This window comes from Lactuca serriola, chromosome 4 (genome assembly GCF_051521515.1).
Source record: "Lactuca serriola cultivar US96UC23 chromosome 4, Lser_US96UC23_V15, whole genome shotgun sequence".
Taxonomy (NCBI): domain Eukaryota; kingdom Viridiplantae; phylum Streptophyta; class Magnoliopsida; order Asterales; family Asteraceae; genus Lactuca; species Lactuca serriola.
Window position 1 is genome coordinate 339,688,721 of NC_136411.1, and position 144,179 is coordinate 339,832,899.

Below are 144,179 nucleotides of genomic sequence, written 5' to 3' on the forward strand. Positions count from 1 at the left end.
TATGCCCAGATCTCAGCGTACAGGTGACTTGATTTACAACCTAGAAATCGAAAAAGAAGCAAGGCGTTTGGCTAAGGAAAAACGAGTTGAACATGGTCAAACTTCTAACCCCCACGGGGACCCGGAGGTTGAAACCGCTTCATTAAGTGATATAGAACCCGATTCTAGTCCCGACCCTCGCCAAGAAATTCCCGAAACACCACCCCTACAACAAACCCACCCATTATTGAACCAATTGCAATGGCGGACGGAGGAGAAGTTCCCGAAAGAACTTTGAGGCAAATGATGGAGACCGATGTTACATAAACTCCAACCGGTATCAATTTCCCAGTTTTGGAAGGAGGCTCAGAGTTGAAGTCAAGCTTAGTCCATCATCTACCAACTTTTCATGGATTGGAGAATGAAGACCCTCATAAGCATTTGAAGATGTTCCACATTATTTGCACTAGCATGAAGCCACAAGGGTCAACCGATGACCAAATCAAGCTAAGGGCATTCCCCTTTTCATTGGCCGATAGAGCAAAAGATTGGTTATTCTATCTTCCACCGGGGTCGATCAACTCATAACTCATGGACCGACATGGCAAGAGCTTTCCTTGATAAATTCTATCCTGCCTCAAGAGTCTCATGTCTTAGAAATGAGATTTGTGGAATCCGACAAGGTCAAAATGAAACTTTCCATGATTATTAGGAGAGTTTCAACAACTTGTGCTATAGTTGCCCACAACACCAAATTCCGGAACAACTCCTCATTCAACACTTCTATGAGGGATTGTTGCCAATGGAGAGAAGACTAGCTGATGCCTCAAGTGGTGGAGATGTCTTTAGTAAAACCCCACAACAAACAAGACAACTTTTCAACACCATAGCCGCAAATTCACAACATTTTGGCCCTCGCCAAGACATGAAGAGAGACACACAACACAAAGTCAATGAAGTGGGAACATCGAATCTTGAGTCTCAAATAAAAGATCTAACCTCCATTGTCCAAAAGCTAGCCATGGGACAAACTCCACAAGTGATGGTTTGTGGAATATGTCCAACAATGGGACATCCTACGGATATGTGTCCCATCCTTCAACAAGATGCGGAACATGTGAATGTCACGGGAGAGTTCCAAAACTACAACCACAAACCATCCGGTTACCAAAATGCATATAATTCGAGTAGGAAGCCAAATCCCAACATGAGCTACAACTCAAGACCATTGCCTCAAAATGCATTGGTTAGACCGTCCTATCCACCACCACAACCTCAATACCAACATCAACAACCACACTATCAACCCAAACTGCACCCTCCACATCATCATCAACAACCTCCTCAATCTCAACCAAGTAGCTCCGGAATGTCTCTTGAAGACATTGTCAAATCTCTAGCCACTAGTACCCAACAATTCCAAAAAGAGACAAGGACTAGTATCTCCAACCTTGAAGCACAAATGGGAGATATAGTTACATCTATAAGTAAGTTGGAATCCCGTGGTAAACTCCCTTCTCAAACCGAAAAGAACCCAAATGTCAATGTGGTGACCTTGAGAAGTTGCAAACAAGCCGGAGAAAGTAGTTCAAAGAAAAAGCCAAGGGAAGAAGAGGAAGAAATATAGATAATTCCCATTGAAAAACCTACAGTCAAGAACGATGCACAAGCCAGAGTTCCAAAGAAGTCTACCCCTCTAGTAACACCAATAGCCACTCAACCACCGTTCCCCTCCCGACTTGCAACTTCAAAGAAGAATATGGAGGAGAAAGAGATTTTGGACACCTTCCGAAAGGTGGAAGTAAACATCCCTCTACTTGATGCGATCAAGCAAATTCCGAGATATGCAAAGTTCTTGAAAGAACATTGCACCAACAAGAGGAAGTTGAAGGGAAATGAGAAAATCTTGATGAATGAAAACGCATCCACAGTTTTACAAAGGAAACTTCCACCCAAATGCAAAGATCCCGGAATGTTCACGGTTCCTTGCAAGATTGGAGATGTCACTTTTAGTAGTGCTATGCTTGATCTTGGTGCCTCTATCAATGTAATGCGCTATTCGGTGTATGAATCATTGAATGTCGGACCCTTAAGTGAAACCGGTGTCATAATCTCTCTTGTAGATAAATCAAGTGTCTTTCTAGAGGCGTTTTGGAAGATGTCCTAGTGCAAGTGAACCAATTGGTCTTCCCGACGGATTTCTATGTGATTGATCTAGATGAGCAAGTGTCCTCCAAATCGGCTCTAATCTTGCTTGGGAGACTATTTTTGAAGACGGCTAGGATCAAGATCGATGCGTATGCGGGAAGTTTGACAATGGAGTTTGATGGTGAAACAATAAGTTTTAATATTTATGATGCCATGAGATATCCTAGTGATGTTTCATCTTTGTACTTTGTTGATGTTGTCGAGCCAATTACACAAGAATTGTTCCAGTTATCTAACGGTGATATATTGGAGATGATCTTAAGCAAAGGATTTGATTGTGGGAAGCTAGCCGAGCAATTAAAGCTTTATTCTTTGGATCCGGAAGTTGAGAAGTTGGTAAATAAAATGGAGATGAAGAAATCCGCAAGATTAGATGTCAAGCAAGTTGAATTGCCCCCAACTCATACAAAATTGCCTCCATCCCTTGTTCAACCACCCGAATTGGAATTGAAGGTCTTACCTCAACACTTGAAGTATGCCTATTTGGGAAAGAATGAAACCCTTCCAGTTATCATTTCAACTCACTTAACCGAATTTGAAGAAGAACAACTCGTCAAGGTGTTGAAGGAGCATAAAGAAGCCATGGGTTGGATGATTGCGGATATCAAGGGATTGAGCCCCTCCACTTGTATGCACAAGATCTTAATGGAGGATGAATGCAAGCCGAGACGGGACGCACAAAGAAGGTTGAATCCGCCAATGATGGAAGTGGTCAAGAAAGAGATTTTGAAGCTCCTAGATGCGGGGATGATCTATCTAATCTCGGATAGCAAGTGGGTGAGCCCGGTGCAAGTCGTTCCAAAGAAGACGGGAATCACGGTGGTCGAAAACAACAAATGTATGATGGTCCCCATCCGTGTGCAAAACGGGTGGAGAGTATGTATTGACTACCGCAAACTCAATGCAAGCACACGAAAAGATCATTTTCCATTGCCTTTCATCGACCAAATGTTAGAAAGGTTGGTAGGGAAATCCCATTATTGTTGTCTAGACGGGTATTCCGGTTTTCACCAAATCCCGGTGGCACCGGAGGACCAAGAACACACAACTTTTACATATCCATTTGGCACTTTCGCATACCGTAGAATGCCATTCGGATTGTGTAATGCCCCGGACACTTTACAACGTTGTATGGTTAGTATCTTTTCAGAATACGTTGAAAACACAATTGAGGTTTTTATGGACGATTTCACAGTATATGGCAACTCCTTTCAAGAGTGTTTGACCAATCTCACCAAAATTTTAAAAAGATGCATTGAAACAAATTTGGTTCTAAATTTTGAAAAATGCCATTTCATGGTGAGTCAAGGTCTCATTTTGGGTCACATTGTGTCTAAAAAAGGAATTGTGGTAGATAAGGCCAAAATTGATGTTATTCAAAGCTTACCTTACCCGACTTGTGTTCGGGAAGTTCGTTCTTTTTTGGGCCATGCAGGTTTCTATCGAAGGTTCATCAAGGATTTTTCAAAGATAACAAGACCAATGTGCCAACTCTTGCAAAAGGAGGTTGATTTCAAGTTCAACGAGGCGTGCAAAGAAGCTTTTGACAAGCTCAAAGAGTTGCTTACATCTGCTCCCATTATGCAAGCACTAAATTGGGATCTCCCGTTTGAGATCATGTGTGATGCAAGCAACTATGCGATAGGCGACGTTTTGGGTCAAAAGAATGGGAGGGCCTCCCACGTGATCTATTATGCATCAAGGACACTAGACAATGCTCAAAGCAACTACTCTACCATGGAGAAGGAGCTATTAGCCATAGTGTTTGCTTTGGAGAAGTTTCGGCAATATCTACTTGGCACCAAAGTTATAGTGTATTCGGATCATGCGGCTCTCAAGTACTTAATGACAAAGAAAGATGCAAAGCCGAGACTCATCCGGTGGATCCTACTGTTACAAGAATTTGACTTGGAAATCCGGGACAAGAGCGGATGCGAGAACCTCGTGGCCGATCATCTAAGCCGGATCACTTCAAATGAAACTCCTCTCCCGTTGCGGGACGAGTTTCCGGATGAGCATCTCTTTTCCCTTACTCAATCTATTCCTTGGTATGCCGATATCGTTAACTTTTTGGTCACAAAAAGGTATCCCAACACATTTACACGTGCTCAAAAAGACAAGTTGAAAAGTGGTGCAAAATATTATGTGTGGGATGAGCCTTATTTGTGGAAACATTGCCCCGATCAAATCATTAGGCGATGTTTGCCCCAACAAGAGCACCAATCCATTTTGCAATTTTGTCATGAATTCGCTTGTGGGGGACACTTCGGACCTAGCCGAACCTTGAGAAAGGTTCTTTAATGTGGACTATTCTGGCCAACCATGTCACGCGACTGCTACTTGTTTTGCATAAGTTGTGAACGGTGTCAAATGACGGGAAACATTTCGCAAAAGAACCAAATGCCCCAAAATCCAATCCTTGTTTGTGAAATTTTTGACGTATGGGGGATTGATTTCATGGGACCATTTCCTGTTTCGTTTGGCAACGTTTACATCTTGCTCGCGGTTGACTATGTTTCTAAGTGGGTTGAGGCCAATGCCACAAGATCGGATGATGCCAAAACGGTTATCGAGTTTTTAAAATCTAATGTGTTTGTGAGATTTGGTGTGCCTAGGGCTTTGATTAGTGATAGAGGGACGCACTTTTGCAACAAAATGATGGAAGCTTTATTGAAAAAGTACAACGTGACCCATCGTGTCTCTACCGCCTACCACCCTCAAACGAATGGTCAAGCGGAGGTCTCGAATCGTCAAGTGAAGTCTATTATAGAGAAAACGGTGAATCCGACAAGGAAGGATTGGAGTTTGAGACTAGACGATGCCTTATGGGCCTATCGGACCGCTTATAAGACCCTGATAGGAATGTCGCCCTTCAGATTGGTTTTTGGGAAACCATGTCATCTTCCCGTCGAATTAGAGCACCGCGCATTTTGGGCGGTCAAGCAATGCAATTTCAACATTGACAAGGCGGGAAGGCATAGGAAACTTCAACTCCAAGAGCTAGAAGAATTGAGAAAAGATTCCTATGAAAACGCAAGGATTTACAAGGAGAAAACGAAGCTCTTCCATGACAAGTCCATCACCCGGAAGCATTTTGAAACGGGGCATAGGGTCTTACTATACCATTCATGATTGAAGTTATTTCCAGGCAATCTAAGGTCAAGATGGACTGGACCTTTTGTTGTCATAAAGACATTTGACCATGGGGTGGTTGAAATTCAAAGTGAAAAGACGGGACAAATTTTCAAAGTCAATGGGCATCGGTTGAAGCCATTCTATGAAGGTTTCAGTGCTAATGCTCTTGAAATCATCCATTTGGATGTCCCGATGTGTTGAAGTAAGCCAAGAAGACATCTCGTTAAAGACGTTAAAGAAGGGCATTTTTGGAAAGCAATGTGCTTTCACCATTTTTTCAAATTCAAATAAATCATTTTGCAAAACGGTTTTTTTGGGATTCAAATAAATTTTTGAAAGGTTTCACCAATCGTTCCCCGTTTTACTCCAAATTTTGTCAATTTTTTGATATCGGGCCTTACGGGGATCGTTTTGGCTTAAAAATCAAGTTTTTTTTTGGAAAAATCTCATTTTTGATGTGCAGGCATACCCGCGGCCCGCGTAAGATGCATGAAGGATTACATGCGGCCCGCTTAGGTCAAAAGATCAGATTGTTGAACAGCACCCGCGGCCCGAGCCCAGCCCGCGTGAAAGGTCAGAAGGTTCAAAAGGTTTTCTAAGAAGTAGACGCGGCCAGAACCCGGCCCGAGCCCAGCCCGCGTAGGCCAAAGCTCAAATTTCATTCAGTACCCACGGCCAGCCCTCGGCCCGCGCCTGACCCGCGTGGATTGTCGAAGCACTTGGAAGTTTTTTCGAGCAAATCAGTTCCCGCGGCCTGCCCGCGACCCGGGTACCACCCGCGCAGCTTCCTTTCTTGTTCGCTATTGGACAGGTCCATTTTTGGGGACTAGACGCGGCCAGCACGCGGCCCGCGCCCAGCCCGCGTGTTGGTCGCTTGACTGTTTCCTTGGAGCTGTTGACTGCCTTGACTTTCGTTGACCAAGAGGTTTAATGAGTTGACCAACATTGACCTGGATTTGACCTTCCTTGACCAAAGATTAAACACCTCCAGCACCCTTCTTCTTCATTCTAACCTAACAAATTCCTCCATTCTCTCTCTAGAAGCTCAAGAACACTAAACCCACTTCTCACAAAAATCCAATTTCCCGGAGTTCTACCGGTCGGAATCTCGCGAAACCACCACCATTCTTCTCCATTTTTCATCCTCTACAAACCCCACCCAAATTCCGGTCCGATCTGTGGCCAGAATTCCGGGCGCCACCGCCACCCACCACCACCTTCTTTCGCGTTTTCCGGCCAACTCCGGCCACCATTGGAGAATCCGAGCACGGGGTTTTGTTTCTCACATCAAGAGCTTTCTAGCCATACCAATTTCCCGCAAAAACTCACAAAAATTTTCTGTCTAATTCTGGGTGCCGCCACTCCATTCGCCGGAAAGTCATCTTGAAGCTAGTTTGTGAGGTTGTTTTAACGATTAAAGCGTCAAATACAGAGCAAAATTGCAAGCTTGGGGTGTGTCTTGACGAAATCTTTTTGGTGGCACTAGTTCATCCCGGGTCTAAGAAATTGGGTAATCTCATTCCTTTAACTTGATTTTGTACATCCCAATTTCCCATTTGTTGTTAGTGTTGTGTGCCTTTGTTGTGGCTGAAAGTTATTATTGGTAAACTTTTGTCCCGATTAAACGTCAAAGCGTGCAAAAACGGGGACGGGAGCAACTTCCTCTAAAGGAGGGTCGAAGGGAAAATCCAAGGATCCCCCGTTTCGTTTGTTGAATCATGAGGACCGTAAAACTTATGATTTTCTCGTTTCAAATAAGCGTCAAGTCAAGTCAACGAAATTCCTCCATAAGGAATCTTTTGCTAGTCTTGGGGTGCTCGATGGAGTCCAAGCGTTGTTTAACAACATCGGGTGGGGTCAATTCCTCTATAACCGCTCCGCCACCTATGTTGAACCCACCTTGGAATTTCTTGCCACATTCAATCCCGAGGAGGAAGCCCAAACCGTCACCTTCCAAATGCTCGGTGAGAAACGATCCCTACCGCATCGGGTCGTGAACGCCCTGATGGGCACTCCAGTGGACAACCTATATTACCAACATGACCCATGGCCCGGAAACTTCAATAAGCATCACTTTTGGCAGCAAATTACCAACGAGCCACAATATTCATCGTCTTCGTCAAAGGCCTCCTCCATAATCCACCCATGTTTGCGCCTAGCGCATCGAGTTCTCACATGCACCATTTTCGCCCGCTCCGAAGTGGGATAAATTTCAAAGGCGGAATTATTTTTTCTTTGGTGCATGACTCGTGAGAACGGTCTGCGGCCTGATTTTGCCTCCTTTTTCTTCACCAAGTGTTACAACCTCACAACTATGGACAAAGGATACATTTCCATAGGGGGATTAATCACCCTCATTGCATCCCGGCCACCGCTTCAACTTCATCTCTCTACTCTTCCATTCAAGAAGGCTTCCTGCCCCTCTAGCCTTGACGGCAACGCACTTCGCCGAATGTAACTCATTCGAGATTCGGTCGTCGTTCCCATGTGGATCCTTGACAACCAACCATACCTCATTCTCCCCCATGAGTATATAGGGAGTTTTGAGCCGAGCGATCCCGAGCAATGGATCATTCCATCAGACTACCCTCCACCTGTAGATGATGAGGATGACCAGTTTCAGCCTGCACATCAATTCGCCAAGCCTCAGTTTCAGCCACAGCAGCATGGGGGACACGAAGTCCCACCATATTTCCCCCTACGTTCTTTGACCAATTTGCCACAATGTTCTCCATGGTGCAGCGCTCGATACCCAAACGCAAGAGAATACGAGAGCCATCCAAGATGTGGCGAGTCGCGTTGGTCGATTGGAGCAGTCCTTCCCTCCCATTTCCCGCCAGGTCCAAGATATATGGGACTACCATTACCGCCACAGGCATTTCCCGCCGCCCGACCCTCCGATTTAGGTCCTTTCCGCCCTTTCCCTAAGCATTGAGTACAATGCTTGTTCTTAAGCTTGGGGTGGGGCATTTCCCTTATCTTTTACTTTTTCATGCATTTTTAACTAGGTTGCATAACATTTTAGTATTAAGCTAATTTTCATTCATTTTTTTATTATTTATTTAAAATTCCAAAAAGATTTTATTTTCTTCTTTTTCACCTTTTATATTTTTGCATAACATTTAGCCTAAGGCATTAGCATTCATGCATTTTTGTTGTCTGTTTATTGTCACCTCTCTTGGATACCATGGAACAGGTTCATAGTTATTGTATCATTATTGGTCCAGGATCTTGTTGCTATCTTACCCATCGAACCGGGACCATTGGCTGTAGTTTGGGATTTCATACTTGGGATCAGATGCTGGTAGCTTAAAGGGATAAGTGATCATGGCCAGGTAGTTTCATGAAAAATTATGCATACAATACTAACAACTTTAGGATATACTATAGCAATGGATGTTCTTAGCCTTGCGGTCACTACCGCTGAGAGGATCACACTTGATCATGTTTGAACTGTTAGGATGAAGCATTGGTGCTTGTCCCCGAGTAGAATACATATCCGGTCTCTTTACATCACCATATCTTTTTGCGATTTTCTTAGAATTTTAGAGAGTCTTTTAGTCCACATTTGGACATTTTCATTTTCTTTGAAAAACCACAAGTTTGAAAAGGAGCTTACATTACATCTTTATGCTCCACACATGGTCATTTTCACACTTAGGCCATTCAGATTATATCATTACCCTTTCGATTCCACTTACACACCTTTGGGAACCAAATTTTGAGTCAAAGGGTTTCTTGTTAAAAGTTTCGATAGTTAATACATTACCTTCAAGTATTAAAAAAAAAAAAGAAACATGCAAATTTTCAGTTGCAACTATCTTAGATAGGTGGTCGGTTCAATTATTGAACAAATTTCCCAACATCTTGGTCACCCGGCGTTGATATTCATTTGTATAGGTCTGTTTTATTATATATAGATTGAGTTGTTTTTTTTCGCAAATTGGTGATGTTAGAGAGACTGTCGAGTCGGATACTACGGGAGGTTTGGGCCAACACTAAGTGAACCGATTCCTACAACGGTGCCCGAGCGATTAAACCTAGTTACACATGAGGGAAACCGGAAAACGTGAGAATAGAGTGTGCACTTAAAGAAGAGCTCCACCCGAGCCCATCCAGTTGCTTTCTCCCTACTACAGATGTTCTTCATTGCATGCATGTTCCATTAAGACTACGACTGACCATCCCTCCTTATTCACCTAGAGGAGTTGTCCTGGCTATGGTTTATGGTCCCATTGTCATCGGATGAAAAAGTTATGAGACAGCAGCGAGATCAATTCTGACCATGTTGACTAACATCGAACAGGTTCCAAGGTTCTATGCATTCTTTTTATTTCTAGGGTAGTTCGTCCCAAGTTCATTTAGTCTTGTCTTACTTGAGGACAAGTAAGGTTTAATCTTGGGGTGATTTGATAGCTTCATTTTATTTACTTCTTTTTATAGTTTATTTTAGCACATTTCATTCACATTTTAGTTAACTTCCATGCATATTTTCCCTTTTGTTATTTTTATGACCATTTCGGGGTACTTTCTAGTTTCTTGAGCATTATTGCATATTTTCTTGGAAACTAGCGGGGCGACACTCTTGGGAGGCGATTGGGCTTGAAGGGAATTGTGGATTTCGTGCTTGATGGCTATGAAGGTGATTCATGGGGTGGACTTGTCAATTGCTTGAAGGCTTGGAAGAATTGAGCTTTAAATTTGAAAGACGCGGGAGAATTCTTGAGTGTGCAAGATCAATATTTGGGAGTTTGCGGAAGTTTTGAGTGATGTGGATAGACAAATTGGGCTTTAATTGAAGAAATATTGAAGAAAAATGGGCTAGGAGCTGATTGGATTCGAACTGGGCCAATGGATTAGCTGTGGGGGCCCAAAACTTGAAGAAGCCCAAAAATCCTATCAGAGCCCGCGGCCCGCGTAAGATTCCCCGCGGCCCTCGTGGATTCCTGACAAGGGCAATTTCGAGATTTTATCTAGTGCTCTATATTGGGAAGGTTGGTGTGCCTCTTTAGCCATATCTTGAAGGTCCGAGTTTGACTTGTTCTCTCTGGAGTTTGGAGTGCTTTTGAAGGCCAAGAACACCTCAAGAACATCTTGATTTCACCTCTTGATTATTGTAAAATGTTTGGTGCAATTTCATCTAACTTTGTTTCTTTGAGTTTAGTCATGCTTGGCTAAACTCATCTTGGTTGACTTTTTGTTGAATCCTTTGAACTTTTGTTGAATGTTGAAGAATCCATGAACTTGTTCTTAAATCTTTATGGAAATGTTTTGTGTTTTATCATATTATCACTACTAGTATGTTTTTATTCATGAGTTTAAATGTGTTTGTGGTGATTAGTTGGCTAATTTATTGATTAAGTAAATGATCCTCAAATTAGCAAGCAACAAATGATTTTTGTGTTGTTTTTGCTTCACACAATCATAAAGACATTTTCTCCAACATGGTAGTGAAAGCAATCGACTCCTCTTGGATTTGGTGACTTTTTGGTTCTTAATGGTAGTTGACTTTCACTAATTACATGCTATTTGGAATTAGTGACTTTGACTAAGGAAATTGTAATGAGCTTCTCTAGCTATTTCAACAATTAAGAAAAGTCTAGGTAATCTCAAGCTCCTTTGATTACTATAACTAAATTAAGGATTTAAATCAAAGTATTACACCATTGGATTCTAATCATATGTTCATCAAAAGTCAAAGTGAGGAAACTTTAAGTCAACCATCTCTCCCTTATTGATTTTACATCAAACTCTTATTTTTGTTGCATTTTTCTATTTAAATCATAGTTAATTCTAGTTTGTTTCAAGTATTTCAAAACACCAAAAACCCCCCATTTTATTTTTATTGTCATTTTACAAGTATTTTTACAAAGAGATTTCTCATAGAGTTACAAATTGAACCAATCTCCGTGGATTCGATCCCTTTACCACTATACACTATTTTAGTGTGTAATATTTAGGGTTATTATTTGTGTTGGCCTCGACAACCACCAGATGTCTTGGATAATACAAAGACCAACTAGAACCAATTATGTGAAGTGATAGTCTTGATAAAAACTACACTAAATCTTGAATATTTGTTTTGTCAAGGAATGTTTCTTGACAAGAGAATCTTATATGTCAAGGAATCAGTGGTAGTCTTAATGGTCTTGAAAGGTTTCAAGAACAAATCAAGAGTTAAACCTAGTTGACCATCACTGGCACACGACTTGAGGTTTAAAGCCTATCGTGGATGACATACTCTTTTTCTGTGCCATTCAAATTGAGTTAATTATGCATATGAGTTCTATGAGTTCTCGTTTGAATGCCTAAAGACAAAGCACATTGATCAATGGAAAGAGTGAGTTGCTTGGAAGACGTGGTGCGCATTCATGTTACCATGAGGCAACAAATCGAGATTGAGCACGGTCGGTCCATATGAGTTTGGATTTGTCGCAAACTTTGGTTTTGGCAAATTCACATGGATAGGAACATTTACACTTTAAAATCTAAGTGTCATGAGGTTTCCCTACTTCATGAAAATGATTGTAAGGAAATGCTTTCACTAAGAGAGATTTTAAGAAGATTGTAATTGTGAAAATTGTATTCTCAAATTCGATTATGATTACGGTATCGCTTTTCATATTTCGAATTGTGAGATTTGGCAATTGGTTTGAACATTTAGGACTTAGTAACATAAGTTCTGAATTTCTTTAGACACACATGTGAGCTTTCTAAGGCAAAGGTGTATGAATTTAAGAAGCTTAGATAAAGGCTTATCAACGCATCAGGTATTTAGAAATATGAACTTAAGGAATTCAATAAGCATTGTTTTCTGGAAGTTCAGATGTTTTCTGAATATATCTTAAAGCTAGTGGGAGCATAAGTGTTATGCTTGTATGATAATAATCGTCATGTTAGTGTGAGCATGATTATTATTTCAAGTATTACAAGTTAGCAATATTAATTATAGAAAACAAAGATTCACTTTGCCAAGTTGTAGGGGTTGAAAAGTTGTTTTGCTATAATTAACGGAGAGAATATTATACTTCGTTTCAAATCTAAAGGCTTAGATTGTGGAATTTTAATCAAATTTAGTCAAATATATATGAATGTTGTGTTGGAATGGTTCACCATGAGGAAATTCTATATATGGAAAGGATAATTGCATTCTCAGAATTTGGTTATGATTACGGCATCCCTTTTCATAATCAAAATTGTGAGAACATGGCAATTAGAAATATTATAGTAGAAGACTGGTAAAGTATCACGTCTTCATGTGAGACATTATGAATCGTGTTCCATACGCTTCAGATATAGGATCGATTACATATGATATAATGTTTGATCATTCTAAAATTTTCCAAATGCTTAGTGCATTAAGAGGGAAAAAGGACTAGAATGGTTTTGGCTAAAATAATTAAACAACTATCAAAGGAGGATCTAAGGTTCGCCAAGGATTTGTTGCTTGTCAGTAGTTGGAAGTATAGTATTGGATGGACCATGTTGACATTATATTGAATAAATATGACTATATAGAATGAGTTGTCATATGGCAAATATGGAAATGTTTCCATACTGGGAGTTGGATATTGAGAGTCTGTGGCTAGATTAGAAACTTTTATGCAAGAAGGATGTTCAAAGGAATCTACTTTGAATGTGAGATTCGCGTCTATGGAATTGTATTGTAACAATTTCCGATAGAATACCTTGGAATTTCATTAGCCAAGTCTTGGTGACTTCTGTGCTATTAAATTACGAAAGGATCGTTGCATAAAATGTTAGAATCTGACATATTCCAAAAGTGGCAAGGATTTGGTATTCTTACACTAATGATGAGGATTGGGAATTGTGACATGAGTTTCATTGGAAAGGTTTTCAATTGATCTATTTCACAGAGTAAGGATCATAGGTAACATAGTGTGCATGCTCGGAGCATGGGACAGCTATTGCTGGAATTCAAGTTATAAGTTGATTATCCGAAACATTAAACAATGAATAATGAGTAGTCAATATGGTGTTTAAATAAAAGTGTTTTATTTACGCTCAAAAGTTTTGGGGCCATATAGGATTAAGTATTATCGTTGTGTTTCATTTTTCATGTTTTGACTTCAAGAATAATTGGGTTATTCGAACCTCCACAGTCGGTCATACGTTGGAAGTAGGTATGAAGGAAGATTGTCATGAATATGTCTGTAGATTGTCTAAAGTGTTTAGACATAGCACAAGTTTGCTGCAGAGTTCATTAGTGATTTGATAAGATTAAAGTATTGGATTAAAACCATGCTCACTTGAATCACTTCATGAATTTATCATGGGTGATTAGTGAGACAATAACATTGTATATTCTTGAAACCGAGACGTGTAAGTTGTTATTTGCTGGTCGGTTGCACATTGATGATAAGTAAATGCACCAGTAACTTAGTGTTATAAAACTTATTGTTGTGTGTGATTTGATTAGTAGGTGCAAGCAAGCATTTGAGTCAAATTTTATCCATTCCTTTTACCCAAAGTGGGATAAAAGCGATATTTGTGGGCCCCTCGATGATTTAGTGATGACACCCTAAGCGCTTGGCCAAGCCGGGACTAAGTTGATGTGTTCAATTGTAGTCTGTTGTCAGTCGTCATAAATCAGATGTCGGGAAACAATACATAGACAGAGAAAATGACTTAAATCCATGTCTTGTGTCTATACGATATCTTGAGAATGGAGGAATATATATTCCCTTATCTAAAGGACACGCGTATCTGATAAGATCAGAGTTAACAGCGGCTTTTGAAAGCTACGGTTGCTGATGAGGTTCTGAAGTTATGCAAAATAGTTATTAGACTTATCCAAGTGGGAGACTGTTGGATTAGTGTCTAAATCCATAACTATTTTAGTATATACTTGACCCGATTATGAGCATGGTCCTTTTAGGTTGCCTTCACCATAGCAAATTGTAGGATGAATTAAGGAGAGAAATGTTTAATTATGATTTATTAATATATTATGAGAATAATATATTAAGGAGAAATCATATTCTTTAATTAATATTATTCAAGAATTAATAAAGAATTAATTTTGTGGCTAAAAGAGATTAATTAAACTTAGGGGACTGGAATTGTAATTATAAGATAATTGAAATTGGGCTATGGATCACCTTGGAATAATAGGTTGGACGAATTCTATGGGGAAGCCCATTAGAAATCGTCCAAGGCATGTTCAAGAAGGGGTCCGTGGGCTGTTTAGGGCTTAAGCAGTCATATTAGGGTTTCCTTGTTAGATAACCCTAATTGCATACCTATTTAAGGAGCCCCTAAGCCCCAAAAACGTGGGGACTGAATCCTTAGGGTTTCCTAGACGTTTTAGAGCCTCCTTTCTCTTCTGTTCTTCATATTGTTGCTTAGTGGTGTTTGTGACTCCATTAGAGGTGCAACACTTGAGGCACTAAGCTTTCTGAAGCCAAGGATTGATTGTTATTGCTATATAACAATCAAAGGTAAGATCTAAACCCTAATTTCAGTTATAGTTTATTAGATCTAGGGTTTATGGTTTTGGATTATCAATTGCATGTTCATTAGACAAACTAGATCCAAAGCTATTAGGGTTTGCGTGTACACCATAGGATCGATGTATTGCTCGAAACCCATCAATACCTTGGGAGGAAAGATTCAGCTTTAGATAGATTTACCCAGCAAACTACCATGCACAACCCCCAAATAACTAACATATATCCATACTCACTCATTCCATTTATTCCACGATAAGAGACCCCTTTCCAGTTACCAACATCCTTCATTCTTTCTTTCCTCCATTTCCTTTAACATTCCAGCCTCAACTTTTCAAATACTCTCAAGAACATGCTTGGTTCTTTCCAAAAATCCTCATCATTTAGGTGGTCGTTGGATTTTTGGTAAGTAGTTTTGACAACTCCTAGTGTTTTCACACATTATTGTGCTAGTTTCATATCATTTACACACAAATATTCATGTGTTAGAATCACTAGGATACTAGCATCCAAGAAGCTCCTCGAACTCATCATCTTCATCCTAGGTTCGACATCATTTTCATCTTATTTCCAACAACCCACTAAAATCACCAAGGTGAGTTCATACACCATATTTTCAAGCTTTTTGCATGTTTTTTTTTTGGGGGGGGGGGGGAGTAGAAGTAAAACTTTGTTTATCCCACAGATAATTACATGTTTTTCATCCTTATGTTGAAGATAAAATATTATTTGCGCAAGTTATGGTTTATCCTAGTTTTGGTATAAATATTTGTGATATACATATTGTTAAAACAAACATAATATATGTTATAAAATGATAAGAAAATTTATGGTTGTAAAACTACATGGTTTTTGGAAACTCTTACTAAACGTTAGCTTTTCTAGCAAAAATGGTTATATTACAGTCATTTACAAATTTGGTGAGTTACAACCCAAAAACATTATGTTTTGAATGTCATATTTTGATACTAGATACGAATACACATACACATTTATATAAAGGTTTATATGAATATTTTCAAACAAAACTAGTTAAACTATAAACAATATATTTTGACGGCTACACAACTGTACGATCATTTTTAGAGGATACATATAATTACACAAAGGTATAATATTTAATATTACGAGAAAAAGGGAGTTATAGTTCAAGTAAATCTATTAATGCTCTTTTGAGACGTTCCTTTACTGTACCTACTAGTGTACACCTGAATTCCTGCATTATAACCAGAGTATCCTGGAGAGAGATCGAGACCATTGTGTATAGATCTATATGGGATTGACAACCCTACACCTCAGTTGTTCGCTACAAGTAGACCAGAAAGTCTAGGGTGACAAATATCTTATCAGCTCTGACGCATGAAGAACATCGTTCAGGCATATCAGTCATATTAGCATTGTTATAAGAACTCACATAGGGATTAGCAAAACTACTTGGTTTACGGGATATTTATACTTCATTAGTTTTATAAAAAGAAATAAAACTATATATACTATTTCAATACAACATTCACTTACATCTTGGTGTTTGGGTTAAGACTATAGTTCACCTTTAAGAAAATATTGGATTTTTCTGGAAAAATATATTATTATTTTACAAAGAAAAGATACAAGGTAATTACATACAGTTACAGTTCATATTAAAGAAAATATCAGATTTTTTGGAAACATACATTATTACTTTACAAGGAAAAGATACAAAGGAATTACTTACAATTACAGTTCATATTAAAAAAAATCGGATTTTCTCGAAATATCAGAAACCATTTTTCGCAAAACAGTTACAAACCCTTTTCATACAAAATGCTTATGAACTCACCAATTTAATTGTTGACACTTTTGAAAATCATTTGTATTCTCAGGAAACCAGTAGACAAGTATTCAACCATTTTGAGTGTCGGCGTCGTCGTTTCATGCTTCGTACTTTTTCAGTTATTTGTATTTAAGTTTTGAACAACAAAGTGTTGTAAACAATGTAAACTTGTGTTGTTAATGTATGAATGTTTGGGTTGCTATGTTGCATTACTATTTAATTGTTATGATACTGTACAATGACGTCATCCGCCCCCAGACATTTCACCGTTCCGGTTCGGGGGTGTGACAGATTGGTATCAAAGCATTGTTTATAGTGAACTAGACTGATCAATTATATTTATCCAGGGTGTAACTAGCATATGCTGGGAAATTGTCGTAGTACACGACGAGTATAAACACTTACCAACATTAGTATACCCAGGACCAAATGCAACATTTAAAATACTATAGGAGTATTTTAGGATACCATAGAACCACACAGTTAAACCTTCTATGTATTTTTCATACCTCTATTCTTCCACAGACAACATAGTTGAATTTCACCACGAAGACCCCCACTACCCTGCCATGGTAGCCGACGGATAGATCGAGGGGGAGCCAGAAGAGTTCCATGAAGAGAACCCAGAAGTGGGTCGTGAAGAATACCAAGAGGTGGACTACGAGGGGGAGGATTCTAATGAGGAGTCAGACGAGGTTGAAGGCATCAAAGAAATCCTTAGTGAGTCATACCCTATCAGGAGAGGGCAAGAGACCCTTTCATCTCTCTCCTCCCGGGTACGTAAACATCCAATAGGAGTTCTCTTAGGATGGACATACCTAGTAAGAAAATATTACACATGCAAGGTCAAGCTTCATTGCTAACATCCACCTTGTTCAAGATACACCTCTACAGGGGGCAACCCAACAGCATGCCTGGATTAGAGGAGACGGTCGACGATCCGTATTAGGCATGAACCCACTACACCATACTCCTGGCTCCAGCACCCTCATGAATCAAGCACTACCTGCAATTGTAGCACAGGTGGCCCACCCAGGTTCAGGCTCTCCATCATGAAGTAATGGAGATTGGAGGCGAAGACCAAAATGCGACAGTGCGAATCTGACGCCTCCGTGAAGAACAAGAACACCATCCAGGAGAAATACTGAACCAGCAAGCAAAGCAGGAGGACCTTACAAACAGTCTACACTCCTTAGAGGAGGAAGTAGCCACGATGAGACAACAGGTCATTGCAGCTGAGGTTAGGGCAGCCTTAGCGAAAAAGAGAGCGGAAGAGGCCACTCGTGAAATGAGTGAACTGGCTAGGAACCTTGCACGCCATTTTGGCATATAATAGACTAGGATAGCCAAGTGAGCTAGTGACTACCCTACTCGCCCGATGTCCTAGGTTTATTATATCTTTCATCACAACTAGTAGTAGTAAATCAAGAGAGGTACACCCTCCAAGAACCCATGTAATCTGAATCAACTAACTGTATTGATAGCTATGTTCTATTTTGATAAGCTTAACGTTCGTACAATACCGACTACTACTTATCACCATAAGTACATTTTGAGAATGTGGTCGAAAGTTTTGGGAATCATACCACCAAACAGGTGACTTACATATGTGTATACAATATATATATATATATATATATATATATATATATATATATATATATATATATATAAATATTGATGAGATACAACTAGAAACGACCATAGTTACCTAAGAGCTCGTTTCTCGCCATGCAACATAATCATGCCTTCACATGGAAGTAACCAGCCAACCTACGAGACAACAATCTTGCAGATAGACTCCGCTACTTTTCAAGCCACGATCATAGCCGTCATGGCACAACTCAACGCTAACAACACAAACGAAAATGGAATCGGTGTCGACAATTCCAATCATAGTAATAACTAAGGATGCCAACGAGTGGCTGCCTATAAGGAAACCCCAAACCACAAACCAAGAACATGAAACGAAAGTCCTGGAATGGGAAAGGGGGCAGTTCGACTTAAGGACCTACCAAAAGCCAACATGTTGTAGCAGTCCATACCCCCACTGACCGTACTACCTAAACACCAAGAAAACCATATGCTGGAAACCTCCCAAAATGCAACAAGTGCAGATTCCATCACAATGGAGTCTGCTGGGAGTTTCATTGCAAAAATTACAACAAGAAGGGGTACACTGCCCGCCACTGTAGGACACCAACCCAATATATCATTCCAACCCCCGATGCTGGAGTAAGTCCAGTATGCCACACATGCAGTGAAACGGGGCATTTCAAGAGAAATTATCCAACAGAGAGGAATGACGGAAGAGTGGAAGGAGTTTAACAATAGGACATGATGAAGCAACAAGGAAACCTACTGGGATTTTCGGTACGTTTCCAAACAACAAGAATTAAGCATCGAATTTTCACAAAATTTTTGCCAATTAAAAACATAATCATAAATTGCTCCCTCATCTGAACAAATCATATCATACGAACTAAAGATTCTTATAGGTGATCTATGGTGGCTGGTGTAAACATAGGGGCCATATATAATTAAGATTCTACAGATTTAGAAAGTGTGATTCCGCCTCACTTCCTGTTCCTTGTTTGGTTGTGGACTTGGGCAGAGTCACTCATTTGAATCTTTTTTCAAATCCTAACTATATACGACTAGTTTACACCAAACTATCATAGAGAGACCTAGTAGGAATCATACTACGAAATTTCATCATTACTTATAAAAGTACTCGTACTGCTAGTACACACTAATTCTAGTGCAAAATGTTCACAATAGTAATAACAAGGATGAAACTGGCAGCATTAAAAACATGTACATAGAATACAATATCATTCAAAACAATCATCCCTTTCAAATCGACTTAACATTTGTTACAATAAGAAGTCAACCATCGTCATTCAACATGGACTGGCTTGATCCTCGCCATTCCAATTTCATGTGTTGCGAAGAGAGCCTTCGCCTTACCCGACCGATTAACGAAACTTTTTCAACCTATAACGACAAACCTCTAAATCATCTCTTGCATCTAAACTCATAAGTACCTATGTAAAAGGTACCACGCTCTTTGCTTGCCCATAATAGAAATAGGAAACAAGAAGCAAAAGACATCAAGGGTAACCCAAAGATTTATAACCTTTCCAAGGTATTTCCCAGTAGTTCCTTCCAAAATAGCACCGACGTGCCAAGTTGAATTTGGAATCGACTCCACTCTTGGAAAAAATTCCCGTAGCCAAATCCCCAATTCCACTTGGCACTAGCATAAATACAGAAATTGTCCGGTCGATGGAACGACCTATTAGGTAAGGAAATTATCAAACCGAGCCTTTAGCCTTAAAGAGCACCCTTTTGACTCATAAAGAGGAAAGGGCGAATTGTTCATAGGACCATTGACTACCAAGATTCAAACAACCCATCATCAAGGATCAATATTCCATATTCCGAATCAAGGACCTGTTCGGTCAATTTCAAGGAACGAGCCAAAATCGGCATACGACTAGTTCAAAATCCTGTAGGAAGAAGTTCTCGAGACAACCTAAGATTCATAAGGCCAAGTGCACCGCACACAACCTTAACCTTGGAGAAAATAGTGTTATCCTTAAGGTTTAAAGACACTACCCCTAGGGAATCAAGCACACAAACTTCATTATACCGTTCGAGATCCTTGTCGGGATTGGTCCTGTGATTCACAAACTTCGATTGCCGCAAGAACTCAGCAACATACATCCCACATTCCATGTGTCCAACTCTAAGAAGTGTTTGACCAACGAAGGTCATGTAGTCCCTCTCGACGAAGTCAAGGTAAACAAGAAACTACAGCCCAAAGGGGAACATGCAAGGATCATGGGCATGGAAACCCAAAAGAACAAGATCAAACACCGGTAGCAAAGGTCTGCCAGAATATCAAGCAAGAACCTAAATTTCCCTCGGAACAAAGAGACCAGACGAAACAAAAATACCTGCAACTACCTTCCTAGTTGCAAGAGCTGTCCAACATACTAATTTCGAGACGAAATTCCCTTTAACGGAGGAATGATGTGACAACCTGAAAGATTTGGAACAAGCAAGGTCTAGCTGGTCGCCTTGTGCAAGTGAATTCACAATGTAACCTTGTTACAATAAAACTTTGAAAGCCATAAGGACATTAGTGGCATGTGTATGTATATAAGTTCACATATATACACATTTACATATATACCATGGAAATCATAATTGTGAGAACCTCTTTAAAGTAAACAAATTTTAACACATCAAGCTAGTCAAACAGTGGAATAGAAATCATAAACTTAGAACATGGTTTTATAATAATTAGCCTAGTACCCCACCCACTCTAGAACACACTAGAACCGAAAACACCTTATTGGCTATACCTCAAAACCGAAATCTCCAATTATGGCCCATTAGAGGCCAAAAACCCTACAAGGCTAGAACCGAAATCACAACTTAAAGCCCATTACGACCGAAATCCTCATGTGTGGGGGGTACCAAGGATTTCCGGTCCTACCTAAAACGCAAACCCCTTCATATGGACGAAAACCTAAATGGTAAATCATGAGCAAGAAGTTCTAGGGGGAATTTTCTATTAGATATGTTGTACTTCAAAGATATACCTTGGGGGGACAAATTCAACTTTACATAGATTTACCCAGCAGACTACCATGTACAACACCCAAATAACTAACATATATCCAAACTCACTCATTCCATTTAATCCACAACAAGAGACCCTTTTTCCAGTTACAAACATCCTTCATTCTTTCCTTCCTCCATTTCCTTTAACATTCTAGCTTCAATTTTTCAAATACTCTCAAGAACAAGCTTGGTTCTTTCCAAAAATCTTCATCATTTAGGTGGTCCTTGGATTTTTGGTAAGTAACTTTGACAACTCCTAGTGTTTTCACACATTATTGTGCTACTTTCATATCATTTACACACAAATTTTCATGTGTTAGAATCACTAGGATAGTAGCATCCAAGAAGCTCCTCAAGCTCATCCTTTTCATCCTAGGCTCGTCATCATCTTCATTATCTTTCCAACAACCCAGAAAAATCACCAAGGTGACTTCATACCCCCACATTTTCAAGCTTTTTGCATGTTTTAGGGGGGGGGGGGGGTAGAAGTAAAACTTTGTTTATCCCACAGATAATTACATGTTTTTCATCCTTATGTTGAAGATAAAATATTATTTGCGCAAGTTATGGTTTATACTAGTTTTGGTATAATTATTTGTGATATACATATTGTTAAAACAAACATAATCTATGTTATAAAATCCTAAGAAAATTTATGGTTGTAAAACTAGATGGTTTTTGGAAACTCTTACTAAAAGTTAGCTTTTCTAGCAAAAATGGTTACATTACAGTCATTTACAAATTTGGTGAGTTACAACCCAAAAACATTATGTTTTGAATGTCAAATTTTGATACTAGATATGAATACACATAAACATTTATATAAAGGTTTATATGAATATTTTCAAACAAAACTAGTTAAACTATAAACAATATATTTTAACGGCTACACAACTATACTATCATTTTCAGAGGTTACATATAATTACACAAAAGTATAATATTTAATATTATGAGAAAACGGGAGTTATAGCTCACGTAAATCTGTTAATGCTCTTTTGAGACGTTCCTTCACTGTACCTACCTAACATACCCCTTAACTCCTTCATTATAACCAGAGTCTCCTGAGGGAGAGCGATACCGTTCTATATAGATCTATACGGGATTCACAACCCCAAACCTTAGCTGTTCGCTACAGTTAGACCGGCAAGTCTAGGGTGAAAAATGTCTTACCAGCTCCGACGCCTGAAGAACGTCGTTTAAGCATATCAATCATATTAGCGTGGTTATAAGAACTCACATAGGGATTAGCAAAACTAGTTGGTTTACGGGAAGCTTATACTTCACTAGTTTATAAAAAGAAATAAAACTATATATAGTATTTTCAGTACAACATTCACTTACATCTTGGTCTTAGGGTTAAGAGTATAGTTCACCTTTAAGAAAATATTGGATTTTTTGGAAAAAAGATACATTATCACTTTACAAAGAAAAGATACAAGGGAATTACATACAATTACAGTTCATATTAAAGAAAATCTCGGATTTTCTGGAAACATACATTATTACTTTATAAGGAAAAGATACAAAGGAATTACTTACAATTACAGTTCATATTTAGGAAAATATCGGATTTTCTGGAAATATACGAAACCATTTTTCGCAAAACAGTTACAAACCCTTTTCATACAAATGCTTATGAACTCACCAACTTAATTGTTGACACTTTTCAAAATCACTTGTATTCTCAGGAAACCAGTAAACAAGTATTCAACCATTTTGAGGGTCGACGTCGTCGTTTCATGTTTCGTACTTTTTCAGTTATTTGTATTTAACTTTTGAACAAACAGAGTGTTATAAACAATGTAGACTTGTATTATTAATGTATGTATGTTTGGGTTGCTATGTTTCATTACTATTCAATTGTTATGATACTGTACAAAGACGTCATCCACCGCTGGACGTTTCGTCGATTCTGGTTGGGGGTGTGACACATTTTCAAGGCTGTTTTGGGTTGAACTAGGTACTATTTTGGGACAAATTTGAGCTAACTTGGTGAATATTTGAGGTTGTTTCGTGCATGAAGCAAAATTGATATCTAGGGGTTTTTTGACATGAAAACGAGGTAACATCCCACTCTGGCGTATATTACAAAATTGTCTGCTTTGGATTCGCTACACAAAAAATTCCTAGAGGCTCACCCATCTTGGTATTGCTCTCATCCTACACACTTAAATGTAGAGTTCTTATGGAAATGCTGCATCACAGATTTAAAATGTGTTGTGATAAGGAAGGCATCCATACTCCTTATAAGTAATGCTTAGTTTTCCTTCCAAGACGAAGTAGGATCAGGTGCAAGTAGCCACCCATCTTCATCCCCTTTATTGTGTTTAACATCCCAATCAAAAACATTGATCGTTCCCTAGATTTGATACCATTTTTAACATATACTCTTGTGCATATCATAATTTTGTCCGTTTTGGGCTCTTAGCACGAAAACCTCCTGGGGGGCTACCTATCGTGGATTTGATCTTTTCCCCACATGCTTAACTATAGTGTTCTTATGCGATATGCTACCCCCCATAAATTTAAGATGTGTTGTTATAGAAAATGTATCCACACTCCTTATGAGGAATTCTTAGTTCTTATTCTCATCCAATGTAGGATTATGTGTAGGTAGCCACCCACCTGGTAATGTCCCAAAATTTCAACCTAAGTGTTCATTGAAAACCAGATTAATCATTCAAAACTCGTTTCTGAAACATAACATGATATTAGTTAGTTTCAAAGGTAGATGTTTAAACAAAGTTAAATTAAAAAAAGCAACGGAAGTCTAATAACAATATAAATTTGATGCGAATGTACACTCACACCACACTCTTCCCTTGAGCAACCTGAATAACATTTAACTTAATAATGTAAGTACAAAGCTTAGTGAGTTCCACAGTATATACCATAAATATAATCTATACAAACGAAGGACCCCAGATCTTACCAATCCATCAACATGACATGTCAAAATACATATCAACCGTAAGCACCTTGCCAGGCAGCCATTATACATGGACCAACTCTACGCCACCTACTCCTAATAATCATACAACCATCGATTCTTATCTGTCCCACAACGATACCAAGACTATTACTAATATTGACAAGTCCTCAAATTGATAATTTTGAAAACCTTGGAAACTAGTGTTGCAATACCCTCCCCCCCCCCCCCCCTCGCACTTATATACATTTCATCCTCAAACTCCACCTTCATAAGTCCTTTTAGTTACTTTACTCGCATTACTTTATAGGCTTTCCAAGACCATATACTGACACACCCTAAGTTGCCTCTCTACTCCTAATAATCCAACCAACAATTCTCAATGATTTGAAGCTACCCAACTCCGATTACAACAAAGCTAACAAATCCCTAAAAAGAATTTACCAAAATTGAAAAACACTCTTTCTAAAGCTCTAATTCTGATGATTACCACCATCGAGCATTAAACCAACGAGATCCCCTGACGAGGAATACTTCCAATCCATTCTGAAGTTAGTACCTTGATTAACACATCCAAAATGGCACAAAAGGAACTATATTCCTAACAACTATAAAAAAGTCTTCTAGAGCTCGTTTAGCTTCCGACCACCAAAACAGTTCTATACAAACCAATATATCACCCAATCCTACACGATGTAACATGGTTTGCCAAACACTACCTCACACTATGCCATACACATCTAGAAAATCACGGCCTCGTTCCAAATTATTTGACTCATTGTCCCACTCATAAGTACTCTACAATACTCTCATTTAGTTGCATTAACCGGGTCACACCCTGAAAATCGATACCAATGCAATCCCAAGATCCCATCATTACACCTCCCACCTACAAAGACTAAAGAATCTATTGGGTTTTACTAGTATCAATACACATCAAGAAGGTACCAGAATAATCTAGAGATTTACTTAACTGTACATGCAACCAAGATCTAGGTTTTACTAACTACGAACTTCCAAATAAACAACTAGATAGAATATAATAACCTTTTGGTTTCTTGCTTGAGATCTTTGAATGCTAGTTGAGACAATGGATGAATGAACCAAAGTGGAATTCCTCTAATGTAGTCAGACCCACATACTCCGAAAGCAAAAAGGAATACACTCTACGTTTAGGGCTAGTCCAAATTCTATAATCCTAGGGGAGAGATTAGGAATTTCGTATATAAGAGAGAGAGAGAGAGAGAGAGAGAGAGAGATAACCAAAGTTGATTAAAACAATACCATTGAAAATAAAACCAAAGTTGATTAAAACAATACCATTCGAATAGATCATGCAAGGTTACATCTGGGATAACAAAACATAACAGAAAACATACTGATGACACCAAAAAATGTTACACCCCAATAAAATAAAGAAAGCTGATGACTCATACCCCGACCCTTGGGACTCTAACCGTCCTATGCCACCCAATCGGATAGTCCGCTCACTCTGACCATTAGTATGTAGGTGGAAAGTCGTGCTAAAGTGCAGTTGAGTACCCGACTCCTTATGGAATCTCTTCCAGAACCTGGAAGTAAGCCAAACATACCTATCAGAAACCACTGAAACCGACACCTCATGTCGTGCTACAACCTGCCAAATGTAGATGTCGGCCAGCTTCTCAGCCGAAATATTGTCTTTGATCGGGTTAAAATGTGCGGCTCTTGGTCAATCGGTCCACAATGACCTGTATCGAATCCACCTCACATGTCGTATGAGGTAACTTCGTTACATGGCCGCCAATCGATCCACGATGACCTATATCGAAACCACTGCATGTTAATCACCTCTCCACATACCAGGCCACATCCCACTTCATTCATAGCCACCAATAGTCAAGTCGGAGGTCTCTATACATTTTTGTCGCTCCAGATGAATAAAGAACCTCTACTTGTGTGCCCCCTCCATCAAAACCAGACGTGCACCACCCCAATATGGAACCCACACCCTCCGATGAAGGTTCGATAATCCCCGACTATCATAATCAAAGGAATCTACCTGACCCACTACGCGCTTACTCTTTCGGTGTTCTTACTTCAACGCCTCAACCCGAGCCTCTCGAATCTGCTCTAAGAGTGGGGTAATCACGGTCATCCTAAAACATACATCCTTGATCGCGGTAGTAACCGCCTTGCGGCTGAGAGCATCGACCACCATGTTGGCCTTCTCCGAGTGATAAAGGATCTGATAATCATAATCCTTCACCACATCTAACCATCTATGTTGCCTCATGTTCAGATTCAAATGATCTATTAAATACCTCAGACTCTTGTAATTCGTGTAAATGGTACAATGGACCCCATAGAGGTAACGTCACCAAATCTTGAGGGTGAAAACCACAGCCCCAACTCCAAATCATGCATAGGGTAGTTTGCCTCATTAGGCTTCAGATGCCTGAAGCGTATGCAATCACATGACCCCACTGCATCAAAACTGCACCCAAACCCATGATCGATGCATCACAGTATACTACAAAACCCTCGACACCCTCAGGCATGATCAGAATTGCCACCTCACACAATCTTTGCCTCATAGTCTCAAAAGATGTCTGCTACTTAGGCCCCCAACGAAATGTAATAGTCTTTTTCATCAACCAGGTCAGAGGAACTGCTATCTTGGCGAAATCCTGAATGAATCTCCAATAGTAACCTGCCAATCAAAGGAAACTCCAAATATCAGATGGAGACCTCAGAACCTACCACCTCATCAGCACCTTAACATTGGACGGATCAACCAGAATACCATTCTGGTTGACAAGTTGTCCTAGAAACTACACCTCGTGCAACCAGAAATCACACTTAGATAACTTCGCATACAACTTCTCCTACCTCAAAGTCTCCAAAAACTCTCTTAGATGCTCTTCATGTTGTTCCTCAGTCTTGGAGTAGACTAGGATGTCATCACTAAACATAATCATTGACTAATAAAACACAGGCATGCATACGCGATTCGTGAGATCCATGAATGTAGTTAGAGCATTGGTGAGCACGAAGGGTATCACTACGAACTCGTAATGACCATAACAAGTCCAGAAGGATGACATATGCATATCCTCCTCTCTGACCCTCATATGATGATAACCCAAACGCAGATCAATCTTGGAAAACCAAGATGCTCCCTGAAGTTGGTCAAATAAATCGTCGATCCTCGAGAGTGGATAACGGTTCTTCATTATTAGCTTATTCAACTCCTGGTAGTCGATACAGATCCAAAGCTACCCATCCTTCTTCTTCACAAACAAGATAGGCGCTCCCCATGGTGAAGTACTCGACCTAATAAATCCCTTTGTATAATAGCTCATGTAGCTGTGCAGACAACTCCTGCATCACTGGGGGTGCTAACTGATAATGTGCTTTGGCTATCGAAGATGCACCTTGAACCAAGTCAATCTAAAACTTCACTTGCCTCTCTAGAAACACTCCAGGAAAATCCTCCGAAAAAATGTCTGGGTATATTCCCGAATAATCGGTACATCGCCCATGGTCACCTTACCCTTGTCCCAAGTATCCATCACATAAGCCACATATCCGGAACAACCCTGTTGGAGATAACATCTGGCCCTTTCTTCCGAACAGAGGGTCAGTCCACGCCGAACACCCTCTCTTTGAATCACTAACTCTCCCCACATAGGGTCCGAATACGTACAAACTGATATTCACAATCAATCATTTCCCCATTGGGGCTCAACCAATCCATACCCACAATAACCTTGCTCTCACGTAGGGGGATAGGAACCAAATCGATTGGGCACTATTAACTAAACAACTCTAATATGCATCCCCGATGAACCCTTGGTACTCGCACATGACGATCATCAGCAATCTTAACCTCTAGAGGAAAGTCCAGCTCCTCCGGAGTGTCAACAAACATCGTGTTGAGTGCAAGAGATACAAAGGATCGAGTAGCCCCCGAATCAAACAGAACCATAGCGGAGACACCATTCATAAGGAACGACCCTATATGCAAAACACCGATATAAGCAGGAAAATCAAAATAAATAAAGCGACCAAGTTCTGAGTCTCAAAACAACAATCAGACAAGAATATGTAATGAGACCAAGTTCACATTCCCAACCTAACTACATTTCAGGTATTTTTTTTTTAATTATTTGAAAAAAAAATCGTTCATTCCTTAGTTTGGGTTCAATCTCACCCTTGTTTTAGTCCAAATTCACTAAGACTTTGATACCAACTTGTAACATTCCAAATTTCAACAAAAAATTTCATTTAAATCCATATTAATCGTTTAAAACTAGTTTCTAAACACAACATGATATTCCTTAGTTTGAAAGGAATAGGTTTAAATAAAGTTAAATTTACAAAAAACAACAAAATTCTAATAACATAATAACCTTGATGCGAAAGTACAGTCACGCCGCTCCCTTCCCTCAAACAACCTAAAAAACAATTAACTTAAAAATATAAACACAACTCTTAGTGAATTCCCCAGTATAGCATACATATAATGTATACAAATAAAGGCCTTCGACTTTAATAGATCCACTATCATGACATACCAACAAACATATTCACATAGGCTCCCTGTCATCATACCTCCACTGACTCTCATCCTTTGGCGCCCACCTGTAATACAATCATTGGCTCCCAACCATTATACAACCATACCAAGGCTACTAATTTTGATAGGTCGTCTTATGAGTTCATAATCATATGTAGCTAGTAAATAACATAGATAGTCACACATATGATTTTACCAGAAACTTATCATTCAAACAAGAACCAAGCAATAAAGCCTAAAACAGAGTTCTCAAGCTATCTAGTTTAAACTATGTATAGTACCTACGACATTCACTTAGTGATCAGTCAATACTACCAATACCCATCCAATCATGACCCATAATAGTATCATACAATCAATCAAACAATCACGTACATAACAAATACTATCCTAGTCTACTGGCATATTCTTATCCAAACAGTACCTATATCCTATCATAAAAAGGATATAAGATGTCACACGTAGTACAGTGAAAAAACTCACCTCAAGTTAGCGGAACCACAAGCGTTGTGAATGAGTCAACACTGATGAATCTGGCAGCATGAACCTTCTAATATCAACCAACCAGATACTGATCCTCAGTCCAAAACTCCTATCCTTCAAATTATGACCAATAGCCAAATTGATCAAAAGTCAATTATCAACAATCAAGTCAAAGTCAATAGTCAAATTGCTGAAAACGTCGCGATAAACCCTTTGTCGCGTCATGACAACTAGGCAAAAAAGTAATCGTCAATCACGATCAAGGATCAAGTTACGATACCCTATTGGTCGTGTTGCTACTTGGTACAAATCTCTTGGTGAGACACTTCTACGCTCGCATCGCGACTATGAATTTTTTCCAAAAACTCCACAACTTGTAATCCTCAAATTGAAAATTTTGCCAACCTTTGAAACGCGTGTTACAAACGTCTATTTTTGTATAGTTTTTGGCTGAAAATGCAACTCCAATTTCAGGACAGTTTGGAACTATAAAATGTAATGATACGTGGTTGTTTTCAAATGAAGGAACAACCCTTGTTTTGGTTCAATTCCATTTAAGTTTTTTTTCTTTTATCAAAAACCGTACCTTGACTTGTTTCAGTATCTTGACTTGTTTCCGTTCAATTCCATTAATGTTTCTTTTTTAATCAAAATGTATCTCGTCTTACCGGTAGTTTCCTCTTTCGTGCGTCAAAAAAGAGGTCCTTTTATACCATCTTCGACTCCAAGATAAATAATTTGATCACCTCGATCATCCAAATTCTTTAGTTGCAAGCTTGAAATTTTGACTTGTGCAAAAAAAAATCCAAAAACTTTCAAAAGTTAAGGATTTTACTTCTTACCGGTCCTAGCCTCATATCATGTGGCATCGAAAGAGCCTTTGTCGGTAATTGGTTAAGTAAGTACACTACATGTTGTACGACTTCTCCCATAATTTGCATGAAATTTAGATGATTCAAGCCATTTCCATAATAGTTAGGTGTCAACGTTCCTCTACACCGTTTTGTTGCTGTGCAGTAAGATGTCTTCTAATGTCGTTTTCCTCACAAACTAAAGTGAATTTTTTTGGAAAGAAACTCTCCGTCGCAGTCCGTTTAAAGTGCATATATTTCACAACCTGAAGTTTTTTCTTCTAACACTTTAAGTTTCTTTAATGCATCAAGAACCTCATATTTTCGGACAACATATAAACCAACAAAATAAAGTGTGTATCCATAAAAGTCATTACTGGCTTCAACATTAGCACCGATATAGTTGCATTAGCAACGACACCAATAACGATTATTTATTATCATTTGCGTCAATGCAACAGTGACGCTATATTAATCGACAACATTTGCCATTGCAATTGCCTCAAATTAATCCTTGTATTTTGGGTGTGTATAATGGCGTTTTCTGCTTTGAGTTTTGGCCATTCTTATGCTCGTTATTTTGGATAGTTTCCTTCAAATTTTGGATGGGGACATTTGGTATGCCATATTTTCAACATGGGTGTTTTTCTTGATGTCGTGTTTTCTTTCGAGGGTGTCTTGGCTGCATGTGTCTTCTAGTTCCATATTCACTGCGTAAATAGGTGTACAAAATACAACATAAGTTTGTTTATTGGTGTTGTGTTTTCTTTTTTCGGCTGTGTCATGTGTTTTTTTCTTCTCTCGAAGGTTAATTTATTTGGTGTTTTGATTTCTTCTTTTGCGATTCTAACACATTTTTTCTGTGTGGAAATAAGCCCCCTATAAGATTTACATCTCTTTTATTAATCTTCGTATAGCCTTTTATTATTTTTTTTCTAAATTTTCGTGGTCATATCCGATACATTGAATTCATATGAATTAAAAGATTGTCACATGTAGATTTCACTTACTATATAATTTCTCCCTATTAAACTAAGAATGGAGATGACATACAAGATACACAAATCTACATCTTTTTTGCATTCATGGAGGTTTTCCATTTAAGTTAATGAACGAAATAGTATTTTTATGTGTATGGGGCCCAATGTGATGTTTATTTAAATCACGATCCATTTATTGTTGTTTGTAGTCTCCTGTATTTTTTTGAAGAAGCCATCTTCTCAACAATAATTTGATTATTAACAATAATTATTTTATCACAATAATGTGGTATGATATATAAATCCAAAAGTAAATTAAAATTAAAATTGAGAATATTTGTATGACCACAATAGGAAAACACCATGAAAGAAGCTATAGAGGGCTCAGAATAAGTGAAGAACACCAAGAGAGTGAAGTTGGTGACAAACTCAAATCCAATGGGCTGATGAGTGCACTATCGGGTAGATCATCAGGACTAGCCATCATTGAAAAATCTAACCCCACCTGAGTCAAACCCCCGAAACAATCCATCATCTCAGGTGACTCTGATATAAACCGAGTTGTATCCAATGTTTCATTCAAGAATTTACAGAAACCCGGCGACATTATGAAAGTTGAAAGCTTGTTTAATGCTCCTCCTTCTTCAGATTGGGGCAACAGTGATGGTTTGGGAAAAAACGATGGCTTTGGGATTCTTGATATGATTAGGGGTGGAGGAGCCATGTCTTTTAGACGTCGTGGAGAGGGTTGTTGGAATTCCGGGCTGCAAGTGAGAACATGAACGAGTTCCTTAAAACTGGAGACATCGACATCGTAGACTTTGGGTGGGGTGCGTTGAAATGGGGCGATAAAATGCTTGGTGATGGGTTTTTGAAGGGACTTACGAACCGAATGGAGGGAGTTATGGTACAGTGGTCGGCTTGATTTGATTGTCTTCCGTGCAAGTTGTTGTCCAGAGGAAGAAGACGTAGATGAAGAGGAGGAATAACTATATTGATCCATTTTTATGATGAAATACTCTTGATTTTGTTTGAAAACGTTTTGGTTTGATGTGTTTATATACAGAGAGGGTGACGGCTGGTTAATTAATGGTTTCACTGAACATGCATTCACTTAACTAATGGATAATAATAGAGAAATTAAAATATCCTTTTAATTTTCTTGCTAACTATGTTGCTATTTACGTAAATTAACGATAAACATTTAAAATACTATTAATTTTATTATAATAGGATTATTTTATGAACCGACAAATATAAATATATAATAGATTCCTAAACTAACACCTAAATTTATCTATATTCATGATAAAACTTGAACCCTCTACTTTAAGAACGAAGAGCATCATATGATAACGCTAGATAGAAGCTCTTTGGTTTTATTAGAATATGATATTTATCAATATTTCATATGAGTAGAAAGATAAATGGAAAGAAATATATATATATATATATATATATATATATATATATATATATATATATATATATATATATATATATATATATATATATATATATATATGGGACGGTTCAATTGAAAAAAAAAAAAAAGTTGACAATGGGGGAATCATTCTCGGTCAATCATTTATTTTTGCCACAAAAGCCTCTAACGTACCGACGGAAATGGGAAACGAATGCACATGTGTTTTCCAACATAACATATTTCCTTAAACTATGCTAATCATTACCTTAATATATACAAAAACATAGTTTTTTTTCGTTTTTTTAAATTTTTATAAGCTATTTTTATCAAAAAATGATTTTAAATATACCAAAATTCATGATTTTTTATTCTCTACAAATAGACATCCATATTAATATAGTTTTAAGATAAAATAAAAAATTTTTTTTTTTTTATATTTTCAGCTATCTTTATTTATAAATGAATAACAATACGTTAGTTTTTTTTACAGTAAATTCGTTATTCACTTATGAATAAAAAGTATGATTTTTTTTTACAATTTAAGTATCATTTATATATGAATATAACATATAATAAACATAGTATATTCATATTTTAATATTGGACGATGAATTCACTTGTGAATATTAGATGGTATATTCACTTATGAGTATTAAATGATATTTAATATGTAAATATTACATGGTATTACATGGTATATCACATGTGAATATTACAGAGTATATTCACTTGTGAATATTAGATGATATATCCACTTATGAATATTACACAATATATTCACATATGAATATTACAAGGTATATTCACTTATGAATATTGAAGGTATTTTGACAAATATATATAATTTTTATATGTTATTCACATTGAATAACATACAGACTTGCATATTTGTTTTGTGTTTTTAATAATCATATACTGATTCAGGTGAGAAAACATATTCATATGTGAATATAACGTGGTAATTTAGTTTATGCATTTCATCAAACAGTTGGAGTGCAAACAAGTTAACAATTTTAAAAATGTTAAAAACATCAAGTTATCAATTCCAAATCATCATATACTTCCGATTTCGACTTCAGATGCGACATCCTATCTCTGATCGATTTCTCAATTTGATTTTGATTTCCGAAAATCCGATTGGGAACCTGTGAGTATCGATTCCAAGTCCCTCAATGTCGATTGTGACTGCGAGTCCAGAACCCCGATTCCAATTTCATGAACAGCAAAGAAATTTCGGTTTAGTTGAAGAAATCTGGATGATTATTGAAGGTTGGAGGAAAAATTTTGATGATGAACGAACAGTTATCGAATTCTCTATAGTTGCGTATTTGAGATTGAAGGTTATTACGATATTTACAAGTTTCCCCCATTCTCAACCTTTTTTATTTTCTCAATTGAACCCACCTATATATATATATATATATATATATATATATATATATATATATATATATGTATATATATATATATATAAACGACGATAAATAGTTCTTTTGACGAATAGATTTTTAACTGGGAAAAAATTATTTGATTGTATTATTAGTTATTAATATATATATATATATATATATATATATATATATATATATATATATATATATATATATATTAAAAAAGTCTAGAGTTAGGAATAGTAATCTTGTATGTTTTTTGTCAACTTCGCCCCTTATTCTTTAGCCATATCTCATAGTCATGAAATGCACCAATGGCTAGCATCACCCTAATAGATTTTATCTTCGCAACTGGTGAGAAGGTATCATCATAGTCAACTCCAAGAGTTTGAGTAAAGCCTTTCGCAACCAATCGCGTCTTATAGGTGTGTAACTTCCCATCCATGTCGGTCTTCTTCTTGAAGATCCACTTGCACCCAACCGTCTTACGGCCAGGCATATTGTCAACCAAATTCCAAACTTGGTTGTCACACATGGACTAAATCTCGCTGTCCATAGCCTCTTTCCCTTTTGCAGACTCCGAGCCTGCCATGGCTTACTTGTAGCTATTAGGTTTATCCAAATTTATTAGTGTACTATCACTAATAAATGTATCACCCTCACTTGTTATATAAAAACCATACAACACAGGCGGAACACTAACTCTATTGGAACGTCTAAGAAGTAAGGACTTGTCAATCGGTTCAATAGGAGTTTCCTCCTCAAGTTGAGTGCCAGTTTTAGAGGTTCCTTCATCGCTCGACTCTTGAAGCTCTTCAAGATCGATTTGCCTCCCACTATCCCCTTGGCTTATGTGTTCTCTCTCTCGGAAAACCCCTCTCCTTGCAACGAAGACAACATTGTCACTCTGGTGAATAGAAAAGATTATTCAAATCTAGTCCTAATCCATTACTAAGCTCTAAAGAGTAAACTCCAATCTTGGTGACAAGCGACGATCTTCTGTTCCCTATGATCAAGTTTATCTCTCCATGCTCCACATCCCTATTTCTTCTTAGGCCCTGCAAATCAGAACAAATGTGAAAACCACACCCTGTATCAAGAACCCAAGAAATAGCATGTGATCAATCATTAGATTAATAGTGTAAATACTTGCGAAGGGCAACTTAATCTTCCCATCCTTGATGTCTTCCAAATATTTCGGGAAGCTTCATTTCCAATGCCCTTTCTCATGGCACTAGTAGCACTCTGCATCCTTTGGGTTGGAGGTGGGTCCAGTAGAACCAGTCTTGGTTCCACTAGAAGAGGTTCCATCATGGGAACCTTCCTCTTTTTACCCTTTCCTTGCCCAATAGCCAAGATGGGGGCAGCAGTAGGAGTAGGAGTTTGTGCAACGGACTTGTCCTTGAGGTTGCTCTCAGCAGTCCTCAACAGACCTTGAAGCTTGCTAAACGTGACCTCCTCTTTGTTCATGTGGTAGGTCATGCGAAATTGGTTGAAGCAGGGTGGCAGTGAATGAAGGATGATGTCAATCGCCAGCTCTTCATCGAAGTTAACATTTAACTTCAGCAGGCAGTCAACATACCTCTACATCTTCTGCAGATGAGCTGTGACAGACTCTCCGTCTCTCATCTTGGTCGTGATCATCGAAGTGATGATCTCGTACCTCTCCTGCCTATCACTTTGGTGATACCTTTCAACCAAGTCCTGATGTATTTCGTAGGGATAGAAGTCCTCGTATGACTTTTGGAGTTCAACAGTCATGGTCGCTAGCATGATGCAATGGAATTTCGTGGCATCACGCTCATGGGCCTCAAAGGCAGTGATCTCTTCGGTAGTAGTAGTGTTCATATCCACCTCTCTCAGCTCCTTGTCGATTACATACTCCTTGTCCCCATAGCGGGTGACCATCCTTATGTTACGGATCCAATCGTTAAAATTATTTCCGTCAAAGATCACCCTCCCACAAAAATTCATGAGTGAGAATGAGCCGGAGGTGTTTGAGCTTGAAGCGTTGTGGTTTGAGTTCGACATCTGAAAAGAAAAGAGATAAAGTTTGATTAGATGATAATCCATAATTAAACAACCAAATAAGAAATTAGGGCTAGGATCCAACAACATTATTTGCAATTTAGAAGACGGATGTCGTAATCTAAACAACAAATAATTTGAAGGTAAGTGAATGACGATTCACTAATTTCCACCATGAAAAACAAAAGAGATCTAAGTTTTAAATGTATCGAAAACTCCTAGATCTTTTGAGATTCATTGAACTTTTCAATGGCATGTTTAAATCTCGATATGCCCCTCAATTTTGTGACTGGGATACCGAGGATCACAAACAAGGTGTGAATATGCAAATATACATGGTGCCCTCAATGTTACCGTCACCTAATCGATGTGCCGGTTAACCATACACGCTCCATCGATCTATGACAAACACTGAGTCACCCTTTTCCACCTTTGCTTAGAGACAAATTAGTGTGCCGGTTAACCACACACACTCCACTAACGTCTTAGCAAGGGTATAAAGTGTAATTTCATGGAATAGCATCAAATTTACATTTTGCCTAAAGTAACTAAGATTGGAAATTTTTGTAAAAACATTTAGGGGGTGTTTGGCTTAGCTTTTGAGAGGCCAAAAGTCCCTTTAGGAAAAGTAGCAAAAAGTCAGGTTTTCTTTACTTTTCCAAAAAGTTGATTTTCCTTATATCTAAAATCCGAAAGTAGCTTTTAAAAGTGCTTTTACCAAACATCTTTTGCCTTTTATATTTTCCTAAAAGGACTTTTGCCCTCTCAAAAGCTAAGCCAAACACCCCTTTAGTTACCTTATAAATCATTATACTTTTAATGTGGAAAGGGTTACCCTATCCTACCCGTTCGGCTAACGACCCTCCACCAATCAAGGAAGCAGTGGGTGAGAGTGGACACACATTAAACAACCATTTTATAGGCCATAACCTTAAACCCCCCCCCCCCCCCCCCTTATAGATCGGTTTCGTGAATGAGGCCTACTAACAGTAAAACTATCATTATACATATATTATAATTATTCTTATTATATTATAATAGTATAGGGTGAATTTTTAAACTTGTAAAATTCTAGGGTTTGGAATTTAATAATTTCAAAATTAAACTTTTAATCCAAAAAATAAATTCCAAAACTTGAGGGCTTGTTTTAAAACATTTCAAATTTATCTAGATCAAAATTTAAATAAATAATTAAACAATTAGTTATGGTGATTATCTGATTTTTGACCTAATTCAATTTCATGCAAGATAATGATCAAATAATCCAAATAATTAACATTTATCATATAAGGAAGTAATTATTCAATTAATCTGAAATTATCTTTTATTTTGGCAAGGATAATCATCCAATATGAATAAAATTCGTATTTTATCAATTAAAAACGATTTGGTAACTATCCCACAACAAAATAGGCATAAAATCCAGAAAATTCATCTGCATGACAGCCCGACTCGCTGAGTCCCCTTATGGACTCGTCGAGTTCATCCTAATCGTCGAGCCCACTTTGGGACTCGACGAGTCTTTCAGGAAGACGACCAAAAATCCGATTTTTCAAGCATGAATGAAACACAAAGCATCAAATACAACATAAATCAATCAAGGCTCTGATACCACTGATGTGTTTTATACAAAAGAACAATCATATGTGCTCATGCAAAACCCTAAAGCTTGGATCTAGGTTTTTCTATTGTACATGCAATTCATCCAAGACTTGAATACCCTATTCTAGCATACATTGAAATCGAAATATAACAAAACAAGTTTAGATGATACCTTTCAGTAGTTGCTAGAATTCTTGATCTTCAAGAAGCTTAATGTCACAAGTGTAACACCTCTAATGACTCACAAACACCACAAGCAAGAGGATGTTTTAGAACAGAGAAGTAGAGAGGCTAATTTTCGACTATAGTAACTCTAGGGTTCTTGGTGTAGCCGAAACTGAAGCCCTGGGGTCCTTAATATACCAGAGCTGTTAGGGTTTTAGTCAAAACCCTAATTGATTGACTTAGGCCCTAATCAGCTTGAGAACCTTCTGGAATAAGGCCTCCTTGGACGAAATAGAGCGGGCTTCCACTCCTAATTTCATCCCCCTTATATCCAAGAGAGTTCACAGCCCAAAACCAACTATCACACAATTGACAGTTCCGGTCCCCTTTGTTTAATTATTCTCTTTTAGCCAAAAAATTAATTCATAATTATTTCTTAACTGATATTAATTAAACTATATGATTTCTCCTTTAATATACTATTCATATAATATATTAATAAACCATAATAACTTCTCTCTCTCTCTCTCCATAAATCATCCTGTCAAGTTTCTTTGGTGAAGGCAACCCAAAAGGATCATGCACAACCGGGTCATGTACATACCAAATATAGTTACGGGCTTAGACACTAATCCAACAACAACAACACAAAGGTCATTGGCTAGTTTATGCACATCATATGTATTTATATACTCAAAATTATATAAAACAAATCTTTTTTTTTTCTAAGACAACTTTTATGACTAAAAAGATGCAGATAAACTTTTCTTCAAAAAATAACAATTATAAACATTTTAAAGTTGTCATAGAAAAAATATATATATTTTTATTACAAAGAGAAAATCATCCATGTTTTCCAAAAAATGATTTCATCAATTTAACAAATAATCTAACCAATCTTGAAAAAATGGCTCTGATACCAATTATTGGGTTTTTATTCAAAAAAATGTTTTGAAAACATAAACATAAGAACAAAAGACTTAAAATTTAAACAAAATAAAAATGTTTTATTCTCACTAAAAGATCATTTTGCAAGATTTAGAAAGATTAAAACAACAATAGAAGGAAAGTGTTACAACCTTTGAAGACTTCCATCTTCATGGGAAGTTGGAAGTTGATGAAGTATGGCATTAAGCTGTAAATTAAGCTATCCAGAAGTATCCACAAAAGCAAGATTATAACCATCAAAATATGCCAGTAAACACTTGTATTAAGTTGTTCTTAAGCGTTCAGACTTATAATGAACTACTTAAATAGAACCAACTTAAAGAGCCAAGACACTTGCAACAAAAGGCAAGACATCAAAAAAGGTAAGAAGGCTTCACACTTTCGGAAACTATATGACATAATTGCAAGAATGGTCCATGTAGTATGTCCACAAGTGCTACTTTGGGCCAAACAGGTTTGGACTAGCACCAATAGTTAAAAAGTTTTCATTTTGCTGCGGTTTTGGTCCAAAACAGTTTAAAAATCTAAAGATGATGGAATTTCCCTTTTCCACTTGTTTTTTGCTTTTCTTTTTGTTATTTAGTTATTTCCTAACTAAAAAATATAAAATAAAAGTAAAATAAAATACATTTTCTCTCTCTCTCTCTCTCTCTCTCTCTCTCTCTCTTTTCTTGCTTACCACCGGCCAAAGAAGAATATCGACAGCTGTCACCGACATAGGCTGCCCCTCCGCCTCCCACAGGTCAGGTAGCACCACCCCAAACACTCGCTTCGTTCATTGATGCCCTTCATTTGAACCTCTACAGCCAATGAAGAGAAAAAGGAGATCGAGATCTGAAAGTTAAGGCTTCTTGGCGGCTAACGGCTAGAAATCAAGGGGAAGACACCTGGGGTCGATTTTTCAGAGCAGGGGGTGAAGGGATGTGTGTTTGGTGGTGCTACACGGCTGGAGGGAAGCTGTAAGGGGCTGTGAAGGTGGTGGTCAGCAACCTCCAATGGTTTATAGATAGGAGTTAGGGGTGGTGGCTGTTTTGGTAGAGGAATACAAAGTTGTTGGATGGACCTAAATCGATTCATCTTCTCCGATGAGAAGAATGCGTCATTGTAACCCAACATTAATTCCGACAACGACACCACCCCCTGGAAACCCTAATAATGTCGATATGGGTTACATCTCCCGACCACCACCTGCCCCTTGTGGTCATCGTCGACTTGTGGACGCAAGAATCACCACTGTTCCCCATACATTCATCATAAATCTAAGCTAGATCATATTGTGTTCTCTATTGTAATCTACAAGAAATGAAGAGCTAAAGAAGCTTAATCCTTTTTCGATTGTCTGAAACACATTTTTGCCCTTTTGTTAGGTTTGATTTTAGAGTAGGTAGTCAATTTTGGGTCTTCAGAATAATTATACCACTCTCTTCCTCCCTAAATTTCAGATCTTCAGAATAATCAATTTTGGGTTTGATTGAGCTTGATTGTAGAGGAGGTAGTCGGATATCAGTGCTTAATTGGAAACCTCTTTTTGGATTCAATCGCTTTTTGTGCGTTTGGATTTAATTTGCAGGTTTTTCTTGACAAAAAAAATCTCTTATCAAATGGGTTTCTGAATTTGATTGGGTTCTGAAAATGTAATGTGTTTGCAGGGTTAAGGTTTTATTATTTAATGGGTTTCATGATTTTGTATCTAGACATAGAAGGATGATGGATTTATGTTTCTTGACAAAAATTGAAACACCATTAACATGATTTTTAGATATGGGTTTCTTTGGAATTGAAACAAATATGCTGATGGAAGGTGGGGTTGTAGAGAGAGAGAGAGAGAGAGAGAGAGAGAGAGAAAGAGAGAGAGATATTCTTTTATTTTTTATATTTTTTAGATAGAAAATAATTAAATAACAAAAAGAAAAAGCAAAAAATAAGTGGAAAATGGCAAATCCATCATTTTTAGAATTTTTAAACTGTTTTGGACGAAAACCGCAACAAAATGAAAACTTTTGGACTATTGATGCTAGTCCAAACCTGTTTGGCCCAAAGTAGCATTTTTGGACATATCACATGGACCATTCTTGCAATTATATATATATATATATATATATATATATATATATATATATATATATATATATATATATATATATATATATATATATATATATATATATATATATGGTGTGAATTCTGTGATGACTCAAAAATTTGTGAGGATTGTGATGATAATTCTCCACTACCCATATCATCAAGGGTACAAACGTCAAACACAGTAATTAGAAATGGCACGTTCACATGCGACGCGCATCTATGGTAGTTAATACGGACTCTAGACTTTAATTACGTGCGGCAAATGTTCATGGAAACTTATTTAAGTGGGTTTTATTATTTATTTTTGTTTATTGTTTATTTTATTTGAAAGAACACTTTCAAAAAAAATTAAACATATATATTCTCGGTGTTAAGGTTTGTAATTTTAATTATTTTTTATTTTTTTTTTCTCTTTTATCAATTTTTTTGCGTTTTTTTTTTCAATTTCTTTATGTTTTTTTATATTTTAATGTATTTAATATATATATTGGAACATACTAGTGTTTTTTTACTTTTGTTTTAAGTTTACGATTTTGTTTCTGATTTTTTAATGTTTTTAAGCCAAATATCGGTTCGAGCTTTTAATGTTTAACAATTATAAAGGTTTAAATTAAAAATGATTTCAAACATCATAATATTTTCCATACACGTTTTTTTTAATCATATTATTTTTGGTCATGAAATTTTGAATCCAATTATTTTGAATCGTAGTATTTTGGATCATATTTTTTGAATCATATGATTTTGGAACAATAATATATTGAATTAAATAAACTTTTTGTTCAAAAAATAAATTTTAGATCATTATATATTTTAAATCATTTAATTATGAATCATAAAAGATATAATTAAGGATCATAAAATATTTGGATCGAAATATTTTTAAATCATAACTGCTTAAGGATTATAAATATGTTAAATGATAATATTTTTTAAATCATAAATATTTTGAATCGTCTCATTTTGAATCATATTATGTTCAACATTAAAAAAAACTTATAATCTTTTAAAATAAAATTTGGTATTTAAACAACCTTATTTTTAAATTTTTTTTTAAAAAAAAAGTTCATAATATATGATATATGATAAACCTTTAAAATGATTTTTAATATAGAGAACAAAAATTTTCACGTCATAATTTTGTAGGATCTCATGGAAATGACAATTACGGAATGTAGAATTGCATAATCGAAAAGACATGAATTAACTTTTAAGCACAAGTGTATATATAATGGTGTAGTAAAAATTTTGTATAAGCATGTGCATGCTTCTATACATATAGTCTTTCTCTAAATCTAAACTACTCATCCATACAAAATATGTAGCTTTCTCAACCTACAAAGTATACTAAACTAATATATATATATATATATATATATATATATATATATATATATATATATATATATATATATATATATATATATATATATATCATAATTCCAATCTAGTCCAACAATCCAAAAGTGGGTCCCGGCAAGTCCCAATTACAGTTCCCAAGATTAGGGTTTTCTAAACCCTAATTAGGGTTTCCAACCCAAAACTAAGTCAAGTAGTCCTAATGGTTATGTTTTGGGATGATTTAAGCCTCACTAGGTCAGGCACTACCCACTGGTACCCCTGGCAGTGGTGGTCGATAGCATCTCACGGCGGCAACCACCACCTTACGGTGGTGGTGGGGGTTTTCTTTGTCTTTTCTCCGGCCAAAACATCTAATCAACATCCTAAACATGTAGGAAACGCACTCATACACATCTAATGAAACACATACAACCAACCGCATGGTGGCAGGCGGTAGTAACTGGTGGCAGCCACCACCTCAAGGTGGTGGCGGTGGGTTTTTGGTCAAATAATACACACATCACACTATAATTTCCAAAATCAATTCATACATATGAGCACAACCGCACTTCGCCACCTCCCATGTGACTGACATCGCCGAAAAATGAAAAATCAATGGCCAAAGAACACTGGCGGCAGCAGTAGCACACACATCGTTCAAGGCACAGAAACGAACAAGAAGAAGGAAGGTGGGCGGTGAATATTCTTACCGAGAGCCTTCCAGCCGTGTGCGACTCTAGTATCGTCGTTCACGGCTTCTTCTGCCGGTCTCGACGATCTTTCGGCTATTCTTGACATTAGTGGCGACAGCCGGGGGGAGGGGAGACGTGACAGTGGCGTTAGAAGACAAGGCAGCAGGCGAAAAGGGTGGCTGTTTAGACCATAAATTCCCGAATTTATAACATTTTACTCCCAAGGCTGACACCAATTAACTATTATGGGTTTAGAGCCTCAATAAAATAATATGAAATATACTTCTCATCCCGGGGTTATTTATTTATTTATTTATTTATTTAATCTTATTTAATTAAATTCCAAAATAGAATGTTACAATTCTCCCCTACTTAAATTAGATTTCGTCCTCGAAATCATTCGTTACCATTCCCGATACGGCCACAACCCCGAGCACACCCTAGCCTTCCCAAGGTAACTGAAATCAACCCTCGTAGGACTCTACAATCCGCATATGAAGGAATCCTTTGCAACTTAATCACATTTACTTGAGCTGAAATCTAAAGCCTCGAGGTTGTTTGACTCCCTGATAGACCGCCCATACCGTACCATTGTTGAATCCATCGCACTTGTCGCCCAACTGGCTACTCAACTTCTGATAACTTGAGGTTCTTACTAGAAAGCAGAATCGCAGACTAAATTTCCCTGTAGTACACTTATACTTGACAGAAGGCTCAGATAACCCTTCGAGTAGGAAACTCATCCCTACAATGGTTATACTAAGACAAGAATTGCGCGACAGGACCAAACCATCGACTCTAAGATTATCCAAACTCATCTGCAAGTGACTTGAGATCTCCTCTGAATAACAAGCGACTCCACACTCGAGTTCCAAATCAATAGTACCGCCTTGACTTATCTTGATGTCCTTTACCAATAAAACCATTCCAAGTCACAACACAAGAGCTTGATCTATAATTAGAACTGAATCCATTCATTACCCTTGAACCCTTCTAACGATGCCCTCGGCACATAGATACCCTGATCCTCAACCAACAGAAACAAAAATCTTGCACAAAACACCCATGCTCCCGACTTGAGATCTTACCCAAGAATCTAACTCGATACTCAACTCATAAACCGGGATCCATAGATCTGCACTTGAATTTTACCCAAGACCTTCTGATAGCGCCACTCTTTGCTGGACCAAGATATAAAGGTTCCCAAACCAATGTTGAGACTACCAATCTCGTACCTGGTCCCACCACCAGGTTCCCAAGAGTCCAAATATCAAATCTATCCAGCCTATAACCCCTTCTTCGTCACACACACTGACCACTCATTGAATCTTGGAACCCAGAATCCAATACCTTGATACAACTGTTGGGTTATGAGCATTCTAACACTCCAAAGTGTACATGCAACCCTAAATACCTTGGATCTATGTTTTCTCTATTATACATGCAAATAAGAACTTCCAAGGTATTATCCTAATCTAGCATACAAAACAATGAGTGTAACAAGATAGAATACATACCTCTTTGAGGTAGAAAGTCTTCATGAAGCTTGAGTGCCTAGTGCCCCAAGTGTGACACCTCAAATGGTTCACACAACACCAAATACACTTGGAATAACTTGAGAGAAATCTACACTTCATGAAATCGGCTAGCCCTCTCTAGAATCATACTCTAGTAGTCGATTTTTGTCAAGAATAAGATCTTTATATAGTGTTACAATTAGGGTAAACCCTAATTGTCATGACTTTCCATTTCCTTGGATCCATGGGTTCAAATACACCATGGAGCATCCATGGACCATCCTATGGGTTTTAGCCCAACTTGATTATCCATGGAGCAATAGCCCACTATACAAGTATGGATGATTTACACAATCAACCCATATATTTAATTAGTCTTCTTTTGATCACTTAATTAATCCTAGATTAATTCTTGATCAATACTAATTAAATAATCTTATTATTCTTATTATTAATATACTAGAACTTATAATATATTAATAACCATAAGTGTCTTATTTCTCTCATTATAGTCTATGCAAATACATGATGTCATGCAACCCAAATGGACCATGCCGGGTCGGGTCAAGTCTTACCAATTGTAGTTATGGACTTAGACATTAATCCAACAGTCTCCCACTTGGATAAGTCTAAAACTATTATTGCGTATGACTTCAGGAACCAACTGGCAAGCGTAGCTCTCAAAAGCTTCTGTCGAACTCTGACCTTGTAAATGAACTCTGACCTTTGTCAGTGACTTGTCCATTAGATAAGGGATCATATATTCCTCCATTCTAGATATCATATGGACTGAGACATGGATGATAATCATTCTCTCTGTCCATTTGTTGTTTCCCGATTTCCGATTTATGACGACTGACTAATTGAACAAATCAAATCAGTCCTGGCCCGGCCGAGCACTTCTATTTGTCATCATCAAATCATCGAGGGGCCCACATATATCGCTTTTATCCCGAAGGTAAAAGGAATGGATAAACTTCGACTCATATGGCTTGTTCTACTACTTGTTGAATCATACACAAAGGCACGTTTTATAACATCGAGTTACGAATGCGTTTTCGTTCAATCAATGTACAACCAACTCATAGTAACAATTCATATCTCTAGGTTTGATGAATATAAGATATTATCGTCTCATGATCACTCGTGATAAAATCCATGAAGTGATTCCAATGAGCGTGGGTTGAATCCAATACTCAGAACTTATAAGCACTCATGAGTGTTGTAGCCCTTTGTCCAACACCTTAGACCTCTACAAGCCAACCCATGATAGTCTTAATTCATATCTACTTCCAATATATGACTGACTGTGGATGGTTTGAATAACTTAGTCATTCCGGAAGAATAACCCAGTTTATTCAGGAAGTCAAAACATGCAAAGTGAAACACAATAATAATTGAATCCAATATGGTATCAAAACCTATGAACATAAATAAAACACCTTTTATTTATCACCATATGATTACACATTATTCATTGTATACTGTTTCAGCTATCAACTTTATTCTTGAATTTAAAACAATAGTTGTCCCATGCTCCAAGCATGTACACTATGTTTTTTTAAACACTAGTCATGCCACACACCAAGTATGCATACTATGTTTGTCTATGATATTTACTTTGTGAACTAGATCAATTGAACATAACTTCAATGATTCTCTTTTCACACTCCCAAACCCTTATTGCAAATGCAAGAATTCCAAATTCATGCCATTTACTGAAATCTATTAGATTCTAAACTTATATGCATTGATCCTCTTGTAATGATTATGCACAAAATCACAAGGACTTGACAACAACCATTACAAAGTATTCCACAGGAGATAAGCTCCTTGGAAACATCGTTCTTGCATTAAGTTTCCTAATCTTACACAGATTGAAAAATCTAACTTTGAAACATTTCCAGATTCCATTTTGACTATCACTTCTGAACAAGAGTTGCCTCCTTACAGATTATGTCAATATGGTCCTTCTAGAATTATCACTATACGTCCAACTGTCCTTGAGCAACCAATCCTTGGTAAACCTTAGATTGTCCTCGACAATTGTTTAATCATTTTAGTCATATCCAGTTCTAAACCTTTTCCCTTCTTAATGCCCCAGGCATCTGGAAAATTTTAGAATGGATGAATATAGCACATGTAATCGATCCTATATCTGAAGCATATGGGACACGATTCATGATGTCTCACATAAATACAAAACCAGTCTTTTGCTATAATATTTCCATTTCTATTTGCCAAGTTCTCATAATTCAAATTATGAAAAGGGATGCCGTAATCATAATCGAATTTTAGAACGCAAATAATGGACTCATATACAAAATTTCCTTATGTTGAGCCATTCCAACATGAAATTCATATATATCCTTGACTAAATGATTAAAACCTCACGATCTAAGCTTATAGAATTCAGATGAAGTATAATTTCCTCTCCCTTAATTATAGCAAAACAACTCTTTCCCAATTGAAACTTTTGTTTTCTATAATTAACATTGCTAACTTGCAATACTTATCATAATTATCATGCTCCCACTAACATGATGATTATTAGCATAACACTTATGCTCCCACTAGCTTTAACATGTACTCAGAAATCAGCTGACTTCCTTAACAAAGTTCAGATTTCTGATACTAGATTGTTTTGATAAGACTTTATCAAAATCATACACCTTCCCTTAGATAGCACACTTGTGTGTCTAAACAATTATGAAGAGGGATGCCATAATCATAATGGTTAGACCTTTTGGCCACTTCTCACAAGTCCAGGTTAGTGTGTCGGTAAACCACACACGCTCCACTAATGACTTTGAGAATGCAAATATCACAATTGTTATCTAGCTAAAATCTACTTAGTGAAAGTGTTTCCTCACCATCATTTTCATGAATCGAAGAGAAACCTTATGACACTTAGATTTTTATGGTGTATGAGTTCCTACCCATATGAATTTGTCAAAACCATAATCACAAGACAAGGATAATGACAAATCCAAACTCATATGGATTGAACTCAATCTTAATTTCTTGCCACCTAGCAGCTCAAGGGCCTTCCATTGCTTCCAAGTTGTTGTGCAACAAATTGAGAACTCTAAGAACTCATATGCAAAGCCAACTTTAACTGGAATGGGCACAGAATATGTCAACACGATAGGTTATAAACCTCAAGTCGTGTGCTAGTGAAGAACTTCAGGTTTTATTCTTGATTAGTTCTTGAGACTTTCAAGACCTTTAAGACTCTCACTGTCCTCTTGACATATAAGACTTCCTTGTCAAATATTCAAGGGATAGTGTGGATTCTAATCAAGACAAACACTTCACACAATTGGCCTAAGTTGGTCTTTGTTTTATCCAAAACATCACAACTTACCAATTTCAAATGTACAAGAGTAGAAATCTTTTACTCTCACATTTGACAAGTGTTTTAAACCTTCTTTAAGACATGTCACTCAAGTTACAATCTTGGAGTATGACTCTAAGACTTGTATTGGAATGAAGTATGACTCATCTTCTTGATTTAACCACTTCAACAATTCAAGTTCCTCTTCTTAGTCATAAGAATGCACTAAGATTTCCTTAGAGAACTAATTGTGCTATGGTTTCTTAATCATTAAGATGATCACAAAAACTGATATTAAAGTACTCTCCTATCTTTTCAGATTTGAGAAACTTTTATCCTTCTGCCTAATTTGATTCTTCTTATTGGCTCTACCATACATTGGAACCTTTTCCAATGTCTCAGAGTTACACTTAAGCTTGTAAGTATAACCATATTTACTAAACTTAAGTAAATCATGACGAATAGTCTTATCAATCTTTTGTGGTGGACTTAATCAGTGCACAAGAATGTGTACTCGATCCCTTAGTCCTTTACTTGACTTACACATCCATATGAACGAGTAATTAGTCTTAATTTTCCAATACTTGAAAGTTCTCATTCATCATGCTATACAACTTGCATGATTCCAAGTTCCGGTCCAAATGAAACTTGGGTGATGAGAATCTTTCCTTATTTGGTAAATTTAGACATTACCACAAATGAAAGAATCAGTTTCATATTTCCACTCTTACAATTAATGGAATCATATAAGCAACAATTTTTTTTCTCAAATGCCATTGTAAGGATATTTTTTAAAATAAATAAAATCAAAAATTTTTCTTTTATTTTAAACTTTGAGGAAAAACTATCCTTACAGTGCAAAAGCACATGAAAACTTTGTTGTTATCCATTCCTAAGGAATAAATCATATCTCCTAAGAAGTAGCTCAAGAATCTGATCTTCAAACCATGCGATAGAAATCCATCTACGCGATCAGATTCAGCATATTCTTTCTTTAAGTTTCTTCACTTTTTCTTTGATTCTTAAAACATCACCATGTGACCCAGTCACATCATGTATCAAGAATCTCATAATAGAAACTTAGCAGAGTTAGATAGTGGACTTTACTTGAAGTAGTGTCAAACTTATTGACATTAACATCCTTAGGTAAATTTGGCAGCTTCGCAACCAATGCCCCTTTCTTTGGCAATATAAACATATGGACCCTTTGATAATGGTACACGAGACTATCACAGACTTAGCTTTTCTCTTTACCATTTGGTCAACCGAGTTGACTATGGCCGATCCTTTTCCATTGGGAAGAGAATGTTTTTTTCTAGATTTCCTGTGTCACTATTGTCGATGTCCATCAAGTTTTAAGAGGTCGATATGATCAAATAGATAAGATCATTAAGGGTCTTGTCATAGTCTGTTTCATAGGTGTCCCAAAGGAACTCACTATGTGACTTAGAAAGTGATTGAACCACCAACTTTCTCAAGACTTTGACACCCAACTCTCCCGGCTTGTCAATATGTGACTACATCTCCAAGACGTGACCACACCTAGACCTTTCCTTGCCAATAGGGCCTGAGTGACCTTAAACTTTTCAAGAACTTGTGGGTTAGGGAGAATAATTTGAAGAGGTGAAGAAGTATGATATCCATGGGACATCATCTTCATTAGGAAAGCTTGTTTCAAGAGATTTGGGAAGATCATAATTGTCTAAACCAGACATGTTTTTGGGAGATATTCAAAATAGTTGATCTTAAGTCCTTAATATAACACCCAATATGAAATATTAAGGCTAGGATCCAACAAAATATTTTATAACTTAGAAGAGGTATGTCGTAATCCAAGCTATAAAATATTTGAAGGTAGGTGAATGACGATTCACCAATTTCCACCAAGATAAACGAAATGTATTATTAGGTTTTAATTGGTTTTGAAACTCCTAGATCTTTTGAGATTCATTGAACTGTTCAATGGCATGTTTCAATCTCGAGTATGCCCTTCAGGTTTTGTGACTGGGATGCCGAGGATCACAAAACAAGGTGTGAAGTAACCATGCAAATTACTTGGTACCCTTAAGTGTTTACCCCTCAATCGATGTGCCGGTTAACCACACACGCTCCATCGATACTAAGATAAACATTAAGTTACCCTTTGCCTACCTTGTTAAATACAAGTTAGTGTGCCGGTTAACCACACACGCTCCACTAACCGACTTAAACAAAGTGCAAAGTGTAATTTCATGGATTAGCACCTTATTCACATTTTCCTAAGTAACTAAGATTGGATATTATTAAGAGTTTAGTTACTTAGTATTTATCATTAATACTTTTAATGAAGGGAGAATTCTAGTCCTGTCAAACCCGTTCGGCTAACGACCCTCCACCAGTCAAGCAAGCGGTGGATGAGAGTGGACACCCATTAAGTTGCCATTTTATAGGCAACAACCTTATACCCACCTTATAGACCGGCTTCGTGAATGAGGCGTACTAGCGGTAAGACTGACTTTACTCTTATACATATATATATTATTAACTTATAATATTATAAAGTATAAGGGTTGAATTTTAACTTTTAAAATTCTAAGGGCTAACTTGGAATTAAAGTATTCATAAGAGAAAACTTTACAAATTCCAAAACTTGAGGGCAAGTTTTGAAACTATTCAAAACTAATTAATTCCATAACTTATGTGTTTAAAGTAGTTTTAATCCAAAAACTCTTCAAGTTCCATAACTTGAGGACAAGTTATGGAAGACTTTAAACTAATAAAAGAGTTAACTTTTCTTTATTTTATAACTTATGGAATTAATTAAGGTTACACTTTATTTATTTATTTTTTATTTAATGAAGAGACTCTTGGTCCTCCATAACTTGAGGACAAATTATGGAGTCATAACACCATTTAATTAGAACTAGACTCTTCATTTTGTAACCTTTGCCAACTTTTATGAGTTTTATGAAACTTAAATGTGACTTTTCATGTAACTTGAGGACAAGTTACAAAAACACATTTTAGAATCAACTCTTAGATTAATTTGGATTGAAAACAACTATTTCACTCAACTTTTCTATTAATCTAAGCAACTCATAAGAACAAAATAATTCAAATGAAACTTTTTCATGTAATTAGTCTAAACCTTAAACTAATACAAAACATGAATCTATTGACAATTATCTTTGAAATTGGATTAGCATGAACATTACCACATCAAAAACAAGTTTATAAGTTCAAAAACATCTTAGGGTAATGTTCCTAGTTCAATTCCAGCCAAAAAAGTCGAATTTATGTTGTCTGGGGGTCCAACTCGTCGAGTGCATGAACCAACTCGGCGAGTTGGATCGATTTGATCACTTTTTAGGCATGGACTCGCCGAGTCTCCTGATGGACTCGCCGAGTCAGATGATCAGACAGCAACAATTTCGATTTTTTAAGCTTCTTTTGCTAGTATAACAAGAAAACAAGCCTAGGCTCTGATACCACTGTTGGATTATGAGCATTCTAACACTCCTAAGTGTACATGCAACCCTAAATACCTTGGATCTATGTTTTCTCTATTATACATGCAAATAAGAACTTCCAAGGTATTATCCTAATCTAGCATACAAAACAATGAGTGTAACAAGATAGAATACATACCTCTTTGATGTAGAAAGTCTTCATGAAGCTTGAGTGCCTAGTGCCCCAAGTGTGACACCTCAAATGGTTCACACAACACCAAATACACTTGGAATAACTTGAGAGAAATCTACACTTCATGAAATCGGCTAGCCCTCTCTAGAATCATACTCTAGTAGTCGATTTTTGTCAAGAATAAGATCTTTATATAGTGTTACAATTAGGGTAAACCCTAATTGTCATGACTTTCCATTTCCTTGGATCCATGGGTTCAAATACACCATGGAGCATCCATGGACCATCCTATGGGTTTTAGCCCAACTTGATTATCCATGGAGCAATAGCCCACTATACAAGTATGGATGATTTACACAATCAACCCATATATTTAATTAGTCTTCTTTTGATCACTTAATTAATCCTAGATTAATTCTTGATCAATACTAATTAAATAATCTTATTATTCTTATTATTAATATACTAGAACTTATAATATATTAATAACCATAAGTGTCTTATTTCTCTCATTATAGTCTATCCAAATACATGATGCCATGCAACCCAAATGGACCATGCCGGGTCGGGTCAAGTCTTACCAATTATAGTTATGGACTTAGACATTAATCCAACACCAACGATCTCTACCAAGTCTCACATGCGTTACTATAAACAAATGGGCCTTTCCCACGGGTCCCACCCAAACTATACCACCGAGCAGCCTTGCCCACAGATCCCACCCATGTAGGGTTACACAGGCCAAGCTCCACCTCGGACCCCAATGGTCCTCAACCCATAACGGAGAAATACTCCGTGACAATCCTGACTAGCGTGCTCAAGGCACAAACAAATCCCCCCTTTACACTCATATCCACTACTAATGATAGTCTCCCTCGAACAGATGAATGCTATGATCGATCGCAGTCTCACAACACTTCTAACCAATCATGATTACCACCCCAGTTCCATCACTACCTGACCATCTCAATCCTAATGTCGTGAATCGAATATGCATCAGTCAAGAACATGCAGCGAGGCTCTACTCGACTCTCGGTCGGGGTCCATCCACAAATCCGTTATGCATAACAAGAAAATGTCGACCAGATGTACGGAGGTTCTTTGAACTCCCACTTAAAAACCTCGAAATAAACGATCACTTGTGTTGTCTCTATACCTGACTAGGATGCGAAACTTGTCCTAGTTCAACACCCGATCCAATTCCTAGATATTCTGATCGATTCTCCCCCACTTGGATTCGATGATGCTCTTTCATCCTATAAGTCTGATGGATTCCCAACCCATCGAACCTCATATAATTGGAACTGCATATAACCTATGATTACCAATCTAGCAGTTCACTATAAACAATGCTCTGACACAAATATGTCACACCCCGAAACCAGAACGGTAGAAACGTCTGAGGGTGAGTTCGAATTTAGAGATCCAAGATAGAGGATAGAAATTATGTTAGACATGCTTTAATAATAAGTCTTTATTGTTTAGGTCATAGCTTAGATTTTCTACATGTATATATAAATTGACCAATTGGGAAAAATCCCACATGCCTTACATTACATATGTAAAAGTATAATCTTTCATTGTTTTAATCTTGATTTTATTGCTAACATTTAGCTATTTTGTTGGATTTAATGAATGGATTCATTGTAGATGTAAGTGATAAGTTCCAGAGCTTCTTTTCGATGATTATTTGGTTGATTTGTGAGTTGTATCTTCAAGTGATCAGTTCTATAGGTTTCCTTAGAGTTTATCAGGATGTTGCTCTAGTAAGCTATATATGAATGTTCCAATTTTCTCAAAACCTAATTCATTCTTTTTGCAGGTCATCACTCTGGCACATACTCTAGAGATTATGATTGATTGTTTTTGTATCTTCAAGCGATCAGTTCTATAGTTTGCCAGGGAAAGTTTGCGCTAGGCCACTGTTACATTACACATACAAAAGGAAGGGTAAAAAAGGAAAAACAGTCATTACCAATGAGCAAGAGGGGCAACATTGGATTTGTACTACTTCTAACTTTGTAGTGAGGATTAGCATTGTAGTTAGGATTACCTATCATATGTTTAGTTATGCGAATTGTTTTTGGGTAATTGGATTTGGTATAATGCTTTTTTTTGATAATTTGTAAGTACATATTTGAGGGTACTATTAAGGCATCTTTTCGTTCTTGTTTGTCTTAATTTGTATCTTGATTCTCAAGTATTACTATGTTGGGTATTGCTCCTGCTAATTTGGTTCACTATGCAAAAGGCTAAAACCATCATCTCTGCTACTGCTACCGATAAAAAACTTCATCGTTGGGGTACAAAAGAGGTGGTAGTGGGGGATGGTGGTTGGCTTTGTCATAATCTTATCATGCAATATTAGTTTTATACCGAATATGTTGATTAAAATATTGAATTTGACACCTAATAACAACACACTTTATTTTTAAGAAATAATAGTAGCTTATGTTTATATCTAACACCTAATAACATCATACTTTCATTTTCAATCCTTAACAGCAGCCTACTTTCATTTGTTTTACCAACAATAGCATGGTATTTTCATTTCTTACACATAATACCCCTGTACTTTCAGTTTTTACACACAAAAGCATCAAACTATCATTCTTTAACACATAATAGCATCGTGCTTTTATTTTTTTCAAATAATACCCCCGTACTTTTTAATTTAACATATAATTGTTGGATAAGGTGTCTAAGTCCATAACTTATTTGGTATATACTTGACCCGACCCGACATGTTCCATTTGGGTGCACTTCACCCGAACTATTTATGGATAATATTATGAGAATTGTATACTTATGATTTATTAATATATTATAAGTTATAATATATTAATATGAAGTCATGTTATTTAATTAGTTTTTAGTCTTAAATTAATTATGAGTTAATTTAGTGATTAAAAGGAAGACTAATTAAATCATGGGCTATTATATTTATATAGTGTGGGCTAACACTCATTAGGAAATGGGCTAAGCTTAAATGGGAGTCCATGGATGGTCAATGAAGCTTTTAACCCATGGATCCTTGGAAGAGGAAAAGACATGGGTTATTAGGGTTTACCTTAATCATCTACACTATATAAACAAGCCTATGTTGCATGAATTGACACTCTAGTGTGTGTGAGAAGTGTTGGCCGATTTCTAGAGCTAAAGTATACACTTTCATAAGTTTTCCAAGTTTGTGGTGATTTGTGATTTCCATTTGAGGCATTCACATTATTGGTGCTTGGCTCTCAATCTCCAAGGAATCAACACTCATCAAAAGTTATGTAATTCATCTAGTTCTTTTATGTTTAAAAGTTCCCTATGCCATGCTAGATAAGTTATAAACCTTGGAAAACAAATTTTGCATGTATTTTAGACAAACATAGATCCAAGGTTTATTAGGGTTGCATGTACACTTAGGAAGTGTTAGAATACTCAAAACCCAACAGTGGTATCAAAGCCTAGGCTTGTTTGTTGATACTTGATGCAAAATTGTGCTTAAAATCGAAACTGCTTGCTGTCTGAACAGGGGACTTGCCGAGTCCATGGGTGGACTCGATGAGTCCAAGCGTTTTGCATCCAACTCGCCGAGTCAGTTCATGCACTCGACGAGTTGGTCATGCAGAGTTCAGTTTTTCGATTGTTGCTGCTAGAAATGGACTAGAAACATTAACCTAAACTGTTTTGGTGTTTTTAAACTTGTTTTAGTTGGTTTAATGGTTGTTCTAATCCATTTACAATAGCTTATATCAAAATTTCATGCTTTGTATGTGTTCATATAATTCTTGAAACTTTGATGATCATGTTCACGTTCTTATGAATTCAGAAGATGATAGGAATTATTTGCTGAATTGTTTAGGATTAATTCTTGATCTTTTATGTGTTTTAATGGAGTCCATAAGTTGTCCAAAGGTCACTTCTTTTAAACACACATTTAAAACACATAAGTTACATAAAAATGAAGAGTCTTCATTTTTTATGAACCTTTAATTCATAAGTTATGAAATAAAAAGTTTTGAATAGTTACAAAACATGCCCTCAAGTTTTGGAATTTGTAAAGTTTCACACACTTTAATAAACTTTAATTCCAAACCTTAGAGTTTTAATAGTTAAAATTCAACACTTATACTATTTATAACATTAATGGTTAATTATTATATATATGTATAAGAATAAGTCGTTTTACCGTTAGTAGCCCTCATTCACGAAGCCGGTCTATAAGGGGGGTATAAGGTTGTTGCCTATAAAATGGCAGTTTAATGGGTGTCCACTCTCACCCACCGCTTCCTTGATCGGTGGAGGGTCGTTAGCCGAACGGGTAGGACAATGACTTTAAATTCTCATTAAAAGTGTAATGATTATTATAAAGTAACTAAATATTTTAATTCCCAATCTTAGTTACTTTAGGAAAAATGTGAACATGGTGATAGCCCATGGAATTCACACTTTGTACCTTACCAAGTCATTGGTGGAGCGTGTGTGGTTAACCGGCACACTAACTTGGACTAGTAAGGATCATGAAGGGTGACTTAATGTTTGTCATAGATCAATGGAGCGTGTGTGGTTAACCAGCACATTGATTAAGTGATAATATTAAGGGTACCAAGTGAATTAGTATGGTTATTCACACCTTGTTTTGTGATCCTCGGCATCCCAGTCACAAAATTTGAGAGGGCACAATCGAGATTGAAACATGCCTTTGAAAAGTTCAATGAATCTCAAAAGATCTAGGAGTTTCAAACCAATTAAAATCTAATTTTATTTCGTTTTCATGGTGGAAATTGGTGAATCGTCATTCGCCTACCTTCAAATATCTTATAGCTTGGATTACGGCATCCCTCTTCCAAGTTATAAAATATTGTGTTGGGTCCTAGCCTTAATATTTCATATTGGGTGTTATATTAAGGACTTAAAAATCAACTAACTTGATTTTCTCCCATTATAGATGTATGGTTCAGATAACTATTATCTTCCCAAATCTCTTGAAGATGGTGTCCCTCAACATCATGCTTCACTTCCTCCACCTCCTCCAATTATTCTCCCTAACCCACAAGTTTAAGGTCACTCAATCCCTATTGGCAAGCATAGTCTATGTGTGCTCACATCTTGGCGATAAAGTCCCATATTGACAAGCCGGGAGAGTTGGGTGTCAAAGTCTTGTGAAAGTTGGATGTTCAATCACTTTCTTAGTAACATAGTGAGTCCTTTTGGGACTACTATGAGACAGACTATGACATGACCCTTAATGATCTTATCTATTTGCTTGGTGCTGCGGAATCAACAATGATTTGGAACACTAGTAAATCAAATTTGATTAGAAGATCAACTTCCCAAATCTTAAATGGACATTGACAATGGTAGCATTGGATATCTAGAAAAAGATTTCTCTTCCCAATGGAAAAGGATCATCCATAGTCAACTCGGTTGACCAAATGGTAAAGAGGAAGGCTAAGTTTGAGATAGTCTCATGTGCCATTACCAAAGGGTCCATATGTTTTATTGCCAAAGGAAGGGACACTGATTGCAAAGCTGCCATATTTACCTGAAAGATCATAAGGTTGATCAAGTCAAGAAGTTTGACTCTACTTCAGGTAAAGTCCACTGTCTAACTCTATTAAGTTCCTATTTGGAGATTCTTATTACATAATGTGAATGGGTCAAAGTTGATGTTTTTAAGAATCAAAGAAAAGATAGAAAGCTTAAAGGAAGTATATGCGGATTTTGATTGCGAAGATGGGTTTCGATCGCATGGTTCGGCGATCAGAATTTTGAGCTATTGCTTAAGAGTTATGATATATTGCTTAGGAATAGATAACAACAAGGTTTTCATATGGATTGTAAGGATAAGTTTTTCCGTAAAGTTTAAAAAAAAAAGGAAAAAAAGGTTTTAATTTTATTTATTTTAAAAATATCCTTACAATGGCATTTGTGAAAAATTGTTGCTTATATGTTTCCAATAATAGCAATATTGGAAAGTGGATTTGATTCTCTCATTTGATTCTCATCACCCAAGTTTCAATTGGACTGAAACTTGGAATCATGCAAGTTATATAGTATGATGGATGAGAATTTTCATCTTTGGAAAATTAAGACTAATTCCTTATGTGAACAAGGATAGGACTAAAGGGATCGAGTACACATGCTTGTGCACTGGTCAAGTCCACCACAAAGATTGATAAGACTATTTGTCATGATTTTCTAAAGCTTAGTAAATATGGTTATACTTACAAGTTTAAGTATAATTCTGAAGCATTGGAAAGCTTTCAATGTGTGGCAGTACGAATGGGAAAGAATCAAATTAGGCAGAAAGATAAAAGTTTCTCAAATTTGAAAAGATGGGAGAGTGCTTTAGTATCGTGTTTTATGATCATCTTAATGATTAAGATACTATATCACAATTGATTCTCTAAGGACATCTTAGTGCATTCTTATAGCTAAGAAGACGAGCCATAATTCATTCCAAAACAAAGTCTTAGAGTCGTACTACAAGATTGTAACTTGAGTGACACATCTTAAAAAAAGGTTTATTAACACTAGTCGAATGTAAGAGTAAAATGTTTTCTACTCTTGTACATTTGAAATTAGTAGGTTGTGATGTTTTGGATAAAATGAAGACCAACTTAGGCCAATTGTGTGAAGTGTTAATCTTGATAAGAATCCGCACTATCCCTTGAATATTTGTTTTGTCAAGGAATGGTTCTTGACAAGAGAGTCTTATATGTCAAGAGGACAATGGGAGTCTTAAAGGTCTTGAAAGTTTCAAGAACTAATCAAGGATAAAACCTATAGTTCTTCACTAGCACACGACTTGAGGTTTATAACCTATCGTGTTGACATTTCTGTGCCCATTCCAGCTAAAGTTGACTTTACATAGGAGTTTTGAGAGTTCTGAATTGGTTGCATAACAATTTGGAAGCAATGGCAGGCCCTTGTGCTGCCGGGTGTCAAGTGGTTAGGACTGCACAAGTTCAGTCCATATGAATTTGCAAGTGTCACTAACCTTATCTTGTGATTATGGTTTTGACAAAATTCATATGGATAGGAACTCATATACCATAAAATCTAAGTGTCATAAGGTTTCTCTCCGATTCATAAAAATGATGGTGAAGAAACGTTTTCACTAAGTAGATTTTTTGTAGATAGCAATTGTGACATCTGCATTCTCAAAGTCGTTAGTGGAGCGTGTGTGGGTAACCGGCACACTAACATAGAGTTGTGAGAAATGGAAAAGGTCTAAAAAATTGAGACTATGATTACGACATCCCTTTTCATAGTTCTAAAACTATTTAGACACACATGTGAGCTATCTAAGAAGAGGTGTATGAATCTAAATTTCAGAAGTCCAGCTGATTTCTGGAAACATGTCAAAGCTAGTGGGAGCATAAGTGTTATGCTGATAATCATCATGTTAGTGGGATCATGATTATTATAGTATTGCAAGTTATCAATGTTAATTATAGAAAAGAAAAAGTTTCAATTCGTGAAGTTGCAGGGGTTGAAAAAGTTGTTTTGCTATAATTAAGGGAGACGAAATTATACTTCATTTCAATTCTAAAAGCTTAGATTAAGTTTTTAATCATCTTTAGTCAAGGATATATATATATATATATATATATATATATATATATATATATATATATATGTATATGTATGAATTTTATGTTTGAATGGTTCAAATTAAGGAAATTCTATATATATTGCATTCTCAAAATTCGATTATGATTACGACATCCCTCTTCATAGTCAAATTTTGAGGATAGTCAAATTTTGAGGACATGGCAAATAAAAATATTGTAGCAAAAGACTGGTCTAGTATCATGTCTTTATGTCAAACATCATGAATCATGTCCCATATGCTTCAGATATAGGATCGATTGCATGTTCTATAATATTCATCCTTTCTAAATTTTCCAAATGCTCTGGGCATTAAGAGAGGAAAAGCCTAGAATTGGATATGAATAAAATGATTAAACAATTATTGAGGACAATCTAAGGTTTACCAAAGATTGGTTGCTCAGGGACAATTGGAAGTATAGTGTTAATTTTGGCAGGACCATATTGACATTTTCTGAAAAGAGGCAACTCTTGTTCAGAGGTGATAGTCAAAATGGGACTATGGAAATGTCTCCATAGGTGGAAGTTATTCAATTTGTGTAAGATTAGAAAACCTTAATGCAAGAAGGATGTTCAAAGCAATGTACTTTGAATATGAGACTTCGTTTCCATAGAGTTGATCTTCTCTGGAATACTCTGTAATGACTAGTGACAAGGTTTTAGTGACTTTGTGCATAATCATTACGAGAGGAACAGTGCATATAAGTTTAAAATCTAACATTTATTGGTAAATGGAATGAATTAGGAATTCTTACATTTACAATAAGGATTTGGGATTGTGAAATGAGCATCATTGGAATCATGTTCAATTGATCTATTTCACAAAGTAAGGATCATAGACAAACATAGTTTGCATACATGGAGTATGACATAACTATTGTTTAGAAAACAAAGTGTACATGCTAGGAGCATGGGACAACTGTTGTTTTATTCAAGTATTAAGTTGATTATTTGAAACATTATACAATGAATAATGTGTAATCAATATGGTGATAAATAAAAGGTGGTTCTATTTATATTCAAAGGGGTTCTGAGACCATATTGGATTCGATTATTATTGTGTTTTACTTTGCATGTTTTGACTTCCAGAATAGCTAGGTTATTCTTTCCGAATGACTAAGTTATTTAAACACTCCACAGTCGTTCATATGTTGGAAGTAGGTATGAATTAAGACTGTCATGAATCGAGTTTGTAGATGGCTAAATGAGTTTTGACATATCAATGGTTGCTACAACATTCATGAGTGCTTATAAGTTATGAGTATTGGAATTAACCCATGCTCACTTGTATTACCTAATGGAATTTATCTCGAGTAATCGTGAGACGGTAATATCATATAAGTCTTCAAACCTAGAGACGTGAGTTGTTGCCTATGAGTTGGTTGTGCATTGATTGCACGAAAACGCATTAGTAACTTGATGTCATAAAACGTGCCTTTGTGTACAACTCAACAAGTAGTAGAACAAGAATATGAGTCGAAGTTTGTCTATTCCTTCTAGAAATAGAAGCGATATCTGGTCCCCTCGATGATTTTGTTTTGACCTATGTATCGGGCCCGGTCAGAACTAAATTGATGTGTTCGATTAAGTTCTTTGTCAAACGAATCGGAAATCGGGAAACAAACTGTTGGACAATAAGTACGATGTTGTTCCATGTATTTGTCCGGATGATATCATGAGAACAGAGGATTACATGATCACTTATCTAAAATGGCGCTTCATAGTTCAATAGAGTTTTCGAGAGCTACGATTGCTGGTTGGTTCCTGAAGTAATATAGGCAAATACAGTTATTAGAATTATCCAAGTAGGAGATTGTTGGATAAGGTGTCTAAGTCCATAGCTTATTTGGAATATACTTGACCCGACCCGGCATGGTCCATTTGGGTTGCACTTCACCCGAACTATTTATGGATAATATTATGAGAATTGTATACTTATGATTTATTAATATATTATAAGTTATAATATATTAATATGAAGTCACGTTATTTAATTAGTTTTTAGCCTTAAATTAATTATGAATTAATTTAGTGATTAAAAGGAAGACTAATTAAATTATGGGCTATTATATTTATATAGTGTGGGATAACACTCGTTAGGAAATGGGCTAAGCTTAAATGGGAGTCCATGGATGGTCCATGGAGCTTTTAACCCATGGATCCTCGGAAGAGGAAAAGACATGGGTTATTAGGGTTTACGCTAATCATCTACACTATATAAACAAGCCTATGTTGCATGAATTGACACCCTAGTGTGTGTGAGAAGTGGTGGCCGATTTCTAGAGCTAAAGTATACACTTTCATAAGTTTTCCAAGTTTGCGGTGATTTGTGATTTCCATTTGAGGCATTCACATTATTGGTGCTTGGCTCTCAAACTCCAAGGAATCAACAATCATCAAAAGGTATGTAATTCATCTAGTTCTTTTATGTTTAAAAGTTCCCCATGCCATGTTAGATAAGTTATAAACCTTGGAAAACAAATTTTGCATGTATTTTAGACAAACATAGATCCAATGTTTATTAGGGTTGCATGTACACTTAGGAAGTGTTAGAGTGCTCAAAACCCATCAATAATAGCATCGTACTTTTATTTTTTACACATAATACCCCCATACTGTTATTGTTAACATATAATAGCAGCGTACTTTTATTTTTTTACACATAATACCCCTGTACTTTTATTTTTAACATATAATAGCAGCGTACTTTTATTTTTTTTACATATAATACCCCCGTACTTTTATTTTTAACACATAACAATAGTGTACTTTTATTTTTTACACATAATTCCCCTGTACTTTTATTTTTAACATATAATAGCAGCGTACTTTTATTTTTTTAGACATAATACCCCTGTACTTTTATTTTTAACATATAATAGCAGCGTACTTTTATTTCTTAAACATAATACCCCTATACTTTTATTTTTACTACATAATAGCAACGTACTATTATTTTTTACACATAATACCCTCGTACTTTTATTTTTAACATATAATAGCAGCATACTTTTTTTACACATAATACCCCTGTACTTTTATTTTTAACATATAATAGCATCATACTTTTATTTTTGAACACATGATTCCCCCATGCTTACATTTTTTAACAAAAAATAACCATGTACTTTAATTTTTTATACATAATAACAGTAACTATTCAAAATTTTCATTCCAAAACAGCAACATACACGGTTTATGTCCAAAACTAAAAAAAAAGACAATTCTTTAAAACAATATTTTTTTATTTTCTGACAGCAACTACATATCTCATCCTTGTTTCTCTTGCACCGATTCAATAACTCAGAAGTCAACAAATCCAGTAGAAGTGACAACCTCGGAAGCCAACAAATGGTAGCTTATCAAGGCACTCTAAACCCTAAACTTAAGAGCGGGAACCGAGAGTCTGGGAGTAAGAAAAAGTTGCAGCCAACCCAAGGATCCTCAAAGAAACAACATGTTGTAGCTGTCCATGCGGACATGACACCTACTACATCAACACCAGTAAGACCATATGTTGGAAGCCTTCCAAAATGAAACAAGTGAAATTTCCATCATAAGGGAGCCTACCAGAAGCCGTGTTGTAATAGATGCAACAAGAAAGGACACACCACCCGGTACTGCAGATCTCAATCTCAACAGAACCAACAGTCAAACAACAACAACCGCAACAACAGCAACAACAACAATAATGTTGGGCCAGTCACACCTGCTATGGGTGTGGAGGAACCAGCCATTTCTGACGCAATTGTCCCAAGGCTAACAACCAAGGGGCACGAGGATTAGGAAGGGTCCTAACCTTGGGTCAAGGCGAAGCAATTCAAGACCCAACGGTTGCTACTGGTACGCTCCCACTTAACAACTCTTTCTCTTGCATCGTATTCGATAGTGGAGCTGAGTGAAACTTTGTTAGTAACAAATTCAAGCACTTACTAAAACAACAACCCCAGAAGCTAAACGAAGCCTTCGCGGTGGAAATGGCTAATGGAAAAAACCGAATCAACCAAAGATTTTTATGTAGGGTGCACCTTAACACTAAACAACCATTCATTTCAAATAAATTTGATGCGAGTAAATATTGGGAGTTTTTGATGTGATAATCAGCATGGATGGGTTAAGCCCCCACCATGCTGATATTGTGTGTCGTGAGAAGGTTGTTCGCATTCATCTCCCCAATCACGAAACCCTAATAATCTATGGTGATAAACCTGGCACCAATCTTCGTCTCATTTTGTGCATCAAGGCACAGAAGTGCCTGAACAAGAAGAACTACGTGTTCCTCACTTATGTTGAAGATAAATCCAAAGAAGAAAATCAACATTAAAGACATCCCAGTGGCATGCGACCTTGTGGATGTAATTCCTGAAGACCTTCCAAGAATACCCCCAGAAAGACAGGTTGGATTTTGAATCGACCTAATACTAGGAGCCACATCAATTGCCAATTCACCCTATAGGTTAGATCCCAACGAAATTCAGGAGTTATCCAGTTAATTGATAGAATTGTTGAGCAAAGGATTCATCTGACCAAGCTTCTCACCATGGGGAGCTCCGGTCTTGTTCGTCAAGAAAACGGATCCTTCAGAATGTGCATCGATTTTAGGGAATTCAATAAGCTCACTATGAAAAACCGATACCCACTTCCTCGGATTGATAACCTATTTGACCAGCTTCAAGGAGCTAGTTACCTCTCGAAAATAGATCTAAGATACAATTATCATCAGCTCCGAGTCCGAGAAGAGGACATTCCAAAAACTGCTGTTCGAACTCGATACGGCGATTTCGAATTCGTTATGATAGCCTTCAGTCTAACGAATGCCCCCAATGTATTCATGGACCATACGAACAGAGTTTTCCCAACCATTCCTAGTCAGCCTTTTAACTATTTTCATCGATAACATACTCGTTTGCTCACGAAACAAGAACAAACACTGTCAACACCTACAACCGGCTTTGAAGGCATCGAAGCCGGAGAATATCACGAAGGAAGCATTGTGTGGATGGGATAAAACTCTCGAAGTAAAAAGATGAATCTTATTGTTACAAGAGTTGAATTGGGCGCTATCTAGGTGATCGTCGATAGGTTAACCAAATCTGCCCATTTCCTACCAATAAAGGAATCAAACAAGATGGAAAGATTAACACAGATTTATATCAAAGAGATCGTGAGACTCCATGAAGTGCCAGTGTCTATAATCTTGGATCAAGTTAGTAGATTTACTTCGAGATTTTGTCAATCTCTTCAGAAAGTAAAGGGAACACAGCTTGACATGAGCACGACTTACCACCCTCAAACCGATGGCCAAAGAGAATGAACTATACAAACACTCGAGGACATGCTACGAGCCTATGTGATTGACTTATGCAAATCGTGGGATACCCACTTGCCCATGATTGAATTCTCATGCAACAATAGTTATCACATGAGCATCAAGGTTGCTCCTTTCAAGGCTCTTTATGGTCGTAAATGTAGATCACCTGCCAGTACTCTCACAGGACCAGAAATCATTCGCGAAACGACAAAGAAGATAATCCAAATCAGAGCTCTACTTCAAGCATCACGAGACCGACATAAGAGTTATGCTGACAAACGGCAAAAACCTCTAGAATTCCACGTCTGAGACTGGGTACTATTGAAATTCTCTTCCTGGAAAGCAATGATTCGCTTTGGGAAACGGGGAAAATTGAACCCGCAATACATTAGACCATTCGAGATTCTTGACCGAATTGGTCTGGTAGCCTATTAGCTACAGCCAAACTCTAAGCTCAGCAACGTACACCCTGTATTCCACGTCTCGAATTTGAAAAAGTTCTTATCAGATAAAGCTCTTATCATCCCTTTAGAAGAAATTGAAATAAACGAGAATCTCATGTTCGTTAAAGAACCAGACGAGATAATGGATAGGGAAGTGAACCATACTAAGCAGAGCCGCATTCCGATTGTGGAGGTTCGATGGAATGCCAAGCGCGGACCGGAATTCACATGGGAACGCAAAGATCAGATGAAGCAAAAGTACCCTCACCTATTCTCTCATTCATGAAACTATCTTTCGAAAGAATTTCGGAACAAAATTCCCTCTAACGGGGGGATGATGTCACAACTAGAATTTTAGCTAGGAAATTCTATTCTCATGTAGTCATTCAACTATTGAAATACATGTAATCTAAGTGAATATCATACTCAATACTTATTCCAATACATCTCATATGTTCAACTAAGGGTTGGAAACCCTAGAAATCCCGATTCAAGCTCATTATGGACTAGGATTCTCTTATTGTGTTCTAATTGGAATCCATTCATCAATCTATAACATTTTGGGCCATTTGGGCCTAGAATGATTCATTCTACCTCCAACGGGCCAGGATGGGTCATAAATTATTTAATTAACCTTAATGATGGCATAACCCATTCCTTCTACCATTTTGGGCCGTGAGCCTCCTTAAGAGCCCAATGGGCCGAAAAATAATTTTTAGGATTCATAAATTCGAAAAAGCCCAAAAATGGGCCAAATCACTTCATCCTTATCTCTCTTAAGCCCAAATTCTCGACCCACTATGCTTAGACAAAAAAAGATATTAATGAAGGATTTAGGGATAAGTGACACCTCATAATTACATGGAAGACATCCATGCATTGTCTTCCATGTATCTAGGCATGCAAGATTACCTCCCATATATCAAGGCAAACCCCCCCCCCCCTTCTTCTCTCGGCAGTAACACCCCACAACACCACCTCCATTTCTTTCTTTCAAACTCTCTCAAGAACACCTCATCCTCCTCTAAAAATTTTCGAGATTTTGGGCATTTCCAAGAAGTTTTTTTTCCACTAAGATCATCATTTTTGGTAAGTTATACTTGGATCTATGGTTTAGTTTCTTGATTACTTAAAAAATCTCTATTTAAATCATAATATTTCATGATCTATGCTCTTAAACTTCATAGAGTTCGAAAACTTCTTCAAGGTGTTGCTAGGGCCGAAAATCTTCTTATATCATCACCAAAAATCAAATCCAAAACTTCAAGGTGAGTTCATACCCCCTTGTTTCGGTTTTATCTTGTTTTGGGGGGAGAATACAAGTCACCATGTGTTTAGATCTATGTTTTTGTACATGTTATGTGTGATTTTCTTAGTTTATGTTGTGATTATGTGATAAAATATGATGGATCTCGAAAACTATAACAAAAATGAGTGAGATTTGTAAACTAAAACACTCTAAGCAACATTATATAAAAGACGAAAGTGTTAAACATGACTAAGATGTGAAAAACTAAACAAAACCGAATATAAGGTTCATTTTTGACAAATAAACAAAAGTTGGGACATTTATGACATTTACTATTTTACAAGGGCAAAAAGTGGTCATATTTGCATAAAAATCGGTCTTTATGATGAACATAATTTCCAAAGGGCCGAAAGTGTAAATTTTTGCATAATGGGTCTTGTTTTGGGCCTTTACGGTTTATTTGGGCTTAAAGTGTGAAATCTTGATTTTATGGATTAAATTGTCACTCAATACGAATATGTGCCAAAAATGTAAATCTATGGACTTATGGGCCGAAAATGTCACTATCTTTGAATTTGGGCCAAAAATGTTATTTTCCTAAAAATTAGGCCGAAATTGTCATTTTCATCAAATAAGGGCTGAAAATGTAAATTCCTATAAAAATGGGCCAAAAACATAAATATATTTATATTTGGGCCAAATTTGCAATTTATTAGTTAATTGGGCCAAAAATATAAATTCTCATGAATTAATGGGCCAAAATGTCAATTTTAACCAAAATGGGCCAAAGATGTTATTTTATTTGAAATAAGTCCAAAAATGCCTATTTTAAGTCTTAAGGGACCTAAAGTGACATTTTTATGAAAAATGAGCTCAAACCTGTCACGCCACCGAACCAGACGGCGGAAACGTCTGAGGGCTCGCGTGACTTAAATTGAATATCATCACAATGAATATACATGAATCATAACATAAACATCACCATGCATCAATATATTACAACTGACATTGTTCACATCAAGTACATTGTTTTAACATTACAAATCCATAACATAAATTGTTTGATAGTTTCAAAAGCACAACACCCTAACATACTTGGTATTACTCCTCAGCTTATCTGTTACCTGAGAATACAAGTTATTTTGAAAATGGTCAACATATGGAATGTTGGTGAGTTCATAAGCAGGTTTGATATGAAAATGTTTTGTGTAGTTTGTAAGAAAACAACCCATAAAATCCGATATTTTTTGAAAAGACCATTGTTTATATAAAAGTGTGAAGATCCGTAAATATATGCATGATGATTTCCAAACGTGTATAGTTGAAAAGCTTTGTATTAAAAGTACCAGTGAAAAATGTTGATCTACCTTGGAAAACCCGATGTTTTCCGATAACAAAATATCATATAATTGTTCGAATTGTTATTCCATCACATGAATTATTTTGATTTGTCTTTATTACTCGATTAGTATTGGGTTTATTTATGTGAGTCCTTATAACCATGCATGATAATGACTAGTTCGCCTGTCTTGGCACTCTGGTGAACGTCGGAATTGATCTTAAGATTTTGTCATCCTAGACTGGCCGAGTCTAACTGTAGCGAACAGCTGAGGTGTGGGGGAGTCACCCCCGTATAGATCTATACACAAACTCTCGCTCTCCCTCCAGGAGACTTTGTTTATAACTACAGACTACGACCGACATGCGTTGGTGCCCTCTGTTATTACTCACTAAATCCCAATTGAATTTGATTACTATTGATTATCGACCTGTATTTGTTTACTTGAATTGATGGTGAGCCTAACAGACGAGAAGAAGAGGATCACGAGATCCTACTAATCACGTTTGTTATTCAAGGCTGTCGAGTATGCGACGGACACGTTGGTCTATTTTGCATATGATTTATTTGGACCTTACTAGCAATGCTAATGGGTCACTGAGGCCCAATAGCACTTAAAAGCCATTGAGGGTCCCATAAGTATGTAATTGAGTCACAGGAGGCCCAATAAACATTTACTTTTATCGTTGGGACAAAAAGTTATGTTAATGGGTCACAAAGGCCCAATAAGCATGATTTGAGACTTTCAAGCCCAAAGATTTCAATATTTACTTGTTTTAGGTATAGTATAATTGTCGGAATATTTGATTGAACAATTGTTAAATTTATATCGGTACGAGACCGGTCGGTCGTTTATAATGATATTTGGAAATTTATGTATATTCATCTTTCCAATTTTCATAAGTTGTAGGTTGGTATTTTTGACCCAAATATCTTAATAATAAAACAATTGACTCAAAATATTGGTTTGACCTTTTCAGGCCTTCTCTAATAAAAATGACAATTTTAGTCCCTTATATATAAAAAAGACATTTTAGGCCCTAAACCATTTTCTTGTCATTTTTGACCCATAGACTTTGTTTAAGTGATGATTTTAGCTCAAAATTTACTCTTTGGCAGTTTCAGCCCCTCCAGTAAAGAGATTTTCAGTTTAAACCCAAACTTTTCGCAACTTTTACAATTTTGGCCCAAAATCCAAAAAGTTTACATTTTTTTATCCTTGTTTAAAAAAATCATTTTAACCCCTGAAATAGTCTTGTTTACCCTTTTTCCCCATGTTTTGAGAAATATATCATTTCAGTCCCTCGGAAATCACATTTTTCGCAATTTTGGGCTTAATGGGCCGAAAAGCCCAAAAATTGGCCCATTAAGCTACAAATTATATTTGTAGCCCTTTAAAGAGTATGATATTCATAAACCTTTATTTTTACTATTATGACTCATTGAGTCCTTAATAAAACCATGAATGACAATTTTCAACCCATCTTTTGTTTATTTGACAAATATAGCCCAAAAATGAGTTTTATGTTGCAATATGTTCATTATAACCTTATAGGGTAATTTTTCTTGACTTGTTTAGTGTAATATATCATAGATCATGTTTATCTCCCTGTTAGATCCATAGATCTCAAAATATCATGTATTTTTGGCACATATTTACTCCATAACACAAGAAATCACACATAGCATACAAATACACATAGATCTACACATTTTACTTGTATTCTCCCCCATAAAACATATGGAAACCGAAAATAGAGGGGTATGAACTCACCTTTGCTTTTTGTTTTCGGTTTTGAAGAAGAAGTGGAAATATTTTTGGTCTTAGCACACCCTTGATGTAGATCTCGTGTTTATGGAGCTTCTAAGGTGTGATCATGGAACAAAAACCATGTAAGAAGGAGTTTTTCATATTAAGATTGAAGAAGATACTTGTGGTTGACAATAGCTTACCAAAGATTTGAATGGTTGAAGAATAATCCTTAGAACACTAGCAAAATTTTGACATCATGGAGGAAGGATGAGGATGATCTTTGAGAGGTTTGGATAGAATTTTCAAGTGTATCTGTGTGTGTTTTGGCTCTTGGCCGAGAGGAAGAAAAAGAGAGAGAGGGAAAGAGAGAGGTGAGGTGACTTCCTTGGTTGCATGGTGGTTTAAAGCCTTGATGCATGTTAGATTTTATGGAGGTGGCACTCCAAAGTCAACTCTTCTATCATTTCACTTATTTCCCCTTTTTTTATACATGGGCCAAAATGGGCTAAGGAAGAGGAAAGGAATCACCGTAGGCCCATTCGAAGTCTTGCTCCAAATAATGAGGCTAAATGACTATTTCTTGGCCCATTGGGCTTCTAGGGGTGTTCACGGCCCAATTTAGCATAAAGGAATGAATTTGAGTCCATTAAAGCTAATTGGATTTGTTTTGGCCCAATAAGGCCCATTAAAGATAAACTAGTCCATTTTAGGCTTATAAGGCCCAAAAGGTTAAGTTTCATGGAATTGGGTCCAATTAGAGCCCATATAAGAGTTCTAAGCCCAAAATAGTCAAATTGGAAACATATTGGCCCATTAGGCCCAATAAGGAAGTCCTAGTCCAAAATAGATTTAAACCGGGAGTTTTAGGGTTTCCAACTTTTGTGGACTATTTGAAAGTTTGAATAGGGTGTTTGATGGAGATTTTTGTTCTTATTGAATAAGCATCATACATGCTTTCACATTTTTGGTTCACAAATATTATCATTGTTGTTGTTACAAGATATAGAATTCCTAGTTGTGACATCATCCCCCCGTTAGAGGGAATTTCGTCCCGAAATTCTTTTTAAAGCTAGATTTAAGAATGTGAGAATAGGTGAAGGTACATCTGCTTCATCTGGTCTTCGCGTTCCTATGTGAATTTTGGCCCATGCTTCGCGTTCCACCGTACTTTCACAATCGGAATGCGGCTTTGCTTAGTACGTTTCACCTCCCTATCCATGATTTCGACTGGTTCTTCGACGAACAGGATATTCTCGTTGATTTCGATTTCTTCAAATGGAATAACGAGGGTTTCGTCGGATAAATACTTTTTCAAATTTGAAACATGGAACTCGGGGTGTACACTGCTGAGCTCAGCAGGTAGCTATAGTATGTAAGCCACTAGACCGATTCGGGGAAGAATCTCGAAGGGTCCAATGTATCGTGGGTTCAGCTTTCCCAATTTTCCAAAACGAATAACCCTTTTCCAGGGAGAGACCTTTAACAACACCCGATCCACGACTTGAAATTTCATGGGCTTTCGTCGTTTATCAACGTATCTCTTCTGCCGGTCTCGTGATCGTTGTAGTCGAGCTCTAATTTGAACTATTTTCTCCGTTGTTTCGCGTATGATCTTCGGTCCCGTTAATGCATTGTTTGATGTCTGTCTTCCTGCTAGCTGAGTATCACCTACCTCATCCCAACACAACAGTGATCTGCATTTACGCCCGTATAGTGCTTCGAAAGGAGCAACTTTGATGCTTGAGTGATAACTGTTGTTGTATGAGAATTCGATTAAAGGCAAGTGGGTATCCTACAACCTTCCAAAGTCTATCACACATGCACGAAGCATGTCTTCAAGGGTTTGAATGGTTCGTTCGCTTTGACCATCCGTTTGAGGGTGGTAAGTAGTGCTCATGTCGAGTTGTGTTCCCAGCACTTTCTGAAGTGATCACCAAAAACGTGAAGTGAATCTACTATCTCTATCTGAGATGATATATACTGGCACTCCGTGGAGTTTCACGATTTCCTTGATGTAGGTTCTCATTAATCGTTCCATTTTGTATGACTCTTTGATTCACAGGAAATGAGCGGATTTTTTCAACCTATCGACTATTACCCATATGGTATCCAAACCATCTGTCGTCTTGGGTACTTTGGTCACAAAGTCCATAGCAATCCTTTCCTATTTCCACTCGGGAATTACTGGTTGCTGTAGTAATCCTGAGGGCTTCTGATATTCCACCTTTACCTTAGAACAAGTAAGGCATTTGCTAACATAGGTGGCAATCTCTGCCTTCATGTTGGGCCACCAATAATGTTGCTTGATATCCAAGTACATTTTATCTGAACCCGGATGGATGGACTATCGTGTCTTGTGGGCTTCATTCATGACTACTTCTCTGAATACCCCAAGTTTAGGGATCCAAATGCGGTTCATGAAATAATATGCTCTGTCCTCCTTCACTTCAAAATTCTTTTCCATTCCACGTAACGCTTTGCTTGTTTTGTTTTCTGTCTTCATGGCATCAGACTGGGCCGCTCTGATTTGTGAGGTCATGTGGGATTGAATGGTTATGAAGAGAGTCTTTACACGACGATTCGAGTATTCTTTCCGACTCAAAGCATTAGCTACCACGTTAGCCTTACCTGGGTGGTACTTGATTTCACACTCATAATCGTTTAGTAGCTCAATCCATCTTCGTTGCCTCATGTTCAACTCTTTTTGATTTAAGATGTGTTGGAGACTCTTGTGGTCCGTGAAAATGGTACACCTTGTACCATAATGGTAGTGCCTCCAAATTTTCAAGGCGAAGACCACAACTCCCAATTCTAGATCATGGGTTGTATAATTCACCTCATGTGTCTTTAGTTGTCGAGATGCATAACCTATCACCCTCCCACGTTGCATGAGTACACAGCCTAAACCATGATTTGACGCGTCGCAGTAAACTACAAAGTCTTCTGTTCCCTCTGGTAGCGATAGTACCGGTGCACTACAGAGTGCTCGCTTCAGAGTTCGAAATGCAGCTTCTTGCTTATCTGTACATTTAAACGGTACAACTTTTTGTGTAAGCATCGTAAGTGGCTTGGCTATCTTAGAGAAGTTCTGGTTGAACCTCCTGTAATAGCCTATGAGACCTAAAAATTGGCGAATTTATGTGGGTGTCGTTAGGATCGCCCATCCTTTGATGGCTTTGACCTTAGAAGGATCCATGTGTATCCCTTCTTGACTAACAACATGACCAAAAAAGTTCACACTACGGAGCCAGAACTTACACTTCGAGAGTTTTGTGTATAGTTTTTTGGTTCGTAGGGTTTCCAGGATTTGTCAGAGATGTTGGTCATGCTCCTCTTCGCTTCGAGAGTAAACTAGAATGTCGTCAATGAAAACGATGACAACGTTGTCGAGGAATGGTCGGCATATTCGATTCATTAGGTCCATGAATGTGGTAGGGGTATTCGTTAGACCGAAGGGCATTATGACAAATTCATAATGTCCATAAACGAGTTCGGAAAGCAGTTTTGAGGATATCCTCTTCTTGGACCTTGAGTTGATGGTATCCAGATCGCATATCTATCTTGGAGAAATAGCTTGCGCCTTGAAGTTGGTCAAATAGATCGTCGATTCGCGGAAGTGGATAGCGATTTTTTGACACTGAGCTTATTTAGTTCCCTGTAGTCAATACACATCCTAAAGCATTTGTCTTTCTTCTTAACAAAGAGATTCGGAGCTCCCCAGGGTGAGAAACTGGGTCGGATGAATCCTTTGTCCAAAAGCTCGCTGAGTTGGCTGGACAATTCTTGCATCTCCGCAGGAGCCAATCTGTAGGGCGATTTGGCGATGGGTGTAGCTCCTAGCACAAGGTCAATTCAAAACTCGACTTGTCTTTCTAGGGGTATCCCCGGAAGATCTTCAGGAAAGACATTCGGGAACTCGCAAGCTACTGGAATGTCTCGAATATTGACCTCTTCCTTGGACTTATCCACTATATGAGCTAGAAATGTCAAGTATTTCTTTCATACATACTTCTGTGCCTTAATGCATGAGATAAGACGAAGGTTCAGGCTAGGTTTCTCTCCGTATATAATTAGGGTTTCTCGATTTGGAAGGTGAAGGCGAATGGCCTTCTCGTGACACATAATTTCAGCATGGTGGGGGCTTAACCAATCCATGCCAATAATCACATCAAAACTCCTAATGGAAACAAGCATTAAGTTTATTTGAAAGACATGTTGGTTCAAGGTTAGGGTACATCCGATATAGATTTCCCCAGTGGATTCTTTTTTCCCATTGGCCATCTCCACCGTAAAGGTTTCATTAAGCTTCTGGGGTTGTTGTTTTAATAAGTGTTTAAATTTATTGCTCACAAAGCTTCATTCTACTCCTGTATCAAATAGGATGCATGCATAAGTGTGGTTTAGGAGAAACGTACCGGTGACAACAGCGGGATCCTGAACCGCTTCTCCCTGACCCATGGTCAGCACTCTTCCTGTTCCTCTATTCCCAGGATTGTTGTTGTTGGGGCAGTGTCAACGGAAATCCCAGGTCTTTCCACATCCATAGCAGGTGTGGCTTGGTCCCGCATTGTTGTCGTTGTTGCTGGTGTTGTTGTTGTTGCGGTTGTTACTGTTGTTGTTTCCTTGCTGCTGGTTCTGGGGTGGATAGGTCCTGCAATATTTTGTCGTCTGACCCTTTCGATTGCAACTGGTACAATGCATCTCTCTGGATTCTCCATTATGATGGAGACTGCACTTGTTGTACTTTGGGAGATTTCCGGAATACTGCCTAGGAGCACTTGGAGTAGCTGAGACTGGAGCATGTGGTGTGGAGGGAACTTGGGTGGTTGCTGCATTGACTATCATTGTTTGTTCTTTCTTCGACGACTCTGAGCCTTGTCGTCCTTTCCTCTTGTTATTCTTTCCCTTCTTGCTTTCACCTTCCTTCTTGTTTTCGGCTTCCCCCGACTTCTCGCCCTTTTTGTTGTTATGGTCGTACAGCTTCTTGGCCAATCTCTTGGCACTGTCGAAGGTTTCAGGATTTGCAGCTATCACATTTCCTTGGATTGTGGAGGTTAACCCCTAGATGACTCGTTCGATTTTCTTTCCCTCCGAAGTAATCATGCCAGGGCACAACAGAGATAGTTCACTAAACCTTGATATGTATGCGTCAATGTCGAAATTTTGGACGGTGAGATTCCACAACTCCTGCTCCATTTTCTGAATTTCACCAGATGGGCAGTATTCGGCCATCAGCATTTCCTTCAGTTTCGCCCAGGGCATGGCGTTGGCTACTGTGAGAGTCATGGATGCTTCTACATGTCCGTTCCACCAGGTGAGAGCTTGATCAACGAACCTGCATGCAGAAAACTTCACCTTCATCTCCTCAGGGCATTCGCATATCTCGAACACTGATTCCACCTTCTCAATCCATCTTTTTAGGGTTATCATTCCCCCGGTGCCATTAAAGGTTCGTGGCTTGGCATTGGTGAAATCTTTGTAGGAGCACATCTTGGTAGGTCCTTGATTTATTCCGTTGTTCGAACTTCCAGCCCCTTGTCCATTGCCTCCTCCATTGTTCCCTTGGTGAATTTGTGTTATGGCTGCGGTGACCGCAGCAGATACAATTGCTTGGAATGCAGCTGAGTTGACTTTCGGGTGGGGTTGGCCCAGGGTTTCCTTGGGTTGGTCGTCGAGGCATCTTTCTGTCACGAAACAGAAAGATGTTTAGTGCCTAGATTTTGTGGGTTTGTGGACTTATGACTAGGTTTATATCATGTATTAAGTAGTTTCGCATATCAACATATAATCATAGAAGCATAGCATATAACAGATAACAACATCACAACATAACACATATATTTTCCATTAATAATATCCATACTTTGATACATGAAAATTTTCTCGAGAGAGCATACATATAGGATATAAGTTCAGCAGCATAACGACTCTACGAGTAGTGTAATCACTTAAACATAGAGTCGGTGGTACATAGCATAGATCATAATACTAGAGGCGGGTACGACTAGTCATAGTCATGGTGGGATTTGCCAGGGGGTGGTGCTGAGGACGTGGATGCTCCCTGAAGGCAAGCCACCTATCGTTCTGCGTCTCAGAGCCGAGCCTCCCACCTCACCTGCCTCATGTGCAACTCTTGGATAGCCTCTTGCGTCTCCAGCTCTTCATGTTCAGCCCTAGTCCGCATCTAGTGTATCTGATCGGCGGTGCTTTGACCTAGATCGCCTGTGTTCCGCAAACGTTCTCACCATGACCGGAAGCGCGCGATCGGCCGGTCCTTCCTCCCTCAAGTCGTAGAACTCGCGTGACATGTCGTACGGGGGGTCGTTGTCCCTGCTCTCTGCTCCGCCTCAAAAGGTCGATACCCCAGGGTGGTGTAGGACCAGTTGGGCCCATCAGATGAGCGGACACCCTGGTCGGGTAAGGGAGGTTGATGACTTCGGACTCTGCGTCTGAATCACCGTCATCGTCATTGATGGGTTCCTCCTCGAGGTGTTCTTCGGCTCCCTCTTCCTCCGGGTCCACCACTGGCTTGGCAGGTTCGCCCTCGGCTTCCGCCACAGGTTCCTCTACAGACTTCTCCTCAGGGTCTTATTCAGGTTCGTCTTCAGATTCCTGCAACTATCCGTTATTCCCCTAATTAGGGAAATACGGGTCTCCGGGGTGATGGAAGCCTTCATCATCCTCTAAAAATTTTCGAGATTTTGGGCATTTCCAAGAAGTTTTTTTTCCACTAAGATCATCGTTTTTGGTAAGTTATACTTGGATCTATGGTTTAGTTTCTTGATTACTTAAAAAATATCTATTTAACTCATAATATTTCATGATCTATGCTCTTAAATTTCATAGAGTTCGAAAACTTCTTCAAGGTGTTGCTAAGGCCGAAAATCTTCTTATATCATCACCAAAAATCTAATCCAAAACCTCAGGGTGAGTTCATACCCCCTTGTTTCGGTTTTATCTTGTTTTGGGGGGAGAATATAAGTCACCATGTGTTAGATCTATGTATTTGTGCATGTTATGTGTGATTTTCTTAGTTTATGTTGTGATTATGTAATAAAATATGATGGATCTCGAAAACTATAACAAAAATGAGTGAGATATGTAAACTAAAACCCTCTAAGAAACATTCTATAAAAGATGAAAGTGTTAAACATGACTAAGATGTGAAAAACTAAACAAAACCGTGTATAAGGTTCATTTTTGACAAATAAACAAAAGTTGGGACATTTGTGACATTTACTGTTTTACAAGGGCAAAAAGTGGTCATATTTTCATAAAAATGGGTCTTTATGATGAACATAATTTTCAAAGGGCCGAAAGTGTAAATTTTTGCATAATGGGTCTTGTTTTGGGCCTTTACGGTTTATTTGGGCTTAAAGTGGAAAAACTTGATTTTATGGATTAAATTGTCACTCAATACAAATATGTGCCAAAAATGTAAATCTATGGACTTATGGGCCGAAAATGTCACTATCTTTGAATTTGGGCCAAAAATGTTATTTTCATAAAATTAGGCCGAAATCGTCATTTTCATCAAATAAGGGCTGAAAATGTAAATTCCTATAAAAATGGGCCAAAAACATAAATATATTTATATTTGGGCCAAATTTGCAATTTATTAGTTAATTGGGCCAAAAATATAAATTCTCATGAATTAATGGGCCAAAATGTCAATTTTAACCAAAATGGGCCAAAGATGTTATTCTATTTGAAATAAGTCCAAAAATGCCTATTTTAAGTCATGAGGGACCTAAAGTGACAATTTTTATGAAAAATAAGCTCAAACCTGTCACGCCCCCGAACCAGACGGCGGAAACGTCCGAGGGCTCGCGTGACTTAAATTGAATACCATCACAATGAATATACATGAATCATAACATAAACATCACCATGCATCAATATATTACAACTGACATTGTTCACATCAAGTACATTGTTTTAACATTACAAATCCATAACATAAATTGTTTGATAGTTTCAAAAGCACAACACCCTAACATACTTGGTATTACTCCTCAGCTTACCTGTTACCTGAGAATACAAGTTATTTTGAAAACGATCAACATATGGAATGTTGGTGAGTTCATAAGCAGGTTTGATATGAAAATGTTTTGTGTAGTTTGTAAGAAAACAACCCATAAAATCCGATATTTTCTGAAAAGACCATTGTTTATATAAAAGTGTGAAGATCCGTAAATATATGCATGATGATTTCCAAACGTGTATAGTTGAAAAGCTTTGTATTAAAAGTACCAGTGAAAAATGTTGATCTACCCCAGAAAACCCGATGTTTTCCGATAACAAAATATCATATAACTGTTCGAATTATTATTCCATCACATGAATTATTTTGATTTGCCTTGATTACTCGATTAGTATTGGGTTTATTTATGTGAGTCCTTATAACCATGCATGATAATGACTAGTTCGTCTGTCTTGGCACTCTGGTGAACGTCGGAATTGATCTTAAGATTTTGTCATCCTAGACTGGACGAGTCTAACTGTAGCAAACAGCTGAGGTGTGGGGGAGTCACCCCCGTATAGATCTATACACAAACTCTCGCTCTCCCTCCAGGAGACTTTGTTCATAACAACAGACTACGACTGACATACGTTGGTGCCACCCGTTATTACTCACTAAATCCCAATTGAATTTGATTACTATTGATTATCGACCTGTATTTGTTTACTTGAATTGATGGTGAGCCTAACAGACGAGAAGAAGAGGACCACGAGATCTTACTAATCACGTTTGTTATTCAAGGCTGTCGAGTATGCGACGGACGCGTTGGTCTATTTTGCATATGATTTATTTGGACCTTACTAGCAATGCTAATGGGTCACTGAGGCCCAATAGCACTTAAAAGCCATTGAGGGTCCCATAAGTATGTAATTGGGTCACAGGAGGCCCAATAAACATTTACTTTTATTGTTGGGACCAAAAGTTATGTTAATGGGTTACAAAGGCCCAATAAGCATGATTTGAGACTTTCAAGCCCAAAGATTTCAATATTTACTTGTTTTAGGTATAGTATAATTGTCGGAATGTTTGATTGAACAATTGTTAAATTTATATCGGTACGAGACCGGTCGGTCGTTTATAACGATATTTGAAAATTTATGTATATTCATCTTTCCATTTTTCATAAGTTGTAGGTTGGTATTTTTGACCCAAATATCTTAATAATAAAACAATTGACTCAAAATATTGGTTTGACCTTTTCAGCCCTTCTCTAACAAAAATGACAATTTTAGTCCCTTATATATAAAAAGACATTTTAGGCCCTAAAACCATTTTCTTGTCTTTTTTGACCCATAGACTTTGTTTTAGTGATGATTTTAGCTCAAAATTTACTCTTTGGCAGTTTCAGCCCCTCCAGTAAAGAGATTTTCAGTTTAAACCCAAACTTTTCGCAACTTTTACAATTTTGGCCCAAAATCCAAAAAGTTTACATTTTTTATCCTTGTTTGAAAAAAATCATTTTAACCCCTGAAATAGTTTTGTTTACCCTTTTCCCCATGTTTTGAGAAATATATCATTTTAATCCCTCGGAAATTACATTTTTCGCAGTTTTGGGCTTAATGGGCCGAAAAGCCCAAAAATTGGCCCATTAAGCTATAAATTATATTTGTAGCCCTTTAAAGAGTATGATATTCATAAACCTTTATTTTTACTATTTTGACTCATTTAGTCCTTAAGAAAACCATGAATGACAATTTTCAACCCATCTTTTGTTTATTTGACAAATATAGCCCAAAAATGAGTTTTATGTTGCAATATGTTTATTATTGTTGGATTAATGTCTAAGTCCATAACTATAATTGGTAAGACTTGACCCGACCCGACATGGTCCATTTGGGTTGTGTGGCATCATGCACTTGGATAGACTAAAATGAGAGAAATAACACTTAAGGTTTATTAATATATTATAAGTTCTAATATGTTAATAAGATTATTTAATTAGTATTGATCAATAATTAATTTAGAATTAATTATGTGATCAAAAGAAGACTAATTAAATATATGGGTTGATTGTGTAAATCATCCATACTTATATAGTGGGCTAATGCTCCATGGATTATCAAGTTGGGCTAAAACCCATTGGATGCTCCATGGTGTATTTGAACCCATGGATCCATGGAAATGGATAGCCACGACAATTAGGGTTTACCCTAATTGTAACACACTATATAATGATCTCTTTCTTGGGAAAATTGGCGACATGATATGCATGGAGGGCAAGCCGATTCTTGAAGTGTTCTAATTTCTCTCTAAGTTATTCCAAGTGCTTATGGTGTTGTGTGAACCATTTGAGGTGTCACACTTGGGGCACTAGGCACTCAAGCTTCATGAAGACAAGCACCAACAAAAGGTATGTTATTCTAACTTGTGTTATTCAAAGTTTTGTATGCTAGAATAGAACAATACCTTGGAAAGTTGATATTTGCATCTATAATAGAGAAAACAGAGATCCAAGGTATTTAGGGTTGCATGTACACTTAGGAGTGTTAGATTGCTCATAACCCAATAGTGGTATCAGAGAATAGGCTTGTTTTCTGGTTGTACTTGCTTAAACTGTTTAAAAATCGACTTTTGGTGCTGTCTGCCCAGCAGACTCGCCGAGTCCATGAAGGGACTCGACGATTCCAAGACAAAATGCATCCAACTCGCCGAGTTTGTTCATGCACTCGACGAGTTGGACCCCTAGACAGCATATTTTCGAGTTTTGGTGTTGGAATTGGTCTAGAATCATTACCTTTGACTGTTTTGGGCTTATAAAACATGTTTTGAATGTGGTAATGATTATGTTAAACCAATTTCAATGCTATAATAAAAGTTTCAAGTTTATATGTGTTCATGTTATTCTTGAAAATTGTTGATTATGAATGATCATGCTTATGAGTTTTGCTAGATCATAGGAATTGTGTGCAAATTGTTTGTTGATATAATTCTTGATCTTGTTGAAAATTGTATGGAGTTCATAACTTGTCCTCAAGTTATGAATTTTCAAGAATTTTATATTTCCTTGATTTATGAGTTAGTTTAGATTGATAATGAAAAAATTATGTTTTAGTTGTTTTCAATCCATATTAGTCTAAAAGAAGTTCATAAAATATGTTTTTGTAACTTGTCTTCAAGTTATGTGAAAACTCATATTTATGAATCTTAAAAACTCATAAAAGTTTTGTAGGTTACATAAAATGTAAGAGTTTTTTCCATTAAATAGTTTAATGACTCCATAACTTGTCCTCAAGTTATGGATGTTGAAGAGACACTTCTTTAAAGTGTTTTTAAAGAATAAGGGGTTACATTAAAATGAAGAGTCTTCATTTTAATGAACCATTAAACTCATAAGTTATGATTTAAAGAGTCTTGAAATAGTTTCAAAACTTGCCCTCAAGTTTTGGAATTTGAAAAGTTACTCCTCATGTATACTTTAATTCCAAATTGATCATTGAAATTTTAAAAGATTTAAAATTCAACCCTTATACTATTATTATAATTTTAATTATATAGATATGTATAAGAAGAAGTCAATGTTACCGTTAGTAGGCCTCATTCACGAAGTCGGTCTATAAGGGGGGTATAAGGTTACTACCTATAAAATGGCAGTTTAATGGGTGTCCACTCTCACCCACCGCTTCCTTGACTGGTGGAGGGTCGTTAGCCGAACGGGTAGGAATGGACTATAATTCTCCCTTCATTAAAAGTATAATGAAAAGTACTAAGTAACTAAACACTTATAAATTCCCAATCTTAGTTACTTAGGAAAATGTGAAAAGGTGCTAGCCCATAAAATTACACTTTGTACCTTACCAAGTCGTTAGTGGAGCATGTGTGGTTAACCGGCACACTAACATGGACTAGTAAGAATGGCAAAGGGTAACTTGAATTTATTATAGATCGGTGGAGCGTGTGTGGTTAACCGGCACATCTATTATGTAATATTGTTGAGGGTACCAAGTCAATTTGTATGGTTATTCACACCTTGTTTGTGATCCTCGGCATCCCAGTCACAAATTTGAGAGGGCACAATCGAGATTCAAACATGCCATTGAAAAGTTCAATGTATCTCAAAAGATCTAGGAGTTTCAAAACCAATAAAACCTAATAATAAAATATTTCGTTTTCATGGTGGAAATTGGTAAATCATCATTTACCTACCTTCAACTATTTTATAATTTGGATTACGTCATCCCTCTTCCAGTTATAAATAGGTTGTTGGGTCCTAGCCTTAATATTTCATATTGGGTGTTATATTAAGGACTTTAAATCAACTAACTTGAATTTCTCCCATTATAGATGTCTAGTTTAGACAACTATGGTCTTCCCAAATCTTTAGGAACAAGCTTCCTAATGAAGATGATATCCCAAATGGCAATGAAGGTGAAAGATCAATCCCTTTGTTGGGCATTTGTGGGACTAGAAATCATACTTCACTTCATCCACCTACTCCAATAAATCTCCCTATCCCACAAGTTTTAAGACTTGATAAGTTCTAAGTCACTCAATCCCTATTGGCAAGCAAAGTCTATATGTGCTTAGATCTTGGGGATTAAGCCACATTTTGACAAGTCGGGAGAGTCGGGTGTCGAAGTCTCGAGGTAGCTGGCTGCTGACTTGGTTCTTCAGTCACTCCCTGATGACAGGTCGCAAAAAGACCCTTAATGATCTTACCTATTTTCTTGATGATGCTAAATCAATAGTGATTTGGAGCATTAGTAAAGCAAATTGGATTGGAAGATCTACTTTCCAAACCTATTTGGACATTGAAAATGGTGACATTGGAGGTCCAGGAAAAACTTTCTCTTCCCAATGGAAAGGGATCGGCCATAGTCAACTCAGTTGACCAAATGGTAAAGAGAAAGGTTAAGTCTGTGATAGTCTCATGTACCGTTTCCAAAGAGTCCATATGATTCTGTTGCCAAAGGAAAGAAATTGGTTGCGAAGCTGCTAAATTTACCTGAAACATCTTAAGGATGATAAAGTCAATAGGTTTGACTCTACTTCAGGTAAAGTCCATTGTCTAACTCTATTAAGTTTCTATTCTGAGATTCTTATTGCATAATGTGACGAGTTCATATGTTGATGTCTTAAGAATCAAAGAAAAGGTGAAGAAACTTAAAGGAAGTATATGCTGATTCTGATCACGAAGATGGATTTCGATCGCATGGTTCGGTGATCAGAATTTTGAGTTGTTACTTAAGAGTTATGATATATTGCTTAGGAATAGATAACAACAAGTTTTCCATATGGATTGTAAGGATAAATTTTTCCGCAAAGTTTTAAAATAAAAAGAAAAATGGTTTTGATTTTATTTATTTTAAGTATCCTTACAATGGCATTTGTGAAAAATTGTTGATGATATGTTTCCATTGATAAGCAATATGGGTAAATGGATTTGATTCTTTCATTAGTGGAAGTGTCATAATTTACCAAATAAGGAAAGATTCTCATCACCCAAGTTTCAGTTGGATAGAAACTTGGAATCATGCAACTTGTATTGTATGATCATGAGAATTTTTTATATATTTGGGAAATTAAGTCTAATTCCTTGTTCACATGTATATGTGAATCAAGTGAAGGACAAAGGGGCCGGAAACACTTGGGTGTGCGCTGATCAGGTCCACCACAAAGTTGATAAGATTATTCATTATGATTTACTAAAGTTTAGTAAATATGGTTATACTTGCAAGTTTAAGTATAGTTCTGGATCATTGGAGACGTTTCAATGATATACATAATGAGTAAGAAGAATCAAATAAGGCAGAAAGATAAAAGTTTCTCTAATCTGAAGAGATGGAGAGTACTTGAGTATCTTGCTTTATGATTATCTCAGTGATTATGAAACCATGTCACAATTGATCCTCTAAGGACACCTTAGTTCATTTTGTTTGGCTAAGGAGAGGAATCGTGAATTGTAGAAATGGTTAGATCAGAAGATAAATTATACTTCGTTCCAAAATAAAATCTTAGAGTCATACTCCAAGATTAAGCCTTGAGTGACATAATCTTAAGAAAGATTTAAAACACTTTTTAAATGTAGAGTAAAATGTGTTCTTACTCTTGTACATTTGAAATTGGTAAGTTGTGATGTTTTGGATAAAACAAAGACCAACTAAGACCAATTATGAGAAGTGTTTAACTTGATAAGAATCTGCACTAACTCTTGAATATTCGTTTTTGTCAATGAATGGTTCTTGACAAAGAGAATCTTATATGTCAAAAGGTCAGTGGGAGTCTTAAAAGGATCTTAAGATAGATTCAAGAACTAATCAAGAGTTTTGTTAATCACTAGACCACGACTTGAGGTTTGTAACCTATCATGTTGACATATTCTGTGCCCATTCAAGTTAAAGTTGGTTTTGCATTGGAGTTCTGAGAGTTCTCAACTGGTTGCATAACAACTTGGAAGCAATGGCAGGCCCTTGTGCTACCAGGTGGCAAGAAATTAAGATTGCACAAGTTCAGTCCATATGAATTTGGATTTGTCATTAACCTTGTCGTGTGATTATGGTTATGTCAAATTCACATGGATTGGAACACATACACCATCAAAATCTAAGTGTCATAAGGTTTCTCTCTTATTCATGAAAATGATAGTGAGGAAAATCTTTCACTAAGTAGACTTAAGTGGATAGCAAGTGTGAAGTTTGCATTCTCATGTCGTTAGTGGAGCGTGTGTGGTTAACCGGCACACTAACTGATGAGAATGGAAAAGGTTTAGACTCACATGTGAGCTATCTAAGGAAAGGGTTAGACTCTAGGTGTATGATTTGATAAAGTCTTATCAAGGCAATCTAGTATCAGAAATCTGACTGATTTCTAGGTACATGTCAAAGCTAGTGGGAGCATAAAGTGTTATGCCGGTTAGATAATAATCATTATGCTAGTGGGAGCATGATGATTATGTTGCAAGTTAGCAATGTTAATTATAGAAAAAAAAAGTTTCAACTCGCTTTGAAAAAGTTGTTTTACTATAATTAAGGGAGAGAAATTTATACTTCATTCCAATTCTACAAGCTTAGATTGAGATTTTAATCAACTTTAGTCAAGAATATATATGAATGTTATGTTGGAATGGTTCAACATAAGGAATTTCTATATATGTTGCTTACTCAAAATTCAATTATGATTACGGCATCCCTCTTCATAGTTCGAATTATGAGAACATGGCAAATAAAAATTTTATAGCATGAATTGTATCCCATATGCTTTGGATATAGGATCGGTTGCATGTGTTATAATATTCATCCATTCTAAATTTTCCTAATGCTTAGGGCGTTAAGAAGGGAAAATGCATTACAACTGGATATGACTAAGATGATTAAGCAATTGTCGAGAACAATTTGGGGTTTTCCAAAGTTTGGTTACTCATGGACAATTGGAAGTATAGAGTAAGGATCGTATTGACATATTTTGGAAAGAGGCAACTCTTGTTCAAAAGTGATGGTCAAGATGGGAATATGGAATTGTTTCCATAGGTGCAAGTTATTCTTTGAATCTGTGTAAGATTAAAGAACTTAATGAAAAGAAGGATGTTCAAAGGAATGTACTTTGAATTTGAGACTTCATCTCCATGGAATTGCTTACCATTGGAATACTTTGTAATGTTTGTTGCCAAGTCTTTGTGACTTGTGTGAATATCATTACAAGAGGATCATTTCATAGATTACGGTAAATGACAAGAACTTGGTATTCTTACATTTACAATAAGGATTGGGATTGTGAAATGAGAATCATTGATGTCATGCTCAATTGATATACATTTCACAAAGAGATGACCATATGTAAACATAGTGTGCATACTTGGAGTATGGAATAACTATTGTTTAGAGAAACATAGTATGCATGCTTGGAGCATGGCATCACTACTGTTTCAATTCAAGTATTAAGTTGATTAATCGAAACATGAATAATGAGTGATCAATATGGTACTTAGATAAAAGGTGTTTTATTTACGCTCAAAGTGTTGAGGCCATATAGGACTAGTATTATTTTGTGTTTCACTTTGCATGTTTTGACTTCCAGAATAACTAGGTCATTCTCCCGAATGACCAAGTTATTCAAACCATCCACAGTCGGTCATATGTTGGAAGTAGATATGAATCAAGACTGTCGTGAATTTGGCTTGTATGATTTGTCTAAAGTGCTTTAGACAATGCAATAGTTGCTACAACATTCATGAGTACTCATAAGGGCTGAGTATTGGATTCAACCCACGCTCATTTGGATTCACTTCATGGATTTTATCACGAGTGAATCATGAGACGATAATATCTTATATTCTTCAAACCTAGAGATATGAGTTGTTGCCTATGAGTTGGTTATACATTGATTGTACGAAAACGCATTGGTAAGTCGATGCTATAAAACGTGCCTTTGTGTATGATTCAAAAAGTAGTCAGTACAAGCATATGAGTCGAAGTTTATCCATTCCTTTTACCCTCAAAGGGATAAAAGCAATATCTGTGGGCCCCTCGATGATTTAGTGATGACAAATGGAAGTGCTCGGCCAGGCCAGGACTGATTTGATTTGTTCAATTAGTCAGTCGTCATAAATCAGAAATCGGGAAACAACAAATGGACAGAAAGAATGATTATAATCTATGTCTCAGTCCATATGATGTCTAGAATGGAGGAATATATGATCCCTTATCTAATGGACAAGCCATTGACAAAGGTCAGAGTTCATCTACAAGGTCAGAGTTCGACAGAAGCTTTTGAGAGCTACGATTGCCAGTCAGTTCTTGAAGTCATACGCAATAATAGTTTTAGACTTATCCAATTGGGAGACTGTTGGATTAATGTCTAAGTCCATAACTATAATTGGTAAGACTTGACCCGACCCGGCATGGTCCATTTGGGTTGCATGGCATCATGCACTTGGATAGACTAAAATGAGAGAAATAACACTTAAGGTTTATTAATATATTATAAGTTCTAATATGTTAATAAGATTATTTAATTAGTATTGATCAATAATTAATTTAGAATTAATTATGTGATCAAAAGAAGACTAATTAAATATATGGGTTGATTGTGTAAATCATCCATACTTATATAGTGGGCTAATGCTCCATGGATTATCAAGTTGGGCTAAAACCCATTGGATGCTCCATGGTGTATTTGAACCCATGGATCCATGGAAATGGATAGCCATGACAATTAGGGTCTACCCTAATTGTAACACACTATATAATGATCTCTTTCTTGGGAAAATTGGCGACATGATATGCATGGAGGGCAAGCCGATTCTTGAAGTGTTCTAATAACTCTATAAGTTATTCCAAGTGATTATGGTGTTGTGTGAACCATTTGAGGTGTCACACTTGGGGCACTAGGCACTCAAGCTTCACGAAGACAAGAACCAACAAAAGGTATGTTATTCTAACTTGTGTTATTCAAAGTTTTGTATGCTAGAATAGAACAATACCTTGGAAAGTTGATATTTGCATGTATAATAGAGAAAATATAGATCCAAGGTATTTAGGGTTGCATGTACACTTAGGAGTGTTAGATTGCTCATAACCCAACAGTTATAACCTTAGAGGGTAATTTTTCTTGACTTGTTTAGTGTAATATATCATAGATCATGTTTATCTCCCTCTTAGATCCATAGATCTCAAAATACCATGTATTTTTGGCACATATTTACTCCATAACACAAGACATCACACATAGCATACAAATACACATAGATCTACACATTTTACTTTATTCTCCCCCATAAAACATATGAAAACCGAAAATAGATGGAAATGAACTCACCTTTGCTTGTTGTTTTCAGTTTTGAAGAAGAAGTGGAAATATTTTTGGTCTTAGCACACCCTTGATGTAGATCTCGAATTTATGGAGTTCTAAGGTGTGATCATGGAACAAAAACCATGTAAGAAGGAGTTTTTCATATTAAGATTGAAGAAGATACTTGTGGTTGACAATAGCTTACCAAAGATTTGAATGGTTGAAGAATAATTCTTAGAACCCTAGCAAATTTTTGACATCATGGAGGAAGGATGAGGATGATCTTTGAGAGGTTTGGATTGAATTTTCAATTGTATGTGTGTGTGTTTTGGCTCTCGGCCGAGAGGAAGAAAAAGAGAGAGGGAAAGAGAGAGGTGAGGTGACTTGCTTGGTTGCATGGTGGTTTAAAGCCCTGATGCATGTTAGATTTTATGGAGGTGGAACTCCAAAGTCAACTCTTCTCCCATTTCACTTATTTTCCATTTTTTTTATACATGGGCCGAAATGGGCTAAGGAAGAGGAAAGGAATCATTTTAGGATTCGAAGTCTTGCTCCGAATTATGAGGCTAAATGACTATTTCTCGGCCCATTGGGCTTTTAGGGTGTTCACGGCCCAATTTAGCATAAAGGAATAGATTTGAGTCCATTAAAGCTAATTGGATTTGTTGTGGCCCAATAAGGCCCATTAAAGATAAACTAGTCCATTTTAGACTTATAAGGCCCAAAAGGTTAAGTTTCATGGAAGTGGGTCCAATTAGAGCCTATATAAGAGTTCTAAGCCCAAAATAGTCATATTGGAAACATATTGGCCCATTAGGCCAATAAGGAAGTTCTAGTCCAAAATAGATTTAAACCGGGATTTTTAGGGTTTCCAACTTTTGTGGACTATTTGAAATTTTGAATAGGGTGTTTGATGGAAATTTTTGTTGTTATTAAATAGGCATCATACATGCTTTCACATTTTTGGTTCACAAATGTTATCATTGTTGTTGTTATAATGTATAGAAATCCTAGTTGTGACAAAACCGTAATGTTACGACTTAATGGACCAAAAATATCCTTATAATAAATGTGCTCTTTTTTCATCATGTTGATAAAACGTTCAAACTAAAATGGGCAATATCTTATCGAACAAACAAAATGCAATCATTTCATGTGTGTTGGGCCTAATACTCTTGATACATGGTTAATGGGCCTTGGTGGTCCATTCAAATGTATATTCGGCCTAATATTTTTCCATGACATGTTTATTGGACCTGGTGGCCCATTTACATGTTAATTTGGGTCTGAGCCATGAATCACATGTTCATTGGGCCTTAGTGGCCCATTTACATTCCTATTGGGCCTAAATTACCCTTTTACATGTCTATTGGGCCTTAGTGGTCCATTTACATGCTAATTGGGCTTGGACGATACATCACTTATTCTTGAGTTCTTGAAAACTTAAAACATATATGTAAACATTATACTGGGTGCAATACATTACTCGTGAACCAGTTGAGAATCTAGTGAGACTTGTCGGTTGACACCTTTGAGTGTATGATCGTAGCCTGTAGTTATAACCAGAGTCTCCTGGAGGGAGAGCGGGAATTTGTGTCTAGATCTATACGGGGTGACCCCCACATGCCTTAGTTGTTCGCTACAACTAGATTAGGCCAGTCTAGGGCGACAAAACTTACCTACATCAAAACCGGTGCCTGAAAACGCCAAGACAGGTGAATTAGTCATTATCAAACATGGTTGTAACGGCTCACTTAGAGACTAACTCCATCAAGGATTTCAGTATATTTATACAAATATTGACGATACTAAAAACATATCAAACAGGCGAATTAGTCATTATCGATACTCGGTCTTGGGATTTTATGATTACGATACTTTTGTATGCAGAAAATATCGGATTTTCTGGGATAAATACATTTATACATTACCTTCTACTTACAACAGAAAATACAGGATTTTATCTGGATTACATTTTTGTTTATCTATACATTCCAAAAGCAGCAAACACACATGCATTAGTACTTGATTTTGACACATTACTTTCAAACTACTCTACAGAAAATATCGGATTTTCTGGTGTTCTACAAACCATAGAAAAATTTTCATTCAAACATGCTTATGAACTCACCAACATTATATATGTTGACGTTTTCAAAATAACTTGTATTCTCAGGGACTCGTTAAGCAGAAGAATCAACAAGAATATGGGATTTTGTTTTGTGTACTGTTAAACATCATACATTGAATGTTTTGGTCATGTAATTTAAAAGATTGTACTTGATGTAAACAATGACAGTTTATTATATTATGGATGGTGATGATGATGTTATGTTTCATTTATATTCATTGTGCTGATATTTCAAGATGAAGTCACCCACAAGCTCCCGGATGTTTCCGCCGTCTGGTTTAGGGGTGTGACACAAAATCATCAAAAAAGGAATTAATACTCTCACTTCGCCCACTTGTTGACATATCGGTCAAGAAAATATTCTTTAAGAAGGCTTTAGCCCAATGTATTCATTGGTTATACATATTAGTTATCCAACAATTGTTTTCAAGATAATACTTATCACATATAACTTTCCACCTGGTTTCAAATTCTTCAATTGTGTCACTCATTACCCATTCTTTATACGATTCTTGATCAATTCATGCTTTTTTATATGCCATGCACAAAAACGATGTCGAGCATTTGGAAACACTTTTTTATTGCATTACCTATAACTTTTTCTTGATCAGTGCTAATAGCCTTTGGATACTTGTTAAACATACATTTTAGGAAATGCTCAAACAACCATAAAAAAGTTTCTTCCTTTTCGTTTTCTAGCAATGCTCCACCAAAAAGTATAGACTGTCCATGATGGTTCACCCCAGTAAATGGAGCAAAATGCATCTTGAATTTATTTGTTATATAAGTGACATCAAACACAACATCTCCAAATTTAGTAAAATCGTCTCTTGATCTTCCATCAGCCCAAAAAATATTTCTAGGACACCCATCATTGCACAATAATATTGATTATTATCCACCAATGCTTTATCTTGTAAATGTTTTATTAGTCCATAGAACTCCCTTCCTCTGTTGTGTTCTCGTTGCTCAGATAATACATCAACACATTGTTTTGAAGTTACATCAACTTCATTTGAGGTTTTCATTGCATTAATGGTCGACTGATGCTTCTTTTTTGAAATTCAAAGCATTGCTTTGCATCCGATTCTAACTTCTCTACGACGTTTTTTCTCATGTCCACTTGAAGTATCACCATCCTGCCGTTTAAAACCTTCTTTGTCACATACAAATATCTTTCGATAAGGTTCATTTGTTCCCTTATTTTTTAATGTAGTATGAATACGTATACCCAATCCATGTATAAATGCATAATCATTATAAAAGTTATACACATAATCAATTGTATCGAAAACCTTTCTCACTATGCTTTCATCATTAACTTTATCTTTATCACATTTGACGTTCCCATCAACCTCATTTATATTTTCATATTCATATGTTTCTTTTGACAAATCATCTGCATCGACATCTTCAGTTATGTGAGTTCCGATAGGGTGAACATCAACTTCACTTTGATTCATTATGTACTGCACAAAAGGAAACAATGTATTATTTAACATTAAAATTATCATGATCAAGTAAGAATGTAACATTACATATAGAAATCGACATAAACAGAAATAATCACAAACTTCAAGAAACCAGATACTCGGAAATCAACAAATTTCACGAACCATAAGAAATTTGACAATGGCAATCACAAGCCAGAAGAAATTCACAAACTCAGTGCAATTCACGAACTAGAAAAAAAATCAACCAAAAATTAATTAAACTAATTTATTAGATTACAATCACGTAAGAATATCTTTAGAAAAAATAATTACAAACCTGATCAATATTCACAAACTCACACAGTCAATTCAATTGACGTAAAATCAATTGAAAAGAAAAATGGCAATACAAGCCAGAAGCAATTCACGAACTCGGTGTAACTCTCGAACTAGAACAAAATTAACTGAACTAATTTATTAGATTACTATCACGTAAGAATATGTTTAGAAAAAATAATTACGGACCTAATCAATATTCACAAACTCACACAGTCAATTCAATTAACGTAACATTAATTGAAAAGAAAAATCATGAAGTAAATTCAATAAAATTCAACAATAGTGTTCGTAATCATTTGCAATTCTCGAAGTCAATTAAATTGACAACCTAGAACAAAATCAAATAAAAAATCAAGTCGACTCAATTTACTAGAAAAATAAAATCACGTAAAAAAACAATTGAAAAAAAATCATGAACTTGAGTTATTTCTTATGTTGCAAGTAGTCAATCATGTTTTTTTCATGAACTTGAGTTATTTCTTATGTTGCAAGCAGTCAATCATGATTATAAGAGACTCACGAAGCAAGAACAATCGGAATGTTATTAGCAATATACGTTTTCAGCAAATCACGAAATGTTATTAGCAAGATACGTTTTAAGCATATCATGTAGGCAATCTTTTCAGTAGCAACCTTATTAAAACGACGCAATTTAAAAAGTTTAGTACGCAAACTTATCTGGGGATGTTGTGTGTGTGTGTGTGTGTGTGTGTGTGTGTATATATATATATATATATAACATCCATAAAATTTACACCAAATTTAAAATTTTTAATCATAAATAAAAAAAACAACAAACGATTGTTTACAAAATGTTTTCAAATCATTATCCATCAGAGTCCCAAAATCATAGCATAAGAATGAGGAGCGGTACGATCACGCATTCGCCTTGCCACGGTCTCCTGAAGTACCTGAAACAATAAACTGGAAACTGTAAGCCCGAGGGCTTAGTGATCTACCCCCAAAATACCAATACCACACTAACAAAAGCCATATCAGTAACAATTAATCAATCAACATGTATATTGGGCCATCGGCCTGACTGGTCCACCCTACTGGGCTATAGTCTATCTGGATCTAACCCGAGCCTTCGGCATGACTGGTCCGCCACGTGGCCTACAGTCTCCCCAGACCGCTCATAGGGTATGTTGGCCTTCAGCATGAAGCAGGACCGCCTCAACCCAACCAACAAGCAAATAACCATGTGCGCATAACTATCATATACATGCATATACAAACATCAAGCATATCTATCTTACTGATCATCAATCATAGAATTCTCTAGGACACTGACCTAGCAGGTCACTAACATACCAATCCCTACGAATCATAAAAGCATAACCTACTGTCTACCCTGATTCCAATCAAGCAGAGCATAATCACATGTAGCATAGCATAACAATAACAACTAAAACGGTTGGCCTTGGTGCCGTAGACCCTATCCATATAATGAGGATAACTCACCTCGCAGATGTCGACTCGGAAGGTAAACTCCAACTCTCGGATCACTCAACACAGGCTCCACCACCTATGATCATAGTACAATATACTCATAAGTCCTTAACCTTATAAGGTACTCCATAACCCACTAGTCAACCCTTGATCAAGGTCAAAGTCCTCAGTCAAGGTCAACAGTCCATGTTGACCTCACTCGCCGAGTCCCTTGAAGTACATTCCAACTCGTCGAGTAATTCGGGTGACTCGTCGAGTTCCTTCGATTCTCGATCAAACCTTAAGCCCACCTGTCGAGTTTCCTCCTTGTGACTCGACGGACATACACACAAACACATCCTAGTCAAAACTTATCCGACTCGCCAAGTTGTTCTTCAACTCGTCGAGTCTTATGGCAATCTTCATCGGACTCGCCGAGTTGTTCATCCAACTCGTCGAGTTCATGACCATCTTCATGCGACTCGCCGAGTCAACCTTGCGACTCGCCGATTCCATTCAGTCCTTTTTCCGTACAGATCCATTTTGAGCCATGCAATGGTATCAAATCACAGATCCAAGCTTCTAGGGCATGCTTATCACGTAAAGTTGCAAACTTTACGTGCATGCATGGCTTTAAAGGCTCTAAATGCCAAATCTAAGCTCTTAATGGGGCTTCATGCACAAGAGGGAACTTAATCACGTCCAAAGCTATAACTTTATATTTCTAGAATCCAAAGAGGGTCCAGATCTGAAGTTACAACTTCAGATCTAACCTATACTCACCTTATCCACTTCAAAGTCCATTAAAAACCCTAGAAACTCAACAAAAAGGAAAAAGGGAAGTAAAGATGGCACTTTGATACCTCCAAAGGATGCTAGCTGAGGTAACTCTGGCTTCCCACACTTTCCTTGCTTCAATCCCTTTGAACTCCTAGCTTTCTTCCTCCAAGATCCCTTTCCAAGCTTCAATCACCTACACAGTGGCAAACACACGAATCAGACTCTCAAGGACTCTTTGGAACTGTAAAGAGGTCCAAGGGAGGCTAAGGTCCCTTTAAATAGGGGTGAAAACCCCGGGATTTAGGGTTTCATCGGCCAGCTCCTACTCGCCGAGTCCCAATATGGACTCGTCGAGTAGGTCACTTATCATGCGATCCCATCCCGCTGACGAGTAGGTCAACCAACTCGTCGAGTAGAGCTTAACCCAATAAATCATATTTAAGCAATACTTGAGAATCGGGGCGTTACAACTCTCCCCCACTTGAACTAGACTTCGCCCTCGAAGTCCGCTGGAATAAGCAATGTCGGGTAATACTCGCGCATCTCCGACTCCGGCTCCCAGGTCCACTCGGATCCCATCCGATGTTCCCACTGGACCTTTACCAAAGGTATTTCCTTGTTCCGTAGAATCTTCTTCTTTCTTTCCAAAATAGCCACAAGCCTCTCCACATAGTTCAGGCGCTCATCGACCTGGATGTCATCCAACGATACCACTGCCTCTTGGTCCATAACGCATTTTAGCAATTACGAAACATGAAACGTGTTGTGGATCCAGCTGAGCTCCTCCGGAAGCTCTAGCCTATAAGCCACCCTGCCAACCCTGGCAACAATCCTGAATGGTCCAATGTAATGGGGAGCCAATTTTCCCCTCTTCCTAAAGCGGATCACACCCTTCCAGGGTGAGACCTTCAGGAGAACCATGTCACCCACCTGAAATTCCAGCTCAGATCGGCGTCGGCCCACATAACTTTTCTACTGGCTCTGAGTGGTATGCAGTCACTGTCTAATCTACTGTATCATCTCGGTAGTTTGCAGAACTACCTCTGTCCGACCCATCACCCTATGCCCAACCTCGCCCCAACAGACTGGAGTCCTACACTTCTGCCCATTCAACAGCTCAAAAGGCGGGGCACCAATATTGGAATGATAGTTGTTGTTGTAGGCGAACTCTACAAGCGGTAGGTGGGAATCCCAGCTCCCACTGAAATCAATGACGCACGCCCTCAACATATCCTCGAGGGTCTGGATGGTCCGCTCACTCTGCCCATCAGTTTGCGGATGGAACGCCGTACTGAAATGCAGCCTCGTACCCAGTTCCTCGTGGAACTTCTGCCAAAATCGTGAAGTAAACCTGACATCCCGATCAGAAACAATGGAAATCGGGACCCCATGGCGAGAGACAATCTCGCGGACGTACAGGTCGGCCAACTTCTCTGTCGACGAACTCTCTCGTATGGCTAAGAAATGGGCACTCTTGGTCAATTGATCCACGATGATCCATATAGCATCGAACCCCTTTGCCGTTTTCGGTAACTTCGTGATGAAATCCATCGCGATCCGTTCCCATTCCCACATGTGAATCTCCAGAGGCTGCACCTTACCATGCGGCCTCTGGTGCTCGGCCTTGACCATCCTACAGGTCAAGCACCTCTCAACAAACCAAGCGGTATCTCGCTTCATACCAGGCCACCAATAACTCGAACTCAAATCACGGTACATCTTGGTGGCTCCCAGGTGAATAGAAAAATGAGACATATAAGCCTCCTCCATCGCTGTCTGCCAGACCCTTGTGGATATCGAAACCCAAACCCGACCGTAACGGGTCAACAATCCATGACTATCCTGAACAAATCGGGAGCTTTCACCCTTAATCCTTTCCATCTTCCAGTTCTCCGGTCTCATACCCTCAATCTGAGCATCCCTGACTAAACCCACCAGCGGGGAATCCACCGATATCCTCATGCACCTGGCTAGGGTAGAGAACCCAACTAACTTGTGGCTCAGAGCATCCGCAACCACGTTCGCTTTACCAGGATGGTAAAGGATCTCACAATCATAGTCCTTAACCACATCCAGCCACCTGCGTTGCCTCATGTTCAGGTTCGGCTGATCCATGATGTGTCTCAAACTCTTGTGATCTGTGTATATAGTACAACGGACCCCGTACAGATAGTGCCTCCAAATCTTGAGAGCGAAGACTACCGCTCCCAACTCAAGATCATGTGTGGGGTATCTCGTCTCATGCGGTTTCAACTGCCTTGATGCATAAGCTATCACTCTTCCCCTTTACATGAGGACTCCCCCAAACCTGTGATGGACGCATCACAAAATACCACAAAATCCTCAACTCCCTCGGGGAGTGTCAACACCGGCGCCTCTCATAAACATCGCCGCAGGGTCTCAAATGCCCTCTGCTGCTCAGGGCCCCACCGGAAATCCACCCCCTTCCTCGTTAGACGAGTGAGGGGTACGGAAATCTTGGAGAAATCACGAATGAATCTCCGATAATACCCTGCTAAACCCAAGAAACTCCTGATTTCTGAGGGAGCTTTCGGAGTCTCCCACTGCATAACCGCCTCCACCTTGGCCGGATCGACCAAAATCCCCTCTTGGTTAACGAGATGTCCGACGAACTGGACCTCTCGTAACCAAAACTCGCATTTCGAGAACTTGGCATACATCCGTTCTCGTCTCAGAACCTCTAGCAGCTCCCTGATATGCTCCTCATGCTGCTCTCGGGTCTTGGAATACACCAAGATATCATCTATGAACACAATGACCGAGCGATCGAGCATCGGTCTATAGACCCGGTTCATCAAATCCATGAACACTGCCAGCGCGTTGGTGAGCCCATACGGCATCACCACGAACTCGTAATGACCATAACGAGTCTGAAACGCGGTCTTCTCCACGTCTTCCTCCCCCACCCTAACATGGTGATATCCTAATCTTAAATCAATATTGGAAAACTAAGATGCACCCTGCAGTTGATCGAACAGATCGTCTATCCTCGGGAGTGGATAACGGTTCTTCACCGTTAACTTGTTCAGATCCCTATAGTCAATGCACATCCTATGCGAACCGTCCTTCTTCCTGACGAAAAGGATCGGTGCTCCCCAGGTGGAACTACTTGGATGAATAAACTGCTTACCTAGAAGCTCCTGCAATTGAGATGATAGCTCCTGCATTTCAGGCGGTGCCAAACGGTACATCGCCTTAGCGATAGGGGCCGCACCTGGCACTAGATCAATCCTGAACTCAACCTGCCTCTCCGGAGGAACTCCGAGTAACTCCTCCGAAAACACATCAGCAAACTCTCTAACCACCGGGACCTCTGAAACTGAGAGCTTCTCCCTAACTTGCATATCTACCACATACGCCAAATAACCGGCACACCCGTGCTGAATATACTGTCGAGCCCTGGCTGCCGAACAGAACCCTGATCCCAACCTGGTGCCCTCACCATATACTACAAGTTCTCCCCTACTTAGGGTTCGAACCACCACCCGCTGTCCCTCACAGTCGATCATGGCTCCAAAACGGCTAAGCCAATCCATCCCTACAATCACGCATACATCCCCCATGGGAATAGGAATCAAATCTATCGGGAAGGGCACCCCAAAAATCTCCAACTCGCACCCCCGGTAAACCGAAGAAGCAGAAACCCCGTGCTCATTGGCGATTGAAACCCGCAATGTGCACTCAAGATCATCCATCGGCACACTAAACCCTCTACTGAAAGTCCGAGATACGAACAACCGACTCACCCCCGAGTCAAATAAAACCAAAGCAGGCAAAGAATTTACTAAAAATGTACCTAATCACGGGTACAACACATAAGCATAACAAAAATACAATAATTGAGACAGAGAATAGAAACGTACCAACAACCACATTTGGTGCTGTCTTGGCCTCCTCGGCCGTGAGCTGGAAGGCGCGACCCTGAGCCTTCGTAGGCTCCACCTTGACTAGCCTCCCATCCCCAATCCTCCTAGTAGTTTGCGCGGAAACCTGCGTCGGCTTGGCGACAAGCTGCGGACAATTGGTCTTCACATGACCAACCTGATGACAATGGTAGAAAATCCTCATATATGTGGGAAGGGAAGACTGACGGCAGTCCCTGGCATAGTGCCCCTCCTTGCCACATTTGTGGCATCCACCTCCTGCTCGACAAACCCCTGAATGAACCCTGTTGCACTTTACATAAGCGCGGCTCTGCTGACCTACGAACCGTGTATCAGCGGTCTTAGACCGCTTAGGCGCCTACTGAGACTGTGTCGGTGCCTAACACTGCTCCTTCTGCTGCAGCTCAATCTCCAACTCACGCCGTCTCGCGGCTTCCTGAAGATCCAGGAGGGTATCACAATGTTGTGTAGCCACAAACTGCCGTATATCCGTCTTGAGCATACTCAGATAACGAGTCATCTGAGACTGCTCCGACGCAAACTCCGGGAAAAACATAGCCCTCTCAGTGAACATCCTGGTAATCTCCATCACAGACTCCCCATCGTGTCTCAATGTCAAAAACTCTTGAGCAAGCCGCTCCCATTCCACGCGCAGAACATAGCGGGCGCAAAACATATCCCGGAACTACTCCCAAGGATTAGCAGTCCGCTAATCATCAAAATATGAAATTGTCTTCAATCTCCACTAGTCCTTTGCCCCGAGCCTAAGCAGGTTCAGTGCACATCTGACCTTTGGGTCAGCAGGACATGAGCACGTGAAGAAACAACCCTCCACGTCAAACAACCATCGCATAGCCCTGATCGCATCTTGGGTACCATCAAATGTCGGGGGCTTCGTATTATCGAAGTCTCGGTACTGGAAAGCCCTGTCGGGTCCTCCTCCAATCCCTGTCGCGGTTACCGTCGAAGTGGCTGCAGCGGCTGCTGTCTCTGCCAGAGCTACATATCGCTCATCAAATACTCGACCATCGCGGTCTTGATTGACCCAAACATCTCTGGTAGCTGCGCTCCAAAAGCTGCAGCGACCTCATCGTGCAGAATCTCGCAAATCCTGGCATCCAGCTCCTCAGTACCAATCTGAACTACGGGCTCAAGTGCTATCAGCATCTCTGACCCTCCGTGCCCGCCCCCGATCCTGACCCAGATCCCGACCCGGATCCATCATCAAAGCGTCTCGTCACCACCATACTACAAATACACTCAATATATCAGATAAACAATATAATGTCGGGAAACCAATACCCTCAATCCCTAGGGGTTGTGACTTCCTTGCTACGCGTATAGGTCATGTTCTTTCAGTAGTACGGGCCCATACTACCTTCCACACCTACCCATATTTTTCCCAAGTATCACCACAACGCCCTAATACTATACTCAACATAATATGCGCTCAAACCTCACTAATAGGGGACGTCGCCTATCTCGCAACTGATCCTGCAGTTCCACACCAACCACATATCTATGAAAATTCCATCAGCCCTTGTAGGGCTAGTGTACACTGGATACACATAACGTTGGACCCGATAGGCTTTCGAATATCCGATCCTACACTAAGGCCGAATCAGACATTCTCAGGCTATAAGATCTTAACTATACACAGCCGCGGTGCATGCACTAAACATCTACAGTTATGATGTCAATTCCATATACAAGAAACCCTATGCTAATAGGCATCATATAATCAAGAAAATCTATCATGCGATTCCTGAAGATCCCTAGCCTAGCACTAGCATGTTGTTCTAACATATCAGAATATCAAATAACTGTATGGTATTTTGGGGTTCACTTACTGGCTCTGGCTGATCGTACCCTCTGCATCCTCCATCCTTATTTTGAAAACCATTTTAAAATTTTACTTTCCGAAAATCTCCTTGATTTCAGACTGGATTCACACGAGTGTTCCTCCAATTCACTCAAACCAAGGCTCTGATACCAACTTGTAACATCCATAAAATTTACACCAAATTTAAACTTTTTAATCATAAATAAAAAAACAACAAACGATTGTTTACAAAATGTTTTCAAATCATTATCCATCAGAGTGTCCCAAAATCATAGCATAAGGATGAAGATGATGGGTTTTAGCCATAAGAACTTTCCTATGTGCGCATGCAAAACCCTAATGCTTGGATCTAGGCTTTCTAATTAAACATGCTTTGAATCCAAGACTTCTAATGACTATTTAGGAATAAGAACAATGTTAAAACAGATCTAGAATCATACCTTTGAATTCCTTGTTGATCTTGTTGTCTTGGAGCTTCTAGAGTCACAATTGTCACTCCTCTAATGGCTTACAAACACCAAATAGCAAGGACGATGATTTGGGAGAGAGGAGAGGGAAGGAAATCGGCCAGGGTTCTCTTACTTTAGATGAAGTGCCGATTTCCCTTTTCCATAGGGACTATTTATACTTGTAGACTCCTTAAGGGTTACAACCTAAACCCTAATTAGATAATCTTCTCTTAAGGCTATCCAAATCCATTCCTTAGATAAGCAAAGGACGATTTAAGCTATCCTTTAGCTTCTAGAATCCGTCCAATCCATATCTATATGGATTTACAGTCTAAAGTTTAACTATCAAACAATTGACAGTTTATACCCTCTTATTTAATTAATCTCTTTAAGTCACCAAATTAATTCCAATTAATTCTATGAATTATATTAATCAAATAACAATATATTATTCTTTATATTATTCTCATAATATACTAATAATATTTACTCTCTCTTAATAAATCATCCTATCAAGTTGCTATGGTGAAGGCAACCCAAAAAGACCATGCACAACCGGGTCAATTACTTGCCTAATATAGTTGCAGCCTTAGACACTATTCCAATAGTCTCCCACTTGGATAAGTCTAGTAACTATATGCACAAGTACAATTCGGTTTGCAATCGTAGCTCTCAAAGACGCTGTCAAACTCTGATCTAATCAATCTTGTCCTTCATATAAGGGATCGTACAGTCCTCTATTAGATATCATGCTGACAATCCTATGGAATGGTTAGTCAAGCATTTAGGTTTCTCGATCTCTAATTTATTCGACATAGAACTTAATCGAACACATCAATTCAGTTCTGATCGGGCCCGGCACATACGTCAAATCAAATCATCGAGCGGCCGAGATATCGCTTTTACCTTCTTAGATAAAAGTTACAGATAGACTTCGACTTATATGCATTTACTTATTCAATAATCAACTATACACAACAATGCGTTTTATAACATTGAGTTACCAATGCGTTTTCGCATTATCAATGTACAATCAATCAGCAAATAACAAACCATATATCTAGGTTTTAAGACTATATGATATTATCGTCTTGCGATCACCCTTTTATTTCATATTCCATAAGGTGATTCCAGCAAGCGCGGGTTTGTTCCAATGCTCAAAACTGGTTCATAAGCACTCATGAATGTCGCAGCAACCCTTTGCTATGTCTAATACCATTTAGACAATCTACGCACCGATTCATGACAATCTTCATTCATATCTACTTCCAACATATGAACGATTGTGGACAATTTGAACAATTCGATTATTCCTAATAAACTCAATTATTCTGGAAGTCAAAACATGCAAAGTGAAACAATAGCTAAACAATTAACATAAGATAGTAACATTACTCATAAATAAAACTCCTTTATTTAATCATCAAATGTTAATTACATTTATCTATTACACGTTTCTAATACTATCTAATCTATGCTAATATCATCCTTCAGCCCAATACTCCTAGCATGATGCAAGTGCTTAACCCTACTCAGTCCCTTCATAAGCGGATCTGCTGGGTTATCTTCTGATGATATCCTCTTCACTACGAGTTGTCCTTCTTCTACATGATGTCTAATGAAGTGATATTTTCTGTCGATATGTCGAGATCTACCATGATCCCTCGGTTCCTTGGTCAAGGCAACCGCTCCTTCGTTATCACAGAAAATCTCCATGGGCTCCTTTATGGCAGGTACAACTCCAAGATCACCGATGAAGTTCTTCAGCCATATTGCCTCCTTCGACGCTTTGCTCGCTGCAATGTACTCTGATTCGCACGTTGAATCAGCTACGGTTTCCTGCTTGGAACTTTTCCATGTCACTGCTCCTCCATTCAGGGTAAAGACCCAGCCCGACTGCGAACGGTAGTTGTCCCTGTCGGTTTGAAAGCTGGCGTCACTATACCCTCGCACCTTCAAGTCATCACTCCCTCCGAGGACTAAGAACCATTCCTTTATCCTCCGAAGGTACTTAAGGATATTCTTCACCGCAATCCAATGTGCTCTGCCAGGAATCCCTTGATATCTGCTAACCATGCTTAATGCAAAGGCTACATCAGGGCGAGTACAAGTCATAGCATACATGATTGAGCCAACTGCGGAAGCGTATGGAACTCGGCTCATTTCTGCTATCTCAGCTTCGGTACTCGAACTTTGAGTCTTACTCAACTTGGCATTACTTTGTATCGGTAATTCTCCCTTCTTTGAGTTTTCCATACTAAAACGTTTTAGTACCTTCTCCAAGTAAGTGTTCTGACTAAGTCCAATTAGTCTCTTACTTCTTTCTCTTACTATCCTTATTCCCAAAATGTAAGAAGCCTCTCCGAGGTCCTTCATAGCGAAGCACTTCCCGAGCCAGGACTTAACCTCCTGCAGAGTCGGGATGTCGTTTCCTATGAGTAATATGTCATCGACATATAGAACGAGGAAGCTTACTATACTCCCACTAGCTTTGACATATACACAAGACTCATCTTCGCTTCGTACAAATCCAAACTCTTTGACTTTCTCATCGAAGCAAAGATTCCATCTGTGAGACGCTTGCTTAAGTCCATAAATGGACTTCTCAAGTTTACACACTCTATTCGGATGCTTCGGATCCACAAACCCCTCTGGCTGAGCCATGTAAACATCCTCAGCCAACTTTCCATTAAGGAAAGCGATCTTGACATCCATTTTCCAAATCTCATAATCATGAAATGCGGCAATCGCTAGCATCACTCTAATAGATTTTATCTTTGCAACTGGTGAGAAGGTCTCATCATAGTCAACTCTACGAGTTTGAGTAAAGCCCTTCGCAACCAATCGCGCTTTATATGTGTGTACATTTCCATCCATGTCGGTCTTCTTCTTGAAGATCCATTTGCACCCAACGGTCTTACGTCCGGGCACATAATCAACCAAATTCCAAACTTGGTTATCATACATGGATTGGATCTCGCTATCCGTTGCCTCTTTCCATTTCGCAGACTCCGGGCCTGCCATGGCTTCCTTATAGCTATTAGGTTCATCAAGATTTATTAGTGTACCATCACTAATATACGTGTCCCCTTCGGTAGTAATATGAAAACCATAAAACTGGGGTAGAACTCTAACTCTATCGGAACGTCTAAGAGGTAAGGATTCGTCAATCGGTTCAACCGGAGTTTCCTCCTCGGGTTGAGTGTCAACGGTAGAAGTTCCTTCATCTATCGACTCTTGAATCTCTTCAAGCTCGATTTGCCTCCCACTGTCTCCTTGGCCTATGAGTTCTCGCTCTCGGAAAACTCCTCTCCTCGCAACAAAGACAACATTGTCCTTCGGTCTATAGAAGAGATATCCAAAGGATGTCTGCGGGTAGCCGATGAAAATACATCGCTCACTTCGGGGTTCGAGCTTGTCGTGAGTATCACGTCTTACTAAAGCCTCGCAACCCCAAACATTGATATGTGCCAACGAGGGAGCTCTCCCTGTCCACATCTCGTGAGGTGTTTTGGCAACCTTCTTAGTAGGGACTCGGTTAAGGATATGGGCGGCGGTCTCTAAGGCATACCCCCAAAAAGAGATAGGTAGTGAAGCACGACTCATCATAGAGCGAACCATACCCAATAAGGTTCGATTACGCCTTTCTGCCACACCATTCAACTGCGGTGTCCTAGGAGGCGTCAATTGCGAAACTATTCCACACTCCTTGAGATAATCGTGGAATTCAAGACTTAGGTACTCTCCTCCTCGATCGGATCGAAGCATCTTGATTTTCCTGCCCAATTGATTCTCCACTTCATTCTTGAACTCTTTGAACCTTTCAAAAGTTTATGACTTTTGCTTGATTAAATAGATATACCCATATCTACTATAATCATCGGTAAAAGTCACATAGAAGCGGTTCCCATCTTTCGTGGTTGATCTAAACGGTCCACATACATCGGTATGTATTAGGTCCAATAGGCCCTCACCCCTTTCACACGTACTTATGAAGGGTGATTTAGTCATCTTTCCAAGTAAACAAGACTCGCACGTGTCATCTTCCCTAAGGTCGAATGACTCCAACACTCCATCCTTTTGGAGTTGGGCTATGCGTTTCTTGTTGACATGTCCAAGACGACAATGCCACAAGGATGCTTTATCCATACTAGTGGAAGAATCTATGTTCAAAACATCATTTCCTAAGTTATCAACAATCATAACAGTTTCATAAATTCCATTACATGGTATAGGTTCAAAGTAAAAGACACCATTTAGATAAGCCAAAATAGAACCATTCTCATTATTAAAAGAAAATCTAAAACCTTGTCTATATAAACCATGAAATGAAATGATGTTTCTAGCCATTTCTGGCGAATAGAAACAATTGTTCAAATCTAAACATAAATTATTCCTAAGCATTAAAGAATACACTCCAATCTTGGTCACAGGCGACGATCTTCTGTTCCCCATGATTAGATTGATTCTTCCTTGCTCCACATCCCTACTTCTTCTTAGTCCCTGCACATTAGAACAAATGTGGTAACCACAACCGGTATCAAGAACCCAAGAAATAGCATGATTAGAATCGTTAGATTTAATTGTATATATACCTGCAAAAGATGGTTTGATCTTTCCTTCCTTGATGGCTTGCAGGTATTCCGGGCAGCTTCTCTTCCAATGTCCTATCTTGTGGCAGTGGTGGCACTCTGCCTCCTTCGGGTTAGGGCAGGGCTTAGCGGGATCAACTTTGGTCCCACTAGAAGAGGCACCATCTCGGGCTTTAACCTTGTGATAGTTCTTAGACGAAGCCTTCCTCTTCTTTCCCTTTCCTTGACCAATAGCCAAGACAGGAGCAGCGGGTGGATTGGGAGTTGGTGCAACAGACTTGTCTTTGAAGTTGCTCTCAGCGAGCCTCAAGAGACCTTGGAGTTTGCTTAGGGTGACCTCCTCTTTGTTCATGTGGTAGGTCATCCTAAATTGATTGTACATCGGAGGCAATGAGTGAAGCACCATGTCGATCGCCAAGTCTTCCCCAAATTCAACATTTAACTTGCGAAGGCGGTCGACATACCTTTGCATCTTTTGCAGGTGCACGGTAAGAGACTCGCCATGACCCATCTTAGTGGAAATCATGTTAGTGAAAATCTCATAACGCTCTTGTCTCGCGTTTTGGTGGTATCTCTCCAATAAGTCTTGATGCATCTCGTACGGGTACATGTCCTCGTAGGACTTTTGGAATTCGGAGTTCATGGTGGCTATCATGATGCAATGTACCTTTGTTGCATCTCGCTCATGAGTTTCAAAAGCGGTAATTTCAGCTGGAGTAGCGATTTCAGGGTTGATTTTCTTGAGTTTCTCATCGAGGACATACTCCTTATCCTCATAGCGAGCAATGGTGCGAATGTATCTTATCCATTCGCTAAAGTTCGTTCCATCGAAGGTGACCTTTTGGCAAAGGCTCATCAACGTGAAAGAACTAGCAGCAGCGTTGTTTGCGTTCGACATCTACAAATAGAAAGGACAAAGATAGATTAGAATATAAATCCCTAATTATCACCCAATAAGAAAAATTAGGGCTAGGATCCAACAATAACATTTACATATGAGAAAAGGGATGTCGTAATCTAACATGCAAATAAATTGAAGGTAAGTGAATGACGATTCACTAATTCTCCACCATAAAACCTAACTATTAGTCCTAAATGTATTGAGAATTCCTAGGATCGGATGAGATTCAAAGGTATGATTCTAGACAATTAAGCAACAATTTAATGAAAACCAAGCTAAGCTCTAATGACTATTTAGGAATAAAAACAATGTTAAAACAGATCTAGAATCATACCTTTGAATTCCTTGTTGATCTTGTTGTCTTGGAGCTTCTAGAGTCACAATTGTCACTCCTCTAATGGCTTACAAACACCAAATAGCAAGGACGATGATTTGGGAGAGAGGAGAGGGAAGGAAATCGGCCAGGGTTCTCTTACTTTAGATGAAGTGCCGATTTCCCTTTGCCATAGGGTCTATTTATACTTGTAGACTCCTTAAGGGTTACAACCTAAACCCTAATTAGATAATCTTCTCTTAAGGCTATCCAAATCCGTTCCTTAGATAAGCAATGGACGATTTAAGCTATCCTTTAGCTTCTAGAATCCGTCCAATCCATATCTATATGGATTTACAGTCTAAAGTTTAACTATCAAACAATTGACAGTTTATACCCTCTTATTTAATTAATTTCTTTAAGTCACCAAATTAATTCCAATTAATTCTATGACTTATACTAATCAAATAACAATATATTATTCTTTATATTATTCTCATAATATACTAATAATATTTACTCTCTCTTAATAAATCATCCTATCAAGTTGCTATGGTGAAGGCAACCCAAAAGGACCATGCACAACCGGGTCAATTACTTGCCTAATATAGTTGCAGCCTTAGACACTATTCCAACAGAAGAGCAGTACGGTCACGCTTTCGCCTTTCCACGGTCTCCTGAAGTACCTGAAACAATAAACTGAAAACTGTAAGCCCGAGGGCTTAGTGAGCTACCCCCAAAATACCAATACCAGACTAACATAAACCATATCAGTAACAATCAATCAAGCAACATGCATACTAGGCCATCGGCCTGACTGGTCCGCCCTACTGTGCCTACAGTCTATCTAGATCTAACCCGAGCCTTCAGCATGAATTGTCCGCCACGTGGGCCTACAGTCTCCCCGGACCGCTCATATGGTATGTTGGCCTTCAGCACCAAGTAGGACCGCCTCAACCCAACTAACAAGCAAATAACCATGTGCGCATAACTATCATATACGGGCATATACAAACATCAAGCATATCTATCTTACTGATCATCAGTCATACAATTCTCTAGGACACTGACCTAGCAGGTCACTAACATACCAATCCCTACGGATCATAAAAGCATAACCTACTGTCTACCCTGATTCCAATCAAGCAGAGCATAATCACATGTAACATACCATAACAATAACAACTAAAAGGGTTGGCCTTGGTGCCGAAGACCCTATTGATATAGTGAGGATAACTCACCTTGCAGATGTCAACTCGGAAGGTAAACTCCAACTCTCGGATCACTCGACACAGGCTCCACCACCTATGATCATAGTACAATATACTCATAAGTCCTTAACCTTATAAGGTACTCCATAACCCACTAGTCAACCCCTGATCAAGGTCAAAGTCCTCAGTCAAGGTCAACAGTCCATGTTGACCTCACTCGCCGAGTACACTCGGCTACACGCCGAGTCCCTTGAAGTACATTCCAGCTTTCCGATTGATTGGGGTGACTCATCGAGTTCCTTTGATTCTCGATCAAACCTTAAGGCCACCCGTCGAGTTTCCTCCTTGTGACTCGACGGACATACACACAAACACATCCTAGTCAAAACTTATCCGACTCGCCGAGTTGTTCTTCAACTCGTCGAGTCTTATGGCAATCTTCATCGGACTCGTCGAGTTGTTCATCCAACTCGTTGAGTTCACGACCATCTTCATGCGACTCGCCGAGTCCACTCAGTCCTTTTTCCATAGAGATCCATTTTGAGCCATGCAATGGTTCGAAATCACAGATCCAAGCTTCTAGGGCATGGTTATCACGTAAAGTTGCAAACTTTACGTGCAAGCATGGCTTTAAAGGCTCTAAATGCCAAATCTAAGCTCTTAATGGGGCTTCATGCACAAGAGGGACCTCAATCACGTCCAAAGCTGTAACTTTATGTTTCTAGAATCCAAAGAGGGTCCAGATTTGAAGTTACAACTTCAAATCTAACCTATACTCACCTTATCCACTTCAAAGTCCATTAAAAACCCTAGAAACTCAACAAAAAGGAAAAGGGAAGTAAAGATGGCACTTTGATACCTCCAAAGGATGCTATCTGAGGTAACTCTGGCTTCCCACACTTTCCTTGCTTCAATCCCTTTGAACTCCTAGCTTTCTTCCTCCAAGATCCCTTTCCAAGCTTCAATCACCCACACAGTGGCACACACACAAATCAGACTCTCAAGGACTCTTTGGAACTGTAAAGAGGTCCAAGGAAGGCTAAGGTCCCTTTAAATAGGGGTGAAAACCCTAGGATTTAGGGTTTCATCTGTCAGCTCCTACTTGCCGAGTCCCAATATGGATTCGTCGAGTAGGTCACTTATCATGCGATCCCATCCCGCTGCTACTCGACGAGTAGGTCAACCAACTCGTCGAGTAGAGCTTAACCCGATAAATCATATTTAAGCAATACTTGAGAATCGGGGCGTTACAATATATATATATATATATATATATATATATATATATATATATATATATATATATATATATATATCATGGATCATAATCCATGATTCAATTTTAATGATCCAATTTTTATTTTTATTTTTTAAGGTGTACTCACTAATCATCACCGAAAAAAGACTCATCACCGGAACCGGAACATATATATATATATATATATATATATATATATATATATATATATATATACTAGTAACGTACCTGCGCGTTGTAGCGGTGCTAGATTTACGTCGAATATTGTGCATGGGGCGAGTAGTAGTTTTTGGCACTAGATAGTTCCCGTCGGCCTTTTGGCAGACTGTTTTATGGACAAGGAATAGTTATATATAATTGAGTTTTGTACAACTAATAGTTGTCTTTCTACATAATTCATTTCAAACAAAAGTTAACCTTCAACATTTGAGTCATATACATTTTAGTCAACCTCTTTAGTGAGGGAAAACTTTATGTCAATGCCTTTTGGTTTGGCTTGTACCATCAGGACACATTCCCAAATCGGACTTGAACTTATAATTTATTTTATTTTATATTGTTAATATTTTTTCTAAATAATTTTTAAATTTTAAATTATCGATTGCTGGAGGAGGATTAAATGGATAAATATTGAATGATAAAACAAATAGTAAAACATTATATGGAAAACTTTTACCAGAGATGTTATGTATTATTAGGTTATTTATTTATTTTTTTTCTTATATGATATATAACTTTTATCCTTTTAGCATCACCTTTTGGTTATTTTGTAAATATTTATTTATTCCAAGTAAATTCCTTTTGATGAGAACTAATTAGTTTTTTTTAAAGAAAAATCTAACATACTCCTAAACTACTCCTTAAACTACTTACGTCCACAACAAGACGTGAACCCTCAACATCAAGAAAGGAGAGAAACAACAGATACCACTAGACTAGAAGTACTTTGTAACCAATTAGTTACTTTAGATATCTCCATAACATAAAACAAGTTAGTTACTCTTGATATCTCCAACTACATCAAATAATTTTTGGATATATTTTGCAATATCACATGTCTTTTGTTTATATATTTGGAAAATACTTGAAGCACAAAAGACAGTCCACTTTCATATGCTTATATCTTTAAATTTTTGGTTTCTAACCTTATCAACATTTCTTATTTAATTTTAATGTAAATTTATATTTGTAGTTAAAAGTTTTAATGATGCAGTTTGCAAAAATGTCAATTTGTATATCTTTTTATTTAATAATTAATAAAGTTTGAAATTTAAATAAAAGGTGAAATAACTGTTTATAAATTTTATTATATAACTTTTCATATGATAAGTAACATATTCAATATTAACAAATTAAACACCATAATCTTTGTGTTTTAACCCTAACTATCCAAATTAGACCACAAAAGACATTTGTTTTTCTTTTAGCAACTAAACAGAAGTAAAATTATATGAATATCTTCCAAAAATATAAAATTTAGATTATATTAAATTCAAAAAAAATATGTTCTCTTTTGATTTTAAAATATGACATAAAATTTGTATTTATCTTCCTCACATAATATATAGTATTACTTTTTCAAAAGATAAACTAATTTATTGTGCATATCATTATCAGGATGTTATTTATATGTTTTCTATATGATTTTGCTCTTTAACAATTCTAATAAATTATTTTAACACATATCTTATTTTTTTAGATAAATATGGTATTTTACACTTACAAATAAATTATTTTGAAGATTATATAAATATAAAATTGTATCCCAAAGGACCCAAACATTTGAAATTAACTTCAATATTAAAAATGGATGATGTTTTTATAATATTGATGTTAATAACCTTTCGAATTTTAATATTCAAACCATATTTATTCTTGGAAATGAAATACTAACAATATTTAAAAGGGGTGGACAATCCTTATTCTTGGAAATGACAAATATAAACCTTAGAAATTAAAAAGAAGGGTTGTGCTATAAGGCTATAAGGAGTGATAGCACTCCTAGCACTATGTCACATCATTTTTTTTTGTCATGTCACTTTTTGCTCTGCCACCTTGTTATCATTTTTCCTTAATATTTTAAAGGGAGTGGTAGCATCCCTAAGAGCATCTCCAACTCACTCCTATTTTCCAACTTTTCTCTCATTTCTTCCCCCATTTATCTCCAACCCTACCTCATTTATTCCCCCATTTTGGGGGAAATGAATAGTATAATACCATATTTGGTGTTATACTATTCATTTCCCCCAATATGGGGATGAACTTTGAGTTGTCAATTTTAGTCTCTCTTTTTATATATTTATACATTATTAGTTTATTTTATCTACTAATTATAATTTAAATGTATTATTTAATACTTATAATATTGTATTATGTATTAAATTATATTAATTAATTATAAATATAAAGTTTATTTTTTTTATCAAGTTCATATGAAAATTTAAATACATATTGAAATTTTAAAATACGATAACGTATTTTACAAAAGCTTATAACTATGTGTTATACATATAATCTTATTTATTTAATAGTATTGTAATGAAAAAAAATATTATATATTTGTTAAAACCAAATTAGTAGAAGGGGTATAATTGACAATCTATATAAATTGGAAAAATGGAATATATTAGGAATATATTTTTTGGGGGTAAAAATGGGATAAAAAATAAAGTAGGGTTGGAAATGAAACACCATTTACCCTAATTTTTACTCCATTTTTGGGGGGAAATGGGAGTGGTTTGGAAATGGTCTAACACTTCTTGATTTTTTTATAATTTTCTTTATCAAAATTAAATAAATTATATTTTTTAATACACACATTTCATATTAAATAAATTATATTTTTATAAAATACAAAAATTTAATATTAAATAAAAAGGTTTTTATTTTTGGACAAAACATACTAAGTTGCTGAAACTTTAGGGACCATATATATGAATTTTTATTTCTTCTTCAATAATTCCCTTAAAAGAACACATTTTCTTCCCCAATTCATTTTCCCCAATTCTCTGTTAAACAAACGTAGCAAAAATGGAACAATCGAATCATTTGAAAAGAAGAAGAAGAAGAAAATGAAGCCAGCAGCCAATGATTTCTCTTTCTTTCCTCTTGCTCTTTCTCTTTCTTCTCGCTGTCCGGCAAGCGAGCTCTCTTTGGCGAGGGACCTGGCGACTTTAATGGAAGTGGTGGAGACGAGGCTAGCGAGCCACTCCCTCCAGCCTAAATACCCCTTAACCAATTTTACTCTCCTTAACCTCAATCTAATCAACCTCTTATTTTTTATTTGACATCATTTTTTTTCTTTTCTTTATTTGTTTTTTGCCCTTTTTGTTTTTTGTTGTTTTTTGTTTTATTATTATTATTATTATTATTATTGTTATTATTATTATTATTATTATTATTGTTGTTGTTGTTGTTGTTGTTATTATTATTAAAAATTTCGATATCCATATAAAATTCAGACAACATTTTAAAATTCGGACGATATTATAAAATTCGAACGACAATATAAAATCGAACAAAAGTAAAGTTTGTTTTCAATCCACATAATGTACCACGCAAATGTAATATCGAACCAATTAATATATCAACGATAAATAAAGACAAACTTTACTTTTGTTCCGTTTTATATTGTCGTTCGAATTTTATTATGTTGTCTGAATTTTAAAAATTCATCCGAATTTTAAATTTTTTTCCGAATTTTATACGGTTATCGAAATTTACAATAATAATAATAATAATAATAATAATAATAATAATAATAATAATATTAAAAATTAAAAAAATATAAAAAAAAAACAAAATAGGGAAAAAACAACAACAAAAACAAAAAAAAAATCACATCAAGTGGGGTGTAATTGGAAAAGAAGTAGGGGTACTTATAGCATTAGCTATAAAAGAAATATATATTTAATATAAAAGTTGTAAACTATAGAGCCAACTATGTAAGGGATAATGACTTGAAATGGTAAGAACTTTCGATTTTGTTTACATTTAGTCACTAAACTTTTTTTCGTTATCTATTTGTCATTGAACTATTGAAACTGTTCACATTTTACCCTTATGGCCGATTGTTATCGGCCATAAGGGTAAAATGTGAACAGTTTCAATAGTTCAATGGCAAATAGATAATGAAAAAAAGTTTAGTGACTAAATGTGAACAAAATCGAAATTTCGTTTCCCTTTAAAAAAGGTCAATGACTAAATGTGAACAAACTTCCTCTTGTATTATGTTTTAGCAAATTATTTATTTTTGATAAATTCTAGCAACATTTGTTGATGAATAAATCTATGAAATAGAAAAACCTCGAAAAATATATTAAAAAAACGAAAAACCGAAACCGAAATAAAAAACTAATGGTTTGGTATTTTACAAAATAAAAATCAAAATTTCCAATCTGATTTTGGTTTTACAAAAATTCAACTTTCGAATTTTCATACCAAAATCTCCCCTCCCCCCATTTATAATCGAAAAATGATTATAAAATCAAAAAGGGAATGAGAAAGCGCTAAATTTGGAAATTTTCTATCCAAAACTCCTCCTTAACACATGGCATAAACATTTTGCTTCAATCCGGAAAATCCAAAAAATCTTCAATTTTAAGCTTCGTTCACGGACCACCTTTGACAAAAATTTGGATAGAAATTGTGAATTTCAAAATTCTGTCATGTCACACCCCCAAACCAAGGATAGCGGAAACGTCCGGGGGTGGCAGACTTTATGTGTAGTATCATAACAACGAGTATAATAGTGCTCAAAGTAAAGACAACCATCATAAATATAATTGAAAAAGTTACACCATAATATGAGTTTACATATTTCAAAATCAATTACACTATGATGACAAAATGAATTGTTTGACGCCTTAGCATCCCATCCTCAAAAGTTGTGGGTTACTTGTTTTACTGATTTCCTAAGAATACAAGTAGTTTCGAAAAAGTGTCAACAATTAAGTTGATGAGTTCATAAGTTTTTGGATGTAGAGTTTGAAAACCCTGGTTACTACCAGTATGTATAGTATGTTCTGTTTGGAAACCCTACCCTGGTTACCACTAGTATGTATAGTAGTTTTATTATTTGAAATAAAACCGAGTATTGTATCCCGAGTTTGAAAGCCTTTGTTTGTAAATGTAATTTATACCCAAGAAAAATCCAATATTTTCCTTATAAAATGTTATGTAGTCTTAAATCCCAAGACCGAGTGTATGTATGTTCGTACTTGTAACGATGAATGCAGTTTTAAATAGATAAAACCCCTTTTTAAAATAGAAATTCTCGTAAACTACATGTGTCGTTATCTCCCTATATAAGTCGCTATAACCATACTATAACAGAGATGATTGTCGCGACGTTCTTCAAGCGTAGAAATCGAAATGACATTTGTCACCCCCGATCAGCCGATTGGGCTGTTGCAAGCAGCATGGGTGTAGGTTGTCAATCCCAATATAGATCTATACACAATTATCATGCTCTCCCTACAAGAGACTCTGGTTATAACTTTTTAGGAATTTTAACTTGTACTCTAATAGTACAATGAAGACGAGCCTCACAATTTACGATAACGAGTTTATGTGTAGTATGCGTGTAAGACCTTTTCTGTGGTGGAATTGAAATCTCCCTTTGTGTAATAAGTTTGTGATGCGAAATCCTAAACTATACCTATTATAGTTTATCATGTCGTATATGAAAAACCCGTTTGTATTGAGAGTAAAACCTTTTCTGTGGTGGAATTAAATCCCCTTTTATGTAGTATGATTGTATTGTAAAATCCATAAACTATACCTATTATAGTTTATTGTACTTGTTCGAACTGTATGAAAACCCTTAGCATGAATGACTAATTTATGTTATGATGCTATCTAACAAGAATTACATTCAAATTTTAGAAACTTATTGTTATACACTTTGCTCAACATGTTACAAGGTGTTGTAAATATTGTAAGCTATTTAACTAGTTTTTAACTTTTCTGCACTGTTTTAGAAAAATCACAAAAAAATCATACAAAGCCGAAAAGTGAATCCGTAAACTCTGAGAGTTTAGAAAATCTGTCTAGTTTGTTCAGAATTTTTATTATAATTTCTAGAAGTCTCTAACTTGTGTGAAAGTGTTCAACTTCACAGACTGGTTCGAAGTTGTAGCTACAATGATAGACAGTTTTGTAAAAATCAGCATAAATTGTAGAAAAATCATAAGAATATGTGCAGGTAGTCATTTTAAAGGTATAAACCTGAACTATTTTCATATTAAATAGTTTTGAAATATTTTAAGTTTAAGTTGGTCAAAATAGTTCGTGAATGAACCTTAACTTTCCGGTTGAAAGCTGATGTTTGAGTTTAGTTAACTTTTTTGTTTTTTTAACTTGTATTCCCTCCCTAAAACTTGAAGAAAACATGAAAATGTGGAGGTATGAACTCACCTTGAGTGATTCCCTGAGATGAATGTTGAAGAAAAAAGGTTTCCAAGTCAAGAACACTTGGAAGATGCTCGAAGATTTGATATCCTAAGAACAAATATAAAGATATTTGTATGAGAAATCCATAATTCGAGTGAAGGTGTGTAGAATGTTCGAGTGTAGGGTTAAGATACTTACCAAAAGTAGATGAAAAGCTTGAGATCAGCCCTTGAAATCTCGAGTTTTGAGCGGGAGGAAATGAGAGAGTGATATGTTTGCTTTTAATGAAAGAGAGAATATCTTGGAGGAGAGATAAGGATTTTCCCCAGAATTTGATGAGTGTAACTTATTGGAGAAGGGTGTGAAAATACAAATAGTTGACTAGCTAGAGATGAATAGTGACTGGAGGTTGTCATAGAATTGGTATGGGGGATAACTTGCTGCCATAGCTTTATGGAAAAGTCAACACTTTTAGACAATATGTTGCACAAAAGATATTATCCATAGATAAAAGTTTCCCCCAAAATATGATTAAAATATGAATATATGGGGTATTATATGTCAAAATATAAGTTTGCGTGAAAATCTCACGTTAAAATCATGAAAACGGGCTTAAAACGCAAAAGTGGTCGAAAACCAGGACCAAGTGACAAACATGCGAAGTTTGGTCTCTAAGAAACGAGAGGAGGCTTGGTCCGAGAAGCTCACAGGCGAACTCGTCAGAAGGGAACCGAAAGCGAAGGTAGGCGAAAGTATAAGAGGATCGAAGGCGAAGCGAGCCGAACCGAATGGAGACGACCGAAGCTGATGCAGGCGAAACTAGTCTCGGTTCGAATTGTTGCTTTCAGTTTGCAAGGAGGTTTCGGCTTTAAGAGGGTTCGGTCTTTAGCTGTTCGGTTCACTTAGAAGTTGTTTCGGTTCCTGGCAGGTTCGGTTCCTAAGAGGGGTTCGGTTCCTAAGAGGTTTCGGTTCTTTAAGGCTGTTTTTCCATTAATCTTCCCGTTTTGAGTGATTTTTGACTAAGTTAAGGGTCAGGATGGCCCGAGTGATTATAAAAAGTTGAGTGAGGTTGTGAGAGAGATTTGGGAGAGATTAGAGAAAGATAGAGATAGAAGGATATAGATTGAGAGAGACTTTGTTTTTGACCTTTGCGAGTGTTTAGCTTCGAAATGCAAGGTTTGTAAACCCCATTAAGCCTCGTTATGAGTGTTATACGTCCCCGGAGAGTATGTAATAATGTTTTATCGAGTAGTTCCATCACTTACCTCGATTAGGTTTTAGATTTTCTGAACACGTGAAGACTCAAAGTGATACTCTACATTAAGATAAGGTGTTGTACAATAGTAAACATAATGTAAACCCTAATATACAAGGGTTAATTGAGTTGACCGGTTGACTTGTTGACTCTATTTGACTTTGACTTGACTAGAAATTCACAGTTGTCACATGTCAAAGGCGGTCTGTGAACGAAGCTAAAAATTGAAGATTTTTTGTATTTTCCGGATTGAAGCAAAATGTTTATGCCATGTGTTAAGGGGGAGTTTTGGATAGAAAAATTCCGAGTTGAGCGCTTTCCCATTCCCTTTTTGGTTTTATAATCATTTTTCGATTATAAAAAGGGGGAGAGATTTAGATATGGAAATCAGAAAGTTGAATTTTTCATATTATACGGACTTGAAGACCGAAGTTCCCTCGAGTATTTGAAGTTTATGAAATGATTAGATTGGAGATTCGAAAGTGATTTCGGTTCATGATGGGTTTGGACATATTGAAGATTTTTGGAGTATGCATAAATGCTCAAATTTTGGGTAATTTTTTGGAGAATGAGAAACTCCTAAGTACCTTTTGATGCTCGGTTTGTATGGTCTCACATTCTAGAACCCAGATTAAAAAGTCATGGAAGAATTGAAGATTTGATGTTTATCTCTACATGTGTCACGTTTGAGGCTCGGTTCATGAAGTTGCTCGAGTTTGGAAGATTTGAAGCACTTCATCCATTTCTAACTTTGAGGGGGAGAATGTTAGGTACAAAGTTATCAATGTATGACTTTGTAAATGGTTTGACTTTTGTAGAACCACTTGCATGTGGTAAAGTAGCTCTGTGACATGAGAGAGAGAGAGAGAGAGAGAGATGTAAACACCTCTATATAAGGTGGGTTCATACCACATGTAGAGTTGTGCTTGAGAGATGTAACCTTGAGAGTGTTAGTGTGTGTTACTTATGTAGATTTAGATCTAGATCCTTTTTGTAAACACCTTTCATAATCGAATGCATCTCTTAAACACCCAAATCACCGTATTCTTTATGTGTTTTTTTAATTCCGCATGTCAAACCAATGGTCATAATTCACATCAGTGAGAATGGTTCATTTTTTGTAAAACCAAAATCAGATTAGAAACTTTGATTTTTTATTTTGGAAAATACCAAACCATTGATTTTTTATCTCGTTTTCGGTTTTTCATTTTTTTTAATATATTTTTAGGGTTTTGTTTTCTTTATTTCAAAGATTTCTTCATCAACAAATGTTGCTAGAATTTAACAAAAATAAATAATTTGCTAAAACAGAATACAAGAGGAAGTTTGTTCACATTTAGTCATTGAACTTTTTAAGAGGAAAAAAAACTTTCGATTTTGTTCACATTTAGTCACTAAACTTTTTTTTGTTATCTATTTGTCACTGAACTATTGAAACTTCCGGTCATAAGGGTAAAATGTGATCAGTTTCAATAGTTTAGTGGCAAATAGATAACGAAAAAAAAAAGTTTAGTGATTAAATGTGAACAAAGTCGAAAGCTCGTTACCCTTTCAAGTCATTATCCCACTATGTAATTTACACTTACACCGAGACAATTACGTACTTATGAGGACTAACACTAACCAAATCTCATTCCAATTTCCTGAGCCGCCCCATCCCCACCGACTACCGCTCCACTTCTTCCGCCACCACAACCGACGCCACCTCCTCCGGAACCATTAATGCCATCTACTGCACCTATATCGCCTCTGCAACTGATTCATCAATCTCCGTAAGTGACACCACCATCTGTTACATGCTACTTGTCTTTCAACCTCTTCCTCCCCTTTGTTCGTTTATTAAAAGATATAAATCGGAAGATAGAAACGATTACCGAAGCCACCACCTCCTCGTACTCCTACAGTCACCATCTATTCAACCTTAGTCTTGGATGCAACTGACACCACCACCTCTTTCCGACGTCATGGTTACAAACCATACAACCCATCTCGATCGTCAGTCAAACCAAGTCTGGTTCATGCTTGTTCACACTAAACTGGATCTGATGGAAATGTTAAACAGCAAATAGATTTATTAGTTTAACGATAGGTATTTTTCTTTACTTCTTCACCAAGCTCTAGTTTATCAGATCTTAGATCTTTATATCTACAGTGTCCAGAAATCGTTTTTATATGTTTAGAAAGAAATGTTTGCCAATAAGAACAATTTTAGCTTTTTTATTTTGGTTCATGTAAATCTGAATTTTATTTTAGTTTAATGTCAAAGTTTTTTTTTTTTTTTTTTTTTTTTTTTTTTTTTTTTTATCAAAATGTTTTTCTTTAAGTAGATAACAATAAAAAATGAAACCCATTTGCTAATGATTTTTTTCTAGAAAAGCAAATCCAAACAGCTTAGATATAACGATTTATAGGCACTAATTTATAGGTGTTTTTTAATATTCCATATTATTTAGCCTTCTTAACTTATGAATAAAGGACAAAGCAAAATATTAAGGGATCCCAAATATTAAAGTAAGCGATACTTCGGGAAAACCTTCTCTGTTGCAAGGTTGAAAATTCGAGCATGAAAAATAAAAGAAAAAGAAAAAAGCATGAGAAATCAAAAGAAAAAAAAAACAAAAAAGATGGAACAAAAATAAACATGAAGGAAAATACTTTGGTGTTTAACTTTGGGTTTGCAAAACTAATCAAATATGTAATATAAAAAACAAACAACATGAATAAGATGGAAAAATATAAGAAATTATAAAATTTAAAATAATCAAGCTATCTTTAGCTTGTTAATTTACAACAATTGAAATCGGGGTTTCTTATTTTGGATTTAAGGTGACATACATCATAAGGGGTTTATTAAGTATATCTGGAAAAAATTGCATTCCGAGTCATTTGAGGATTTGAGTTTCTTATATTTATCTGTATCCGTTGATTAATATTGTATTTGTTCCAGATGTGCATTTGTCCGTTGGATGAAATAAATTTAATGGATTGTAATCAATGTAATGACTTTTGATTGGCTGTGAGAGCTTGCTTTCCTCTTTTTTCCCTTTAATATATAATCGTAATTCATGACATCAGTTTAATAATATAGTTGTATGTTATGCATGAATTATTGTACCTTTTAATTAAGATATTGTGTTTTATTTGTTGTAATTTGTGTTTGAAAATTTTTAAATTACACATTAATTTTATGTTCCTTTAGGAACAGGAAATGGTTCCTATTGGACCATCATTAATTTTTTTTTAAATCTCTCATATTTAATACATGTTTGATATATGGCCTTCAACATGACTACCGGCTGCCTTCCACTATCTTCTCCAATGTTTCTTCCATCGCCGTTGTCTTCTTAAAACTTCTTTCTCATTAATTTGTTTTCATTGGTTCTACAATTCATCTCCTCCATGGTTAGTTAACACAGCCATGATCACCACCAGTCGGCTTCCGCTTCTCCTATAGATTGTTTCCACTAACACTGACCTCTGTCTACTTCCTACTTATTCTTTTATTCATCCACTGAATGAACAATACACACAGTTAAACCACTGCCGTTCATTACCACACCAAATCACAGTGCGTTGATTGCAATACTCTCACTCTTGATGTCGACTTTGAAGTTCCGTCCCTCTTCTATACCAATTGTGGAACCAACACCATTCACCAAATTGGCTCGATTGCATTCGTTTGCTCTTCTGTGCTCCATCTGCGCTTCTTCGATTTTGCCTCACCTCTACCCTCGCCATCTTCCTCCTTTGTTATGTGTATGTTCTTACAGGTTGGATTTCTTCATGTATCCAAACACAAGGTATGCTTTCTTCCTTCATCCCTTCTACATTAGGGTTTTTTAAATGTCATTTTCTGTAATTGGATTTTCCTACTTTATTTTTCTTTTGATTTGATCTTCATTCTATCATTGAGGTAACAATTACAAATTTATGTTTTTATGAAATCTGTTTGCCTAGATCCGGTTTCATCCACCACAATCATCGACACCTAGAAAGGATACCTGCAAAGATTGGCTCATTGAAGCTCTACAATCGATTCGGGTAAAGGGCTTTACCTCTATTTTTGTTTCTTCCTATCATGAATTCTGTTTTTAAAATTTTTGTTCTTCTCTATTTTTTGTTCTCCTCATGCCAACATATGTTGTTTGATTCCCCTGTGCTGATTAGAGGTTGAGAGCGACTGTAACAACCTGTTTATTAAATAAATAAATAAATTTATGAAAGAGTAGCAACCCTAAAATCCATCATATTCAGTGAGATGTTTGTTTTGGAAACTAAATGTTATGATTCTTGGAGTACTGGGGGTTAAATGTAATTAAGTAGTGATTATGTGAGGATTTTAGAAGTCAGGGGGTGTTTGGTACCATTTGGACGGAATATGAAAGGATTTGTGGAGTTAGGGGCTAAAGAGTAAATGTTGGACCTAAGTTGAAAACAATTTGTAGAAGCAGGGGCTGTTGGGTGAATTTCGGACCTAATTTGAAGGGTTTTTGGTTGGCTGGGGTTAAAAGGGTAATTTGTGGGTTTGTTTTGAAAGAAAAGGGAGACAAAAGGACCATTCCTGTCAATATGGCCTTGAGTTTTAAACACCGGGTATTTTACTGCGTTATTGTTTTCATAACGCTAACCCTAATGTGCAACAACCGTCACCCTCTCCATCTTCACTTTTGGTAGCAGCCACCACCATTGGAACCCTCATCAACACCGGATTTCGTGATCAACAGAGAGAGAGAGAGAGAGAGAGAGAGAGAACCGTCGGAGTCAAAGCTTTAAACGTGGATGTATGGGTGGAGAACAACGAGGGTGCTATGGCCGCTGTTTTTGTTGCTCACGGCTCCATCATCATTTCACTTTGTTGGTGATTCGTTCTAGCTATGACCACCATGATGGGTTTTATACAAACAATCCTATGTGTGCATGTAACCCTAGATACGGATCTATGTTTTCACTATTAGTCATACAACACTATGAACACAAAAGGAAACCTAGCATGCATCTACTATTTTCGAAATTGACATAGGAGAATAGAATACATATCTTTTGTTGTTATATAGTAATAACAACTAATTCCTTGAGTTTGCTTAGCTCTTGAAAGCAAGTACCACAAGTATAGTACCTCTAATGGCTCACAAACACACTTTGAGTGGAGGATAAATATGAGAGAGAAGAGGAAAGGTACTAAGATCCAAAATTCAGCCCTAGTAGGGTTTTCCCAAGGGGTGGTAGAATTCTAGTGCCTTAGGGTGCTATTTATACTTGAGGCTAGCTAGGGTTTCAAGGTGGAAACTCTAATCCCTTAGCTTAGGGCCTAAGCAAGTCCATGGACTCCTTTCCTTAAGCCCTTGGACGAAAAATCCTAGATCCTTCTAGGATTTTCGTTCAAGCCTTAATAAAGGTGATCCAATAGCCCAAAGTCTAAACTATCAAATAATTACAAAACAGCCTCGGTACTATTAATTGATTCCTTTAATCCCGAAATTAATTCCTAATTAATTTCTGATTAAATACTAATTAATAATATGATTCCAAATTAATATATTATTCATATAATATATTAACAAATCATATTTATACCCCAATTTATTATTCTTAACAATAAACAAGCCTCTTTCCTCAACAGTCATCCTGTCTAGTCACTAGTGTGAAGGCAACCCAAAAGGACCATGCTCATAATCAGGTCAAGTACATACCAAAATATTTATGGACTTAAACACTAATCCAACAATCTCCCACTTGGATAAGTCTAATAACTATTCTACGTATGACTTCAGAATTTGATCAACAATCATAGCTTTCAAAAGTCGTTGTCAACTCTGATCTTATCAGAAGCGTGTCCTTTAAATAAGGGATCATGTATTCCTCCATTCTAGATATCATATAGACAGGATACATGGATTGAAATCATTCTCTCAGTCTATGTGTTGTTTCCCGATTTCCGATTTATGACGACTGATAACAGCCTACAATGCAACACATCAACTTAGTCCCGGCTTGGCCAAGCACTTTGGGTGTCATCACTAAATCATCGAGGGGCCCACATATATCGCTTTTATCCACTTTGGGTAAAAGGAATGGATAAACTTCGACTCCAATGCTCGCTTGTATCTACTCATCAAATCACACACAACAATATATTTTATAACACCAAGTTACTGGTGCGTTTACATATTATCAATGTGCATCCAACTTGTAGAATACAACTCACGCGTCTCGGTTTCAAGAATATAATATATTATCGTCTCACCAATCACTCGTGACAGAAATCCATGAAGCGATCCAAGTGAGTGTGGGTTTAATCCAATACTCTAATCTTATATCAGCACTCATGAACCCTGTAGCAAACTTTTTGCTATGTCTAAAACACTTTAGACAATCTACAGTCAGATTCATGACAGTCTTCATTCATACCTACTTTCAAAGTATGAGCGACTGTGGAGGGTTTGAAAAATCTTATTATTCGGGAAGTCAAAACATGCAAAGTAAAACACAAGAATAATACTAATCCCATATGACCCCAAACTTTGGGTATAAATAAAACATTTTATTTAATAACCATATTTATTACTCATTATTCGTTGTTTCGGGTAATTAAATTCTTACTTGAATTATAACAACTGTTGTCCTATGCTCTTAGCATGAACACTATGTTTACCTATGGTCCTTACTTTGTGAAATAGTATAATTGAATAAAATTTTCAATCATCCTCATTTCATAATTCCTAATCCATTAGTGTAAGAATACAAAATTCTCGCCACTATTAGAATATCTAACATTTTATGCAACGGTCATTTCGTAATGTCATGGCACAAAAGTCACCAAGACTCGGCCAATGAAATTACAAAATGATCTATTGGAGATTGTTACAAGACAATTCCATAGTCATGAAGTCTCATATTCAAAGTACATTCCTTTGAACATCCTTCTTGCATAAAAGTTTCTAATCTAGACATTGATTCTCGATATCTAACTCCCAATATGGAAACATTTCCATATTTGCCATATGAAAACTCATTCTAAATAGAATCTTATATATTCATAATAATGTCAATATGGTCCATCCATGACTATACTTATAACTGTCCACAAGCGACCAATCCTTGGTGGACCTTAGATTGTCCTTGACAGTTGTTTAAGTATTTTAGTCACAGCCGGTTCTATTCCCTTTTTCCCTCTAAATACCCTAGGCATTTGGAAAATTTTAGAACGGTCGAATATTACAGTATATGCAATCGATCCTATACCCGAAGCGTATGGGATACAATTCATAATGAAAAATGTGATATTTTACCATTTTCTTACTATAATATCGTCATAATATTTCTATTTGTCATGTTCTCAAAATTCAAATTATGAAGAGGCATGCCGTAATCATAATCGAACTTTGAGAGTGCAAATAATAAATATACCCTTGACTAAATTCAATTAAAATTTCTCGATCTAAGCTTTTGGATTGGAAACAAAGTATAACATTCTCTCCCTTAATTATAGCAAAAACAACTTTTCAACCCCTGCAACTTTGCAAAGTGAAACTTTTGTTTTTCTATAATTAATATTGCCAACTTGCAATACTTAAATAACAATCATGCTCCCATTAACATGATGATTATATCCATTCCAGCATAACATTTATGCTCCCACTAGCTTTGACACGTATTCACAAACCAACTAAACTTCTAGAAAACAATACTTATTGACTTCAAAAGTTCATATTTTCTAATACGATATGCTTCGATAAGCCTTTATCTAACCTTTCAAACTTATACACCTCCCCTTAGATAGCTCACATATGTGTATAAACTATTTTAGAACTTATATTACTAAGTACCAAATGTTCAGACCAATTGCCAAATCTCACAATTCGAAATACGAAGAGGGATATCGTAATCATAATCGAATTTGAGAATGCAATTTACATAATCGCTATCTTCTTAAAATCTCTATTAGTGAAAGCGTTTCCTCACAATCATTTTCATGAAGGAGAGAAACCTCATGACACTTAGATTTTTACAGTGTATGTGCTCCTATCCATGTGAATTTCCATAACCATAATCAAAAGATAATGTTTGTGACATATTCAAACTCTTATGGACAGAACTTGTTCACTCTTAATTTCTTGCCATCAAGGGTCCCACCATTGCTTCCAAGTTATTTAGCAGCTCACCTATGCCAGTCAATGTACTTTCATTGAACAAGGTGTTTGCCCTTATGCAACCTATTAAGAACTCCCAGAACTCATGCATAATCAAATCAACTGGATTTGCACAGAAAACAAGAATACGTCAACACGATAGGTTACCAACCTCAAGTCGTGTGCTAGTGATTAATAATAGGTTTACTCTTGATTAGTTGTTGAAACTTTTCAAGATCATTTAGACTTCCACTGACCTCTTGACATATAAGATTCTATTGTCAAGAAAACATTTCTTGACAAACAAATATTCAAGAGTTAGTGCGGATTCTTATCAAGACAAACACTACACACAATTGGTGTTAGTTGGTCTTTGTCTTATCCAAGACATCACAATTTACCAATTTCAAATGTGCAAGAGTAAGAAAAACAATATTCTACTTCACATTTGATGAGTGTGTTAGAACTTCTTACGATGTGTCACTCAATTCACAATCTTGGAGTACGATTCTAAGACTTGATTTTGGAACGAAGTATGACTCATCATTTTGATTTAACCATTTCAACAACTTCTGATTCCTCTTCTTAGTCATACTAGTGCACTAAGATGTCCTTATAGGATCAATTGTGATATGGTTCTCAATCATTAAGACGATCATAAAACACGATGCAAAAGTACTCTCCCTTCTTCTTAGATTGGAGAAACTTCTATCTTTCTGCCTAATTGATTCTTCTTATTCGTTCAACCATTCATTGAAACTTTTCAATGATTTAGAATTGCACTTAATCTTGTAAGTATAACCACATTTACTAGACTTTTAGTAAATTATGACGAATAGTATTATTGCTATTTGTGGTGGACTTTACTAGTGTAGAACATTGTGTTCTAGTCCTTTAGTCCTTCACTTGACTCACATACTTGTGTGATCAAGGAATTAGTCTTAATTTTCTAAGTACCAAGATTTCCATACATCACATGATTCAAATCATATGATTCCATGCTTCTACCCAACTGAAACTTAGGCGATGGGAATATTTCCTTATTTAGAGAAATTTGACACTTCCATAAATAACATAACTAATAATCACATCCATTTATAGAAATACACAAACATCAATTTTTCACAACGATTTCATTGCAAGGATATATACCAAAAAATTTATTTTATTCATAAAGCAGTGAAAGACACATCCTTACAATGCAAAATCAACTGAAAAACTATGTAATCAAATATTCCTAACAAATCTATCATAACTTCCTAAGCTCAAAATCTGATCTTTGAATCCATGTGATCATGATCCATTTCTTCGTGATCAGACTCATCTTGCTCTTCCATCAAGCTTCCTCTCTTTTCTTTGATCCTGCAAAACATTCAAATGTAATCTTATCACATTATGTATTAAGAATCAATGAATAGGAACTTAATGGAGTTAGATAGTGGAATTTACCTGAAGTAGAGCCATACTTCTTGACTCTCCCATCTCTTAGATTCTTTAGGTCCTCTGGGCAGCTTCATAGCCAACGCCACTTCTCTTGGCAGCAGAAACAGGTGGCTTCTCCTGGAGCAACCACGGAAGCATGGTTGGTTGAATTACCAGACAAATATGCTCCATTACTTTGCCAAATCATTTCTGATTCAACATCAATAAGCATGTAAGTTAGGTTAATGAGGGTCGCTTTAAGATCCATCACATAATACTCTCTTATGAACTTATCATATGATTTAGGGAGTGACTGAAGAACCCAGTCTACAGCCAACCTCTTTGGAAAAGATGCACCCAACTTTTTCAACCTATCGATGTGTGATTTCATCCCTAGGACGTGAGCACACACGGGTTTTCCATCTTCATGTTTCATTGCCAACAGCGCTTGAGTGATTTTGAACTTTTTAATTCTTCAGTCTTGTGGGTTTGGGAGGACAACGGGAGGAGGTGGAGGAAGTGAAATCAAGCTAGTCCACAAGGCAGGGATTGATCTTTCACCTTCATTGTGGAACAAATTTTCACTTTGAGCAGGAAAACCTTTTCCATGGGATTTGGGAAGACCACAGTTAGAATCAGACATCTACAAAATGGGAGAAAATTCAAGTTAGTTGATTGATTGATTGAGTCCTTAATAAATTACCCAAATGAGATATTAAGGCTAGGACCCAACACAATACTCTATAAATTGGGAGAGGGATGCCGTAACCCAAATTGCAGAATATTTGAAGGTAAGTGAATGACGATTCACTAATTTTCCACCATGAAAAATGAAAATGAGATTAAGTTTTAAATGTATTGAAAGCTCCTAGATCCTTTGAGATTGATTGAACTTTTCAATGACATGTTTAAATCTTGATATGCCCCTCGATTTGTGACTGGGATGACGAGGATCACAAAATGGGGTGTGAATAACCATGCAAACTTACATGGTGCCCCCAATGTTACAGTCACCTATTCAATGTGCCGGTTAACCACACACGCTCCACCGAACTATGAAAAACATCGAGTCACCCTTTGCTACCTTTGCTTAGAACTCATTTAGTGTGCCGGTTAACCACACACGCTCCACTAACGTCTTCCCAAGGGTACAAAATGTAATTTCATGGAATTGCATCAAATTCACTTTTTGCCTAAAGTAACTAAGATTGGGAATTTTGTAAAACATTTAGTTACTTTATACTTCATTATACTTTTAATGGAAAGGGTTTGCCCTATCCTATCCGTTCGGCTAACGACCCCCCACCAATCAAGGAAGCGGTGGGTGAGAGTGGACACCCATTAAACGGCCATTTTATAGGTCATAACCTTATACCCCCCTTATAGATCGGATTCGTGAATGAGGCCTACTAACGGTAAGACTAACATTTAAGTTATACATATATAATATTAGACTTTTAATGTTATATATAGTATAAGGGTGTATTCTACACTTTTAAAATACTAGGTGGTTTAATTTAATAAATTACACTTTTAATTTAATTAAATACAAACCATATCATTATGGATTTATTAATTCTCTTTTAATTATACTTTTACTTAACTTAATAAAACCATAAGGGTGTAATTTGAACATTTCAAAAACTAGGGTTTTAGAATTTAACATTTAAAAATTAAACTTTTAATCAAAATTTAAATTCCAAAACTTAAGAGCAAGTTTTTGAAACTTTTTAAAACAGTTAGGTTTTAATTATATTTAAAATTTTCAAAAAATTAAAACCTTTTAATCTTAAATATTAAAATTTGATTTAATAATTATCCAAAATTAAACAATTAATTTGAATTATTAAATCTTGGAGGATATTTATTAAATTAAATAATTAATTTAACCTAATCCCTTAAATCCCCTAAAATTCAAAATTATGGGATGAGATAGTTTAAAATCTTTAATTACCAAATTTAAACACTTAAAAGATAATTACAAGATATGGTATTATCCAAATCCCTAAAAATTAGGATCTAATCTTGGGGAGGAGGCCAATTTCGAAATCCTAGGGTTGGATAACCCTAGAATTCGAAATCTTGGAGGCTAAGGAATGGGTTTGGGAAATCCTAACCAAATTTTGAAATTTAGGGTTTATGAACCTTAATTTCGAAAATCATGCCATTTGGGTTTATTGGCTATAAACCCTAATGTGTCAAATTCATACTTTTGTATAGAAAACTAATTGAAAACAAAAAATCAATGGCTCTGACAACACTGATGGGTTTTATACAAACAATCCTATGTGTGCATGCAACCCTAGATACGGATCTATGTTTTCACTATTAGTCATACAACACTATGAACACAAAAGGAAACCTAGCATGCATTTACTATTTTCGAAATTGACATAGGAGAATAGAATACATACCTTTTGTTGTTATATAGTAATAACAACTAATTCCTTGAGTTTCGTTAGCTCTTGAAAGCAAGTACCACAAGTGTAGTGTCACACCCCAAAACCGAGAACGGCGGAAATGTTCTGGGGTGGAGGACGTCATGTAAAGTATCACAACAATGCAAAGTAGTAAACAAGCAACAATATCATCCATTGCATTAATAGTATAATTATAATCACAGTGTGTTCTTTCATAGTAATAAACAACATAATGAATAATCAAAATAAAAGACGAGTCTTGACTGCTCCGTCTTCACAAAATATGGTCGTCGTACCTGTCTATTTGTGACCTGAGAATACAAGTTATTTTGAAAGCGAGTATCAGTAATAAAGCTGGTGAATTCATAAGTATTTATGTGTCTTTGATTTGTAAAACTGTAAAGAGAAGAGTTGTAAATGTTTGAAGAAAAGTTTGTATAAGTATGAAAAACCCTAGAAAATCCCATATTTCCTATTAGATAAAAAGTAGTCTTCTACCAAGACTCGACTATTTTGAAAGTAGTCTTCTACCAAGACCCGACTATTTTGAAAGTAGTCTTCTACCAAGACCCGACTGTTTTGAAAGTATGCATCACTATGAATGTGACGGTTTTTCCCCTGTATAACTATTATTATAAAACTATAGTCTACCTCATCGTTTATGTGAATGAGTCACAGAATAAAGGTAATAAGGAAAAATAGTATATTTATCAAATATAATCTACCTCGTCGTTTATGTGAATGTGTCACAAAGTAAAGGTGATAAGGAAAATAATATAATTATTTAAATCGTATCCATTTGTATTTGTCGTTTGTAAAGTGTAAGTACTGTAGTATTGTATAAAGTGACTACTATTGTACTAATTGCCTTAAATTGAGTATAAAGGTATAATGTGATGGCAAGATCCCATACTAAACGCTCTCCCTGTCATAAGATTCTGGGAACCACACGCGACCCCTGCAATGATTGCAAGCCGTGAACATCCACATTATGATTATATGATCATGTATACCCAATATAACTATCACCTTTTGTTTAGAACAATGCGTTAGTGATTCATTGGTATAGTTAGATCATGTACTTGTTCCATGCTATAACACATTATTATGTTTGTTCTGTTATCATGTATTGTATCTTCCTCCCTGTTTCTCTTTATTGTGTGTTCTCTTATGTTATCGTGTATTTTGATTGTATTCCTGTAATTGTATCTCTTCATATAGTATGTATTGTATTAGTATAGACTCATGAATGAACTGACTCCTGTGTGATTCCTTGTACTTGGAGTAGTAAGTAGTATCTCCTAACTATACCTATTATAGTTACTAGTAATGTACGTGTATAACCAAAAGTATGTCTTTGCTACCCAAAGGTACCGAACTGACTGATGGAACTTTTTATGAATATATATGTATACATGATATATAACTAATATTTAGACGACAATCGGACGAATAACCGATACCCTAAGGCCACATCCAAATGAGGAAAAGGAAATTAAGCGAGCTAGCCGTCCTAAGTCCTTTAAACATTACTTATATAACTATACATATATAGGCATGCATTTGACAATATAAAAGTATAAAAGAAGTTTGGTAAAGCCTTTGAAAAGTTAATAACTAAGAAATGATGACTTGATGTCAGTTTATAAAACAATTTGAAAGTAGTTTGTTTGATAAGACAGTTTTAAGTATAAGAAAAACCTTTTTTTGAAACACAATTATAACAGAGTTTGAAAGGAAACATACAGTACGTAAGACAGCTTGATAAAGAGTATTAACATGTAAAAAAGTTTGAGAAAGTCATTTGAAGTAATATGTCTGGTAAAACAACTAAAAGTGTAGTAAATCCATTTGTATGATAGTTATTAATCACATGTGATTGATATAATAACTAACATAATTCAACTTGTATTCCCCCCCCCCATAAAAGCATTTATAAACATTTAAAAACATTTAAAAGGTTAATTAAGGGGTATGAACTCACCTGAAGTAAGTGGATCGTATGGAAGTGTCGGACAAAGGCTAGGTGTCAAGTAAAGACTTGAACACACACAATGATCCTAATAACATATAAAGACATATCTATTTATACAATTAGTGTTTGTAACAACTAATTATTGAATTGGGACCACCTTAGGGACTAGTAAACACTTATATTGAAGTGTTACAACAATATATGATCGAATATAAGGGGTGTATGGCTATACAAGGGAGTGTATGGTCAAAATACACCATTTTGGTGTGTGTGCGGCCAGGGTGTACGTCCAGAGTGTGTGTGCGGCTGCACACTCGGGTGTGTGGCCACATACTCGGGTGTGTGGCCGCACACTCCTAAAGATCATAAGAAATGGCGTTTTTCCAGAAGATCTTCAAGTGTTCTTGGCATATAACAAGCTATGATAAGTGTTTATACGATCTAGAGGCTTAGAAGTGTAGTTAAACTCCAAAAAGTTTAGTGTGTGTTCTTGGTGTTCTTGAAGATCTAACACCAAAAACGTGTTTTTCATGGATCAAAGTAGGGAAGAAGGCTAATTAAGTTCAAGAATCAATAAATCAAAGGAAGTATTACTTACTTTTATGAAGAACAAGATGAAGATTTGGATGATACTTGAGAGAAAAACATGTTCCAACTTTGAAGATGAGAGAAAAGTGTTCAAAAGTGACTAAGGATGGCTTATATAGGCAAGAGTGGGTGACTGGGATGGGTGTGCGGCCGCACACTCGGGTGTGTGGCTGCACACTCGGGTGTGTGGCCGCACACTCCACATGTTGGAGTGTTTGGCCCGAATTTGCTTTCTACGACTCGAGTTAATCCATTTCTAGGGACCTACCTTGATTATACTAGGTTTAGAATACTCAAGTAGACCATAAACCACGCTAAAAGATAGAAGAAGAAAAAAATGAGTCTAACTTTGGTAGATTTGAATAAGTGTACAAGGTAGAAATTTTTGGGTTGTCACATGTAGTACCTTTAATGGCTCACAAACACACTTTGAGTGAGAGAGTAAATATGAGAGAGAGAGAGAGGAGGAAAGGTACTAAGCTCCAAAATCTGGCCCTAGTAGGGTTTTCCCAAGAGGTGGTAGAATTCTAGTGCCTTAGGGTGCTATTTATACTTGAGGCTAGCTAGGGTTTCAAGGTGGAAACCTTAATCCCTTAGCTTGGGGCCTAAGCAAGTCCACAGACTCCTTTCCTTAAGTCCTTGGACAAAAACTCCTAGATCCTTCTAGGATTTTCGTTCAACCTTTAATAAAGGTGATCCAATAGCCCAAAGTCTCAACTATCAAATAATTACAAAACAGCCCATGTACTATTAATTGATTCCTTTAATCCCGAAATTAATTCCTAATTAATTTTTGATTAAATACTAATTAATAATATGATTCCAAATTAATATATTATTCATATAATATATTAACAAATCATATTTATACCCCAATTTATTAATCTTAGCATTAAACCAGCCTCTCTCTTCAACAATCATCCTGTCTAGTCACTAGTGTGAAGGCAACCCAAAAGGACCATGCTCACAATCAGGTCAAGTACATACCAAAATAGTTATGGACTTAGACACTAATCCAACACACCGTCATCTGCCACTGTTGCATCCGCTGTCGGCGAAGCTATTCACTATTGTTGTTCCGTTATCGTTTTCCTCCTCCGTCGCTACTGCTTCATTTCATCTCCTCTTCTCCCTCAGTTCGTCGAAGCGCCATCAGGTGGGGGTTGGTTCAAGATCGTGTGTGATGCTGATGTGATTATGTTGCTATGTGTGAGGGATAGCTTAGCCGGAGATCGAAAAAAAACCCACCATGGCAGCCGACCACGGTGGTTATCGCCCTGAAATAGTTTTCTGCCACCACAAGCCACCGTGAGGTGGTGGCTGTGAGAGTGAATCTTTGGATGAGTTTGTTTTTGAAGTTGGTTGCACAGTATATGGTCTGAAAATCAAGATCACCCACCGCCGGCCACCACAAGGTGGCTGTGTGTGTGTTTAGCTTAGTTGTGAGTTATTTTGGAGATTAGCATTGTAAAATGTAATTAGAAATGTGAATAATGAAAAGAAACCCTAACCACCACCGTGAGGTGGTGGCTGCCGCCTCCTGCCGCCACCGGCCGCCGTGTCGGGTGACAGTGTGCTTTGATGGTGTTTTGACTCGTTAGGATGTTTGGACAAAGGGACTAATAAACCCTAATAGGCCCAAGGAGGCTTAATGGGCTTAATAAACCCAAATGGGCCCAATGAAGCTTAATGGACCTAAAAGCCCAAACAGATGACTAATGGGCTTAGTGAAACCTTAATGGGCCTAATGAACCTTAATTGATCAAAAAACATATCAATTGGGCCTATTGGGATAAGATGGGGTTAGAAACCCTAATTAGGGTTTAGAAAACCCTAATATTAGATTTATGGGCTTGGACTTATCGGGACCCACTTATGGGCCATTGGACTGGAATTGGGTGATTAAGCCCAATCATGCTATATGACTTGTTTAGAAGAATGATGAACTTAATGGATTAAGTCCTTAATGGGTTAAGTGAGAAACACTTAACCCTAATCGTCATTTTATGTGAAAACCCTAATTTCGCTTGGGGGCCTTTTATTGGGCCTTGATGATTGGATTATTAATGGGCCATCCAAGATCAAGAAAATGGATTAGAATATTTAATGGGCTTTGAGGTAAGGCCCATATGAGGAGTTGGGCCTAATTTGGAAAATTAGGCCATAGATGGTCCATAGTTTGGGCCTTTATGATTATGTGATATTAGGCCATTAGAATGTTGAATGTTGGACTGGACTAAATGGTTGGGCCTTATGGTAAGACCTTATAAAGATTTGGGACTAATTTGGAAAATTGGGCCATGTGTTCGGCTTTGACTCATAGTTGACTTTTGGTCCTTTGGATTGGGCCTTGGGCTTGAGTAAAGCTAAGTTAGGGGGTAAAGTAGTATTTACCCCCAAGTATGTTTTTATGGTTATGTGTTGGAACCCAATTATTAATTGGGTGATGTTTTGATATTGACAGTTTGAGATTCTGTCATCCAGCAGCTGGGGATTGTCTTCGGGACTTCAGCAGTGTGAGGTGAGTTACCTTCCAGTAGAAGTGGGTCTAAGGCACCAAGGCCGACCGACTAGTAGTTGACTACAGTTGAGATGATTATCTTTGTGATAATTGTCTGGTTTGCTATTACATGGTATGTTTATGTGTTAGCATGATATGTTATATGTGATAGTGGTAGTAGGAAGGGAATAATCCCCATGTTCAGTTATTAGGACCGAAGGGAAGGTTGGGCACCCCATATATGACTGACAATATTATTATGTTATGATATGTGTGGTAGTAGTAGTAGGGGTGAAATAGTCCCCGTGAACGGGTGAGACAAACCGGTGGGTAGGCAGGCAACCCAGAATGGCCTGACACGGGTAGGTCAGCACCCCAGAATGGCTTGACATGGATAGGTCGGACACCCCAGAATTGTCCGACAGTATGTATGATATGTGATTGTATAGTTTGTGGTATGATGGGTGAACTCACTAAGCTTCGTGCTTACAGTTTTCAGTTTTTGTTTCAGGAAATTCCTTTTCAAAGGGAAGGAGCCGGCTTGATCGCAGTGCATCACACCATGTTTTCCGCACACAGGATCCTTGGGATTACACTTTGATATGGTTTTATGATTCTGTATTTTGATTATTGACACTCTGGTTTTGATATGAGATATTATTATGAACATTTTTATACTGGTGGTTTTATGTAATAACTTAATTGAAAACGAAAATTTTGGCCTGTATTTTGGGGATGCTACAGTGACTTAAGTTGAAAACGAGATGTTCATAAATCAAGGTTTTTCTGTTATGGGTTTTCAAATGAAATCTGAGTAAACACAAAGCCCATAAGAATCAATCACATTTAATTCATACACTTAAAATTTGGTTGTTGTCACCTTTAGGTTTGTGCTCAAACGTTTCCTCAGTTTAAAGTTTGTGTGGTTACTTTCCTTCATTTACAGATCTTTGGCATTAAACCCTTTTTCGGTTGGAACCTTTTCAATTTTTGCCACTAATGTTGAAATTGTGTTCGTTAATTAGAAAAAAGAGGACTAGTGTGAAAGGTATGACATATGGAGGATTTTCCCACGAAACTACCATGTTCAGTGGTGGAGCTGAAGCTCTGCTCACCAGGTATTCAATGAAATTATTATGTTAGTTTTTCCATATCTTTTTATTATTTTTACATCTGTAATTTATTATTTGATCTAAAACAGTTATCTGAATCCATGGTACATAAAATATTCTTCTTATCTTTATATATTTTCATGTGCATAGAACTCATCAAGTTGTTAGTGTAGTGCAGTCCCATAGATAATATATACTACGATAAGTTTCTACTCTTTGATTAGGTAAACTGAAAAGAGTTTAGAATTTTATAAATTTTACCCTTTTAGCCTTGATGTTCCAGCTAGAAGGTAAAAAGATTGGTGTTCTTCCAACAGCTGCACACGATACATTATTTTTAGGAAACCTTAACAAAGGTTTGTTTTAACTTTTAATAACCTCTTCATTACAATGTCAGTCTTTCAGTTCCTTTTATTTTTGTTGTTTTCTTCATTTAGGGTGCAATGTTGATGATTTTAGTAAAGTTGTATGCAGGATAAATTTATATACATAATTTTTTGTTTTTCATTATGTCTAAACTATATATAACTTTTCTTTATGGTGTATAGGGTTTTCATTGTTTCCATTGATCTTGATATGCCCCATGGTAGTGAGACAGCGAGCAAAAAAATTTAAAAACCATAGTTTTGCTTTTGTGAAGTTCTCATCTCATGTTGTAAGTGATTCTTTTCTACAAAAATATCAACCATTTTAATTTACTCACTTTATTATATTTTATATTTCTACTCTTTTAAAAATATAAAAATCTCAGACTGCAGCATGTGTATTTAGGGCTGGATGAAAGCGAAATTTTGCACAACGGGGGAGTTACCAAATATTCAGTTTCTAAAGACTCTTCCACCAAACAGAGTCTTGAGATCCGTCTAAAAAGATTCGGTTTTGACCAGGAAGAGTACGTGTTATACTGGAGATACCAAGAAGTGAGAGCTCTTACAAGCGTTTTCTAGTGGACAGTCCTTTAATTTTTGTCCCAATAAGCGAGAACAGTGATTCCAACGTTCCACCAAGTAAGACGTTAAATTAGACAACAAAATGGACGTGCCTCAGAATTCTGATTTTACTTATTTTATTGCTAGCTTTTATAATATTACAACTACTAACATCCAATGTTTACACTTTACAGGAATATATACGATAAAAGCTACTTGTATAATATAATTACCTTTCTAGTTTGCCAAAAGTAATCATATGAGCCGGGTTTGATTTTGGAGCTACACAGATTTTATAAAAAAAAAAAAAAAATCAACCCACATATAGAATCGTACTGCCATTTTTTTTAAACTCTACTCCAATATGGCACTTTATTTTCATTTCTTTAGAGCTACTAGCTATCCTAATGATTTAATGGAAAGGTACCAACAATAACAATCACCTCTGCTCCATGCGAAAGCATGGGGTAACCCCCTGGTTGTATTTAAAACTTTAATTATATATATATATATATATATATATATATATATATATATATATATATATATATATATATATATATATATATATATATATATATATATAGTTTCTATGGAAAACAAAAAAACCTAAAAATACATAAAAAAATACTTAGAGATCACAAAACTTTTTTTCTTATTATTTTTTATCAAAAAATCGCATGTTTTTAAATAAATTCGTTGATTTTTAAAATATTTTTTTCAGTGAATTTATTAAAAAACCTGCAATTTTTTATAAAATTTTTTTTTTTTTGTAATCTCTAAGTATTTTTTTTTATGTATTTTATGATTTTTAAGGTTTTTTTTTTTGTTTTCCAAATAACACTTCCCTATATATATATATATATATATAGAGTTAGGTTAATGTGAGGCGGCCTAATTTTGTGAGACCGTGAGACGCAATCATAGCCACTCATTTAGTAGATAACACAAAAATATTTTTAAAATGCAAAATAATATTTTTCGAATTTTTTTTTCCAATATTATTTTCGAAATATATATTTTCAAAAAAAAAAAAAATAAAAAAATTTAAAAAAATACATTTTTTTACATATTCTATTAATATCCTATTAGAATATTTCACGTCTTTTTAAAAAAAAAAAGGATTTTTTTTTATTTTTTTAGTTAATTCAAATTCCGAAAATAATATTTAAAAAAAGACTTTTTGGATTTTTCCATTTATTTTGCATTTTAAAATTATTTATTAGAGTGTGTACAGTGTAGTATTCTATTAGAATATTTCACGTATTTAAAAAAAAACGGGATTTTTTTATTTGTTTTTTTCTTAGTTAATTCAAGTTCCGAAAATAATATTTAAAAAAATAATTTTTGGATTTTTCTTTTTATTTTGCATTTTAAAATTATTTTTTAGAATATGTACAGTGTAATATTATATTAGAATATTTCACGTATTTTTAAAAAAAAACGGGATTTTTTTAAATTTCTTTTAGTTAATTTAAGTTCCGAAAATAATATTTAAAAAAAGAATTTTTGGATTTTTCCATTTATTTTGCATTTTAAAATTATTTTTAGATTTGATCTCACGGTTTCAGAAAATTAGAATGGTTTTAAATGAATCTGAATATATATATATATATATATATATATATATATATATATATATATATATATATATATATATATATATATATATATATATATATATATATATATATATATATAACACGTAAGGTTTGGTTAGCCACCGATCATTTCAAAGTATGATAGATCTCGAATTCAGTCAAATATATAAGATATTGCTATCACCACGTGATGAAATGCAAGTTGTTGATCAAGTAGTAAATGTCGAGATGGACCTCACAGGTTGATCAATAAATGTATCAATGTATAATGTTGTTCGAATCCAATAACACTTCGAAATATTAAATCCTTGTATCTCTTAAAAGTATTTTCCTTCTAGAATTAAATGTGTAATGTAAAATGAAAGGGAACTTTTTGGGTTGGTCTTTTTAGTTTTTAAAGTTACTATTATGTTGTTTTATAGTAACATAAAATGCGTTACTAGTATTATATTTTTCTATGACAGTGACGAATCTAGAATAAAATATCACTTGGTTCCCAAATTAAGTGAAACCGATAAAAAAAATCAACAACACTTGTGGGGGTCTGTTCAGGTCGGATCGGGTCGTGTACAATTTAATGAAATATAACTGAAAAAACCGATCAGGCACCACTGATTATAATTTAAAAAAAAACCGACTGAAATATTACTGAAATTATCGAACGATTTAATGAAAAACTAGTTATTTATTAATGCATTGATACCTTATTGTTTGAAAAAAAAAAACTATATATTATATTTAACCGTATGTATTTAACAACACAATTGCCCCTTATAACTTTTTTTTCTCCTTTTAATATAGTTTTTTAAGACATTAAAAAAAAAAAAACAAACTTAATGTAGGTCTTTTATTTTTTTTAAGATAGTTCCTAATTTTTGTGGTATATATATTATAAATGAAATTGAAATCTTAGGTAGATACTAAGACATACATTCTTCTTTATTAGATATGGCCTTGGTGACATGTAACAGAGGATTCATTGTGCTATATAATCATTTAAAGAATATGTGGCTGGTGACATGTAATAGAGGATTCATTGTGCTACATAATCATTTAAAGCATATGTGGCTGCCCAATTAGTGCCACAATGGCCAAATTTTGTATAGAATGTATGCATCCCATTAGATTGGTTCTCTAATGACTGATAGCATTTGTCGGAGCTCCAATATTAACAATTGTGTTTTTGGGAAATTGTTATTGGAAACAGATTTAGCAAAAGAGATTATGATTTATTTCATGTATCATCATGAAAAACCCACCATCGTCTCTCTAAATTTCTAAATATGACAAATCTACTACACTGTCGGCGAATGATTTCCCATTTTGGGCATTATCTTCAAATATGAATCTTTGAACATTAGAGTCTCTAATTGTTAAAGTTTATACTTGAACTAGTTTATATCAGGGGAATGAGGTTCGTTATTCGAGAAAAAGAGAGTAAGGGTGAGTAGTATGTGGTACAACTGTAGTTACCAAATGAGGATTGGAGGGTTCAATAGGGTTCCGATTTAGCCAAGGTCCCACGACCAAGATCATTTAAACATTGTGTTGGAAAATAAATCGTTCATGTGGCCATCAGACTATTTTGTAATATTTTTATCAGTTAGGTACAATTATATTATGGGAAAAGTGAATATACCTTTAAAGATATATAAGCTTAGGTATCCAAATCCACCATAATACGTTATTTTGTTTGTTATGTTCATTATAATGGTCTTAAACTTCAATCCTTACTTGAATTACTTTCAAGATTTTCAAAATTTCACTATCATCTTCTTCTTAGATTACATCTTTTTGCTGAACACATAGTAGACTATATGTAAAAGGAAGATAAATGTGAAATTTATAAAAATCTTTGAAGTAAATAAAGTTAGGAGTTAAATTATAAGAACATTAGACAATTGCAATGTATGTATGATAGAAAACGATGTAGTATGATAATTTTGGGCACCTAAGCTTATATACCTTTAAGGGTATATTCACTTTTCCCTTATATTATATACCATAACATTTGTCATAATGACACAACAGGTCCCTTGACCTAAGTATATGTAGTATGATGGATATGTCATTTTGTCTATAACTTAAGGGACTAAATCTATGTGGTTCTATAACTTACCTATAAGCTATAACTGATAATTAAACACATAATTATTAAGGGAGTATGAATTGATTAATTTCCTCTTAACATATATATTTTCTCACTATATAAACACCATGATCACATGTCTTATCAATCCATCATAAAACACAATTACGGGAAGTGAAGAGAATCATGAAATCATCTTCAAGACCAAGGGGATATTATGTTCTTGTAATTGTTCTTTATTACGTTTGAGGTTTATCAAGTTTATGTTGAATTAATTATATTATTATACCAATACTTTCAACATGTGGTATTAGAGCTATGGTTAGATTTAAATTTTATGCTTTAATCTCTACTTTGGTGTTTGATTCCATATAATCCACACTTCACCATACAAACCCTTAGTTTATCTCTGATTTTCGAATCTGAAATATTAGATGATAATGTTTGGGGTTGTCTCTTAAAACAAATGGGTTTAAAATAGAAATTAAGGAAACGAATAACCGGTGATCGCCTGTTTGAAATTTGCAATTCGTTTTCTTGAGACTAAGACGAAGCTCTTTCATTGCGCTATTTAAATATTTGAAATTTCATTTTTCTTTTACACCCCGCTCCCGAGTTGTAGCAAAGAAAAGAAGAGAAGAGAAAAGAAAGTAAGGAGAGAAAAGAAGAGAAAAGAAAGGAAAAAGAAATTGTCATTTGTGCTCCCGAGTTGGAGAGAAATGGAAGGAAAGTTAAACATTTTGTTCTTTCTTTTCAAATCCTCCCAAATCGGGAGGAAAGGTAGGAGGGAAAGTTTTCCTTCCATTTCCTTTCACTTCCTTCCTTTAATGAAACTCGGGAGCACCATTCTCTCTTGCTTTCCTCTCATTTCCTCCCATTTCTTTTCTTTTCTCTCTTCAAGTGGAACTCGGGAGCAGGGTGTTAAGATAACGACGACTGTTTTGAAATCCAAAGTTTTATCTTTAAGCAATTCGTAAAAAATTCTGTAATTTTCCACTCACCTAATTCGATCAGGACATCAGGTCGAAAGAAAAGAAAACCACTATTTATAACGGATAGTTTTTCTCAAACCTTTTGATTTGTGTTTTCCTCCTTGTTATTTAACAGAATTATTTGCAATGGAATTATTATATAGAAGAATAAAACCATAGAAGATCCACCGGTCAATACTTATAGTTGTGGTTTCAATAAAATACGCATCTATGACATCGCATCCTACATGTATATAATAATAATAATAATAATAATAATAATAATAATAATAATAGACAATAATCATAATGATAAGAAAAATAGTCCGAATAAAAGAAAGAACTTTCACCATTTCTCCCTATGTCTTTATCCACAACTATGACTCATAAAATATGTTTTTAATGTCTTTGCATGAAAATCTCCAAAACATAGGGTTGTTTATTATTAGTTTTCTCCGAACAACAATTATCTTCATAATGGAAATATAATGCAAATAAAAAATCATGTAGTAATCTTTCCAAAGTTTGCGTATTTGAATATTTATAAATTGACGTTTTCTTAAATATTAGTGGGAAATCTTTGAAAAAGTGTCAAAGTTTTGCCCCAGTTTATGATTTAGTCCTAAATTAAATTTCACTTATGAAAAAGGCAAGATTACTGTCTATTACACTCAGTCTAGCCATACGAACCGGTAACCCTTATAATAGCTGGTTACCCCAGCTCACTATCCTTATCACCCTCCATTAACCTCCCCGTCATCCACTCATCCTCTGTAAAAACCCTTTTTTACCCTCCATCGAAGCAAAACTCTACCCGAGAAGAATCAAAGGTAAGAAAATCCACGTGGTCCTCCAATATCTTGTTTCCCTTATAATGTTTGATTTTTTTTGTAGTGATAATGGAGACAGTAGATGACTTGGATACCATTGACGTGGAATTGGATGAGTTTTTCAAACACAAACAAAGAAGTCGATGCAAAGATGAGTTCCTAAACACTTTCACAATCGAAGCGCTTGACGAATGCACCATACTTGAGATAAACCTAAATGATTTTGAAGGAATGTCGGAAGATGAAGCACCATAGGAGAAGCAGAGTGATAGTGAGGGTGACGATGAAGACAAATTGCGGTTTCAATACTCAACCCATGATCCAAAGGTGAAATGGAACAATATGAAGCTAGTTCTTGGGGAGAGGTATGAATCACCACACCAACTAAAGCTTTGGTTGACAAATTACTCTGTAAGTAGGGATTATCCAATTAGGTTCAAGAAATGTGATAGTGTAAGGCTCGTGGCTATATGTGCAAGTGACCCTAAGAAATTTCAATGTCTCTTTGTTGTAAGGGCCTCGTGGATGAGCACTGAAAGATCATTCCAAATCAAAAAACTGGTTGAACAACATACATGTGTTAGGAATTTCCATAGTGCTAATCTTATGGATCCCACATGGATAACTAGGAATTTCCTCATCTTGTTATATAGGAAATAAAACCTAATTGGAAGAGATTTGAGATGTAATTAAAGAGGATTAAGGGATACTTACTTGGAAATTAGGGCAGCCGATGAACCTCCTGCCAGGGGTTTGTTAGCCTCCATGATGTCCACTTACCAATGGGGTCTTCACAAAAGCATGTTGCCCTTAATGCTTGCTTTCGTGATCGGATATTGCTCCTGCTTCTCACCGAGCTTGAAGATGCCATTTTGGTAGAGTTTTGCTTCGATGGAGGGAAAGAAAGGGTTTTTTACAGAGGAGTGGGTGATGGGGAGGTTAGTGGAGGTTAATAAGGACGAGTCAGCTGGAGTAACCGGCTATTATAAGGGTTACCGATTCGTAGGGCTTAACTAAGTGTAATAGCCGGTAATCTGTCCTTTTTCATAAGTGAAATTTAATTTAGGACTAAATCATAAACTGGGGCAAAACTTTGAGACTTTTTCGCAGATTTCCCAATATTAGTAATACATTATGTCTCAAGAATATGCAGGGGTGGACGCAAGATTTAACAGTAGGGATATCACGGAAAGTCAGGGGTTGCACGATAATAGAAAAAGTAAAAATTTCGAAAAATTTTCCACTGCGTCCGAAAAAATGAAAAGTTGCCTGTGTCATCATGGACCCATCCTAAAACCGCCCTGACAATGTGTTGTACCTTGTTTCCTATGGAGCATCTTCATGTTCTTTTAGTTTGCACTTATATATTAACATAACAAGGACTAAATTACTATCATGTTGATGGCTCTTTAAGTGAATATTGTATGTTCATTATTAGAAATATATACAATAAGTAAACATGCCTTTATGAGATATGAAAATTTTAGCTAAAAGTGGTACCTAATATGCACCATGTACAAGAAGCAATCGCCCATAAAATTTAATATTTGAATTGAATTGTGCTTACGGTTTTACTACGTTTTATTAATAAGTCACCCACTGACAAACCCCCCCCCCCCCCCCCCCCCCTCCCCCCATTTTTTTCACTTTTTACCCTTAGAACCCAATTAACTTGCCATTTGCAACCTTTTTACCTTCATATTTTTTTATCCTAATAATATATATATATATATATATATATATATATATATATATATATATATATATATATATATATATATATATATCCTTTTTTACTTGCCATTTGAAGTCCTTTAACTATTTTTTTTAACTTTTATTTTGAAAAACTATATTTTTATATACACGTATCGCTATATACAATGTTATGGACTTTATGTATAGTTTTCTACCAATAAATATAACTATACCTATTTTTTATCAACACAATTGTTAAATTCAATTAAAAATAGATTGGACCCGTCGCAACAACTTTTTTTTTGTTTATAGTTATATCCTCTACATTTTTATAGATTATTAAAAGCATCCAACATATAAAAATAGTCTCTAAACTCTTCTATTAGACATTACACTATTTTCATTTAGACTTATATATTTATTGATTGTGAAATATGAACACTATTTATATTTAAATTTAATTAAAAATAGTCCCCAAAATGCAACATGTACAAGATAGCTGCCCGTAGAATTTAATTTTGAATTGTTTTTGAAATTAACTTACATCAATTGCCCTTACAGTTTTACGTTCTTTTCATAAGTCACCCACTTACAAGCCTTTTTTTTTCTTTTCTTCAGCTTTTACCCTTATAACCGAATTAACTTGTCATTTGCAACCTTTTCTCCTTTTTTTTTTTTTCCGTTTTTTATCGTTATAATATATATGTTATCAGGTCTGTCACAGAGGATGGACAATAGGCACGAACGTCCAAAGCTCATCTTTTATAGGGGCCCAAAGTTTTTAATGAATTCATTATATATATATATATATATATATATATATATATATATATATATATATAGAGAGAGAGAGAGAGAGAGAGAGAGAGAGAGTTAGGTTCAAATGTTTCTAGCAACTATTGTATGCGTGAATGCACCAATAGGAATTTAGAAAAAAATAAATCATTAAATAAATCAATTAAGGGTATTATAGTAATATTTGCATAGTTAATTATGGTTGATAATTAATATTCCTGATATCACGCAAGAAGAAAAAATAAATTTAGATTAGCCCTAAATCAAACTCACCAACGGTTGGCTTCTTCTTCTGCTCCGCTTCATCACAACCTAACCCTAAATCACGAAAGTCATCGGACACCACGACCACCACAGCCGCAATAACCCCTAAAATCACAAGCGGAATTCCTCTTCAGTATCGTCTGTTGATTTTAAATCAAGCAAAAAATTTGATTTCAAGTTCTCTAGCCTTCAAGCTCTTCAGGTCTATCTCTTTCGTTTTTCATACACACAACTGTTATCTGTTCCTCTTTTGTCACTTTAGATGGGTTGTCTAAGCTCTAGGAAGATATGTAAGGTTTGGTAGCAAGGGTAGACAAGAAGAGGAAAAGATGTGTGAGAGGATTGTTGTGATTGACGAGGGGGAAAGGAAGAACGTAAGGCGACTGCTTCCTCGAGGTCTCGCCTGAATCGCCACCACACCTGGTGGTTCTTGATATGGGACGAAGAAGAAGATGATGTTGAATCTAGATTCATGTGGAATTGGGGATAAAGGCCTAGTTCACTTAGTAGGTAATTACACCATATTAAAAATTCTTTCAATTTTAGCATTTGGTTGAGCCAATAAACGAAGTTTACTGTCAACTCTAGTAACAACCCTAGATTCTGAAGAAGAAGATGTTTATTCAATTTTGAAGCCGATTTAGCCATCAAAGCCTTGTCAGAATCCATTTAGCTCTCTCATGATGATGCTTCAAAAGAGCTTCAGCAATGCCTGTATAAGCTTCTTGTTTTAAAGGTATAATGCCTATCTTCACACATTTCATTCATATTTACACATGAGCCATATATTTGCTATGGTCTACTTATTTCACTACTAATCACTTGAACCGAACGAGGCTACTATTCTTTTAGAATGAAAAAGGGAAATATTCTTCACATGTAATCCTTCAAAATGGATCAGACCTAGACAACCAAAAAAGGCAGAGAAACTGTAATTTTATTCTTTTAGAATGATTGTCAAACTCAAATTTTATTCTTTATTTTTTTCATATCAGAATGCAAACACATGTTCATTCTAGAATTTAAATATTACATAAAACATGTGTTGCTAGTAATTTTGACATATACATTTATACATGCTTTAGAATGTTTATGCATATAGAACAAGAGACTATGATTTAAGTGCATTCTGTAATGTATTCTTTTAGAATTTATTTATATAAATGCATTCTGTTAGAATGTCTTTGAGAACGTTTGTTAACAACAAGTATATTTGTTTAACTGGTAATACTAACAAGTAATGTATCTTATTCTTTCAGAATTTCATGGAGAAGGAATTCACTATTGATCATACAAGAGAAATATTTGGAATCGAGGTCAACAACCAGTATATATGCGAAGATCAAGTGGATATTCTATTAGAATATGTATAGCTATATTAAAATGTATAAGGATATTAGTATGTAAGAATGTGTATGAATTTGTATTTTATTTCGGAATTGTTTTAAGAATACAATCATAGACCCAACTTGGATGTATATGAATAATACCTAGAATTCTTAAATCAGGTTAATTATCAAAAATATATGCATTGAAAATAGATTCTGCAAGAATAAAATCGAAAATATATTTACTAGTTTATGATTGCAGTCTGTCATTCTGACAGAATAAAATCAGATTTTTAAATTTGAATTAATTTAAAATATTCATATTTTTTAAAATAATGAAATTAATTATCCCTAAAAATCCGAAAATTTCCTTTTTTAATATAGGTTAATTGACTAAAATGCCCTTATGCTGAAATTTGTGTGATTATATAGTACATGGTTCCCTATTGTAGTACATAGACCCTCAGATTATAACCTTTGATTCTATTCAATCCGCTGGTCAAGATTTGTGCATTCTAGCACACAATAGTTAATAAAAACAAAATAACCTAAGCATATATATATATATATATATATATATATATATATATATATATATATATATGTTATATTTAGAAGCTAATACAAGTAAACTTCTTTCAATTATTG

The 144,179-nt window shown here is 36.5% G+C and overlaps 1 protein-coding gene across 1 annotated transcript; it reads left to right on the forward strand.

Moving 5' to 3' along the window:
• The first annotated feature begins 1,441 nt into the window (after positions 1-1,441).
• LOC145099623 (uncharacterized) lies at positions 1,442-2,146 on the forward strand. Its single transcript, XM_079037165.1, has 2 exons — positions 1,442-1,562; positions 1,632-2,146. Exons 1-2 carry the CDS (start codon positions 1,442-1,444, stop codon positions 2,144-2,146), a joined length of 636 nt encoding a protein of 211 aa, XP_078893291.1.
• The last annotated feature ends 142,033 nt before the right edge of the window (positions 2,147-144,179 follow it).

Excerpts from the sequence above, each read along its gene's own strand:
- LOC145099623 (XM_079037165.1), top strand. The coding sequence starts at position 1,442 with ATGGGAGATATAGTTACATCTATAAGTAAGTTGGAATCCCGTGGTAAA. Across the intron at positions 1,563-1,631 it reads TTGCAAACAAGCCGGAGAAA|TCAAGAACGATGCACAAGCC; the intron begins GTAGTTCAAAGA and ends AAAAACCTACAG.